The 142,821-nt window shown below is 35.6% G+C and overlaps 1 protein-coding gene and 1 pseudogene across 1 annotated transcript; one reads left to right on the forward strand and one right to left on the reverse strand.

Annotated features, from left to right (window-relative positions):
* Positions 1-35,894: 35,894 nt before the first annotated feature.
* REDIC1 (regulator of DNA class I crossover intermediates 1) lies at positions 35,895-104,063 on the reverse strand. The gene is given in 12 exon segments (XM_027093519.1): positions 35,895-36,392; positions 36,395-36,440; positions 39,378-39,460; positions 45,380-45,443; positions 75,111-75,171; positions 76,550-76,619; positions 76,903-77,411; positions 92,562-92,672; positions 94,879-95,084; positions 99,278-99,326; positions 99,735-99,867; positions 103,943-104,063. Coding segments are annotated over 12 exon segments (1,845 nt in total). The 5' UTR covers positions 104,049-104,063; the 3' UTR covers positions 35,895-35,985.
* Positions 67,443-67,994, forward strand: LOC113613088 (60S ribosomal protein L18a pseudogene; annotated as a pseudogene).
* Positions 104,064-142,821: the final 38,758 nt, after the last annotated feature.

Genomic DNA, 142,821 nt, shown 5'->3' on the forward strand with positions numbered 1-142,821 from the left:
AAACTAAAGGTAGTGGATCAACAAGTTATAAAACTAGTATGAAGGTCAAAAACCAAAATTAGTTAAATCAACTTTAACTACAATAATTAGTTAAGAAATGCACAAAATTAAAGTTGTAAAATAAGACAATGGAAACAAAATGTGGAAGAGAAGAGTAAAAATATAGCGCTTTTGAAATGTGTTCTAACAACTGTCAAAATAGACTGCTCTCTCTCTCTCTCTCATATATATATACACATCTCATATACACATATATATATACACATCTCATGGTAACTACAAACATATATATATATATATATATATATATATATATATATACACACATCTCATGGTAACTATAAACCAAAAACCTGTAACAGATACACACAAAAAAATAATAGGTAAGAAATCTAAACAAAGCACTAAAGTAAGTCATCAAACCACAAGGGAAGAGAACAAGAGAAGAAAGAAACACAGAAGAGCTACAAAAATAATCAGAAAACAAGGAACAAAATGGCAATAAGTACATACCTAACAACAGTTATTTTCAATGTAAATTGACTAAATGCTCCAATCAAAAGACAAAGCGTAGCTAAATGGATAAAAAAATAAGACCCATATATATGCTGCCTATAAGAGACTCACTACAGATAAAGACACACAAAGACTGAAACGGAAAGGATGGAAAAAGATATTCCATGAAAATGGAAACCAAAAAAAAGCTGGGGTAACAGTACTAGGCAAAATACTAGGCTTATTGGGCAAAATAGGCCTTAAAATAAAGACTCTAACAATGACAGAGAACAGCATAACATAATGATAAAGAATCAGTCCAACAAGAAGAAATAACATTTGTACATATTTATGCACCCAACATAAGAGCGCCTAAATATATATAAAGCAGATATTAACACACATAAAGGGAGAAATTCACAGCAATAATAGGGGACTTTAATACTCCATTTACATCAATGGATAGGTCTTCCAGACAAAAAGTCAATAAGAAAACACTAGTCTTAAACAACACATTAAGAGCAGATGAATTTAATAGATATATAGAGAACATTCCATCTGAAAGCATAAAAATACACATTTTTTTTCCATGTGCACATGGAACATTATCCAGGATAGATCACATGTTAGGTCATAAAACAAATCTCAATAAATTTAAGAACATTGAAATCATAGCAAGCATCTTTTCCAACCTTAGTGATATGAAAGTACAAATCAATTACAAGAAGAAAACTTGTAAAACACAAGGAAAAACACAAACACAAAGAGACTAAACAACATGCTACTGAACAACAAATTGGTAACTGAAGAAATCAAATTGAGAATCAAAAATTACCTGGAGACAAATGAAAATGGAAACACAACATTCCAAAGTCTATGGAATGCACCAAAATCAGTTCTAAGAAGGGAGATTATAGCATTACAAGCCCACCTCAAAAGACAATAAAAAATTCAAACAATCTAATCTTATACTTAAAGGAACTAGAAAAAGAAGAAGAAACAAAACCCAAAATTAGTAGAAGGAAGGAAATAATAAAGATGAGTGGAAATAAATGAAATAGAGACTAAAAACTTAGAAAATATCAATGAAACTAAGAGCTGTTTTTTAAAACAATAAACAAAACTGACAAACATTTAGCCAGACTCAGTAAGAAAAAAGGGAGATGGGCCAAATAAATAAAATTGGAAATAAAAGAGGAGACATTATAACATACCACAGAAATATAAATGATTATAAGAGACTCCTATGAACAATTATACACCAACAAATTGGACAACCAGGAAGAAATATTTAAGTTCCTAGAAATATACAATCTTCCAATTCCATGAATCATGATGAAATAGAAAATCTGAATAGACAAATTACTAGTAATGAGATTGAATCAGTAATCAAAAAATTCTCAACAAACAAATATCTAGGATTAGACAGCTTCACTGGTGAATTCTACCAAATATTCAAAGGAGATTTAATTCCTATCCTTCTCAAACTATTCAAAAAAACAGTAAGAGAGAATGCTTTCAAATTCATTTTACAAAGCCAGCATCACCCTGATACCAAAACCGAAGACACCACACACATTAAAAAAAATTACAGGCCAATATGCCTGATAAGTACAGATGCAAAACTCCTCAACAAAATATTAGCAAACTGAATTCAACAATGCATTAAAAGGATCATACACCATGAACAAGTAGGATTTATTCCAGAGCTGCAAGGATGGTTCAACATCTGCAAATCAACCAATGTATACACCACATTAACAAAATAAAGGACAAAAATCATATAATCCTTTCAATAGGTGCATAAAAATCGTTTGGAAAAGTTTCATATCCATTTATGATAAAAATTCTCAACATAGTGGTATATGCATCAACATAATAAATGCCATTTATGACAAACACACAGCTATCACACTCAATGGTGAAAAGCTGAAAGCTTTTCCTCTAAAATCAGGAAAAAGACAAGATGCCCACTCTCACCACTTTCATTCAACACAGGATTTGAAATTCTAACCACATAATCAGAACCATGGTCTTAAAACAAAGGCCTCCACTCCATCTCCTCCCTCAGTCAGAGGACTGCTCACTTCCCCCTCCTACCCCAACCCCAACCCTAGGCACCAAGAGGATAAAGAAGGATCAGATCTGCAAGAACAAGAAAACTCCAAACCAAACAACTATAACAAGCCTGCGTGCTATCTCCCTGTCTGCACACCCTGGGATCAATGATCTCCATGTAACATTGGATTCCCCACTCCTCCTATGGAATAATGACAACAGATTTTAAGAAAACGTGGATTGTAGTTTTTAAAAATTAACACTTCCATCTTAATCCTATGCAAAGAAACTTGATTAGTGAGTCTGTGCTTTGATGGAGTTCCCAGGACAACACCATGTAATGATGGGTAGAAAGAATATTTTTTACCCTAAAAGAAAAGTGATAGTAAATTTGCTCAAAATGTCACCCAGATTTTTTGAGCCCAGAGAAAATTGCTCTGGTCAGTGACTGTGCCAGACAATTAAAATCTGTATTGCTGGATTCCCTGGCAAGGTTAAAAATAAGGACAAACAGCACCCCAAACAAACAAATAAACAAACAAAAAAGACATATGCTTGCAGCAAAAACAAAAAAGAAGAAAGAAAGAAAAAAAAGATTCTAGCCACAGCAATTAGGCAAGAAAAAAATAATAAATGGCACCAATTGGAAAGGAAGAAGTAAAATTGTCACTATTTGCAGATGACATGATACTATACATAAGAAACTCTAAAGACTCCATCAAAAAGCTATTAGAAAAAATAAATAAATTCAGTAAAGATAAAAGACACAAAATTAACATGTTATTACTTTTCTATACACTAATAATACACTTTCAGAAAGAAAATCTAAGAAAACAATTCCATTTGCAATCACATCAAAAAGAATAAAATACCTAGGAATAAATTTAACTAAGGAGGTGAAAAATTTGTACTATGAAAACTATAAGACATTGATGAAGAAAATTGAAGAAGACACAAATAAATAAAAACATAAACCATATTCTTGGATTGGAAAAATTAATATTTTCAAATGCCTCTACTACCCAAAGAAATCTATGGATTCAATATAACCCTTATCAAAATACCAATGATATTTTTCACAGAACTAAAGAAAATCCTAAAATATATATAGAAACACCAAAGACCCCAAGTAGCCAAAGCAAATTGAGAAATAAGAACAAATCCAGAGGAATAATGTTCCCTGATTTCAAAATATACCACAAATATAGTGATCAAAACAGTATGGTACTGGCACAAAAATAGAGATCAATAGAGCAGAATAGAGAGCTCAGAAATAAACCTATTCTTACATGGTCAACTAATCTATGACAAAGGAAGCAAGAATATGCAACAGGGAAAAGAGATTTGTTGTCTCTTCAACAATGATGTTGAGAAAAGTGGACAGCTACATGCAAAAGAATAAAGCTGGACAATTATTTTACACCATATAAAAAATTAACTCAAAATGGATTAAAGACTTGAATGTAAGACCTGGGACCATAAATTTCCTTGAAAACATAGGCAGTAACCTCCTTGACATTGATTTGAGTGATATTTTTTTGAATCTGATTCCACAGGCAAAGGCAAAAGTGAAAACTAAAAATGGGATTGTATCAAACTAACAAGCTTTTACACAGTGAAGAATAAGCATCAACAAAATGAAAAGGCTGCCTACTGAATGGGAGAAGATATTTGCAAATCATATATCTGATAAGGGGTAAACATTCAAAGTATATAAGGAACTTATGCAAATCAACATAAAAAAAAATCCAATTAAAAATGGGCAGAGCACCTGAATAGAACTTTGTCAAAAGAAGACATATAAATGGCCAACAGGCACATGAAAAGATGCTCAGCTTCACTAGTCATCAGGGAAATGAAACCAAAACTGTGATGAAATATCTCCTCACACCTGTCAAAATGGCTATTATCAAAAAGATAGTAAGTGTTGGCAAGGATGTGGAGAAAAGGAAACACTTGCAAACTGTTGGTGGGAATGTAAGTTCATGCAGCCACTAAGGAAAAGAGTATAAAGATTCCTCCAAAAAATTAAAAATAGAGCTTCTCTGGTGGCACAGTGGTTGAGAGCCCGCCTGCCAATGCAGGGAACATGGGTTCATGCCCTGGTCCAGGAAGATCCCACATACCATGGAGTGGCTAGGCCCATGAGCCATGGCCACTGAACCTGTGCTTCCGAAGCCTGTGCTCTGCAACGGGAGAGGCCACAACAGTGAGAGGCCCGCATACTGCAAAAAAAAAAAAAAAAAAAAAATTCCCAGCAAACAAAAGTCAAGGACCTGATGGCTTCACAGGTGAATTCTATCAAACATTTAGAGAAGAGGTAACACTTAACCTGCTGAAAGTGTTCCAAAAAATTTCAAAGGAAGGAAAACTTCCAAACTCATTCTATGGGGTCACTGCCATCCTGATAAAGAACCAGAAAAAGATACCACTAAAAGAGAAAATTACAGGTCAATATCACTGATGAACATAGATACAAAAATCCTCAACAAAATAGTAGCAATTCGAATCCAACAATACATTAAAAGGATCATACAACATGATCAAGTGGGATTTATCCCAGGGATGCAAGGATTTTTCAATATCAGTAAATCAATCAGAGTGATACACCACATCAACAAATTGAAGAATAAAAACCATATGAACATCTCAATAGATGCAGAAAAAAACTTTTGACAAATTCGACACCCATTTATGATAAAAACTTTCCAGAAAGTGGGCATAGAGTGAACCTACCACAACATAATAAAGGCCATGTTCAACAAACCAACAGCTAGCATTATACTCAACAGTGAAAAGATGAAAGCATTTCCTCTAAGATCAGGAACAAGACAAGGATGCCCATGCTCACCACTTTTATTCAACAAAGTTTTGGAAGTCCTAGCCATGGCAATCAGAGAAGAAAAAGAAATAAAAGGAACCCAAATTGGAAAACAAGAAGTAAAACTGTCACTTTTGCAGATGACATGATACTATACATAGAAGATCCTAAAGATGCTACCAGAAAACTACTAGAGCTCATCAATGAATTTGGTAAAATTGAAGGATACAAAATTAATACACAGAAATCTGTTGCATTGCTATACACTGACAATGAAAGATCAGAAAGAGAAGTTCAAGAAACAACCCCATTTACCATGGCATCAAAAAGAACAAAATACCTACGAATAAACCTGCCTAAGGAGACAAAAGACCTGTACTCCAAAAAATATAAGGCACTGATTAAAGAAATTGAAGACACAAACAGATGGAAATATATACATGCTCTTGGATTGGAAGAATAAATATTGTCAAAATGACTATACTACCCAAGGCAATCTATAGATTCAATCCAATCCATATCAAATTACCAATGGCATTTTTCATAGAACTAGATGAAAAAATCTTAAAATTTGTATGGGAACACCAAAGACCCTGAGTAGCCAAAGCAATCTTGAGAAAGAGAAATGGAGCTGGAGGAATCAGGCTCCCTGACTGTAGACTATACTACAAAGCTATATTCATCAAAACAGTATGGTACTGGCACAAAAATAGAACTATAGATCAATGGAACAGGATAGAAAGCCCAGAAATAAACCCACACACCTATGGTCAGTTAATCTACGACAAGACTATACAACGGTGAAAACACAGTCTCTTCAAAAAATGATGCTGGGGAAACTGGACAGCTACATGCAAAAAATGAAATTAGATCATTCTCTAACACCATACAAAAAAGCAAGCTAAAAATGGGTTAAAGACCTAAATGTGAGACCAGACACTATAAAACTCCTAGAGGAAAACATAGGCAGAACACTCTCTGACATAAATTGCAGCAATATCTTTTCTGATCTGTCTCCCAGAATAATGGAAATAAAAACAAAAATAAACAAATGGGACCTAATTAAACTCAAAAGCTTTCTCACAGCAAAGAAAACCATAAATAGGATGACAAGACCACCTACAGACTGGGAGAAAATATCTGCAAATGATGTGACCGACAAGGGATTAGACTCCAAAATTTACAAACAGCTCATGTGGCTTAATATCATCAAAATAAACAACCCAATCAAAATATGGGCAGAAGACCTAAACAGACATTTTTCCAAGGAAGACATATGGATGGCCAATGAAAATGTGTTCAATATCACTAATGATTAGAGAAATGCAGATCAAAACTGCAATGAGATATCACCTCACACCAGTCAAAATGGCTAACAGCAAAAAATCCACAAAGAATAAATGCTGGAGAGGGTGTGGAGAGAAGGGAACCCTCCTACACTGTTGGTGGGAATGGAAATTGGTACAGCCACTATGGAGAACAGAGGTTCCTTAAAAAACTAAAAATAGAGCTAACATATGACCCTGCAATCCCACTCCTGGGCATATATCTGGAGAAAAACATGGTCCAAAGGGTAAATGCACCATATTTTTCATTGTATTCATTGTTTACAATAGCCAAGACATGGAAACAACCTAAATGTCCATCAACAGAGAAATGGATAAAGATGTGGTACATATATACAATGGAATATTACTCAGCCATAAAAAGAATGAAATCCTGCTACTTGCAGCAACATGGACAGACTTAGAGATTGTCACTGAATGAAGTAAGTCAGACAGATAAAGAGAAATGTATGATATCACATATATGCAGAATCTAAAAAGAAATGATACAAATGAACATATGTTTACAAAACAGAATAAATAAATAAATAAATAGGAAAAAAATAAAAACTAAGAACATTTATTGAAATTCCAGGTCTGGCTATCATCTTCTGTCTTTGAAAGGTTTTCTTATTTACAGTGATACATCATCTTCAGTGTATGGTCTATAGAAATATAATTGCCATAACTCATTATTAATAATTAATGTTTAGTTACTTTTGAGGCTCAGTGGAATCTGGTCAACACTAATATAAATAACATGGGCACCTAACTGGCAATAAATAATTAAAACATCAAAAAAAGACATATATTAAAATATATCACCTTCATGGGTATTGAACAAATAAATCATTACTCAGAGATCTTATGAAATAATTTAGGATATGTCACTTATTTTTTTTGTGGGGGTCACTTTCTGTAAAGTCAGATGAACTTATTTTCAAGTAAAAGCAGCTCAGGAAAATAATAACACTTGGATCTGATCTTATGTAAAATGAAGTATTTCCCTATTATCAATTATTAAAGATAGATTAGAATTGACTAATATGAAATGTAATAAAGTTTCAGTATAATTATGTTATGATAGGAAAAGAATATTTTTGGATTCATTGTACTTTGTTTTTTCAAACGTCACTTCTTTTTTTTTTTTTTTTTTTTGCGGTACACGGGCCTTTCACTGTTGTGGCCTCTACCGTTGCGGAGCACAGGCTCCAGATGCGCAGGCTCAGCGGTCATGGCTCACGGGCCCAGCCACTCCGCGGCATGTGGGATCTTCCCGGACCGGGGCACGAACACATGTCCCCTGCATTGGCAGGCGGACTCTCAACCACTGCGCCACCGGGGAAGCCCGTCACTTCTTTTTTGATCTACCTTCTTAAATACTCTCAAATTTTATACATTTACCTTCTCTCTAACTCATAACCAACATATCAATAAAAGTCCTTAAAACAACTGATGAGTGGAAAATACTGTTCACATACATGTTCAGTGACACCAGAAGTATTATTGAGAACCAAATAATTTGTCTGAGAACCAAATGGCCAATAGCAGGTCAAAGAATTAACTATTATGGCAACATGCAAGAGAAAAGAATAGAGTTTTAATGTGAGCAAGTGATTTCACCTTAATAAAAGAAATTTTAAATAAAAATCATTTACTGGCATATCAACAAGACTTAAAGTATCTTAACTCTAAAACTGTAAAATTTAACATCAGAAAGAATTGCTATAACTCTTCTCTATTCATTCTTTTTTTAAAAATTAATTTTATTGGAGTATAGTTGAATAAAATGTTGTATTAGTTTCTGCTGTACATCAAAGTGAATCAGTTACACATATACATATATCCACTCTTTTTTAGATTCTTTTCCCATATAAGTCATTGTAGAGTTCCCTGTGTTATACAGTAGGTTCTTATTAGTTATCAATTTAATACATAGTAGTGTGTATATGTCAATTACAATCTCCCAATTTATCCCTTCCCCATTTCCCCCTTGGTAACCATAAGTTTGTTTTCTACATCTCTGACTGTATTTCTGTTTTGTAAATAAATTCATTTGTACCATTTTTTTACATTCCACATTTAAGCAATATCATGTGATATTTGTCTTTCTCTGTCTGACTTACTTCACTCAGTATGACAATCTCTAGATCTATCCATGTCACTGCAAATGGCATTATTTCATTCTTTTTTAATGATTGAGTAATAGTCCATTGAACATGACTAATATTCCGTTGAATATATGTACCATATCTTCTTTATCTATTCCTCTGTCGATGGACATTAGGTTGCTATTGGCTATTGTAAATAGTGTGGCAATAAATATTGGGGTGCATGTATCTTTTTGAATTATGATTTTCACCAGATATATGCCCAGGGGTGGGATTGCTGGATCATATTGTAGCTCTATTTTTAGTTTTTTTGAGGAACCTCCATACTGTTCTCCATAGTGGCTGTACAAATTTCCATTCCCATCAACAGTATAGGAGGGTTCCCTTTTCTCCACACCGTCTCCAGCATTTATTGTTTGCAGATTTTTTGATGATGGCCATTCTGACCAGTGTGAGGTGATACCTCACTGGAGTTTTGATTTGCATTTCTCTAATAATTAGTGATGTTGAGCATCTTTTCATGTACCTCTTGCCCATCTGTACGTCTTCTTTGGAGAAATGTCTATTTAGTTCTTCTGCCCACTTTTTGATAGGGTTGTTTTTTTTTTTAGTATTGAGCTGCATGGGTTTTTTGTATACTTTGGAGATAAATCCTTTGTCAGTTGCTTCATTTGCAAATAATTTCTCTCATTCTGTGGGTTGTCTTTTCATTTTGTTTATGGTTTCCTTTGCTGTGCAAAAGATTTTAAGTTTAATTAGTTTAATTAATTTAAACTAATTAATTAATTTAATTTAAACTTTAAGTTTAATCCCATTATTTTATTTTTGTTTTTATTTTCATTACTCTCAGAGGTGGATCAAAAAAGATCTTGCTGAGATTTATGTCAGAGAATGTTCTTCTTATGTTTTCCTCTAAGGGTTTTATAGTATCCAGTCTTACAATTAGGTCTTGAAGTCTTTTGCATTCCTATACAGTAACAATGAAAGATCAGAAAGAGAAATTAAGGAAACAATCCCATTTACCATCACATCAGAAAGAATAAAATACCTAGGAATAAACCTACCTAAGGAGGTCAAAGACCTGTACTCAGAAAACTATAAGATACTGATGAAAGAAATCAAAGATGTCACAAACAGATGGAGAGATATACCATGTGTTTGGATTGGATGAATAAATATTGTCAAAATGACTATACTACCCAAAGTAATCTACAGATTCAATGCAGTTCTTATCAAATTACCAATGGCATTTTTCACAGAATTAGAGCAAACAGTTTTACAATTTGCGTGGAAGCACAAAAGATCCCAAATAGCAAAAGCAATCTTGAGAAAGAAAAAATGGAGCTGGAGGAATCAGACTCCCTGACTTCAGACTATACTACAAAGCTACAGTCATCAGAACATTATGGTACTGGCACAAAAACAGATATATAGATCAAAGGAAAAGGATAGAATGTCCAGAGAAAAACCCACCCACCAATGTTCACCTAATCTATGACAAATGAGGAAAGAATACACAATGGAGAAAAGACAGTCTCTGCAAAAAGTGCTGCTGAGAAAATTGGATAGCTACATGTAAAAAAATCAAATTAGAGGGAACCCTCTTGCACTGTTGGTGGGAATGTAAATTGATACAGCCACTATGGAGAACAGTATGGAATTTCCTTAAAAAACTAAAAATAGAATTTCCATATGACCCAGCAATCCCACTACTGGTCATATACCCTGAGAAAACCATAATTCAAAAAGAGTCATATACCACAATGTTCATTGCAGCACTATTTGCAATAGCCAGGACGTGGAAGCAACCTAAGTGCCCATCAACAGATGAATGGATAAAGCAGATGTGGCAAATATATACAATGGAATATTACTCTGCTATAAAAAGAAATGACATTGAGTTATTTGTAGTGAGGTGGGTGGACCTAGAGTCTGTCATAGAGCGAAGTAAGTCAGAAGGAGAAAAACAAATCCTGAATGCTAACAAATATATATGGAATCTAAAAAAATATATAGTTCTGATGAACCTAGGGGCAGGACAGGAATAAAGATGCAGATGTAGAGAATGGACTTGAGGATACAGGTAAGGGGAAGGGGAAGCTGGAGTGAAGTGAGAGAGTAGCATTGACATACATACACTACCAAATGTAAAATAGATAGCTAGTGGGAAGAAGCTGCACGGCACAGGGAGATCAGCTCGGTGCTTTGTGACCACCTAGAGGGTTGGGATAGGGAGGGTGGGAGGAAGATGCAAGAGGTAGGGGATATGGGGATATATGTATACATATAACTGACTCACTTTGTTATAAAGGAGAAACTAATACAATATTGTAAATCAACTATACTCAAAGATGTTTATTTTTGTTTTTTGTTTTTTTGCGGTACTCGGGCCTCTCACTGTTGTGGCCACTCCCGTTGCGGAGCACAGGCTCCGGACGCGCAGGCTCCGCGGCCATGACCCATGGGCCCAGCAGCTCCGCGGCATGTGGGATCTTCCCGGACTGGGGCACGAACCCGTGTCCCCTGCATCGACAGACAGACTCTCAACCACTGCGCCACCAGGGAAGCCCTCAAAGATGTTTTTAAAAAAAGAATAAAATTAGAATATTGTGTAACACCATACAAAAAAATAAACTCAAAATTGCTTAAAGTCCATCCATCCTTGTAGGTCTTAATTTTTTCAAGCATGGAAAATGTTCAATAGCTCCAGTGTATGTTAGATACATTTTACTTGAAGACAACACACCGTTATTCTCTGTATTACTGAAGTAAATCTTTTAAATTCTGAATTGTATGTGTATAGTTACATTTTAATAGTAGAGTCTTTCCATGGACCCCAAAACAAGTCACAGGATATAATGTAGCAACATAAAAATCAAGGGCAAATAAGACATCAGTTCTGGAAAGTGGTGGCTAAATAGCAAATCAAACAAATGTCATGGGTGAAGTTAATAAATAATGCCAAGGTCAACTACAAGAAACCTATGTAAACAACAAAACAAGGTAAAGCACAGTCATAAAGAACAAAGGCTTTCAAGTCAGATAGATCTTTGATTTGAATTCTGTCTCCACTCGACTATAGTACCTTGGAAAAATCACCAATTTTAACTTAAACTTCCTTATTTATAGAATGAAGACAATAATCCTCATAATGCTGTTGCAAGGATTAAAAAAGGTAGTGTATATATTATTCTTCAGTATCTTTCACACAGTTAAGGTCAATCAACACATGATTACTGCTTGCTACTATGTGCTAGGCACTTTTCTAAGGGATACAGTGGCTCTTCACCTGTAAAACTTACATATAGCTCAATATATTTTAAGAGTTATTGTCAACATCAGGCCATGAGGCAAAAGTTAGGTTAAGGAGTCAAAGTAAGGATGAAGTAAAATAGATATTAGAGTTATGAACTAGAGCCAAAATCAGAAAGTAACTAAGGTAAACAAATAAACAAGAACGAAGACTCAAAAGGGAAACATGAAGTGATACAACTATACTGTTAGAATGAAGCTGCTTTAAAGGAGCCAAGTGCATGATGTCTGTGTTGTGCTCCAATCCATTTAAGAACACCAACTGGATTTACTGAGTGGCCACTGTATGAAGAGAACTATTTTGGGTTATATACACTAACCCTGCCGATGCAGGGGACACAGGTTCGTGCCCCGGCCCGGGAAGAGCCCACATGCCGCAGAGCGGCTGGGCCTGTGAGCCATGGCCGCTGAGCCTGTGCGTCCGGAGCCTGTGCTCCGCAACAGGAGAGGCCATGACAGTGAGAGGCCCGCGTACTGCAAAAAAAAAAAAAAAAAAAAGAAGTGCAAAACAGTGTTCTCCCTCTCAACAGTAAATGTAATGAGTGAGAATAATATGATGTAAACACGAACTGCTCCAGTAATCTAATGTTGTGTAACAAATCACCTCAAAACATTTACTGGCTTAAAACAACACATTTGGATCATAAATACCATAAATATTCAATCTGAGCAGGGCTAGCAAGGACAGCTTATTTCTACACATCTTTGTCTGTGGCTTTTTGAAAGCAGGGGTCTAGCTCATTTACTCACACAATCTGGTGCCTGGGCTGAGAAGACTGGAAAGGCTGGGGCTGGGAAAACTGGGCTCCTCGTGCATTTTACTGTATCTCCATATGGTCGTTCCATGTGGTCTCTCCAGTATGGAGGTTTCATGGTAGCCAGACTTCTTAAATGGCAGCTCAGGGCAACTAAGGCATGTGTCCTGAAAGATGGAAAGAGAGAGCACTAGCTGGAAATATCACTTTTTATGACATAGTCTTGGGAGTCCTGCAACATCACTTATGCCTCATTCTATTTGCTGGATGCAAGTCACTAAGGCTCACACATATCAAGGGAAGGACAATTAGACTCCACTTTTTGTGAAAGGAGAGTCAAAGAAATTGCAAGCATACCTTTGCCTCAAATTATATTCCTTCTGCATGCAAAATACACTCTCTACTTCCCAAGACAGCACCACCTGTGCAAAAGTCTCATCTATTATGGCATCATGCATAGGTTCAAAGTCCAGAATCTCATCCAAGTGTGTATCAAACTGTTCAGATGTTATTTATCAAGTGCAGCTCCTCAGCTATAGCTATTCTCAATCTGTAGACCTGGTGAACTAAAAGGACGAGTTATAGGTGTTCTGCACACCAACATACCACAGTGAAAGAGGCATGAGATAATCATTGTAGACTATTCCATTGAAAGGGAGGTAAAAAATGGCAAGAAGCAGTCACTAGTTCATACACAATTCTGAATACCAGCCAGGGACATACTGATTCCATGCAACAGGCCTGGGAATGCAGCATAACATCTCTATACGTCTAAGTTCTACTCTCTGAGTTTATGGTTCCACCCTCTTAGTCATCCTTTTCCATAAATAAAAAAAAATTCTGATGTTTGCAGATTACATAGTTTTATCAGCTTGCTTCCTGCCAGTGGAAACTTCAAAAGTCCAAAGGCTTCTTTTCACGTTGTACTATCTCTGTCCCTTTTAGTCAAACCTGGTAGTGTTTTTGCAAGTACACTTCTCTTAAAACTTCGTGGATTTCTTTTAAATAGCAGTGCAGTTCATCCCATCAGACAAGAGTCAAACGCACAAAATTCACCATGATAAGAATTTCTATATCCTTGGCTGCTTTAAGGAAAAGATCTTGGTATTCTTAAAAGCCCTATTGTTGAACAGAAACAATTTGCAATACATGCCTTTTAAACTCCTTAGAGATATTCATCTGTTTTAGATACCATCTCGAATTTTTCTGAGGTCTTTGCAAAGAGTTGTAGTGTAACAACACCCTTGATATCATATTTGTTCCTTATTTTCCTGACTGTGTCTTGGAATGATTTTTGTCCAAAAGTCTTTTCATAATTTCAGCATCATTTGCCATCTGAAGAAACTGAAACGAAAAACAGCTTTATTTTTAATTCCAGGAAGTCCTGGATCCATTATATATAAGGATCTTTCTTTCACTTAACACTCTCATCTTGCTTTTTATTTATAGGCAGCTAGAAGAAGCTGGGTGGCATCTTCAACACTCTCCTTTGAAATCTCAATTTTCCACTTCTACTTCATTCTATTTCCCACATTACTTCAGGTCATAGGGCCACATAATGTACCCATTCTTCCAATTTTCAGTAACATTATCCTCAATTTCCTTTCAGCTCTCACTGACAAGCCACCAGAAGTTTCTTCAAGGGCCATTAGACTTTAAGAATATTCTCAAGGTCCTTCCATCTTCAGACTGCCACTCACTACCAAAGCCACATTTTCAGTTTCTATTATGGCAGTACCTCACTTCCAGGTACTAAAATGTGTTTCATTGATCAATTATTCAAAAACAAACACCCCAAAAAATAGTGGCTAAAAACATTTATTTTGTTCATGAACCTGTGGTCTATGCAAAAGCTTGGTATAAGAAATTAAAGAAAACCTAACTAAATGGAGAGCTATAATATATTCACTGATTGTAAAACTCAATATTATGAAGATGTCAATTCCCCCAAATTACCATATTGATTCAACACTATCTGTATCAAAATCCACCTACAATTTTTTTCATGAAAATTGACAAGCTCAGGCCAAAATTTATACGGAAATACATATAAAGCCAAATTCATTGTTTAAAAAACAAGTAGTAACACTATCTGAATTTTTCAAAACTTGCTAGAACACTACATTAATCAAGACAATGTATTATTTATATAAGAAAAGATACATAGATCAATGGAATTAAATAAAGAGTTCAAACCCACACTTCATGGTCAATTTTTTTTAACATCGTTATAGGAGTATAATTGTTTAACAATTGTGTGTTAGTTTCTGCTGTATAACAAAGTGAATCAGCTATACATATACTTACATCCCCATATCTCCTCCCTCTTGCGTCTCCCTCCAACCCTCTGTATCTCACCCCTCTAGGTGGAAACAAAGCACCAAGCTGATCTCCCTGTGCTATGCAGCTGCTTCCCACGAGCTATCTATTTTACATTTGGTAGTGTATATATGTCCATGCCACTCTCTCACTTCGTCCAAGCTGACCCTTCCCCTCCCCGTGTCCTCAAGTCCATTCTCAATGTCTGCATCTTTATTCCTGTCCTGCCCCTAGGTTTTTCAGAACCTTTTTTTCTTTTTTAGATTCTATATATATGTGTTAGAATACGGTATTTGTCTTTCTCATTCTGACTTACTTCACTCTGTATGACAGTCTCTAGGTCCATCCACCTTGCTACAAAAAACTCAATTTCGTTTCTTTTTATGGCTGAGTAATATTCCATTGTATATATGTGCCACATCTTCTTATCCATTCATCCATCGATGGACTTAGGTTGCTTCCATGTCCTGGCTATTGTAAATAGAGCTGCAATGAACATTGTGGTACATGACTCTTTTTGAATGATGGTTTTCTAAGGGTATATGCCCAGTAGTGGGATTGCTGGGTCATATGGTAGTTCTATTTTTAGTTTTTTAAGGAAATTCCGTACTGTTCTCCAGAGTGACTGTATCAAATTACATTCCCACCAACAGTGCAAGAGGGTTCCCTTTTCTCCACACCCTCTCCAGCATTTATTGTTTGTAGATTTTTTTGATGATGGCCATTCTGACTGGTGTGAGGTGATATCTCATTGTAGTTTTGATTTGCAATTCTCTAATGATTAGTGATGTTGAGCATTCTTTCATGTGTTTGTTGGCAATCTGTATATCTTCTTTGGAGAAATGTCTATTTAGGGCTCTGCCCAATTTTGGAATGGATTGTTTGTTTTTTTGATATTGAGCTGCATAAGCTGCTTGTATATTTTGGAGATTAATCCTTTGTCAGTTGTTTCATTTGCAAATATTTTCTCCCATTCTGAGGGTTGTCTTTTCACCTTGTATATGGTTTCCTTTGCTATGCAAAAGCTTATAAGTTTCATTAGGTCCCATTTGCTTATTTTTGTTTTTATTTCCATTTCTTTAGGAGGTGGATCAAAAAGGGTCTTGCTGTAATTTCTGTCATGGAGTGTTCCGCCTATGTTTTTCTCTATGAGTTTTATAGTGTCTGGTCTTACATTTAGATCTTTAGTCTATTTTGAGTTTATTTTTGTGTATGGTGTTAGGGAGTGTTCTAATTTCATTCTTTTACATGTAGCTGTCCAGTTTTCCCAGCACCACTTATTGAAGAGGCTGTCTTTTCTCTGTTCTTGCCTCCTTTATCAAAGATAATGTGACCATATGTGCGTGGGTTTATCTCTGGGCTTTCTATCCTGTTCCATTGATCTATATTTCTGTTTTTCTGCCAGCAGCATACTGTCTTGATTACTGTAGTTTTATAGTATAATCTGAAGTCAGGGAGCCTGATTCCTCTGGCTCCATTTTTCTTTGTCAAGATTGCTTTGGCTATTCGGGGTTTTTTGGGTTTCCATACAAGTTGTGATTTTTTTTGTTCTAGTTCTGTGAAAAATGCCATTAGTAGTTTCATAGGGATTGTATTGAATCTGTAGTTTGCTTTGGGTAGTATAGTCATTTTCACAATGTTGCTTATTCCAATCCAAGAACATGGTATATCTCTCCATCTGTTTGTATCATCTTTAATTTCTTTCTTCAGTGTCTTATAGTTTTCTGTATACAGGTCTTTGTCTCCTTAGGTAAGTTTATTCCTTGGTATGTTATTCTTTTTGTTGCAGTGGTAAATTGGAGTGTTTCCTTGATTTCTCTTTCAGATTTTTCATCATTAGTGTATAGGAATGCAAGAGATTTCTGTGCATTAATTTTGTATCTTGCTACTTTACCAAATTCATTGATTAGCTCTAGTATTTTTCTGGTATCATCTATAGGATTCTCTATGTATAGTATCATGTCATCTGCAAACAGTGACAACTTTACTCTTCTTCATTTCCTATTTGGATTCCTTTCTTTTTTTTTTTTTTTTTTGCAGTATGCAGGCCTCTCACTGTTGTGGCCTCTCCAGTTTTGGAGCACAGGCTCCGGATGCGCAGGCTCAGCGGGCATGGATCACAGGCCCAGCCGCTCCGCAGCATGTGGGATCTTCCCGGACCAGGGCACAAACCTGTGTCCCCTGCATCGGCAGGCAGACTCTCAACCACTGCCCCACCAGGGAAGCCCTGGATAACTTTTATTTCTTTTTCATCTTTCATTTCTGTGGCTAAAACTTCCAAAACAATGCTGAATAATAGTGGTGAGAGTGGGCAAACTTGTCTTGTTCCTGATGTTAGTGGAAATGGTTTCAGTTTTTCACCATTGAAGATGATGTGGGCTGTGGCTTTGTCATATATGTTCTTTATTATGTTGAGGTAAGTCCCTCTATGCACTTTCTGGAGGTTGTTATCATAAATGGGTGTTGAATTTTGTCAAAAGCTTTTTCTGCATCTATTGAGATGATCATATGGTTTTTATTCTTCAGTTTGTTAATGTGGCGTATCACATTGATTGATTTGCGTATACTGAAGAATCCTTGTATTCCTGGGATAAACCCCACTTGATTATGTTGTATGATCCTTTTAATATGCTGTTGGATTCTGTTTGCTAGTATTTTGTTGTGGATTTTTGCATGTATGTTCATCAGTGATATTGTCCTGTAGTTTTCTTTCTTTCATCTTTGCCTGGTTTTGGTATCAGGGTGATGGTGGTCTCGTAGAATGAGTTTGGGAGTGTTCCTCCCTCTGCTATATTTTGGAAGAGTTTGAGAAGGATAAGTGTTAGCTCTTCTCTAAATGTTTGATAGAATTCACCTCTGAAGCCATCTGGTCCCGGGCTTTTGTTTGTTGGAAGATTTTTAATCACAGTTTCAATTTCAGTGCTTGTGATTGGTCTGTTCATATTTTCTGTTTCTTCATGGTTCAGTCTTGGAAGGTTATGCTTTTCTAAGAATTTGTCCATTTCTTCCAGGTTGTCCATTTTATTGGCATGTAGTTACTTGCAGTAATCTCTCATTATCCTTTTTATATCTTCATGGTCAGTTGTTACTTCTCTGTTTCATTTCCAATTCTGTTGATTTGAGTCTTATCCCTCTTTTTCTTGATGAGTCTGGTTAATGGTTTATCAATTTTGTTTATCTTCTCAAAGAACCAGCTTTTAGTTTTATTGATCCTTGCTATCATTTCCTTCATTTCCTCTTCATTTACTTCTGATCTGATTTTTATGATTTCTTTCTTTCTGCTAACTTCAGGTTTTTGTTTGTTCTTTCTGTAATTGCTTTAGGTGTAATGTTAGGTTGTTTAGTTGAGATGTTTCTTGTGTCTTGAGATAGGATTGTATTGCCATAAAGTTCTGTCTTAGAACTGCTTTTGTTGCATCCCACAGGTTTTGGGTCACTGTGTTTTCATTGTCATTTGTTTCTAGGTATTTTTTTTATTTCCTCTTTGATTTCTTCAGTGATCTCTTGGTTATTAAGTATTGTATTGTGTAGCCTCCATGTGTTTATATTTTTTACAAATATTTTCCTGTAATTGTTATCTAGCTTCATAGAGTTGTGGTCGGAAAAGGTACTTGATATGATTTCAGTATTCTTAAATTTACCAAAGCTTGGTTTGTGACCAAGATATGTTCTATCCTGGAGAGTGTTCCACGAGCACTTGAGAAGAAAGGGTAATCTGATGGTTTTGGATGGAATGTCCTATAAATATCAATTAAGTCCATCTTGTTTAATGTATCATGTAAAGGTTGTGTTTCCTTATTTATTTTTATTTTGGGTGATCTGTCCATTGGTGAAAGTGGGGTGTTAAAGTCCCCTACTATGATTGTGTTACTGTTGATCTCCCCTTTTATGGCTGTTAGCATTTGCCTTATGTATTGAGGTGCTCCTATGTTGGGTGCATAAATATTTACAATTGTTATAACTTCTTCTGGGCTTGATCCCTTGATCATTATGTAATGTCCTTCTTTGTCTCTTCTAATAGTCTTTATTTTAAAGTCTATTTTGTCTGTTATGAGAATTGCTACTCCAGCTTTCTTTTGATTTCCACTTGCATGGAATATCTTTTTCCATCCCCTCACTTTCAATCTGTACACGTCCCTAGGTCTGAAGTGGGTCTCTTGTAGACAGCATATATACAGGTCTTGTTTTTGTATCCATTCAGGCAGTTTATGTCTTTTCTTGGAGCATTTAATCCATTTACATTTAAGGTAGTTACTGATATGTATGTTCCTATTACCATTTTCTGAATTGTTTTGAGTTTGTTATTGTAAGTCTTTTCCTTCTCTTGTGTTTCCTGCCTAGAGAAGTTCCTTTAGGAGTTGTTGTAGAGCTGGTGGTGGTGCGGAATTCTCTTAGCTTTTGCTTATCTGTAAATGTTTTAATTTCTCCATCGAATCTGAATGAGATCCTTGCTGGTTACAGTAATCTTGGTTGTAGGTTTTTCCCTTTCATTACTTTACATATGTCCTGCCACTCCTTTCTTGCTTGCAGAATTTCTGCTGAAAGATCACCTGTTAACCTTATGGGGACTATTTTGTATGTTATTTGTTGCTTTTTCCTTGCTGCTTCTTAATTTTTTTTCTTTGTATTTAATTTTTGATAGTTTGATTAATATGTTTCTTGGAGTGTTTCTCCTTGGATTTATCCTGTATGGGACTCATTGCTTTCCTGGACTTGATTATTTCCTTACCCATATTAGGGAAGTTTTCAAGTATAATCTCTTCAAATATTTTCTCAGTTCTGTTTTTTTTCCTCTTCTTCTCTGGGACCCCTATAATTTGAATGTTGGTGTGTTTAATGTGGTCCCAGAGGTCTCTGAAATTGTCCTCAATTCTTTTCATTCTTTTTTCTTTATTCTGCTCTGCGGTAGTTATTTCCACTATTTTATCTTCCAGGTCACTTATCCGTTCTTCTGTCTCAGTTATTCTGCTATTGATTCCTTCTAGAGATTTTTTATTTCATTTATTGTGTTGTTCGTCATTGTTTGCTTGCTCTTTAGTTCTTCTAGGTGCTTGTTAAATGTTTCTTGTATTTTTTTCATTGTATTCCCAAAATTTGTAGCATCTTTTCTATCATTACTCTAAATTCTTTTTCAGGTAGACTGCCTATTTCCTCTTCATTTGTTTGGTCTGGTGGGTTTTTACTTGCTCCTTCATCTGCTGCATATTTCTCTGTCTTCTTGTGTTGCTTAACTTACTGTGTTTGGGGTCTCCATTTTCCTGGCTGCAGGTTTGTAATTCCCATTGTTTTTTGTGTCTGCTCCAGTGGGTAAGGTTGGTTGCGTGGCTTGTGTAGGCTTCCTGGTGGAAGGGACTAGTGCCTGTGTTCTGGTAGATGAGGCTGGATCTTGTCTTTCTGGTGGGCCTGACCACATCCAGTGGTGAGTTTTGGGGTGTCTGTGAACTTACTATGATTTTAGGCAGCCTCTCTGCTAATGGGTGGGTTTGTGTTCCTGTCTTGCTAGTTGTTTGCCATAGGGTATCCAGCACTGTAGCTTGTGGTCATTGATTGGAGCTGGGTCTTAATGTTGAGATGGAGATCGCTGGGATAGCTTTTGCTGTTTGATATTACATGGGGCCGGGAGGTCTCCAGTGGACCAATGTGCTGAACTCTGCTCTCCTACCTCAGCTGCTCAGGCCTGACACCTGGCCAGAGCACCAAGACCCTGTCAGCCAAGCAGCTCAGAAGAAAAGAGAGAAAAAGAAAGGAAAAAAATATATAAAATAAAGTTATTAAAATTGAAAAAAAATTACTAAAAATAAAAAAGTAATAAAAAAACAGAAGAACGAAAGAAGAGAGCAACCAAACAAAGAAACAAATCCTCCAATGATAACAAGCACTAAAAACTATAATAAAAAACAAAAACAAAAACCAGACAGTCAGAACCATAGGACAAATGGGAAAGGAAAAGCTATATAGACAAAATCACACAAAGAAGCATGCACATACACACTCACAAAAAGAGAAAAAGGAGAAAATAGAAAATATATATATATATAAAATAAAAAAAGGAAGAGAGCAACCAGATCAATAAACAAATCTACCGATGATAATAAGCTCTAAATACTAAAGTATGATGAACATAAAACCAGAAACAAATTAGATGCAGAAAGCAAACCCCAAGTCTACAGTTGCTCGCAAAGTCCACCGCCTCAATTTTGGGAGGATTCATTGTCTATTCAGGTATTTCAGAGATGCAGCATACATCAAGTTGATTGTGGAGATTCAATCCACTGCTACTGAGGCTGCTGGGAGAAATTTCCCTTTCTCTTCTTTGTTCACACAGCTCCTGGGGTTCAGCTTTGTATTTGGCCCTGCCTCTGTGTGTAGGTCTCCTGAGGTCGTCTGTTCCCATCCAGACAGGTTGGGGTTAATGTAACAGCTTATTAAGGGTCTCTGGGTCACTCAAGCTGGGGGGAGGGAGGGGTACGGAATGCAGGGTGAGGCTACAGGCAGCAGAGGCTGGTGTGATGTTGAAACAGCCTTAGGTGCGCTGTGTGTTCTCCTGGGGAAGTTGTCCCTGGATCACGGGATCCTGGCAGTGGCGGGCTGCACAGACTCCTGGTAGGGGCGGTGTGGATAATGACCTGTGCTTGTACACAGGCTTCTTCGTGGCTGCAACAGCAGCCTTAGTGTTTCATGCCCGTCTCTGGTGTCTGCGCTGATAGCCGTGGCTCGCGCCTGTCTCTGGAGCTCGTTTAGGCAGTGCTCTGAATCCCCTCTCATCGCACACCCCGAATTATGGTCTGTTGCCTCTTAGGCAGGTCCAGACTTTTTCCTGGACTCCCTCCCAGCTAGCTGTGGTGCACTAGCCCCCTTCAGGCTGTGTTCATGCAGCCAACCCCAGTCCTCTCCCTGAGATCTGACCTCCGAAGCCTGAGCCTCAGTTCCCAGCCCCAACCCACACCGGCAGGTGAGCAGATAAGCGTCTCAGGCTGGTGAGTGCTGGTTGGCACTGATCCTCTGTGCAGGAATCTCTCCACTTTGCCCTCTGCACCCCTGTTGATATGCTCTCCAAGGTGGCTCCAAAGCTTTCCCCCCGTCCACCCCCCATTTCCACCAGTGAAGGGGCTTCCTAGTGTGAGGAAAGTTTTCCTCCTTCACAGCTCCCTCCCCGAGGTGCAGTCCCATCCCTATTCTTTTGTCCCTGTTTTTCCTTTTTTCTTTTGCCCTACCCAGGTATGTGGGGAGTTTCTTGCCTTTTGAGAAGTCTGAGGTCTTCTGCCAGCATTCAGTAGGTGTTTTGTAGAGTTGTTCCACATGTAGATGTATTTCTGATGTATTTGTGGGGAGGAACGTGATCTCCACGTCTTACTCCTCCACCATATTGAAGGTGCCCCCTCAAGGTGATTTCGGTCAATTAATTTTTGTTTAATTTATTTTAATTTTATTTTAATTTTTGGCTGCATTGTGTCTTTGTTGCTGTATGTGGGCTTTCTCTGGTTGCGGCAAGCTGTGCTTACTCTTTGTTGCAGTGCACGGGCTTCTCATTGCAGTGGCTTCTCTTGTTGTGGAGCACAGGCTCTAGGCACACAGGCTCACTAGTTGTGGCACACGTGCTCTAGAGCGCAGGCTCAATAGTTGTGGCGCACATGCTCTGTTGCTCCGTGTCATGTGGGATCTTTCCAGGCCAGGGCTCGACCCATGTCCGCTGCATTTGTAGGCAGATTCTTAACACACTGCGCCACCAGGGAAGCCTCTTGGTCAAGTAATTTTTGACAAGGTTGTAAAGTCAATTCAACAGGGGAAAATTGTCTTTTGAAAAAATGCTACTGGACCAATTGAATGTCTATCTATATACAAACAACAACAACAACAAAACTCTTACAACATTACCTTATACCAAAAAATTTAGCTGGCAATGAATTATAAACGTAAATGTAAGAAATTAAAATATAAAACTTCTAGAAATAAACACAGAAGAGAATTTGTGACCATGATTTTTCGAAAAAGATAAATTAGATTTTATTAAAACTTAAAACGTTTGTTTTTCAAAAGACACCATTATGAAAATAAAAAGACCCTTCTGTCTGGAGGAAAATAGAGTCGGTTTTACTACAACAATTGTTTTGAGAAGGCAAATTTGTTCCCATATGATATATTAGGGGACAATTTGAGAATGACATGAATTTCTTTTTCTTTTCTTCCAGTTTTATGGAGATATAACTGACATACAGCACTACATAAGTTTAAGGAGTACAGCATATGATATGATTTATAGACCTCATGAAATGATTAACACAATAAGTTTAGTGAACATCCATCATCTCATGCAGATACAAAATTAAAGAAATAGAAAAAAATTTCTGTGTGATGAAAGCTCTTTGGATTTACTCTCTTAACTTCCATATGTAACATAAAACAGTGTTAATTATATTTATCATGCTGTATGTTACATCCCTGGTACTTTTTTTATCTTACAATTGGAGGTTTGTACCTTTTAACTGCCTTCATCCAAGTCCGTCTCCCCACAACCTCAGTCTCTGGTAGCCATAAAGCTGATCTCTTTTCTATGAGTTTGTTTCCTGTTACATAACATAATGATTTAATATTTCTATATATTTCAAGATGATCATCATGATAAGTCAAATTACAATAGGTCACCATACAAAGATATTACATACTTATTGAATCTTCCCCATCTGTATATTTCATACATGTGACTCATATTTTGCACCTGGAATTTTCTACCTGTTAATCTCCATCACTTGTTTCTCTCCTCCCTGCACCCACTTCCCTTCTGGCAATCATGTGTTTCTTCTCTGTTGTTTTGTTACATTTGTTTTTTAGATTCCACATACAAATGAAATCATACATTATTTGTCTTTCTCTGTCTGACTTATTTCACTTAGCATAATATGCTCCAGGTCCATCTATGCTGTCACAAATGGTGAGATTTCATTCTTTTTTATGGCTGGTAATATTCCATTGTATGTATATATCACGTCTTCTATATAGATCCATCTATTGATGGGCGCTAAGTTTGTTTTCATATCTTGGCTATTGTAAGTAATGCTGCAAAGAACATAGGTGTACATACATCTTTTCTAATTAGTGTTCTCATTTTCTTCAGCTAAATACCCAGGAGTGAAATGGCTAGATTGTATGGTAGCTCTATTTTTAATTTTTTGAGGAATCTCAATACTATTTTCCAGAGTGGCTGCACAATTTACAGTCCCATTAATAGTGCACAAGTGTTCCATTTTTTTCCCACATTTTTCCAATGCTTGCTGTTTGTTATCTACTTTATAATAGCCATTATGGCATGTTTGAGGAGATAACATGTGGTTTTGATTTGCATTTCCAGGATGATTAGTGATGTCAATCATCTTTTTAAAAAATTTATTTTATTGAAGTATAGTTGATTTACAATGTGTTAATTTCTACTGTGCATCAAAGTGATTCAGTTATACATACATATATGTATATATATATGTATATATATATTCTTTTTCATATTCTTTTCCATTATAATTTATCACAGGATACTGAATTCCCTGTGCTATACAGTAGCACCTTGTTGTTCATCCATTCTTTATATAGTAGCTTGCATCTGTGAATCCCAAACTCCCAATCCACCCCTTCTTCACCCTCCCACCCCTCTGGCAACCAGAAATCTGTTCTCTATGTCTGTGAGTCTGTTTCCTTTTCATAGATAAGTTTATTTGTGTCATATTTTAGGTGCTACATATAAGTGATATCATATGGCATTTGTCTTTCTCTTGACTTACTTCATTTAGTATGATAATCTCTAGGTCCATTTATGTTGCTGCAAATGGCATTATTTCATTCTTTTTTATGACTGAGTAGTATTCCATTGTATATATGTATCACATCTTTATCCATTCATCTGTCTATGGATATTTAGGTTGTTTCCATGTCTTGGCTATTGTAAATAGTGTTGCAATGAACATTGGGAGGCATGTATATTTTTGAATTATAGTTTTATAGTTTTCTTGGGATATATGCTGAGGAGTGGGATTGCTGGATCATATGGCAACTATATTTTTAGTTTTTTGAGGAACCTCCATACTGTTTTCCATAGTGGCTACACCAATTTACACTCCCAGCATCTGTGTAGGAGGGTTCCCTTTTCTCCACACCCTCTCCAGCATTTATTGTTTGCAGATTTTTTGATGACAGCCATTCTGGATGTCAAGGATCTTTTAATGTGTTTGTTGGCCATCTGTATGTTTCCCTTGAAAAAAATGTCTTCAGGTGCTTTGCCCATTTTTAAATTATTTTTTTCAAATAACTGTTAGGAAAATGACAGTTTAAATTTTATTTTTTTTATTGAGGTAGAGGTGATTTATAATATTTTGTTAGTTTCAAGAGTATAACATAGTGATTCAAAATTTTTATAGATTACACTCCATTCATAGTTTATATATTATAAAATATTGGCTACAGGGCTTCCCTGGTGGCACAGTGGTTGAGAGTCTACCTGCCGATGCAGGGGACATAGGTTCGTGCTCCGGTCCGGGAAGATCCCACATGCCGCGGAGCGGCTAGGTCCATAAGCCATGGCCGCTGATCCTGCGTGTCTGTTGCCTGTGCTCCGCAACGGGAGAGGCCCGTGTACTGCAAAAAAAAAAAAAAAAATTGGCTACATTCCCTGTACTATACAATGTATCCTTGTAGTTTATTTATTAAACTACGTGGTAGTTTATACCTCTTAATCCCCTGTCCCGTCTTGCCCTTCCCTCTCCCTACTAGCAACCACTAGTTTGTTCTCTATATCTGAGAGTCTGTTTCTTTTTTGTTATATTCATTAGTTTTATTTTTTAGATTCCACATATAAAATATATACAGTATTTGTCTTTTTCTATCTGACTTATTTCACTAAGCATAATACCCTCCAGTTCCATCCATGTTGTTGCAAATGGCAAATTTTCATTCTTTCTTATGGCTGAGTAGTATTCCATTGTATTGGGGTGTATATCTATATCTATCTATCTATCTCTATCTATCTATCTATCTCTATCTATCTATCTCTATCTATCTATCTATCTATATCTATCTATCTATCATCTATCTATATATCTATCATCTATCTATCTATCTATCTATCTCACATCTTCTTTACCCATTCACCTGTTGATGGATACTTAGGTTGCATCCATTTCTTGGCTGTTGTAAATAATGCTTCTATGAACATTGGGGTGCATATATCTTTTCAAATTAGTGTTTTCATTTTCTTCAGATATATACCCAGGAGTGAAATTGCTGGATCATACGGTAGTTCTAAGTTTTTTGAGGAACCCCCCCTACTATTTTTCCACAGTGGCTGCAACAAATTTACATTCCCACCAACAGTGTATAAGGGTTCCCTTTTCTCCACATCCTCTCCAACATTTGTTATTTGTAGACTTTCTGATGATAGCCATTCTGACAGATGTGAGGTGACATCTCATTGTGATTTTGATTTGCAATGTTGAGCATCTCTTCACATGCCTGTTGAATATCTGTATGTCTTCTTTGCAGAAATGTCTATTCAGGTCTCCTTCCCATTTTTTTGATAGTGTTGTTTGTTTTTTCGATATTGAGTTGTATAAGTTATTTTTATATTTTGGATATAATGCCTTGTCAGTCACAAAATCTGCAAATATTTACTCCCACTCCATAGGTTGTCTTTTTGTTTTGTTGATAGTTTCCTTTGCTGTTCAAAAGCTTTTAAGTTTGATTAGGTCCCATTTGTTTATTTTTGCTTTTATTTCTTTTGCCATGGAGACCAATCTAAGAAAATACTGCTACGATTTATGTCAGAGAATATTTTGCCTACGTTCCCTTCTAGAAATTTTATGGTGTCATGTCTCATATTTATGTCTTGAAGCCACATTTAGTTTTTTTATGCATATTGTGTGAAGTTTTCTAATTTCATTGACTGACATGTAGCTTTCCAGCTTTCTGAGAACAACTTGTTAAAGAGACTGTCTTATGCATTGTATATTCTCGCCTACTTTGTTGTAGATTAATTGATCATAGGTGCGTGGATTTAACTCTGGGCTCTGTATTCTGCTTCATTGATTGTCTTTGTGCCAATACCATGCTGCTTTGATTACTGAAGCTTTGTAGTATTGTCTGAAGTCTGGGAGGGTTATGCTTCCAGCTTTTTTTTTTTTTCAGGATTGCTTTGGCAATTCTGGGTCTTTTGTGGTTCCATATAAATTTTAGGATTATTTGTCCTAGTTCTGTGAAAAATGTCATAGGGATGACATTAAATCTGTAGATTGCTTTGGGTAGTATGGCCATTTTAACAATATTCATTCTTCCAATCCAAGAGAACATGATATCTTTCTATTTCTTTTAATTATCTTCAGTTTCCTTTAACAATGTTATATAGTGCTTAGTGTATAGGACTTTCACCTCTGTGGTTAAGTTACTCCTAGGTATTTTATTTTTATTTTTTTGATGGGATTTTAAATGGAATTATTCTTTACTTTCTCTTTTTGACATTTTATTGTTAGTGAAAATAAATGGAACAGATTTATTTATATTAATCTTGTATCCTGCTACCTTGATGAATTGATTTATTCGTTTTTGTGTGGAGACTTTAGGGCTCTCTATATAGAGCACCATGTCAACTGCAAAGAGTGACAGTTTTACCCCTTCCCTTCTAATTTAGGATACCTTTTATTTCTTTTTCTTGTTAGGCTGCTGTGGATAGGACTTCCAATACTATGTTGAATAGAAATGGTGGATATCTTAGTCTTGCTACTGAATTTAGTAGGAAGGCTATCAGCTTTTCACCATTATTATGTTCGCTGTGGTTTGCTATAGATGGCTTTTATTATGTTGAGATATGTCCCCTCTATACCCACTTTGGTGAGAATTTTTATCATAAATGGATGTTGAATTTTATCAATTTTTTTTCTGAGTCTATTGAGATGATCATGTTTTTGTTAATGTGGTGTAACACATTGATTTTTTTTTTATGTCAAACCATTCTTGTGACCCTGGAATGAATCCAACTTAGTCATGGTGTATGATCTTTTTTTAAGTATTCTTGGATTTGGTTTGCTAATATTTTGTTAAGAAGTTTTCCTCTATATTCATCAAAGATATTGGCCTATAATTTTTTTTGGCAGTGTCTTTTTCTGGTTTTAGTATCAGGGTGATGGTGGCTTCATAAAATGAATTTGGGATTGTTCTCTCTTCAATTTTTTGGAATTGTTTGAGCAAAATAGGCATAAGTTATTTGTATGCTTGGTATTCCCCAGCTCTTAGCTTCATTGATCTTTTCTATTTTTTAGTCTCTATTTTATTTATTTCTGCTCTGATATTTATGATTTTTTTCCTTCTACTAACTTTAGGTTTCACTTGTTCTTCTTTTTCTAGTTCTTTTGGGTATAAAGTTAGGTTTTCTATTTGAGATTTTTTGTTTCTTGAGGTAGGCTTTTATCACTATTTATAAATTTCCCCCTTAGAATCACCTTTGCTGTGTCCCATAGATTTTGGACCATTGTGTTTTCATTTTCATATGTCTCCCATATTCTTTTATTTCTTCTTTCATTTCTTCAGTGATCCATTGGTTTAGTAGCTTATTGTTTAGCCTCCACATGTTTGTGTTTTTTGCAGATTTTTTTTCTTGTAGTTGATTTCTAGTCTCATAGTGTTGTGGTTAGAAAAGTTGCTTGATATTGTCTCAGTTTTCTTAAATTTACTGAGACTGATTTTGTGGTCTAGCATGTGATATATCCTGGAGAATTTTCAACGTGGACATGAAAAGAATGTGTAATCTGCTGCTTTTGGATGGAATGTTCTATCTATATCTATAATCTACCTATCTATCGTCTATTAAATTCATCTGGTCTTAATGGGTCATTTAAGGCCAGTGCTTCTTTGTTGATTTTCTGTCTAGATGATCTGTCCGTTGATGTAAGTGAGCTGTTAAAAGTCCCTATTATTGTGTTACTGTCAATTTCTCTCTTTATGTCTGTTAATATTTGCTTTATGTATTTAGGTGGTCCTGTGTTGGGTGCATATATATTTGCAATTGTTGTATCTTCTTCTTGGATCGATCCCTTTATCATTACGCAATGTCCTTCTTTCTCTTGTTACAGTCTTTGTTTTAAAGTCTATTTTGTCGATATAAATACTGATGTACCAGCTTTCTTTTGACTTCCATTTTCCTGGAATATCTTTTTCCATCCTTTCAACTTTTAGTCTGTGTGTAACTTTAGATCTAAAGTCAGTCTCTTATAAGCAGCATATATATGGGTCTTGTTTTTGTAACCATTTGGCCAGTCTATATCTTGGGGTTTGAGCATATTGTTCATATAAATTTATAGTAATTATTGATATGTATGTACTGATTGCCATTTTGTTAATTGTTTTGGGGTTGCTTTTGTAGTTGTTTTTTGTTCTTTTGTTCTTTTGCTCTCTTCTTTCATGATTAGATGACAATCTTTAGTGTTATGTTTGGATTCCTTTCTATTTTGTGTGTATTTATCATTATAGATTTTTGGTTTGTAATTGTCATGAGGTATACATTATTATTTTAAGTTGCTGACCTCTCAAGTTCAAATGAATTTTAACAACACTGTATTTTTATCCTCCCACAACATTTGTTTTGACCTCATATTTTACATCTTTTTCTTTTGTGTATACCTTAACCAGTTATTGTGGATATATATTTGATTTGACTATATTTGTCTTTTAACCTTCTTACTAGCTTGTATGTGGTTGATTTACTGCCTTTACTATACATTGCCTTTACCAATGAGATTTTTTCTTTTGTAATTCTCCTGTTTCTAGTTGTGGCCTTTTCTTTTTCACTTAGAGAAGTCCCTTTAACATTTGTTGTAAAACTGGTTTGGTGGTGCCGAACTCTTTTAGCTTTTGCTTGTCCATGAAACTCTTTATCTATCAAATCTGAATGAAAGCCTTGCTGTGTGTGTATTCTTGGTTGTAGCCTTTTGCCTTTCATCTCATTAAATATATTGTACCAGTCACTTCTCACCTGAAGAATTTCTGCTTAAAAGTCAGCAGATAGATTTATGAGAGTTTCCTTTTATGTAACTTGCTGCTTTTCCCTTGCTGCTTTTTAATACTACCTCTTTAATTTCTAACACTTTAACTGCAATGTTTCTTGGTCTGGTACTCTTTTGCTTGATCCTGTATGGGACACTCTGTGCTTTCTTAACCTGGATGTTTGTTTTCTCTTCCAGCTTAGGGACATTTTCATCTTTTATGTCTTCAAATATGTCCTCTGCCCCTACTCTCTCTCTCCTCCTTCTGAGACTGCCCTATAATGTGAATGGTAGTAAACTGCCCTCATTTCTTTTTATTCTCTTTTCAGTTCAACTTCAGTCATTTCCACTATTCTGTCTTCCAGCTCACTGATCTGTTCCTCTGTATCATCTAATCTACTAGTCCTTCCAGTGTATTTTGAAATTTCAGTTATTATTTTCTTCACGTCTGTTTGGTTCTTCTTTGTATTTTCTCTTTGTTGAAGATTTCTAACTTCTTATTCTGTTCATCCAATGTTCTCCTGAGTTTTTGCACATCTTTAGAGTCATTTCCTTGAAGACTTTATTGGGTAGATTGCTTATCTCCACTTCACTTAGTTTCTCTTCTGGGTTTTACCTTGTTCCTTTTTTTTCTTGGAACTTATTCCTGTCACCTCATTTTGCCTAATTTGCTGTTTTTATATCAATGTATTTGGTAGGTTGGTTACACTTTCCAACCTTGGAGAAGGGACCTTTTGTAGGAGATGTTCTATGCTTCCCAGCAGTGCACTCCCATCTGGTTACCAGAGCTATATGCTCTGGGGCGCCCCCTATGTAGGCTGCATGTGTCCTTCTGTGGTGGTAGACTGACTACTATGGACTATCTAGCAGTTGTGGTTGGCTCCTGGTCCATTTGGTGGCCAGAACCTGTCTTGTGAAGAGGCTTCTGGCCACTGGTGAGTGGGGCCAGGTCATGAGATGGCTGGCTGTGGAGCCTCAGGGGGTTCCAGGGCTAGTGTTGACCTATTGGTAGGTGGAGTCAAGTTATGGGGTGGGTGGTTGTGAAGCTGGGGTTCCTGGATTTAGTATCAAACTGCTGATAGGGGGGACTGGTTCCTGACATGGCTGGCTTCACAGTCCAGGGTATCCTAAAGCTGGTGTCGGCTTACTTGTGATTGGGGCTGGATCCTGGTGTGCAATGCTGAGGGTTCCAAGGTGTCTTGGAGCTGGTGTCAACCTGCTGGTAGGCAGGCCAGGGCCCAGGATGTCCTGGGAGTAGTGCTGGCCCATGGGTGGGTGGACCCAAGACACTAGGTGAATGCACAAAACTGCACCCATTTGAACTGAACCATATAGGTATATACAAAATGAACACACATCCATTAAAAACTTAGCAGTTACCTTAATTCACTGTTATCTTTTAAGTTTTCATATTTGTGGATATCTATATAAACAGATAGATATAGATATCAACATTCAAAACAGATCTAAATATCTTGATTCAAAAAGGCCAAGCAGTGCATGTAAAAGTAAAGCTTTAAGTATTAAAGAGAAGTTTGAAATAATAAAGTAATTTTAAAGGAATGAGAGAACATGTGGTAGCTCCTCAGCAACAGGCATAAAGGAATATATATTGCGGACCATCAGAGAAAACACTGAGAAGATAAATAAAGTCCATCGCTGGAACAACTTCAAGTGTTGCAAAGTCAATAAGAAGAGGGCCTAAAAAAATAGAAGCAGTGGAAAAATTGTGCATATGGGTTAAAAACCAAACAGTAAAAAAATTAGAAACTTTTTCCACAAAGAGAAATCAGTACCTGTATTCAAAAAGCTTAAATATAAATTTCTGTAGCCTACAAAATTCGGTCCTTCATGCTAGTATTGGCTAGTATGGTGGTGTCAAATAGTGCTAGATGTGTAGGGCTGGAAACACAATTCTAGAGTGACTTGTTATTTTTCTATCAGGATTTGGATGGTATTTTTACAGTCTTTCGGCATTCATTATTGCTTTTAAAAATAACCTAACAGTGTTGTTGTCCTTCTAGGAAGGTCATTTTCTCTCCAGTTCCTTTCAACATCTTGTCTTTGAGGTTTGCCATTTCACTATGCTGGGTCTAGACATGGATGTCACATTATACTACTTGGAATCTGTTGGCCTCCTTGAATTGTGGATTAATGTGACTGATGAATTCTGAAAAATTCTCAGCCATTATCTCTTCAAAATCCTATTTCTCTCCTCTGCTATTGATACTTCAATTAAACATATGTTGGAGTTTCTCATTATATCCTTGTTACTGTTTAATTCACTCTCTTTCATATTTTCTATTTCTTTTTCTCTCCTGCATCTGGATAATTTATTATGATGAATATTTCATTTCACTAATTCTCTCTTCACTTGTGTCTATATGCTTCTAGTCCCATTTACTGAGTTTTCAGCAGGTGGCAGAAATAGAAAACTGGTACAAGAGAATTGTAAAACCAGAAAATTATTTATGTTAACATTTGAGTGACACCAATAAAGACAATTCATTCAGCTATTTGTCATGGTCCCTAACTTGTCAGTATGGATTACCTCAGAAGCAAATCATAAGCCAAGAATTTAAGTGCATGTAGTATGTTTGGGGTGTGATCTCAAGAAACACTGGTATGGAATTGAAGAAGTGAGATAGGAAAAGAAGGAAGCTAACAAAGGGCTTACTATCAAGCAAGTTACCATTGAAAGCAACTGAAGCATAATACTTCTGAGGAACTCTGGAAGAATAGTGTTTCTCCAACTGTAGAAGGTATAAACATCACCTATTTAAGCACAGATTCTTTGACCCCACTCCAAGAGATTTTGATACAGTAATTTTGGAGTGGATTCTAAGAATTTGCATTTCTAACCAACTCTCAAGCAATGGTGATGTTGATGTTACAAGTCAGTGGATCACACTTTAAGCAGTGGTGTAGAACACACTTCTGAGGACGTTATCCTGCTCAAGAGGCAAGGGAACTGGGGTGTTTATTCACCATCTACCATCAGTCATTGCTCTAAAAAGACCGCTTTCAGACAGTATTAATACCCTGGTACTACCCGCCTGCCTGCACATAGGCCAAACAGGTATCTGCAGCAAGGAGAAACCCCTCAGGGAATGAGTCAAATGTGCTGGCAGTTGGAAATCAGGTTGGCACGTATTGAAATGGAAAGTGCCAAGATAATGTGAACAGAGTACTGACATTTGCCATACTGCCATATATGGTGTCATGGGGAAAATAAACATGAAAGAAGAAATTACACAAATAACTTACAATTACGATGTGCTGTAAAAGTAAATTACATGAGACTACCCCTAAATATAGCTTCATATTATTTCAGGTGGCAACTTTTCACAAACTGTTAAACACAAACTCCAGATCGATATTATATACAATAGCCATTATTGGATGTACAGTATTTTATTTGAAGTCACTGTGATTGACAGTTTATATTACAAATGTGTGCAGAATCATTAAGTTTTCCATTTTGTTTCATTTGGATAAAACTTAGCTAGGATTACTTTGTTCTATAAACCTTAAATTGCAAATATGGAAGAAGGCTATGTTTACTTCAGTTAATTTTTTTCATTAAATTGTTTCACCAAGAGAAACTCTAAACTAGTATTTTGAAAAGTATGTTATAATCTATTCTGTTATATATGTCCTCTTTATTTTGTAAATCTGTACTCACTTTCCTATCCAAATATATTTATTTCCCTAAAGAGTTAGCAACTACAATGTTAGGGAACAGTCCATAAAAATTCAGGGGTTCCAAGAGCACCTTCAGATTTGATAATTTGTTGGAAGGACTCAGAACTCACTGAAAGCTGTTATATTCACAGTTACAGTTTACTACAAGGAAAGGAGACATTAAAATCAGCCCAGGTAAGAGGCACTTAGTACAGAGTCTAAGAAAGTAATACAGAGCTTCCAGTGTTCTACAAGTAATGGACAGTGTTATTTTCCTGGTATCAATGTGTGACAACACACAGTACTGCTAACCAGGGAAGCCCACCTGAGCCTTGGTGTCCAGAGCCTTTACTCTGGCTCTATCACAGTGGCATGACTGACAGCCCATATGGCTGATTTCAGTTTCTAGCCCCTTAGGAAGTTGAGCTGATATTGCTTGACTCAGAGTCCCATCCTAAATCACACTGTTAACTATCTGGCTTGGCCCAAGGTCCCAAGGCATCTATCAGCCATGACACTCCAAGAGCTTAGAGATTACCTCACAAAAGCCAAGGGTAAAAAACCAGATCTCTTTTGGGGCAAACTTAAATTCTTTACTACACTGAACCTTACCCTGCTATCATTGTGTGCAGTCATTACACTAAATAGCCCCTATATTTTTCTTTACCTTACTTATCTTAACTGCCACATTATGATATTGATAAAAATGTAACTAGGTGTGAACTTTTGTAATGAATGTGCTTTTAATAGCTGCTAGACTTTGATTTGTATTTGGGGAAAAAAATCAGTTTACATGATACTTGAAACAACCCAAGATTCAAATCTCAATCTTATTCTAGTATCACCAGTATCGTCGTCTTCTCCATATATAGGTCTTCATTACTACAATATGTCATATTTTACAAAATAATTGCTCAGGATAATCAATCCACTATGGAATACTTTTTATTGAATACCAGGATGAAAATCTGGCCTTTTGAAAAAAAACCAGTGTACATCAGATAATTATATTACCCTTTCATGAGATTACCCTACTTTAAGAAAATTATTTTAGAGTTCATTGTGCTCTCTCTGAGGCAGCAAAGAGAGCTTCCTAAAACTAGCTAAAAACCTAAAGATTGCTACTGTTTAAATATTAGCTATTAGTGTTTCTAAATTGTTATGTTTCAGATCACCTCTGTAAAACAAACTATTGAGTGATATGTGTACATGTAAAAATGCAGCATCTAATCATCCTTTAACAGAAAGTCCTAACAATTTTATTTTTGTTACAGTTAGATATCAGAATGCCCCCTGCTGGTCACTTTGTAATATACCCATATAAATGTACCCATACATTTATACCCATGTAATATACCCATACAAATGTCCATTTTCTAAAATGACTAGTGTGAACATTTAAAATCTTGACCAAAAACAATAATTGTTATGTTGGAAACAAAGCCCATATTTTACAAATGAGAAATTCTGATGCATTATTTATGAAAATCTTATGTAATATTAAAATTAGTAAACATAAATTATTTTCCAATGTTGATCAATTCTTTTACAAAAGCATTAAAACATTTTTTTTAATCTTGAAGAGAAAAACCATTCCTCTGAATTAATATAAGCAAAACCAAAAAATGTTCTCCAAATTAGAAAAAAATATTTTATCTAAAAATTAAGGCCAGAATTTTTAATGATGGTATAGTAGTTAAGAGAAGTAGCTAAGAAAATTCTTATAATTAAGTTATAAAACATATTTAGTATTATTTAGTATTATTTTCTATCTTAAGCTCTTGGGAGAGAACATTTTTGCCAAAAGATGCAACAGCACTAAATTTTAACATAAATGCAACAAAGAAGTAATTAAACATATTTTTAATCCATAAACAACAGCATATCATAATGTAATTAATAATTACCATAAGAAAGTAAATTTACATATATCTTATTTTCTAAAAAACTTTGACATACTAAAGCTATTAAAAATATCTATGGGAATACTTCCACCTAGTTGCTTAGCTACAAAAATATTCTCATTCTTTATTATGTTAATAAAACTCTAAACGTTAAACCAAATGCAAAATCTCAGGCTGAGGTTTTAGAATATTAGTTGTTTTTAAGGATTTCCTGCCCTCCAGTGGTATCTGCCTTAATATTTTCATTGCACCTTTCAACGTTACAAAAAGAAGACACATCTTTTCTACATTTACATTTTGAAATTATATCACATTGTATGGCAGCATCTAATTTTTCTTCAATTACAGGTTCACTCTCCGTCTGTATCCATGCATCACACCTTGCAACCTGTAGAATGCAGTTATTATTGGTTACGTTTTGAAATATATGTGCTGAATTACACTGAGACTGTGGAAACTGATCTATATTACTATTCATTGAGAACTGGTTAAAATCCTCATTTTGTTTATGAAATTTGGCATTGTTTTTAATAATCCTATCACATGGAAGTTTCTCCATGCTTTCTAAATAAAAATTATTAGTTGTTTCTTTGGTTTGATGGATCTCCTATTTGAACCTTCAATTTGATCTTCATCTTCAGATGGCTAAAAGAAATTTAGTAATTTTGCTCTTAATGATGCTTAAATTAAAAAAACAATCACTTCAAAGTAGACATTCTTTTTTTTTTTTTTTTTTCCGGTACGCGGGCCTCTCACTGTTGTGGCCTCTCCCATTGCGGAGCACAGGCTCCGGATGCGCAGGCTCAGCGGCCATGGCTCACGGGCCCAGCCGCTCGGTGGCATGTGGGATCTTCCCGGACCGGGGCACAAACCCGTGTCCCCTGCATCGGCCACTGCGCCACCAGGGAAGCCCGAAAGTAGACATTCTTAAAATTCACATTATAGAAAATTTCAAAAAAAAAAAAGAGACTTTGGCAGGTGGCAAATCAACCTAGATTTAGAATTTTTTTTTAATCAAGGTTATGGATTTTAAAATAGCATGAAACAATAATAATCCTTATATTAAAGATGCAAAAGCACAAAAAAGAGAAGATTTTTGTCCATTATTAGTCTTCATACTCATAGGTGACATCACCCTACTACCTTTTCACAGAGAGGAAATGAAATACAACATATACTCTTCAACTACTTAAGAAGAGTGAAGTAGAAGTATAACTTTGAAAGAAAAAGCTAACACATACAATTTGTTTTAATATTCACTCATTGAGTCATTAAGTCAAAAAATATCTATATTGTATCTTTCACGAGCTCAGTCTCAAGAAAGACTCATTAAGAATGGTATCAGCTAACAGGAAATCAAATAGACAAAAGAAAGGTTAAACAGCAATAAATATCAAAACTGTTATATAAAAAATCAAATTTTAAGAACTTTTAATAGGTCTAGATTTCAATTTAGTAGCTTGAATTTTTCAACTTCAAGAAAAATTTATCTTTTAATTACTGAACTAACCAAAATACTGTTTTAATAAAAATCTTATATAAAAGTATTGATTATTCTAGCTAAAAATAAAAAGCAAAGTTAACATAAAAAAACCTAAAATGAGGTATTGGCTGATTGGCTAAGCTGATTGGCACTAAAATAGGAAAAGTAAGCCCAAGAAACAGCATTAAACTGGCTGGGCATAAATTAGAGAAAATAGGATCAGTACATTTATTTATTCAAGAAATAAATACTCAGCACCTGCAATGTGAGTGAAGCAGACATATTTGCTGCTCTCTACAGCACACACTCTTATGTGTGGAAATGACGTTAATCAAATAATTACACACAAGCATATGTAATTACAAGTTGAACAAAGCATTATGAAGAGCAAGCACGAAGCACTTCAAGAGCATAACTAAGGAGTCTAATTTAGATTGAAAAGCCAAGGAGGGGCCTTCAAAAGAAGTGACATATTTAAGCTGCGACCTAAAGGATGAATAACAGTAATGTAAGAAACAGAATATATAAATGTGCTGAAGCAGAAAAGTGACTTAAGCAGCTAAGGAAGTGGAATGTCAGTATGCGTAAAGTGTGGTGAGAGAGGAATACTAGCAGTTGGAGATGTAGCCAGGGGCTAGACCACACATGGCCTGTCACTAATGAAAGCAGTTTAGATTCTAAAGTAAAACAGGAATCCATTGAATAAACATAGAAGTAACATCATTCAGTTTAAGTTTTCAAAAGACCATGATGACTGTTAACTAGAGAAAAAGTGGGGCAAGAGTGGAAGTAGAGAGATCTCTTGGGCAACAACCATTAACAATTCAAGAACAAGATGACGGTACCTTAGATTAGGGTACTGACACCTAGTACCCTAGGTGAGAAGTAGATAAATATGCAATTTATTTTGGAGGTAGAATTGATTGGATCAAGTGATGAAATGAATATGGTTAAGGAAGGCAGATGAGACAGAAAGAAATGCCAAACTAAAGTTTCTGGCATGAACAACTGAGTGGATAGAAAAGGGATCCACTAATATGGGAACTATCAGAAAAACTGATATAGGGAGATCAGAAGTGTTCAGTTTTTTGTGAAATATCCAAGAAGATATCCAATAAGAAATTGGACACCTAATTAAGGATCTAAGCTAAAGTCATAAAGTTGAGAATTGTCATCAACCAGGTAATAGTATAAAAAATCAATGGAGTATGTAACATCATCTAGAGTTTGGAGTGTAGGTTAAGAGAAGAATAGGCTCCTGAAGCAAACCCTAAACATTACAACATTTATATACAGGGAAAGGTGGAAGAGAAGTGGGCAAAGGCATAAAGTAGCATTCAGAGAGGTATGCAGGGAACTAAGATAGTGTGTATCACAAAAGCAAAGAGAAAAAAATGTTTCAAGAAAAGAAAATAATAATTTCTATTAATATTGTTAGAAATTCTTATAAAATAAAAACTGAAAATTGTCCAATGAATTTGGCATCGTTAGAGGTCATTGATGTCCTTCCTCAGCAAGGCAGTTGGACAGCAAGCTAGAGACAAAAGGCAGGTGAAACGAAGATGGAAGAATTAATGGAGAATTCCATTTAAACATGTGATTTGCGAGAAACTCACTCAGAATATAATGCCATTCCAATTATTCAGATTACAGTTCCCACTCAGCATTAAACATGTCACTCCAATTATTCAGATTATAGTATTTTATAGTTTTCTTCACATAAGTCTGGAGACTTTCTTTTTGTGTGTATTATTGGTTGTTTTAGGTTTTCAATTATTGTGAATAGGTTCTTTTAAAAACGCTTTTAAAAGAAGAATGCATTTATCATATACACACACATACATCTCAGTAAGAGTGGGTTTTGTAAATAACAATGAACACATTCATCATCTCATAAGCATGAATGAATGATGCTCAATTACATTTTAATTTACATTCTTCTTACATTTTTAATATTTTCACATTTTTGTTTACATTTATTTTCACTATTATCTCAACTATTTTTTTCAGAATGAAAAAGTAAACGATGAGAAATACAAATCACTCTAAATTAGTATAGCATATATTAACAAGCAAAAAAAAAAAAGAGCATAACTTACCATCTCTGAACTAGAACTGAAACAACTATCTGCTGGCCTTGGGGAGCAACTGGTAGACTGACTACTCCGTGAAGAATCAAGATCTGAAAATAAAAATTTAATTTGTGAAGAATGGTACCTATTAATATGTACATAGGCAGAAGATAGCTGCTGGTAAATAAGTTTAGCTAACATACTATAGAGCATTTTAAAAGTTAAAATTTTGGATATGTGGCAGGTTGCATTTTTGACAGGGTATTATGGATTTATTCTACATGTAAAAGATGTGTATCTACAAGTAAAATGAGGGTACCTAACGTAAGGGAAGAAAGGAGAACAGAGGAAATTGAATTGATTTTTTCCAATACAATGAACCATTTTTTATGAGCAAATAATTTAAAGTGTCAATCTGTACGAAGGAGAAATAAGCCAAGTTAAGGTACCAGATATTTGCTAATTGAGTAAATGAAGTTTTATCACACAATCAAAACTGTATTTAACCTTTAATATGATTTCAAAACTATAGAATTTTAAAGCCATTTATGAATTCAAAATAATGTAAAAAGATATATAATCTATTGAAATTTGATGGTGACTGTGACACTGTTAAATTTATTTTTTAAAAAGCTGTATGTAAAACAACTCAAAGCATCCAGTATGTTATTCTTTCATTATCTGCCTAATGTGTTCTCTTATGATTACAAGTAAAGTTTAAAAATGGGCTTGAAAAGTAGGTCATGACTCCCTAGCATGCATAAATACTATAGATCAACAGTAGCTTCAACCATTCCTCTTCTTGTTTGTGAAAATGAATTTGCTATCCAAAAAGAAAAAGAAAAAGGTAATGGAATGTGGTGCAACAACACATGTTAAATCACATGTCCTCCCATACACAACAGACCATGACTACTATTCATACCTCAGATCAGATCTGATACCTTCTGTAACAGAATCTAGCCGTCAGTCAGCTGAGAGGTAGAGAGAACTTAGGTAAATTCAGTTACCCTTAGTTCATCATACTAGAAGGAATTTATACCCTCCCAAAGCAGGTTCTCCTCAACAGTGGAAAGCAGAGAAAAGAAAAGTAGGATTTTACTAACAACATGATCTAAGGGCATTCCCCCACAACAAGGTTCATTCAGTTCATAAGTATAGTAAACCCATAGTTATTAGTAGAGAAGACAAATGTCCGTTAAATGAATGTCTTACCTCTAACAGTGTAAGAAAGGATATGTAGATTAAAATGTAAATTATACACTTATTGAGTAATTACCTTAAGTAAGTCACTTAGTAGTTTTTAGGAATATGTGGCCATAATGCTCAAAGTATTCAGACTCTTGAGATGGAGAAAAAGACATACATTTATTTTTTTTAAACAGTCACAAAATTAGACCCAACAATAGAAGTCATAGAAGGTACAAAGTGGTAGAGACCTAAGTGTGATGAGCTCTAGGGAAAAAAGGTTTAGTGAAGAGTAATAGAGAAAGCACAAGATAAAGAATGGGTTTTGGAAGATGAATAAACAATTTCCCAAAAGACAAGATGAAAAATAGCATATGGGATGGGGGAAAAGAAAGTGTAGAGGTGCACTTTAATACAAAATTAATTTTAGACTGTCTACCAAGGCATCTAATTGGGGATTAATTAAAGAAGGGTTAAACTACATGAAAGCAGATTGTTAGGAGATTAACTCAATAATCAAGTTATGAAGTGATGAGGATCTGCAATAAAACAGTGGGAGTGCATTGAAGAGGCAAGTGATTCGAATTTCAAGAAAGCTTTCAAATAGCCTCAGTTTAAAAAAAATTTTTGTCAATCTGACATAACACTAATTCCAAAATCTGAGAAAGATTACACATGCACATACACACACACATACATATTATACATAGGCCAATCTCACTTATAGGATCAATGCAAAAATTGTATATAAATATTAAAACTTTTAAATTTAAAATTAAAGAACAAAAAAATTTAAAAATTAAATAGAATAGCAAACTTAATCATAATTCATCATGACTTGGTGGGATTTGTTTTAGGAATGCTAGAATGGTCCATATCACAAAATCCATTAGCAAAATTCAGCACTTTAAAAGATCTACACCACAGTGAGATATCACCTCACACCCATTAAGATGGTTACTTATTGAGGAAAAAAAAACAGAAAATAATGTGTTGGCACTGATTTGGAAGAGTTGGAACCCTGGTGCACTCTTCGTGGGAATGTAGAATGGTGTAGCTGATATGGAAAACAGTATGAATTGTTCTTCAAAAATTTAAAAACAGAACTTCCATATGATCCAGTAATCCCATTTCTAGGGATATATCCAAAAGAATTGAAAACAGAATCTTGAAGAGATACTTGCACACCCATGTTCATTGCAGAATTATAATAGCCAAGAGGTGGAAGCAACCTAAATGTCTATTGACAAAAGAATGGATACAGAAAATGTGGTTTACACATACTATGGAATATTATTCAGCATTATAAAAGAAGGAAATCCTGTTGTATGCTACAACATGGATGAACCTTGAAGACATTATGCTAAGTGAAATGTCACAAAAAGGTAAATATTGTATGATTACATACAATATTTGTATATTGTATGATTACACTTATATTCAAACTCATAGAAACGGAATAGTGGTTGTCAGAGGCTGGGGGGAAGGAGAGGTATACTGTACCCTTTGAAATTGTTGGAAGGGTGAATTTTATGTGTTTTGGGGTACAAAAAAAGATATATGAGGGAAAGATAATAATCATTTCTATAGATGCCAATAATCACTCTTCCCCAAACTACTAATAGCCTCAAAATCACCTCTAAAAAAACTCTCAATAAAACAGTCAACATACACATGCCTAAGTCCAAAATCCAGACTCTTACTTAATGTAGAAACATGGAGTGTACATTCACACTAAAGTAGCAACAAAAACAATGAAAAGTACCTACAGCTAAATCTAATAAAGGACATGCAGAATCTGCTTGAGGAAAACGTTAAAGTGCATAAAGGCGTTTTAAACAACTATTAAAGATATAAAATTAGACTGAATTAATAAAAAGCCATCCTTATTCTTATATAGGGCTACTCAACATCATTAGGATGACAATTCACACTTAATTAATGTATACATTTAGTACTTTCCCAATAAAAATTGAAATATTTCCTTGGCGGGACTTCCCCAGTGGTCCAGTGGTTAAGACTCTGTGCTTCCACTGTAGGGGGCACAGGTTTGATTCCTGGTCGGGGAACTAAGATCCCACATGCCAAGCAGTGTGCCCCCCCCACCAAAGGAAACATTTCCTTGAAGTTACACAAGTTGATTTTAAAGTTTACATGTAAAATTAATCAAAAATAGCCAGAAAAATTCTTTAAAAAGTGCAAAGGGAGGTGTAACTCTTAGAAATGAAACATAGTATAAAGTAATCATAATAAAAATAATGTGATATTAGCACATGAAGATTAGGAAAGATCAATGGAATGGTAAAGAAAGCCCCAGAACAGATTGAAGTATATATGGAAAGTTGATACATAAAAAGGTAGTATTACAAATACCTAGGGAAAAGATGCATTTTTAAAAACTTGAATCAGGATAAACTCCTAAAACAGGATAAACTCTAAGTGCAAAAATATAAAATCATACTAATACTAGAAGAAAATATAAGTGAATTCATTTGCAACCAGGGAGTGTAAACAGTCTTCCTAATTAAATCCAAAGGTATAAAAGAAAAGATTGATAATATTAGCTACATAAAAAATGTTAAGCCTTTTGCAAAGCAGGAGACACCATAAACAAAGTAAAAACAGATAAAACAAATCAAAAATTAATAAACTAACAGAAAATATTTGTGACACATTACAAAGACCTAAACCTCTTTAATATTAATATATAAAGAGCTCTTAAATATCAAGAAAAAGATGTAAAACCTCAATGGGCCTAAGGACATGAATGGAGAGTTCACAGAAAAAAAATCACAAATAGCCATTACACATTTTTAAACGATGCTCGACTGCACTCATATAAAAAGAAGTGCAAACTGAAACTTCTATCTATATATCTTTATAAGATTCACAAAAATTCCTAAGTTTGACCACAATCCCTGTTGGTGAGGCTGTGGAATCAAAAGCACATTTCTGGTGATTACAAAATGATGCAATGGGGAATTTGGAAATTTCTATCAAAATCAAATTTTGGCAATAACTATCAAAAAAAAAACCAAAACCCACAGTGTATCTCCTCTTTGATTCAGCAATCCCACTTCTAGAAATTACCCTGAAAATGTACCTCCACAATTAAGAAATATGTGCTCAAAATTGTTCACTGCACATTGTTTGTAAGAAAGATACTTGAAACAACCTAAATATCCACCAACAGGGCACTGACTGAGTAAACTATAGATCATCCACATAATGGATTACTAAATGGGCATAAATAAAGGATGAATAAATGTCCAGTACTAATATGAGGAAATCTACAGAAAATTTATTAAATAAATCCATTTAATTCATCTATAAAATATACTGTATTAAATAAAATATCCTATTTAGAGTGCAAAGAACAGGGAACTAAGACACACATATATGTGCATTTATACACATCAGGCTTTATTTAGAAAAAAAGTCCACTGGAATGATAAACAGTAAACCAACAAAAAATAGCTACTCATATGAGGCAGAAGGAAATAGGGCAGACAGGAGAGGGATAGAAACCAAATTAATGCTTTACATATTAAAAAAATTAAATTAAGTAAAAAAGGAAAAAGTCCATAAAGATTTCTAGGTATCCCAACAGACTAGATATGCTGAAGAATCATTCAACCGCAAAATATCTAAAAAGTGCCAGAAAGTGTTGTCAACAAAAAGACAATATAGAATAAAAAGACCACTCAAATATGAAATATTTGCTACTCAAATATGAAATATCTGCTACACAGGAGTCTACAAGCAATCTGAATCTAGGATATATAAAAGGTATAAAGGACATAGATATACAAAAGACACATCCCATAAAGAAAGCCAAACTTCCTAAAAGAAACATGGACAATAGACATGAAAGACATTTCACAGATGAAATATGGGTGGCCAATGAGCCTAATCAACAATGGAAAATATAAATTGAAATTGCAATAAGATATCACATTGCCAACAATGATAAAAAGCTGATCCAGTGTTAGTGAGAATATGTAACAGCTAAGATTCTTTACCTATTGCTAGTGTTTAAACCAGGAGTTTAAACCAGGAGTTTAAACAGGCACATCTACTTTGGAAAACAATTTTGCATTACCTAGAAGAGTGCATATCATATGAACTAGCCAATTCAACTTCTAGAATTATATCCTAGAAGAAACATTTATACATGTGTGCCAGGAGAAATGTCAAAATTTGTCAAAGTAGCATTGTTTATCATAGCAAAATATTAAAAACAACTCAAATAATCTTTGTCAGAAGATGCATACATAGATTGTGCTACATTCACACAATAGAAGGCTATATAGGAGAAAACAAATGATCAACTGTATTAGAGTCACAAGTGTCAGGGTGATTGAACCTCAAAACATATTGCTGGGTGAACAAAAAGTAAGTTTCAGAAAAATGTATAGAGTTTGCCTCAATTTGCTGCAGAAAGCTCAAAAGCAAGCAATTGGAAAAGTCTATATGTGCTATCACAAAAAACAAATTCAGGAAAAGAGTTACCACTAGGGGGCAGGATAGGAAATGCAATTGAGAAGATATTCAAAAGTACTGATTATGTATTATTTCTTAAACTACTATACAAACTAAGTACAAAGGTATCTGTTTATTATTCAGTAAGTTGTACATATATATTATATATCCTCATCATGTATAACATTTTATAGAAGACAAAATTAATTTTAAAAAGCCAATTGCATCATTATTAATATATTCTAAGATACTTATAAAATATATTTGCTGGCAAAACTCTAAAAAAACTTAAAATTTAACTAATTTCTGTTAAAATGTTGTTTTTTTAAAGAATAAAATTCACTTATAGTTATACTGACAGGTTTTCTTAGTAGATGTTATCCCACCTTTTAAAGAACACATTCCTCCTCCTTCCATCAGAATCTAGAAGAAAAACAAAATTTTAACAACTCCAAAGAATATAAAATAATACCTACTTATAGTTCCTTTTAACCACACCAATTCATCTTATAGCATTCTTCTTTCATATTACTTTAATTCAACTCAGATGATTTTAAAATCACAAAGAAAAATTTGCCTGTGATGAACAATAAAATGAAATAAAATATAAATTGGTTTAGAAACAGCAAGCAAAAGAATAGACATTTACCAAGAAATAAATTATTGACAAAAAGGAAAGGCTTCAGGTAACCTTAGCAAATGTAGTTGAAAAAAGACAAAGATATTAAAGCAATTTGAAGATCTATTCTGTTATTCTCTTTCTAATTTCTTAAGTTGGATATCAGTTCATTTACTTTCAGGTTTTCTAAATAATAAAAGCTCTTAGAGGTAAAAATTTTCTGTATAACACACCACTGGCTTTGATTTTCATCAATCTCTATGTAATTTGCATTTTCTTTTGATTTTTTTCTTTTTTTTCTTTTTCATTGTTAAACACACAGTGTTTCTTAATTTCCAAGAAGGTAAGGGAGGTTAAACACCTTTTGTTGTTGCTGTTGATTACTACTTTAATGATTTTTTACTAGGGAATGTGGCTATGAATCTCTCCATAGATAAATATCTTAGAGTTTCTTTATGGCTTATTATTATATATGAATTATGTTTATAAACGTACCATGGATTAATAGAAACTAAATATTCTCTGTTGGTGGATACAGTTTTTTAGATAGATAGGTAGTATAAAAGAGAAACTGTCTGGCTGCTCAATCAAACCTGTTTCCCCTTCCTCTTAGGCATACAGCTAAACTACATTTCCTAGCCTCCCTTGCAGCTGGTTTGAACAAGTGATTTAAGTTCTGCTCATTGGCAAATATGGTACAGAACACTACCAGTCTTGGTCTATAAAAATTTTCTCCATAATCCTCCACTTCCTTTTCCCTCTGATATCAACATACAGTGCAAACATGGAAAGCTACCAGTTAAAAGACAGCAGAGTCCCTAGCAGCCAGGGGTCCTGAATAACTTTATAGAACAGAACCTCTTCTCTAACCCCATTATTCAACCATTTAAAAAGTATTGTATGTTCAGAGGGCAGACAGCAGAAGCAAGAAGAACTACAATCCTGCAGCCTGTAGAACAAAAACCACATTCACAGAAAGATAGACAAGATTAAAAGGCAGAGGGCTATGTACCAGATGAAGGCACAAGATAAACCCCCAGAAAAACAACTAAATGAAGTGGAGATAGGCAACCTTACAGGAAAAGAATTCAGAATAATGATAGTGAAGATGACCCACGAGCTCGGAAAAAGAATGAAGGCAAAGATCGAGAAGATGCAAGAAATGTTTAACAAAGATCTAGAAGAATTAAAGAACAAACAGAGATGAACAATACAATAACTGAAATGAAAAATACACTAGAAGGAATCAATAGCAGAATAACTGAGGCAGAAGAAGGGATAAGTGACCTGGAAGATAGAATGGTGGAATTCACTGCTGAGGAACAGAATAAAGAAAAAAGAATGAAAAGAAATGAAGACAGCCTAAGAGAACTCTGGGACAACATTAAACTCAACAACATTCATATTATAGGGGTCCCAGAAGGAGAAGAGAGAGAGAAAGGACCCGAGAAAATATTTGAAGAGATTATAGTCAAAAACTTCCCTAACATGGGAAAGGAAATAGCCAGCCAAGTCCAGGAAGTGCAGAGAGTCCCATACAGGAAAAACCCAAGGAGAAACACACCAAGACACATAGTAATCAAATTGGCAAAAATTAAAGACAATGAAAAAGTACTGAAAGCAGCAAAGGAAAAAGGACAAATAATATACAAGGGAGCTCCCATAAGGTTAACAGCTGATTTCTCAGCAGAAACTCTACAAGCCAGAAGGGAGTGGTATCATATACTTAAAGTGATGAAAGGAAAGAACCTACAACCAAGATTACTCTAACCGGCAAGGACCTCATTCAGATTCGATGGAGAAATCAAAAGCTTTACAGACAAGCAAAAGCTAAGAGAATTCAGCAACACCAAACCAGCTCAACAACAAATGCTAAAGGAACTTCTCTAAGTGGAAAACACAAGAGAAGAAAAGGACCTACAAAAAGAAACCCAAAACAATTAAGAAAATGGTCATAGGAACATACATATTGATAATTACCTTAAACGTGAATGGATTAAATGCTCCAACCAAAAAACACAGGCTCACTGAATGGATACAAATACAAGAACCTCAAAACAGGTTTTGAGGTTTAGATATGCTGTCCAAAAGAGACCCACTTCAGACGTAGGGACACATTCAGACTGAAACCGAGAGGATGGAAAAAGATATTCCCTGCAAATGGAAATCAAAAGAAAGCGGGAGTAGCAATACTCATATGAGACAAAATAGACTTTAAAGAATGTTACAAGAGACAAGGAAGTCACTACATAAAGATCAAGGGATCCATCCAAGAAGAAGATATAACAATTATAAATATATAGGCACCCATCATGGGACCACCTCAATACATAAGGCAACTGTTAACAGCTATGAAAGAAGAAATTGACAGTAACACAATAATAGTGGGGGACTTTAACACCACACTTACACCAATGGACAGATCATCCAAAGAGAAAATTAAAAAGGAAACACAAGCTTTACATGACACAATAGACCAGATGGAGTTAATTGATATTTCTAGGACATTCCACCCCCAAACAGCAGATTACACTTTCTTCTCAAGTGTGCACAGAACATTCTACAGGATAGATCACATCTTGGGTCACAAATCAAGGCTCAGTAATTTAAGAAAATTGAAAGCATATCAAGTATCTTTTGCTATGAGATTAGAAATCAATTACAGGGAAAAAACCATAAAAAACACAAACACATGGAGGCTAAACAACACATTACTAAATAACCAAGAGATCACTGAAGAAGTCAAAGAGGAAATCAAAAAATACCCAGAGACAAATGACAATGAAAACATGACAACACAAAACCTATGGGATGCAGCAAATGGAGTTCTAACAGGGAAGTTTATAGCAATACAATCCTACCTCAATAAACAACTCAAACAATCTAACCTTACACCTAAAGGAACTAGAGAAAGAAGAACAATCAAAACCCAAAGTTAGCAGAAGGAAAGAAATCATAAAGATCAGAGCAGAAATAAATAAAATAGAAACAAAGAAAACAATAGCAAAGATCAATAAAACTAAAAGCTGGTTCTTTGGGAAGATAAATTTGATATACCATTAGCCAGACTCATCAAGAAAAAGGGGGAGAGGACTCAAATCAATAAAATTAGAAATGAAAAAGGAGAAGTTAGAACAGACACTGCAGAAATACAAAACATCCTAAGAGACTACTACAAGCAACCCTATGCCAATAAAATGGACAACCTGGAAGAAATGGACAAATTCTTAGAAAGGTATAACCTTCCAAGACTGAACCAAGAAATAGAAAATATGAACAGACCAATCACAAGTAATGAAATTGAAATGGTGATTAAAAATCTTCCAATAAACAAAAGCCCAGGAGTAGACAGCTTCACAGGTGAATTCTATCAAACATTTAGAGAAGAGCTAAGACACATCCATCTCAAACTCTTCCAAAAAATTGCAGAGGAAGGAACAGTCCCGAACTCATTCTATGAGGCCACCATCACCCTGATACCAAAACCAGACAAAGATACTACAAAAAAAAGAAAAATACAGACAAATATCATTGGTGAATATAGACTCAAAAATCTTCAAAAAATACTAGCAAACAGAATCCAACAACACATTAAAAGGATCATGCACCATGATCAAGTGGAATTTATCCCAGGGCTGCAAGAATTCTTCAATATATGCAAATCAACCAATGTGATATACCATATTAACAAATTGAAGAATAAAAACCATATGATCATCTCAGTAGATGCAGAAAAAGCTTTTGACAAAATTCAATACCCATTTATGATAAAAAACTCTCCAGAAAGTGGGCCTAGAGGGAACCTACCTCAACATAATAAAGGCCATATATGACAAACTCACAGCCAACATTGTTCTCAATGGTGAAAAACTGAAACCATTTCTTCTAAGACCAGGAAAAAGACAAGGTTGCCCAGTCTCACCACTATTATTCAACATAGTTTTGGAAGTTTTAGCCACAGCAATCAGAGAAGAAAAGGAATCCAAATCAGAAAACAAACCCACAGCAAACATCATTCTCAACTGTGAAAAACTGAAAGCATTTCCTCTAAGATCAGGAACAAGACAAGGATGTCCACTCTCACCACTATTCAATATAGTTTTGGAAGTCCTAGCCACAGCAATCAAAGAAGAAAAAGAAATTAAAAGGAATACTAATTGGAAAAGAAGAAGTAAAGCTGCCACTGTTTGCAGATGACATGATACTATACATAGAGACTCCAAAAGATGCCACCAGAAAACTACTAGAGCTAATCAATGAATTTGGTAAAGTTGCAGGATACAAAATTAATGCATAGAAATCTCTTGCATTCCTATACACTAATGATGAAAAATCTGAAAGAGAAATTAAGGAAGCACTCCCATTTACCACTGCAACAAAAAGAATAAAATACCTAGGAATAAACCTACCTAGGGAGACAAAAGACCTGTATGCAGAATACTATAAGACACTGTTGAAAGAAATTAAAGATAATACCAATAGATGGAGAGATATACCATGTTCTTGGATTGGAAGAATCAATATTGTGAAAATGACTATACTACCCAAAGCAATCTACAGATTCAATGCAATCCTTAGCAAATTACCAATGGCATTTTTTACAGAACTAGAACAAAAAATCTTAAAATTTGTATGGAGACATAAAAGACCCCGAATAGCCAAAGAGATCTTGAGGGAAAAAAAAGGAGCTGGAAGAATCAGACTCCCTGACTTCAGACTATACTACAAAGCTACAGTAATCAAGACAACACGGTACTGACACAAAAATAGAAATACAGATCAATGGAACAGGATAGAAAGCCCAGAGATAAACCCACCCACCTATGGTCAATTAATCTATGACAAAGGAGACAAGGATATATAATGAAAAAAAGACAGTCTCTTCAATAAGTGGTGCTGGGAAACTGGACAGCTACATGTAAAAGAATGAAATTAGAACACTCCCTAACACCATACACAAAAATAAACTCAAAATGGATGAGACCTAAATGTAAGACCCAACAGTATAAAACTCTTAGAGGAAAACATAGGAAGAACACTCTTTGACATAAATCACAGCAAGATCTTGATCCACCTCCTAGAGTAATGGAAATAAAAACAAAAATAAACAAATGGGACCTAATGAAACTTCAAAGCTTTTGCAATGCAAAGGAAACTAAAAACAAGACGAAAAGACAACCATCAGAATGGGAGAAAATATTTGCAAATGAATCAACAGACAAAGGATTAATCTCCAAAATATACAAACAGCTCATGCAGCTCAATATTAAAAAAACACACAACCCAATCCAAAAATGGGCAGAAGACATAAATAGACATTTCTCCAAAGATGACATACAGATGGCCAAGAAGCACATGAAAAGCTGCTCAACATCACTAATTATTAGAGAAATGCAAATCAAAGCTACAGTGAGGTATCACCTCACATCAGTTAGAATGGGCATCATCAGAAAATCTACGAACAACAAATTCTGGAGAGGGTGTGGAGAAAAGGGAACCATCTTGCACTGTTGTTGGGAATGTAAATTGATATAGCCACTATGGAGAACAGTATGGAGGTTCCTTATGAAACTAAAAAGAGAACTACCATATGACCCAGCAATCTTACTACTGGGCATATACCCTGAGAAAACCATCACTCAAAAAGACACATGCACCCCAGTGTTCACTGCAGCACTATTTACAATAGCCAGGTCATGTAAGCAACCTAAATGCCCATCAACAGACGAATGGATAAAGAAGTAGTGGTACATATATACAATGGAATATTACTCAGCCATAAAAAGTAACAAAATTGGGTCATTTGTAGAGATGTGGATGAATCTAGAGACTGTCATACAGAGTGAAGTAAGTCAGAAAGAGAAAAACAAATATTGTATATTAACGCATATATGTGGAACCTAGAAAAATGGTACAGATGAACCGGTTTGCAGGACAGAAATTTAGACACAGATGTAGAGAACAAACGTATGGACACCAAGAAGGGAAAGTGGCGGGGGGTGGGGGTGGTGGTGTGATGAATTGGGAGATTGGAATTGACATGTATACACTGATGTGTATAAAATAGACGACTAATAAGAACCTGCTGTAAAAAAAAAAAAAGTATTGTAGGCTCAATCCTTAAAACATTCAAGTCTCAAACTTGTACCAGGAACCCACAAACTGAGAAAGCTACATAGACCCCAAGGTAGACATATACTGCAATGCCAACTTCATATCTTTTGATAGAGAAAAACAGAAGCCCAAATAGAAAAAAATAAAACTGAATTATTCAAGGAATTTCCCCCATTCTCTAGGTTCAGCAAGCCTTCACAATGCCTGCTCAGCAGGATTTCATAATTGGTATGGATCAATAACTTTTATATCCTCTTCTTCTCTTCTCTAATGGGCATTTATTGCATTTATACTGTCCCTAATACTATATATTTTCTTTATATACATATCTTTTGCTATCTTTTTATTTTCAACCTTTATTATTATGTTCTACATGTTTCTTGAAAAATATGTAGAGATATTAGTCTCCTCAATTTGATACTCCTCTAATCTTCATAAGAAACACCAGCCCTCTAATAAAATTTAATATATTGCTAAGCAGGATTCATTCCTTACATTTTACATTTATTGTTTATGTAGAAGTGTTCTCATTTTTTCCCACCTTGATCAGGTTTCTTAGTGTGACATCCCCACCGTTTTGCATTCTGAAGTTCTTCCATGTGCCTCCATTTCTCTAGTGATTTTCCTCCTATTTTAAACAATCATATTTAAACTGTATTCCTCTACTATTTTAAAATTAAATAAGTTGCAGTTAAAGATGGCAATGTAGAGGGATCCTAAACTCACCTTCTCCCATGGACACACTGAATCTACAGCTACACACAGAACAATTTCTTCTAAAAGAACCTCCCCTCCCGCCAAAAAACCCCAACTAGCCAAGAGTCTCCCACACATTGGCCAAATAAGAAAAAACCTACATTGAAGCAGGTAGGACAGGCTGAGACTCAATCTCAGATTACGCTGAGACACCATAAACCCCACTCCAGGTGCAGCAACCCACAATCAGGAAGGAACTTACTACAAGTTTCTCCATGAAGAACTAATGGTTGGAACCTTATATTTGGTTCCTGAACTTCTAAGACCTGCAACTGAGAGATGAGCCTCCCAAACATCAAGACTTGAAAGCCAGTGAAGCCTTTGTCTATGAGATCTGCAAGACTATAGCAAACTGAGAAACAGTTCTCAAAGTGTTTGCACAAGCTCCACAAGACTACTACCTGGGGCCTAGAGCAGAGGTAGCCCACTGACATACCCAATCTTTCTGTGAAAGAAGCCTATTAGTTTATCTTCATAGATGTAACCTGAACAGAAGGCTTCTAATTAAACTCATATCTAAGAGCAGACTGTAATCCTCTCCAGAGACCTCAGAGTCTAGGCACTATCTTCATGCGCTCCCTCTGCCTTGCTCCCAGAGATGAGCCTGTACACACATCTGTGCCCCAGTTTTTGCGGTTTCCACCACTTGTCTGCCTTGCTCTGGCAGCCAATGGGTCTTACATTTGTAGGTCCTATAGCACTATAGCAAATGGAGAAAGAATTCTTAACCAGTTATTCCCCCAGGGCACAGCACAGAGGTAGCAGACTGAAACATACCCTGAATGTTTCCCTGAGAGAGGCTTATTTGCTTATCTTAAATCTTCAGGAACAGGCTTCTTATTTGACACACATTTAGAAACAGACTGAAATACTTTTTAAAGACCACAGAGACCAGCAGGTGCCATCTTTGCGCTTTCCCTCTGCCTTATTCTAGGTTGTCACAAAGAATGTCACTTGTTAAATCAGTAAACAAAGGATGTTGCAGCCGTCAGCTACTGCAGCCTCCCCAACCCCCGGCATCCACAGGTGCACCCTGAGGGATTCAGGATGGAGAAGACAGGATACTGACCTAGACAGTAAAGGTGCATATCAAAGGAATGATTTCAATGAGCCCAGACACTTGCAGCTTCCCGCACATAGAAAAATGCTATATTATTAACTTGAGGTGTCTGGTTTTTCTTTAATTAACAGTAATCCTTTGATGTTCTGACTATCTGTTTGTTTGTTGTTTGTTTTTGCAAAAACTCCTATATAACCTGGCTCTTACCTTACCTCTAAGGGACAGTTCCTCAGAGCTATCTGAGAGGCTGTCCCCTGGGCTTAAGTCCTCAGTATGCCTGCTGAATAAAACATAATTCTCAATTTTTAGGTTATGCATTTTTTTCAGTTGACATTGGTATCTCCCAGAAAAGAGTTTGTGCACACATCTGAGGCCCTGACTTTTGAGGCTGCTGCCCAAAGGACACATCCCTTGATAGCCTGGCTCTGGTGGTCAGCAGCCCTTGTTTTCACAGGTTCAATGGGATGGTAGCAAACAAAGAAACAGTTCTCAACTGGCTATCACACCATGTCTCAGAGCAGAGGGAACAGAAAGAAATTCCCATCTTAAAGTTTTCTCATGGAAGAGGCATATTTGTGTACTTGTGTACTGTTGGCAGAGGGTCCAGCTTCCAATCAGACTAAATCTATGTTTTGACTGAGATATTCCCATTTAGGAACCTGTTGGTTTTGGCACACCCTCAACTGGGAGCCACTAAAAATGAACTAAGTTGCTTGGACAATCACAAAGGTTTGAGAGGCAACAAAGATCTAGGGTGAGGTTGAAACACAGTGATCATCCCCTGCATGTGGCCACTCCTTCAAGACTAGGAGAGGTAGCTGTTTTCTCTAATGCATAAAAACCGACAAAGAGTGTCAAGGAAAATGAAGAAACAGAAGAATATTTTCCAGATGAAAGAAAAAGATAAAGCCTCAGAAAAAGACCTTAATGAAATGGAGATAAGCAATTTAGCTTATACCTTACAAAATAACAGTCATAAAACTGCTCGCTGAGGTCAGGAGATCAGCACATGAGCTAAGTGAGAATTTCAACAAAGAAACAGAAAATATAAGAAAATACCTAACAGAAATCAGAGCTGAAGAATACAATAACTGAACCAAAAAATACAATAGAACGGTTCAACAGAAGACCAGATTAAGCTGAAGAAGTGATCAGAAGTTTCAAAATAAGGCAAAGGAATTCATCAAATCAGAGTAACAAAAAAGATAAAGGAAAGAAAAAGAGTGAAAATAGTGTAAGGGACTTATGGGACAATATCACGTGGACCAATATTCACATTATAGGGGTCCAAAAATGAAAAGAAGAAGAAAAAAGGGCAGAAAACTGGTTAGAAAAAATTATGGCCAATAAATCCCCTAACTTGGGGAAGGAAACATACCTCCAGATCCAAGAAGACAATAAAGTTCCAAATAAGATGAATCCAAATAGACTCTCACCAGGACACATTATAATTAACTTATCAAAAGTTAAAAACAAGGAGACAGTCTTAAAAGCAACAAGAGAAAAACAACTTGTTAAGTATAAGGGAACCCTCATAAGACTATCAGCAGGTTTTTCAGCATAAACTTTGCAGTCCAGAAAGGAGTGGCACAATATATTCAAATTGCAGGAAGAAAAAAAAACTACCAACCAACAATACTCTACCTGGCAAATTTGTTCTTCAGATTAGAAGAAGAGATAAAGAGTTTTCCAGAAAGGCAAAAACTAAAGGAGTTTTTCACCACTAGACTGGCCTTAAAAGAAATGTTAAAAGAACTTCTTTAAGACAAAACAAAATAACAGTAATTAGCAACAGGAAAATATGTGAAGGTATAAATCTCACTGGTAAAGGTAAATATGTAAAATTTAGAATAATCTAATGTTGTAAGGGTGTTTAATCACTTATAAAACTAGTGTGAAAGTTAAAGGACAAAAGTAGTAAAAATAACAACTACAGTAACTTGTTAATAGATACACAAGGTAAGAAGAAGTAAGATGTGACATCAAAAACAAAATGGGGGAGGGAAATAAAAATGTAGAGCTTTTATCTTGGGCTCAAGATGGTGAAGTAGAAGAATGTGGACTCATCCTTTCTTATGGAAACACCAAAATCACAACTAATTGCTGAACAACCATGGACAGAAAAATGCTAGAACCTACCAAAAAAATACCCTACAGCCTAAGACAAAGAAGAAGCCACAATGAGATGTTAGGAGGGGCACAATCACGATAAGATCAAACACCATGCCAGCCAGGTGGGTGACCCATGGACTGTAAAGCAATTGTGCCACAGAGGCCCTCTTGCAGGAGTGAAAGTCCTGAGCTCCATGTCCATCTTCCCAGCCTGGGGGTCCAGCAATGGGAGGAGGAGCCCCCAGGGAATCTGGCTTTGAAAGCCTGTGGGGTTTGATCACAGAAAATCCATGGGACTGGAGGAAACAGAGACTCCACTCTTGAAGGGGGAACAGAAGGTTCTGTGTGGAACAGAACCCAGGGGAAAAAAAGCAGTGACCTCATAAAAGACAGGGCCAGACCTACCTGCTAATATTGGAGGGTGTCCTGCAGAGGTGGGGAGTGGCTGTGGCTCACTGTGGGGACAAAGACACTGGCAGTGGCAGTTCTGGGGAGTAATCATTTAGTGTAAGCCCTCCCAGAGGCTGCCATTAGCCCCACCCAAAAGTTTTGGGTGCCCCAGGGCAGGAACACAGCCCCACCCATCAGCAGACAGGCTGCTTAAAGTTTTCTTGAGCATGGCCCTGCCCACCAGAGGGGCAATACCAAGCTCCACTCACCAGTGGAGTCCCTTTATCAGGAAACCTGCACAACCTCTTACACACCCTTAACCACCAGAGGACAGACAGAAGCAAGAACTACAATCCTGCAGCCTGTGGAACAGAAATCACGATCACAGAAAGTTAGACAAAATGAGAAGGCAGAGGAATACCTCCCAGATGAAGGAACAAGATAAAACCCCAGAAGAACAACTAAGAGAAGTGGAGATAGGCAATCTGCTGGAAAAAGAATTCAGAATACTGAGAGTGAAGATGATCCAAGATGCTGGAAAAAGAATGGAGGCAAGGATTGAGAAGGTTCAAGAAATGTTTAACAAAGACTTGGAAGAATTAAAAACAAACAAACAGAGATGAACAATAACTGAAGTGAAAAATAGACTAGAAGGAATCAATAGCAGAATAACTGAGGCAGAAGAATGAATAAGTGACTTGGAAGACAGAATGGTGGAAATCACTGCTGCAGAACAGAATAAAGAAAAAAGAATGAGAAGAAATGAAGACTGCCAAAGAGATCTCTGGGACAACATTAAATGCACCAACATTTGCATTACAGGGGTCCCAGAAGGAGAAGAGAGAGAGAGGACCCGAGAAAATATTTGAAGAGATTATAGTCGAAAACTTCATTAACGTGGGAAAGGAAATAGCCACCCAAGTCCAGGAAGCACAGAGAGTTCTGGGCAGGATAAACCCAAGGAGAAACATGCCGAGACACGCAGTAATCAAATTGACAAAAATTAAAGATAAAGAAAAAATACTAAAAGCAACAAGGGAAAAGCAACACATAGAAGGGAACTCCCATAAGGTTAACAGCTGATTTCTCAGCAGAAATTCTGCAGGCGAGAAGGGAGTGGCACAATATATTAAAGTGATGAAAGGGAAAAACCTACAACCAAGAATACTCTACTGAGCAAGGCTTTAATTCAGATTCAATGGAGAAATCAAAAGCTTTACGGAGAAGCAAAAGCTAAGAGAATTCAGCACCACCAGACGAGCTTTGCAACAAATGCTAAAGGAACTTCTCTAAGCAGAAAAGAAAAAGCCACAACTAAAAATGGGAAAATTACTAATGGAAAAGCTCACTGGTAAAGGCAAACAAACAGTAAATGTAGGAAATCATCCGTACAAAATATGGTATCAAAACCAGCAATTGTGAGAAGAGGAGAGCACAAATGCAGGATATTGGAAAGGCATTTGAAATGAAAAGACAAGCAACTTAAAACAATCTTGCTTATATATAGACTGATATATCAAAACCCCATGGTAACTGCAAACTGAAAATCTACAATAGATACACACATAAAGCAGAATAAGCAATGCAAACACAACACTAAAGTTAGCCATCAAATCACAAGAGAAGAGAATGAAAGAGGAAGGGAAGAAAAAAGACCAATAAAAACAAACACAAAACAATTAACAAAATGGCAATAAATACATATATATCAATAATTACTTTAAATGTAAACAGATTAATTGCTCCATCCAAAAGACAGAGACTGGCTGAACAGATATGAAAACAAGACCCATATATCTTCTGTCTACAAGAGACCCAATTCAGATCTAGGGACACATACAGACTGAAAATTAGGGGATGGAAAAAGTGTTCCATGCAAATGAAAATCGAAAGAAAGCTGGAGTCACAATACTCATATCAGACAAAATACACTTTAAAATAAAGACTTTACAAGAGACAAAGAAAGACATTACATAATGATCAAGGGAACGATCCAAGAAGAAGATATAACAATCGTAAATATATATGCACCCAAATAAGAGCACCTCAATATATAAGACAAATATTAACAGCCATAAAGGGAGAAATCGACAGGAACACAATATTAGTGGGGGACTTTAACACCCCAATTTCATCAGTGGACAGATCATTCAGACAGAAAATCAATAAGGAAACACAGGCCTTAAATGACACATTAGACCAAGTGGACTTAAATGATATTTACAGAGCATCCCATCCAAAAGCAGAAGAATACACATTCCTCTCAAGTGCACATGAAACATTCTCCAGAACTGATCACTGGGCCACAAAGTGAGCCTCAGGAAATTTAAGAAAATTGAAATCATATCAAGCATCTTTTCTGACCACAGCACTATGAGATTAGAAATCAACTAAAAGAAAAAAACTGTAAAAAAACACAAACACATAGAGGCTAAACAATATCCTACTAAACAACCAATGGAAAGAGGAAATCAGAAAAATACCTAGAGGCAGTTTAAAGGGTCTGGAGGAAAAAGAAGTTTGGCGGTCACAGAGAGGGGGTCTGGGAAGCGCCTGGCAAGTGGTTCTCCAGATTAAAGAACTTGACTGAAGTTAAGGAACTTCTGGACAGAGAGGCTTAAAATTTGGATGCATATCATTCCTCTAAAAGGATCTTGGTTCACTAGTCAGGGGTTGGGCTGAAGCTCCTGTGATGGGAGCTCTGAGTCCAAACCACTGGACTAACAGAGAACCTCAGACCCCAGGGAATATTCATTGGAGTGAGGTCTCCCAGAGGTCCTCATCTCTGCACCAAGACTTAGCTCTACTCAACAGCCTACACACTCCACTGTTGGAAGCCTCAGGCCAAACAACCACTAAGATAGGAACACAATCCCACCCATAAAGAAAAAGAAAATGAGATGGCAAAAAAATATGTCACAGATGAAGGAGCAAAGTAAAAACTTACAGGACCAATAAATGAAGAGAAAATAGGGAATCTACCTGAAAAATAATTCAAAGTAATGATAGTAAAGATGATCCAGAATCTCAGAAATAGAATGGAGGCATGGATTGAGAAAACACAAAAAATGTTTAACAAAGATCTAGAAGAACTAAAGAACAAACAAACAGAGATGAGCAACACAATAATTGAAATGAAAAATACACTGGAAGAAATGAATAACCAAGGCAGAAGAACAAATAAGTGAGCTGGAAGACAAAATGGTGGAAATAACTGCCGAGGAGCAGAATAACGAAAAAAGAATGAAAAGAATTGAAGACAATCTCAGAGACCTCTGGGGCAACACTAAACACACCAACATTTGAATTATAGGGGTCCCAGAAGAAGAAGAGAAAAACAAAGGGTCTGAGAAAATATTTGAAGAGCTTATGGTGGAAAACTTCCCTAATATGGGAAAGGAAATAGTCACCCAAGTCCAGGAAGCACAGAGAGTCCCATAAAGGATACATCCTAGGGCAAACACACTAAGACACATATTAATCAATCTAACAAAAATTAAATTCAAGGAAAAAAATATTAAAAGCAGCAAGGGAAAAACAAAAAATAACATACAAAGGAGCCCCATAAGGTTATCAGCTGATTTTTTAGCAGAAACTCTGCAGGCCAGAGGGAGTGGCAGGATATACTTAAAGTGATGAAAAAGAATAACCTACAACCAATATTAATCTACCCAGCAAGGATCTCATTCAGATTCAATGGAGAAGTCAAAAGCTTTTAGGACAAGAAAAAGCTAATAGAATTCAGCACCACCAAACCATTTAACCACAAATGTTAAAGAAACTTCTCTAGGTGGGAAACACAAGAGAAGAAAAAGACCCACAAAAACAAACCCAAAACAATTAAGAAAATGGTAATAGGAAAATACATATCAGTAATTACCTTGAATGTAAATGGATTAAATGTCCCAACCGAAAGATACAGACTGGCTGAATGGATACAAAAACAAGACCCATATATATACTGTCTTCACTTCAGAACGAGGGACACATACTGACTGAAAATGAAGGGATGGAAATAGATATTCCATGCAAATGGAAATCAAAAGAAAACTGGAGTAGCAATACTCATATCAGATAAAATAGACTTTAAAATAAAGAATGTTACAAGAGATAAGGAAGGACATTACCTAATGATCAAGAGATAAATCCAAGAAAAAGATATAACAATTATAAATGTTTATGTACCCAACAAAGGAGCACCACGATACAGAAGGCAAACGCTAACGACCATGAAAGGGGAAATCGACAGTAATACAATAATAGTAGGGGACTTTAACACCCCACTTACACCAATGGACAGATCATCCAAAGAGAAAATAAATACAGAAACACAAGGTTTAAATGACAAAATAAACCAGATAGGTTTAATTATTATTTATAGAACATTCCACCCAAAAGTGGTAGAATACACTTTCTTCCCAAGTGAAAACGGAACATTTCTTGGGTCACAAATCAAGCCTCAGAAAATTTAAGAAAATTGAAATTGTATCAAGCATCTTTTCTGACCACAATGCTATGAGACTGGAAATCAATTACAGGAAAAAGACTATAAAAAACACAAATATATGGAGGCTAAACAGTGCAGTATGAAATAACCAAGATATCACTGAAAAATCAAAGAAGAAATTAAAAAATACACAGAAACAAATGAAAATGAAAACATACCCCCTAAAACCTCTGAAATGCAGCAAAAGAAGTTCTGAGAGGGAAGTTTATAGCAATTCAATTTCACCTCAAGAAACAAGAAAAATCTCAAATAAACAATCTACCCTACACCTAAAGCAACTAGAGAAAGAAGAACAAAGAACACCCAAGACAGTATAAGGAAAGAAATCATAAAGATCAGAGCAGAAATAAATGAAACAGAAACGAAGAAAACATCAGCAAAGATCAATAAAACTAAAGCTGATTCTTTGAGAAGATAAACAAAATTGAACCCTTGGCCAGACTCATCAAGAGAAAAAGGGAGAGGTCGCAAATCAATAAAATTAGAAATGAAAAAGGAGAAATCACAACCAACACCACAAAACTACAAAGGATTATAAGAGACTACTACAAACAACTATATGCCAATAAAATGGACAGTCACAAAGAAATGGACAAATTCTTGGAAAGCTACAATTTTCCAAGACTGAACATGGAAGAATTAGAAAGTATAAACAGAAAGTATCACAAGTAATGAAATTTAAACTGTAATTAAAAATCTTCCAACAAACAGAAGTCCAGGACCAGATGGCTTCACAGGCGAATTCTATCAAACATTTAGAGAAAACGTAACACCTATCCTTCTCAAACTCTTCCAAAATATTGCAGAGGGAGGAACACCCCCAAATTCATTCTACAAAGCCACCATCACCCTGATACCAAAATCAGAAAAAGATATCACAGGGCTTCCCTGGTGGCGCAGTGGTTGAGAGTCTGCCTGCTAATGCAGGGGACACAGGTTTGTGCCCCAGTCCGAGAAGATCCCACATGCCACGGAGCAGCTAGGCCTGTGAGCCATTGCTGCTGAACCTGCATGTCCGGAGCCTGTGTTCCATAACGGGAGAGGCCACAACAGTGAGAGGCCCGTGTACCGCAAAAAAAAAAAAGATATCACACACAAAATATTGTAGACCAGTATGACTGATGAACATAGATGCAAAAATCCTGAACAAAATACTAGCAAACAGAATCCAACAACATATTAATAGGATCATACACCACATCAAGTGGGATTTATCCCAGGGATTCTTCAATATATGCAAAACAACAAGTTTGATACACCATATTAACAAATTTAAAAAAACCATATGATCATCTCAATAGATGCATAAAAATCTTTTGACAAAATTCAACACCAAGTTATGATAAAAACTCTCCAGAAAGTGGGCATAGACAGAACCTATCTCAACATAATACAGGCCATACATGACAAACCCACAGCAAACATCATACTCAATGGTAAACAACTGAAAGTGTTTCCACTAAGATCAGGAACAAGACAAGGATGTCCAATATCACCATTCTTATTCAACATAGTTTTGGAAGTCCTAGCCACGGCAATCAGAGAAGAAAAAGAAATTAAAGGAATACGAATTGGAAAAGAAGAAGTAAAACTTTCACTGTTTGCAGATGATAAAATACTATACATAGAAAATCCTAAAGATGCCACCAGAAAACTACTAGAACTAATCAATGAATTTGGTAAGGTTGCAGGATACAAAATAAATGCACAGAAATCTCTTGCTTTCCTATACACTAGCAATGAAAAATCAGAAAGAGAAATTAAGGGAACAATCCCACTTAACATTGCAACAAAAAGAATCAAATACCTAGGAATAAACCTACCTAAGGGAGACTTCCCTGGTGGTACAGTGGTTAAGAATCCACCTGCCAATGCAGGGGACATAGGTTCGAGCCCTGCTCCAGGAAGATCCTACATGCCACAGAGCAACAAAGCCTGTGAGCCACAACTACTGAGCCCATGTGCCACAACTACTGAAGCCTGTGCACCTATAGCCCATGCTCCACAACAAGAGAATCCACCATAATGAGAAGCCTGCACACCTCAACGAAGAGTAGCCCCCGCTCTCTGCAACTAGAGAAAGCCCACACACAGCAACGAAGACCCAATGCATCCAAAAATCAATCAATCAATCAATCAATGTATTAAAAAAAGAAAAACATAAAACCCTGCATCAGAAGGTGAAGGACTTAGAAAACTATAAAAATTACACTCAGAAAACTATAAAACACTGATGAAAGAAATCAAAGATGATATAAACAGATGGAGAAATATACCATGTTCTTGGATTGGAAGACTCAATACTGTGAAAATGACTATACTACCCAAAGCAACCTACAGATTCAATGCAATCCCTATCAAATTATCAATGGCATTCTTCACAGAATTAGACCAAAAAATTTTACAATTCATGTGGAAACACAAAAGACCCTGAATATCCAAAGCAATCTTGAGAAAGAAAAACGAAGCTGGAGGAATTTGGCTCCCTGACTTCAAACTATATTACAAAGCTACAGTAATCAAGACAATATGGTACTGGCACAAAAACAGAAATATAGATCAATGGCAAAGGATAGAAAGACCAGAGATAAACCCATGCACATATAGTGACCTAATTTATGACAAAGGAGGCAAGAACACACAATGGAGAAAAGACAGCCTCTTCAGTTAGTTGTGTTGGGAAAACTGGACAGCTACACGTAAAAGAATGAAATTAGAACACTCTCTAACACCATACACAAAGATAAACTCAAAACAGATAGAAGACCTAAATGTAAGACCAGACACTATAAAACTCTTAGAGGAAAGCATAGGAAAAACGCTCTTTGACATAAATCACAGCAAGATCTTTTTTGACCCACCTCCTAGGGCAATGAAAATAAAAATAAACAAATGGGACCTAATTAAACGTAAAAGCTTTTGCACAGCAAAGGAAACCATAAACAAGACAAAATGACAACCCTCAGAATGGGAGTAAATATTTGCAAATGAAACAACAAATGATTAATCTCCAAAATATACAAACAGCTCATGGAGCTCAATATCAAAAAACAAACAAGTCTCAAATTCTTTTTAAAGACTGAAATAATATCAAGCATGTTTTCCAACTACAATGGTATTAAACTACAAATCAATTACAAGAGGAAAATTGGAAAATTCAAACATGTGGAGATTAAACAAAATGCTCCTGAACAACCATGGGTTAAAGAAGAAATCAAAAGAGAAAAAAATATCTTGAGACAAATGAAAATGGAAATAACAACATAACAAGGCCTAAGGGATGTAGCAAAAACAGTTCTAAAAGGGAAATTCATGGTGATAAATGCCTACATCAATAAACAAAAGATCTCAAATAAACAAAGTAACTTTACACCTCAAGGAACTAGAATTAGAATGAACTGAGCCTACACATAGTAGATGAAATAAAATAACAAATTTCAGAGCAGAAATAAATAAAATAGAAAATAAAAAGATAATAGAAAAGATAAATAAAACTAAGAACTGCTTTCTTGAAAAGATAAAACAAAATTAACAAACTTATTTAGACACAACAACAACAAAAAAAGAGAGGACTCAAATAATAAAATCATAAATGAAAGAGGAGACACTACAACTGATACCACAGAAATACAAGTGATCATAAGACAGTACTCTGAACACCAACAAAGTGGACAACCTAGAATTTATGGAAAATTCCTAGAAACTACAACCTACAAGACTAATCCATGAAGAAATAGAAAATATGAACAGACTGATAATTAGTAAGAAGAACAAATCAGTAATCAAATACTTCCCAACAAACAAGTCTAGGACCAATGACTTCACTGATGAATTCTACCAAATATTTAAAGAAAGTTAATATAAATCTTTCTCAAACTCTTCCAAAAAACAGAAGATGAGGAAACACTTCAAAACTCCTTTTATAAAACCAGCATTACCTTGATACAAAAAACAGACAAGAAAAGAAAATTACAGGCCAATAACCCTGATGAACATAGATTCAAAAATCCTCAACAAAATATTAACAAACTGAATTCAACAATACATTAAAAGAATCATACAGCATGATCAAGTAGGATTTATTCCAAGGATAAGGATGGTTCAACATAACACAAATCAGTCAATGAGATATACCATATTAACAAAATGAAGGGTAAAAATCATATAATCATTGATATGAATGCAGAAAAAGCACTTGCAAAAATTCACATCCATCTATGTCTAAAAATTTGTAACAAAAGAGTATAAAGAGAATGTACCTCAACATAATAAAGGCCATGTATGACAAGCTTACAGCTAATATCACATTCAATGATGAAAAGCTGAAAGCTTTTTCTCCAAGATCAGGAAGAAGAGAAAGATGCCCACTCTCACCACTTTTATTCAACATAATATTGGTAATATTTGCTAGAGTCAATGGACAAGAAAAAGAAAAGAAAAAGAAAGAAAAAGCATTCTAAACTGAAAGGAACAATTAAAATTGTCTGTATCTGCTTATAACACAATATTATATATAGAAAATGCTAAAGATTCCACTGTTGCCAAAAAAACTGTACAATAAACTCGGGTAAAGGATACATAACCATATACAAAAATAAGTTGCATTTCTATACACTAATAATGAACTATCAGAATAAGAAATTAAGGAGACAATCTTATTTACAATTGTATCAAAAAGAATAAAATACCTAGAAATAAGTTTAACCAAAGAGGTGAAATACCTGTATGCTGAAAACTATAGGACATTAATAAAAGAAATTGAAGACACAAATAAATGGAAAGATAGTCCATGATAATGAACTGGAATAATTAATATTGTTAAAATGCCCATTCTACTCAGAGTCATCTGCATATTCAATGCAATCCCTGTGAAAATTCCAATGATATTTTTCACAGAAATAGAAAAAAAAAATCATAAAATTGGTATGGAACCACAACAAAACCCAAATGGCGAAGACAATATTGAGAAAAAAGAACAGAGCTGGAGGCATCATATTTCATAATCTCAAACAATATTAAAGATATAGTAATCAAAACAGTATGATGTTGACATAAAAACAGTATGATATTGACATAAAAACAGACACATAGACCAATGGAACAGAAAAGAAAGCCCAGAAATAAACCCATACATATTTGGTCAATCAGTTTATGACAAAGGAGCCAGGAATATACAATGGAGAAAGGACAGTCCTTTCAATAAACGGTGCTGGGAAAACTGAACAGCTACACACAAAAGAATGAAAAATGGACCCCTATCTTATATCATACATAAAAGTTAACTCAAAATGGATTAAAGACTTGAATATAAGACCTGAAACCAAAAAACTACTAGAAAAATACACAAGTGGCAAAATCTTTGACAACCATCTTGGCAATGATTTTCTGAATTTGACACCAAAAGCAAAGGCAACTAAAGCAAATATAAACAAGTGGGACTACATCAAACTGAAAAGCTTTTCACAGAAGAGGAAGCCATCAAAAAATTGAAAAGCTAACCTACTGAATGGAAGAAAATACTTGTAAATCATATATCTGATATATATATATCATATATCTGAAAATATTTGTAAATCATATATCTGATAAGCCAAAATATATAAATAACTCATATAATTCAGAGTGAAAAAACAACAATCCCACTAAAAAATGGGCAGACAACCTGAACAGACATTTTTCCAAAGAAGATCTACAGGCAGCCAACAGGTACAGAAAAAGATGCTTAACAAAATGAATCATCAAGGAAATTCAAATCAAAACCACATCTGTGAGAATAGCTAGCATCAAAAATATAAGCAAAAACAAGCCTTGGCAAGGATGTGGAGAAAAGGGAACCCAGGTGCACTATTGGTGGCAATGTAAATTGTTCAGCTGCTACCGAAAAACAGAATGGGGTTTCCTCAAAAAAATTAAAAATAGGGTAAATCCTGAGTTCTCATCACAAGGAATTTTTTTCTATTTCTTTAATTTTGTATCTGTATGAGATGACGGATGTTCACTGTACTTATTGTGCTAATAATTTCATGACGCATGTAAGTCAAATCATTATGATGTATACCTTAAACTCATACATGCTGTATGTCAATTATATCTCAATAAAACTGGAAGAAAAAGTTAAAAGTAGAACTACCATATGATTGAGCAATTCCACTTCTGGTATTTTTCCGAGGAAAAGAAGACACTAACTCAAAAATATTATCCTCACCACCATGTCCACTGAATCATTATTTACAATAGCCAAGACATGGAAACAACCTACGTGTCCATCAATGGATGAATAAAGAAGATGTGGTATATATATCTATATATACAAACACAATGGAATACTATTCAGCCATAAAAAGTAAGGAAATCCTGCCAACTGCAACAACATGGATGGACCTTGAGGGCACCATGCTAAGTGAAATAAGTCAGGCAGAGAAAGAAAAATACCATATGATCTCACTTATACATGTAATCTGAAAAAAAATCATAAATAGAATAGATTAGTGGTTCCTAGAGTCGGGGGGTGGGGTATGGGCAAAATTAGCGAATGTGGTAAAAATGTAGAAACTTACGATTATAAAATAAATAAGTCCTGGTGATGTAACGTACAGGATGGCGACTATAGTTAATAATACTGTATTTTATATTTGAAAGTTTCTAGAGAGTATATCTTAAAATTTCTCATCCAAAGAAAAAGAATTTGTAACTGTGTGGTGATCCATGTTAACTAGACTTATTGTGGCGATCTTTTCACAGTGGGTACACATATCAAATTACTATGTAGTACACTTTAAATAACTGTTATATTCAGTTATACCTCCATAAAAATAATAAAGTAGTTTCCTTTTTGAGGGTGGCAGCAAGCACGTATAGAACACCATGAAGGCCTCGGGCACACTTCCAGAATACAAGGTGGTGGGGCACTGCCTGCTGACCCCCAAATGCGGCATGTCTCCCCCCTACTGCATGTGCATCTTTGCACCTAATCATGTTGCCAAGTCCTGTTTCTGGTACTTTGTGTCTCAGCTGAAGAAGATGAGAGTATTCAGGGGAAATTGTCTACTGCAGACAGGTGTTGGAGAAATCTCCCCTGCGGGTGAAGAACTTTGGCTTCTGGTTGCGCTATGACTTCCGCAGCACTGAGAGTACCGGGACCTGACCACAGCCAGTGTGGTCACCCAGTGCTACCAAGACATGGGCACCTGGCACCGCGCCTGGGCCCACTCGATCCAGATCACAAAAACAGAAGAGATTGCAGCCAGCAAGTGCTGTCGACCAGCAGTCAAGCAGTTCCACGACTCCAAGATCAAGTTCCCACTGCCCTACAGGGTTCTCTGTTGCCAGCACAAGCCACACCTCACCACTAAGAGGCCCAACACCTTCTTTTAGACGCAGGCCCTCCCTGTCCCCAGGTCTGCCCAAATAAAACTCATTGGGAAAACCGGAAAAAAAAATTATTATATCCTCCAAGATGTTCTTCTTTCCTATTCCATTCCACATCCAACAAAAGGATCTTGGAACACCCCTAATTACCCATACCCTACTATCTGCCATCCAAGAGGAGTTTTTGTTTGGTTTGATTTTTGGGTTTGGTTTGCTTGTTTGCTATCTCTTCATTAATTCTGCCTCAGTAGGAATTACCTGTCCCAAAGTTTCCCAACCAGTAGGCAGGTATAGCTCAGCTCCTCTACTGCTCCAATCCTTTTCTTCCTCTCTTATTGTGACTCCTGCCTTGGTCTCTCTTGTAAAATTTAAGATTTTAGCCAGGGTTCCACTATGCCTTTAGCCCTGTCTAGGCATCACAAATTAAAAGCTGATGGCTGCTCTACCTAAAGAACTCATAGCACCTGATACCCTTCAGGTTCTACCAGTGAGCTTATTTTCTTTTCTGACTTGCTCTAGACACATTCAAGCTGCCATAGATGTAGAGATTGTTTTTTAAGGATTCTAACCTGCTCATGATTCGTTCTTTAAGAGGATATATCTATATTATTCTTATTTAGAAAATATGAGTTATTTAAAGGAGTAACAGGATAGCATCTAATATTACTGACCACATTCTCTTCCTTAAAAATCTCTCCCATTTTTCTTTCCTATGACACCTTTCTTTGAGTACTCCCAAATCTCTCTAGCAGCTCATTCTCTCTCTCTTTTTTGATGGTAAACAATATTTATTTTCACTGATTATCAAACAGAAGAAAAATTAATACATAATTCAGTTTTATTCCGATTTTATTTACTGTATTAATTACTGAAATCTAACAGAATCTTGGAAAGCAGTTTTTAATGGAAATATAGTTGATTTACAATATTATTTAGATTAGGTGTATAGCATAGTAATTCAGTATTTTTGCAGATTATACTCCATTATAAGTTATTACAAGATAATTGTGCTAATTACCAGTGCTATACAATACATCCTTGTTGCTTATCTATTTTATACTTAGTCGTTTGTATCTATTAACCCCACACCCCTAATTTGTTCCTCCCTGCTTTCCTATCCCCACTGGTAACCACAAGTTTGTTTGCTATATCTGTGAGTCTATTTCTGTTTTGCATATGCATTCATATGTATTATGTTTTAGATTCTACACATAAATGATATCATACACTATTTTTCTTTCTCTGCCTGACTTATTTCAGAAAGCATAATATCTTCTAGGACCATAGGGTCATCAACATGGCTTCAAATGGCTAAGTAATGTTCCATTTTGTGTGTGTGTGTGTGTGTGTGTGTGTTTATCTCCCACATCTTCTTTATACATTACTTTGTTGATGGGCACTAGGGTTGCTTCCATGTCTTGGCTAGTATAAATAGTGCTGCTATAAATTTTGGGGCACATGTAACTGCAAATTAGTGTTTTCTTTTTCTCCTGATATATATACTAAAGTGGGATTGCTGGATCATATGTTAACTCTATTCTTAGTTTTTTAAAGAACTTCCATACTGTTTTCCATAGTGGCTGCACCAATTTACATTCTTACCAACAGTGTACAAGTGTCCCCTTTTCTCCACATCCTCTCTAACACTTGTTATTTGTAGACTTTTTGATGATAGCCATTCTGACAGTTGTGAGGTGATATCTCATTGCTGTTTTGATTTGCATTTCTCTAATAATTAGTGATGTTGAGCATCTTTTCATGGGCCTGTTGGCCATCTGTATGTCTTCTTTGAAGAAAAAGTCTGTTCAGGTCTTTGATCATTTTTTGATTGGTTATTTGGTTTTTTTGATATTGAGTTGTATGAGCTGTTTATGTATTTTTTGATATTAATCCCTTGTTGATTGCATCATTTCTAAATATTTTCTCCCATTCTGCTGGTTGGCTTTTCATTTTGCCGATGGTTTTATTCGCTGTGGAAAAGCTTTTAAATTTAATTAGGTCCCATTTATTTATTGTTGATTTTATTTCTTTTGCCTTAGGAGACAAACCCCCCAAAATATTGCTACAATTTATGTCAAAGGGTATTCTGCCTATGTTCTCTTCTAGGAGTTTTATTGTTTCATGTCTTATATTTAGGTCTTAAACCATTTTGAGTTTATTTTTGAATATGGTGTGAGGAAATGTTCTAATCTCATTATTTTATGTGTAGCTGTCTAGTTTGGCCAGCACCACTTGTTGAAGAGATTTTCTTTTCTCCATTGTATATTCTTGCCTCTTCTGTCATAGATTAATTTACCACAGTTCTGTGGGTTTCTTTCTGGGCTCTCTATTCTGTTCCATTTATCTATGTGTCTGTTTTTGTGCCAGTACCATGCTGTTTTGAATACTTCAGTTTTGTTGTATTCTCTGAAGTCTGAGAGGGTAATTCCTCTGGCTTTGTTCTTTTTCTCGAGTGCTTTGGCAACTCAGGGTCTTCTGTGGTTCCATATAAATTTTAGGATTATTTGGTCTAGTCCTGTGAAAAATGTCATGAGTGTTTGATAGGGATTACATGAAATCTATAGATTGCTTTGGGTGGTATGGCCATTTTAACAATATTAATTCTTCAAAGCCACAAATGTGATACCTTTCCATTTCTTTGTATCATGTTCAATTTCCTTCATCAATGTTTTATAGTTTTCAGAGTATAGGTTTCTCATCTTCTTAAGTTTATTCCTAGGTATTTTATTCTTTTTGGTGTGATTTTTAAATGGGACTTTTAAAAACTTTCTCTTGTATCCTGCTACCTTGCTGCATTCATTTATTAGTTCTAGTAGTTTTTGTGTGAGACTTTAGGGTTCTCTATATAAAGTGTCATGTCATCTGCAACTAATGACCATTTTACCTCTTTCCTTCCAATTTGGATAACTTTCATTTCTTTTTCTTGTCTCATTTCTGTGGCTAGGGCTTCCAGTACTATGGTAAATCAAAGCAGCAAGAGTGAACATCCCTATCTTGTTCCTGAATTTAGTGAGATGGCTTTCAATTTTTCACCATTGAGTATGACATTGGCCATAGGTTTGTCACAAATAGACTTTATTATGTTGAAATATTTTCCCTCTATACCCACTTTGACGAGAGTTTTTACCATGAATGGATGTTGAATTTTATCCAATGCTTTTTCTGCATATATTGAGATCATGTGATTTTTATCTTTCCTTTTGCTAATGTGATATACCACACTGGTTGATTTGCAAATGTTGAACCATCCTTTTGACCCTGGAATGAATCCAACTTGATTATGGTGTATGATCCTGTTTATATATTGTTGGATTTGGCTTGCTAATATTGTGTTGAGGATTCTGCCATCTATATTCATCAAAAATATTTGGCCTGGGCTTCCCTGGTGGCGCAGTGGTTGAGAGTCCACCTGCCGATGCAGGGGACACGGGTTTGTGCCCCGGTCCGGGAAGATCCCACATGCTGCGGAGCGGCTAGGCCCATGATCCATGGCCGCTGAGCCTGTGCATCCAGAGCCTGTGCTCCGCAATGGGAGAGGCCACAACAGTGAGAGGCCCGTGTACCGCAAAAAAAAAAAAAAAAATATATATATATATATATATATGTATATATATATTTGGCCTGTAATTTTCTTTTTCGTACTGTCTTTGTCTGGTTTTGGCATCAGTGTAATGGTGGCCTTGTAGAATGAATTGGGGAGTGTTACCTACTCTTCCATTTTTTGGAATAGTTTGAGAAGGATAAGTATTAGTTCTTCTTCATATGTTTGGTAAAATTCCCCTGTGAAGCCATCTTGCCCTGGACTTTTATTTGTAGGGAATTTTTCAAGTTAAAGATTTTATTTCACTACTAGTGATTGGTCTGTTAAAGTTGTTTCTTCTGGACTCAGTCTTGGCAGGCTGTATGTTTCTAGAAATTTGTCCTTTCTTCGAGGTTGTCCAATTTGCTGGCATATAACTGTTCAGAGAATTCTCTTATAATTTCTTCATATCTCTGTGGTATCAGTTTTTATTTCTCCTGTTTCATTTCTTATTTTGTTTATTTCAGTCTTCTCTCTTTTCTTCTTGGTGAACCCAGCTAAATGTTTATCAATTTTGTTTATCTTTTCAGAAAAATAGCTCTTAGTTTAATTGATCTTTTCCATTGTTTTTTTTGTTTGTTTGTTTTTTTGCGGTATGTGGGCCTCTCACTGTTGTGGCCTCTCCCATTGCGGAGCACAGGCTCTGGACGCACAGGCTCAGCGGCCATGGGTCACGGGCCCAGCTGCTCCGCGGCATGTGGGATCTTCCCAGACCAGGGCACGAACCCGTATCCCCTGCATCGGCAGGCGGACTCAACCACTGCACCACCAGGGAAGCCCTCCATTGTTTTTTATCTCTATTTCCTCTCTGATCTTTATTATTTCCTTCCTTCTGCTGACTTTGATCTCTGTTTTTTTTTTTCTAATTCTTTTAGGTGGTAGGCTGTTTGAGATTTTTCTTGTTTCCTGAGGAAGTCCTATATCGCTATAAACTTCCTTCTTAGAACTGACTTTGCAATATCCCATGTATTTTGAAAAGCTTTGTTTCCATTTTTATTTGTCTCAAGGTACTTTCTGATTTCCTTTCTGATTTCATTGTTGATCCATTTGCTTTTCAGTAGCATGTCATTTAGTCTTCACGTGTTTGTTCTTTTCCCATTTTTCTTTCTGTAGTTGATTTCTAGTTTCATACAGTTGTGTTCTGAAAAAAATGCTTGATGCAATTTCTATCCTCTTAAATTTGCTGAGGCTTGTTTTGTGGTCTAGTATGTGATCTATCCTGGAGAATGTTCTGTGTTCAATTGAAAGGAATGTGTATTCTGTTGTTTTTGGATGTACTGTCCCATAGATACCTATTAAGTTTAACTGGTCTAGTGTGTCCTTAATACCACTCTTCCTTTATTGATTTTCTGTATGGATAATCTGTCCATTGGTGTCAGTTAGGTGTTAAAGTCCCCTACTATTATTATATTATTGTCCCTTTCTTCCTTTAAGAGTATTTGATTTATATATTTAGGTGCTCCTGTTTTGGGTACAAATATGTTAACAAGTATAATATCCTCTTCTTGTTTGATCCCTTTATCATTATATAATACCCTTCTTTGTCTTTTGTTATATCATTTGTTGTGAAGTCTCTTTTGTCTGATAGGAGTATTGCTACTCCCACTTTCTTGTTGTTTCCATTTGCATGAAATATCATTTTCCATCCCCTCACTTTTATTCTGTATGTGTCTTTTGCCCTAAAGTCTCCTGTAAGCAGCATATTGAGGGTCTTGGTTTTTACCCAATCAGCCACCCTATGTATTTTGATTGAACACTGACATTTAAAGTAATTATTGATAGGTATGTACTTATGGCCACTTTATCACTTGTTTTCCAGTTGTTTCTGTAGTTCTTCTCTGTTCATTTTTTCTTTTTGTTTCTAGCATTGTGGTTTCATGAGGTTCTTTAGTAATTCCTTGGTTTCCTTGCTATTTGCTTTTTGTGTAGCTATTATAGGCTTTTGACTTGTGGTTTCCACGAGGATCACATATGTTGACCCATAATTATATCTACAGTAAGTCCCCTACAGATGAATGAGTTCTGTTCTGAGAGCACGTTCATAAGTCCAATTTGTTTGTAAGTTCAACAACGTTAGCCTGGGTACCCAACTAACACAATCAGCTATATAGTACTGTACTGTAATAGGTTTATAATATTTTTCACACAAATAATACATAAAAAGCAAACAAACACGAAAGTAAAGAAAATATTTTTAAGCTTACAGTACAGTACCTTGAAAAGTACAGTAGTACAGTACAACAGCTGGCATACAGGGGCTGGCATTGAGTGAACAGGCAAGAATAATTACTGACTGGAGGAGGGAGAGGAGGTGGGAGATGGTAGAGCTGAAGGATCATCAGCAATGAGAGATGGAGGGCAAGCTGCAATTTTACACATGCCTGACATTGATGACAAAAATTCTGGTTCCTTGCTGGATTCAATTCTATCTACCCTCTTGAACAAAAGACCCAGTGATTTCTGGCGGGTGGTAGCTCTTTTTTTCTCATCATAGATGACACAGTAGCACTGGATTGCATTCTGAACGGCTGCTGCAACTTTCATGTACTAAGTTCGGGTCCTCTGCCTCAAAAACTAACAGTGCCTCCTCAAATAAAGAAAATCCCCTTACCAAATTTCCTGCATTGTGAGTCTCTTTGGTTCTTCAGTTACTTCTTCTTCCTCTTTTCTCTCTTCAGCCTTTCTCTCGGCTTTCAATTCTATTGTTATCAATTGGTGCTTCTTAGCAGTACCTGCTACATCACCACTGCTTTTATACTTGCTTCCAGACAGCCTGGGCTTGAAATAAAGACACTGTACTACTATACTCTATACCGTACTGTAAAGTACACAAAAGCACAACCACTTTTAGAAGACACATACATGTAACAATGTATGCCAGACACATGAATTAATTTATATGATTGGACATGTGAATGCATATTTGCATCTTTGAATGTTCTCAACTTGAAGGTTCATATGTAGGGGACTTACTGTACTTGTTTTAAACTGATAGTCATTTAATTTCAAACAGATTTTAAAATATCTACATTTTTTTACTCCCTTCTCTTTTGTGGGTTTTTTATGCTATATTTTACATCTTTGTGCTTGTTCCTTAACTGTTTATTGTTCCGTGTCCTAGTATGTGACCTATCCTAGAGAATGTCCCACGCGCTCTTGAAAAGAATGTGTATTGTTTTTTGAATGACTGAATCATACACCCTTATTATGAGCAGGAATTACAACTTAGGTAACCAGTGTTTATATATGTTTTAAATATATAACTATTTTCACCTGTAACACAATTAAACCTAAAGAAATTTCATCTTGGAATAAATTTTATAGGACTTAGAGAAAGAACGTTAAATGCATCTATATTGGTTTGACTAAAATAAGGCACATTACAGTTTCTGAAATGTTGTTAATTTTATTTCTCAATCTAAGCTATAATTTCCCCAGAGTAAAAAAATATATTAAAAAAAGTTACCCTAAAAAGAAAATTTTCAGAAAGAGCTAACCTTAAATCAAAGTAAATTTTAAATACTAAAATAAGACATGATAATACAACTTACTTAATTGGAAAGATAATGTAAGATGTACTTTACCTCACCAATTCCAAAGTCCCATGATTGCTTAGAACACAATTCTTCCAAAGGGATATTACCCCTAAGGGTTTTAAATAAGACAGTATTAGAGTGTGTTTTATTCCCTCTGAAAATTATTGTTCTAAATTATGATTCCCAAAGTTGGTTAAAGATCAGAATTATAAGAGAAGTTTTTTAAAAGATAAGGATTCATAAGCTCTATCTTAAGGAGCCTATTTATTTTGTGTAGGTCAAACTTGATATTTTGTATTTTAAAATCACCCCTTGGGCTTCCCTGGTGGCGCAGTGGTTAAGAATCCACCTGCCAATGCAGGGGACATGAGTTCAATCCCTGGTCTGGGAAGATCCCACATGCCACAGAGCAGCTAAACCCATGCGCCACAACTACTAAGCTTGCGCTTTAGAGCCCACATGCTCTGCAACAAGAGAAGCCACCACAATGAGAAGCCTGCGCACTGCAACGAAGAGAAGCCCCTACTCACCGCAACTAGAGAAAGCCCACGTGCAGCAATGAAGACCCAATGCAGCCAAAAATAAATAATAAATAAATTTATTAGGAAAAAAAAACCCCTCAAGTGATGAGGATCTTCACACAGGTTTGGAAGCCATGTTCTAAATCACTTTCATAAAATATGTTTTAAAATTCAAGTTTTAACATCCTGTTTTTCATTCATAAGTTTCTGAATATTTGGAGGTTTGACAACAAAGAACCTAAGTTGTTGATTTTATTAAATGTGGTGAATCTATTTTTTAATTAATTTGTTGTGCCAATGCCATAAAAATGGCATCTAATAATTCTTTGTATTACAGATATTTTACATATTTCCATAAGAAAGTACTTCCAAAATAAAAATCTATTCTAATTCATGATTTTCAATTACGAAGATTTGATTAAATCATAATTATTACTGAGAAAGTTAGGTATATTCTGAAACGACAAGTCTTCTTTAATTTCCTATAATGTCAGTCCCATACATTGTTGATATGCTTGTTTATGCCATTAACATTTGAATTCTATTACTCCCTTGTTCTGATTCTATATTAACCAAGCAACCTTCCCATGGCAAGCTGCCAAAAGGTAGAAAATATTCAGTATGAAAATTATGCCAGTAAGCATTCCTATATATGTCACCTATTTCTTATTGTAAATTAATAAATTGACATTCTGGTGGGTAAATAAATTTCCTGAACACATAAGTCAGTTTTCTCAAATCTAATTAACACTATGATTCAGATAAGAAGATATTTTTGCACTGGTGAATATGAGGACCAAACTCTCAACTAGGGTGATATTACCAAGGTCTGACAATTGATTTTTGAGGCCAGTCTGCCCACCCTCAGACAGCATTATGCCTACCTCACTTTGTATCAGTTTAATCCTTAAACATGCATTATATTAGATCCCAATTTGCATTCCCCAAATTTACCTAAAAACTTACATATGGTTCACTGAATATTTCTGATTTTTTTTCTGGGATGTCTTCTCTTGGTAATCACTTTCAAATTTTCCTTTAAAAATAAAAGTATGTATTGAAATAAAACTTTAGCATAGACGATTTCTATTTTTTAATTTGAAGCTTATTAGCATGACCCATATAGAGGGATGCCACTGGTCCACAATGTCATATAATAGAATATCATTCTATTTTTAATTTCATGTTCCCCCAAACACACACACACACACACACACACACACACACACACACACACACACACGGATATTCATTAAAACTGAAAACAAACAAACAAAAAGCCCCAATAGATTATTACACTTTCCATCTATAACACCAACCTTTTTTTTCAGAGCTGGCTGGGTAACAATCCTTCTCAAAAGATGTACTAAAATTATTTCTTTCATTATTGTTGTACTCTTTCTGACAATTCTTGTTTGGTCGACACTTTTCTGGAAAACTTGATTTATTAAAAGTAGAATTACTAGAAGTCAACTCTGGATCTGTAAAAATACTTCTAATGCATCTATCAGTGAAATGGTTTTTATCAGAACTAATGACTGCACTGTCATAATGACACTTGTCAAAGGTTTTCTTTATCTTCTGTTGATCTATGTTTAATAAGTTGATCATATTTTCACTAATAAAAGAGTCACAGTTATCTGATAGAAGGTTTGGGGTTGGCTGGTTCATATCTTCATTAGAAAACTTTTTTCTATTTTCTCCCCAAATATGTTGTAATGAATTTTTTTCAGTAATGAAATCTGACTGTCTTCTTTCATCCATGCTTCCACAATATTCACCTACAACTATAGCAGGTCTCCTAGTAAGGAAATTTCTATTTTCTGGACTTCAGGATAAATAAAAACATATTTATCAAGAAAAGCATAGAGCATTCTCATTTAGAAACATGTGAAGTTAAATCTTACAGAACATATTGAGTAGCTGCTAACATTTAAATGGACCATGTTTACATTTTTAAAATTTAAATAAATAATACTGCTTTGGGTGGAAATGTGTTAATAACCTCTTCTAATATCTTAGTGAGTATAAAAATAATCTACACTTAGTTTAGTACTGCAACATGAAAAACTAGTATGTGGTTCAATTTACTGTTTTATTAACAAAACAAAATATTTATTAACAAAAACAAAACATCTAGAGAATTACCTAGGCAAACACTGTACATAAATGCCACTCCATTTAACCAGAGAAAGACACTTTGAAGACTGTTCAGAGAAAATAATTACCCTTAGTATTAAAATGTCAAATAAAATTGTTATGAGAACATTAAATCAGATATTTCTCAACCTAACAAGGAACTCAAACTATCTCTGAAGTTCCCAAGGAAGAGCAATATAACTACAAATGCATACGTAAGTAATAAAGCCAAGAGATAAGATGGATTAGATGAAAATGTTAGACCAGATAGCTTGCAAATTCCCTTCTAATGTATAATTATTATAAATTATTATAAATCATAATTCTAAGTTATGTCCAACTTGTATTAAAGAATCAAAGTTATCATGGAAAGTAATTAGAAATCAAGGTATTATGAATTTTGTTGCCTTTGACTATCTACAAATTTACTTGGGGTTGGTTTTGTTCCAGAGATTGGAGGTACCAAAGAAATTTAGAAAAAACACAGACTGCTGAAACTCTGATTGAGTTCCAATTTTATTTATAATTAATTTATTAAATATTTAATGAGCAAGTACACCTACTCTGTTCTAGGCAGTGCGCCATGTGTTGGGGACAGAGAGATAAAATATTTCATTTTGGTATTAAGGAGACAGAGATGTTTTGTCCATGAATGCACACAGATCATGATCCTACATTATTTCTTAATATGGGTCTTATTGGTATTTTGGGCAGAAAAATGCTACTCTGTTATTACCAAAAGGCATAACCTATAGTATACAATAATATACACCATTAACAGCAGAGAAATTTCTATTACTCTAAATAAGAAAATAAATTTAAAAGCACTTAGTAAGTTAGAAAGCATACTACAAAATGTAAATCATCATTTTAAAAGGGTATCTTAAGCATTCAGACTCAGGATAATCACTAACTCAAAAGATGTGGGCAATACAGAAGTGTAGAGTGCACAGTCATTGCTCACAAGAAATAGCCTAGAAGAGGCAAGAAAAAATTAGAAAGTGAAAAGTGCTATCCTACAGTAAATTGTCACTATAGTACATAGAAATTCTTTTGACTGAGAAAAATCAGGCAGGTGGCATTTGAGTTGGGGACCAAATGTTGGGAAGAATTGTTACTTGTACAAATGAGAGACATGATGCTAAAAATTTTAAAGTCTTATTAAGATAAATCCATCCAGTTTAACAATTTAATTTTTCCTATAGATAAATATAAAATTCATGAAAATTATGTACAAAAATAGGGATAAATTTATTATCTAAATAAAGAGTATTCAACAGAAATTTAATGTATGCCTACTATGTGGTAAGGAGACAATACAGCTTATATTCTAGTGAACAAATATATTAAACAAATAAGATAATTAGCCATTAATAAGTACAATAAAAGAAATAAAGAATTAAACAAATAAAGATAATTATAGTGCCTTTACAAGTGCTACAAAATCACGTGATGGAATAACATGTTGGAGGTCATGTTTCAGATAGTTTGGTCAGGAAAGTCCCTAATAAGGAAGTGATAAATAAGCTAAAAGTACAGAATGATTAGACATGTGAAGAAAGGAGTAAGCACACCCTGGGGAATGGAATAATAACAAATGCAAGGTCTGCAGCATGTTTGGGAAATGAAAAGAGGAGGAATAAAGCTAGATTAGAATCAGTAAAAGAAAACTTATGACTTAAGGCTTAAAAGGTACAAAAGGGCCAAAAATCATGCAGAGCTTTATTTCTGAAAAGACCAATAAAAAAACACTGAAAGGGAAGAGATATGGGAACATATGTATATGTATAACTGATTCACTTTGTTATAAAGCAGAAACTAACACACCATTGTAAAGCAATTATACCCCAATAAAGATGTTAAAAAAAAAAAAAACAACACTGAAAAGTTCCAGTACAAAAGTAAAATCGACTGCCTTCTGCCTTGGAAAATATCAGTCTGATTGCTGGGTGCATATGAATTTCAGGTCTTCTGACTACCCAAATGAAGTAAAAAGAACCAGATTTATCCTCCCAACTGACCAAATTAAAAAACTAGACAAAATACATGAGACAATAATTTTCAGACATGGGCCATCAGGTAGAACAGGATAATGATCCCTGAAAGAGAGAAAACAAATCAAATGAACCCTATAACTGCTCCTAGCTTACTACCTTGAGAGTGTATCCAAGCCACAGAATACTTGAATACTTGGAGGGGAAACCTAGTCAGAGCCCACAGATTACCCTTCTTGAGGAAATAGGGCTGGGGGTTCAGGGAGACTACAGAAAATAGAGTTCACGGGGCAGAGTACCATGAAGGAGTGTGTTTCAAAAAAAGGAAGCTCCAGAGATCTACAGAGAGTTCTCAAATCTGTAACCAAGTACTGACCAGCACACACATATGAAGCAATTAGTCAAGGCTGGGAAAAGAACCACCCAACATGAGAAGATGGAACAATTCCAGGAACTCACACAAAGATGGGAAAATTTTGTGTTCTCATCAACCAGAGTGGAAAACCTTGTAATTCAAAGGAAATTGGAGAGGACTCAGAAGAGTATAGCCTCAGCAGAGGGCAAATTAACCACAGACTGAAGGTGTATCTGGTCCTGCTTAACAAAGTTTAAAGCAACCCTCAATAAAATCATACTACTTCCAAGTAACTGAACTGTATCCCAGAACTAAGCTTAAGATGATCTATAGGATTACAAGATTTCCAGAAACCAAAAAGATAATTCACAATGTATAGAATCTAAACAAAATTCGCAAGAATGCAAAGAAGCAGAAAGTTACAATCTGTAATGAGGAGGAAAATCAGTTATTAGAAATAGACTAAGAAATGACACAAAATGATATAATTTATAGACAAAGACATTAAGAGAGTTATCCTATGTTCCCTATATTCAAGAAGCTACAGGAAAGATTGAGCATATTGAATAGATACAATGAAAATAAAGAGTTAAATCAAATTTCTAGAGATGAAAAATACACTGAATAAATTTACCAGTATTAGATACCAAAGAAGATACAATTAGTGAATTTGAAGATCTAACAATATATATAAAATGAAAGGAGAGGAAAAAAATGGAAAATGAATAGAGCATCAGCAAACTGTTACAAAACTTCAGTTGGACTACTTTACATATTATTTGGGATCCCAAAGAAGAGAGGAGAGGAATCAGAAAAAATATTTGAAAAATTAATGACTGAATTTTTTCCAAATTTTGTAAAAACAATAAGTCCACAGATCCAAGAAGCTCAACACATCCCAAACACAAGAAATAGGAAACAAACATCCTAATCTTAATGGAGACAAATCCACAGTAGAAAATCTGTGGTAGAGAATCCATCATGAAAAATCTTAAAAACAGAGGAAATTGTATATTATATATACACAGATATTAAGATAAGAATGACAGCAAACTTCTAGTTGGAAACAATGGTACTCAAAGACATTTTTCAAAAAGAAGAGAACAATAAAGACTTAAAAATATACGAGATGAATTAATCACCAGCAGACCCACACTATAAAAAATGTTAAAGAAAGTCTTTTAAACAGAAGGAAAATGTCACCAGATGTAAATCTAGAGCTGCACAAAATAATGAAGACCACCAAAAATGATAAATTTGAATTGAATATAAAAAATTGTTTTCTTATTTTCTAACTCTCTCTAAAACAAAAAGAACAATAATGGATTTATAACATATATATAAGTAAAATGTATGAATACAACAACACAAAGGCTAAAGGAAAGAAACAGAAGCATACCATTATAAGTCTCATATTATATTTGAATTGGCATAATATAACTTGAAGACAGTCCATGATAAATTAAATATATACTATAAAATCTAAAGCAATCACTGAAAAACAAAAAACAGAGTTATATCTAATAAGCCAACAAAAGGGACAAATTAAGTCATACAAAATACTCAAAAGGCAGAAAAAGAGGGAAGGGGAACAAAATTATATGGGACAAATAAAAAACAAATAGCAAGAGAACAGACTTAAACCCAACCATATCAATTGTCACATTAAATGTAAATGATATTCTTAACAGTAATACATTTCAATAAATTTGAAAGGATTCAAATCACATAAAGCATCTTCCTTGTCCACAATATAATTAATTTAGAAAGATAACAGAAAAGCCTTGAGGTTTCTAGGAACCAAACAACAAACTTCTAAATAATTAATGGATTGTAAATGAAATCAAAAGGAAAATTATAATTTTTTTAACTGAATGAAAATTAAAACAAAACATATCAAACTTGTAGGATATAGCAAAGCAGTGGTTAATGGGAAACTGATAGCACTAAACACACACACACACACACACACACACACACACACAGAGAAAAGAAAAAATGGTCTCAAATCAATGACCTCAGCTTTCACCTTAAGAAACCAGAAAAAAAAGAGCAAATTAAATCCAAATTAAATAGACAAATGGAAATAAAAGCAGAATTCAATGAAATGAATACTAGAAAAATAAGAAATATGTGAAATTGAAAGTTAATTCGTTTAGAAGATAAGTAAACTTGGTAAGTCCCTAATCAGAATAATCAGGAGAAAAAAAGGAGAAGATGTTATCAATGAGAGAAAAGACATCACTACAGATGTTAAAGATGTTAAATGCATTGTAAGGGGATATTATGAATAACTTGAAGTCAATAAATTCTACAACAGATTAAATGAATACTTTTTTCATTCAATACAAATTATCAAATCTCACTAAAAATAATCTGACTAGCCTGTATCTAGTAAGAAATGAAATTTATAGTAAAAAATAAACATTCCCACAAAAAGAACTCCTCAGTGATGAACTCTGCCAGACATTTAAGGAGTAAATTATACCAAAGCTACACAAACTTTCAGAAAATTACATAGGAGGGGTTACTTCCCAACTCATTCTATGACATTGGCATTAGGCTGATATCAAAATCAGACCAAGATATTAAAATAAAAAGAAACCTAGAAAACAATATCTTTCAAAAATTCCTAACAAAATTTTAGCAAATCAAATCCAAGAATGCATAACCAGGATAGCATGCTGTGACCAAGTGGGGTTTATCTCAGGAACACAAGACTGATTTAACATTAAAAAAATTAATCTATGAGGAGCAGGACCTCTGGAATTGATAGAGAAACTTGGCAAATTCTTCCCCACTCTAAGCAACAACAGAACCAAATAACATTTGCAAAAAAAACTATTTCAGAATCTGGGGAGTGACCAAAGGTATACAATAAACTGAGAAGGAGGTAAAACTACTAAACCTTAGTAGGAAAAGTGGGAGTCTGTGGAGTTTTAGCCTTGGGCTGCTTCCCTCCATCCCCAGCTCCATGGCTGGTAGCACTACCAAGGCTAGGCAGTTTGGAGGTGGGTATGGGGGAGCCCCATGACCAGGGAATTTGTCAAAATCGATCATTATCTTGGTGGCAGACCATCAGGATAGGCTAACATTGCAGCTGCCTAAGGCTATAATACTTGGAGAAAGCAAAAAACGATCAAGAAATTTCATGGAGAGATCTAGAAAACAAATACGTTTTCATAAACTCTCAGCCATCACTGGTGGTCTGGAAAGCTGCAAACATGTATAAGGCTGTGAGCACACACAGGAGAGAGCAATCAGAAAAAATATGTAAAAAATATTTGAAAAATTAATGACTGAATTTTTTCCAAATTTTGTAAAAACAATAAGAAGTCCACAGATCCAAGACGCTCAGTGCAGTCCAAATACAAGAAATAGAAAACAAACATCCTAACCCTAATGGAGAGAAAGCCACCATAAAAAATCTGTGGTAGAGAATCCACGATAAAAGAATCTTAAAAACAGAAAATTATATTATATACACAGATATTAAGATAAGAATGACAGCAAACTTCTAGTTGGAAACAATGCCACTCAAAGACATTTTTCAAAATGTCTTTGAAAAATAACACTCATCCTGGCTGAATGTGAGGTATCCACTCATACCTGGCTGAATGTAAGGTCTTATGCCCAGGAGGAAGTCTTATTAGCTCAAGGTGTTTAAACACAACCTTCAACTAATCATTGGTTGACCTCTAAGCACTGCTTTACAGATTTAAATGTCAAATATTTAAATGAAAAATATTTAAATGTCAAAAATTTAAATGAAAAATATCAAATCAATAAGTTAAGCTTACACCTTAAGAAACTAGAAACAAAAGGAGGCCAAACTAAATCCAAAGTAAGTAGAAAAAGAAAATGATAAACATTAGGGCAGAAATGGAATAGAAAAAAAAATAGAGAAAATTGATGAAACTCAAAACTTAGCAAATAAAATTAGCAAATCTTTAGTTATACTGACCAAGAAAAAAAGTAGAAAAGACACAGATCTGGAATTAAACAGGTTAAACAAGGATATCAACACTTACCTTATAGAAATTAAAAGGATTTCAAGGGAATACTATGAACAACTTTATGCAAACAAATTATACAACTTAGATGAAATGAATGAATTCCTATAAAAACACACATTAACACAAAGTACTCAAGAAGAAATTTTAAAATCTGATTAGACCTATAACAACTAAAAATAAAAAGAATTATTAGTTAAATGTCTTTCCACTAAGAAAAGGCCAGGTGCAAAAATACTTAAAGAAGAAATAACCAGTCCTCCACAAATTCTTCCATTAAATAGAGGAGGAAATGCTTTCCAACTTGTTCTATGAAGCCAGAAGTATTACTCTGTTACCAAAGCCAGACAAAGACATCAAAGGAAAAGAAAAATTCAGACCAATATTTCCCATGAATATAGATGTAAAAATCATTAAAAAATTAGCAAAATAAATCCAGCATTTTATGAAATGGGTTCTGTAACATAATTAAGCAGCCTTTATCGCAGGAAGGCAAGGTGGTTTAACATTTGAAAATAAGGTAATATATATATATTAATAGAATAAAGAAAAAAAACTACATGATAATCTCAAGGGACACAGAATGAGCACTTGGCAAAAATCCATGATAAAAACTTTCAATAAACTAGGAATAGAGGGCAACCTGACAAAGGGCACCTACAAAAAACCTAAAGCTAATATCATTCTTAACAGTGAAAGGTTAAATGCTTTTCCCTAAGACTCAGAACAATGTAAACATGCTCACTCTTGCCACTGCTATTCAGCACTGTATTAGAGGTTCAAGTCACTGCAGTCAGGCAACAAAAAGAAGCAAAAGGCATTCAGATTGAAAGGGGAAAGGTAAAAATATCTATATTTATAGACAGCATAATCCAATATGGTGAAAATCCTAAAGAACTCATAAAACTACTAGTAGAACTAATAATACAGCAAGGTCAAAGGATACAATTTCAATATACAAAATTGTATAACTATATACTAGCAATGAATAATCCAAAAATAATATTAACAAAATAATTGCAAAGATATTGGCCTGTAATTTTCTTTTCTGGTAGTGTCTTTGTCTGGTTTTGGTATCAGAGTGATGGTGATGGCTTCATAGAATGTCTTTGAGAGTGTTCCTTCCTCTTCAATCTTTTGGAAGAGTTTGAGAAGGATCAGTACAAGTTCTTTGTATGTTTGGTAGAATTCACCTGTGAAGCCATCTGGCCCTGGACTTATGTTTGTAGGGAGTTGTTTCTTGTTTTTGTATTTTTAATTACAGATTCTATTTCATTTCTAGTGATTGGTCTGTTCAAGTTATCATTTTCTTCTTGACTCAGTCTTGACAAGCTGTATGTTTCTAGAAAGTTGTCCATTTCTTCTAGGTTGTCAAATTTGTTGGCATATAATTGTTCATAGTAATCTCTTATGGATTTTTGTATTTCTGTGGTATCAGTTATGATTTCTCCTTTCATTTCTTATGTTCATTATTTGGGTTTTCTCTCTTTTCTTCGTGAGCCTGGCCAGAGGTTTGTCAATTTTGTTTACCCTTTCAAAGAAGCAACTCTTGGTTATACTGATTTTTTCCTATTGTTTTTAATCTCTATTTTATTTATTTCCTCTCTGATTTTTATTATCTGCTTTCTTCTGCTAACTTTAGGTTTTGTTTGTTCTTCTTTTTCTAATTCTTTTAGGTGGTGGGTTAGGTTGTTTATTTGACATTTGCCTTGTTTCTTAAAGAAGACCTGTACTGCTATGAACTTTCCTTTAAGAACTGCTTTTACTGCATCCCATAGATTTTGTTTGGTTGTGTTTGCATTGTCATTTGCCTCAAGGCATTTTAAAATTTCTTCCTTGATTTCATCATTGATCCATTGGTTTTTTAGTAAAAAGAAAATTACAGGCCAATATCTTTGATGACTATAGATGCAAAAATTTTCAACAGAATATTAGCAAACCAAATCCAACACATAAACAAGATCATACACCATGACCTAGTTGGATTCATCTCAGGGTCACAAGGATGGTTCAACATATGCAAATTAATCAATGTGATACACCACATCAACCAAAGAAAAGATAAAAACCACATGATCATCTCAATAGATTCAGAAAAAGCATCTGATAAAATTCAACATCCATTAATGATAAAAACCCTTACAAAAGTGGGTATAGAGGGAACATATCTCAACATAATAAAAGCTTTTTATGACAAACCCACAGCCAATATAATACTCAATGGTGAAAAGCTGAAAGCCTTCCCGCTAAAATGTGGAACAAGACAAGGATGCCCACGCTCATCACTTCTCTTCAACATAGTATTGGAAGTCCTAGCCACAGCAATCAGAAAAGAAAAAGAAATAAAAGGTATTCACATTGGTAGGGAAGAGGTAAAATTGTCATTATATGCAGATGACATGATATTATATATAGAAAACCCTAAAGACTCCATACAAAAACTACTAGAATTGATAAATTCAGCAAGGTAGCAGGATACAAGATTAACACACAGAAATCAGTTGAATTTCTTTATACTAACAATGAAATATCAGAAAGGGAATGTAAAAAAATCAATACCTTTTAAAATCACACAAAAAACACACAAAACTTAGGAATCAACCTCACCAAGGAGGTGAAAGACATATGTTGAGAACTACAAAACATTAATAAAGGAAATCTTAAAAATAATGCAAAGAAATGGAAAGATATCCCATGTTCTTGGAATGGAAGAATTAATACTGTTAAAATGGCCACACTACTCAAAGCAATCTACAGATTTAAGGTGATCTCTATCAAATTACCCATGACATTTCTCACAGAACTAGAACAAATAATCCTAAAATTTATATGGAACCATGGGAGACCCAGAATTGCCAAAACAATCCTGAGGAAAAAGAACAGAGCAGGAGACATGACCCTCCCAGACTTCAGACAATACTACAAAGCTACAGTAATCAAAACAGTGTGGTATTGGCACAAAAACAGACATATGGATCAATGGAACAGAATAGAGAGCCCAGAAATAAACCCACACGCTTATGGACAATTAATCTTTGACAAAGGAGGCAAGAATACACAATAAAAGACAGTCTCTTCAGCAAGTAGTATTGGGAAATTTGGACAGCCACATGTAAATAAATGAAGTTAGAACACACCCTCACACCATACACAAAAATAAACTCAAAAATGGCTTAAAGACTTAAATATAAGACAAGACACCATAAAACTCCTAGCAGAGAACATAGTTATAACATTCTCTGACATAAATTGTACCAGTGTTTTCTTAGGTCAGTCTCCCAAGGCAATAGAAATAAAAGCAAAAATAAACAAATGGGATCTTATCAAACTTGTAAGCTTTTGCACAGCAAAGGAAACCATAAGCAAAATGAAAAGACAAACTATGGATTAGGAGAAAATATTTGCAAATAATACAACTGACAAGGGCTTAATTTCCAAAATATACAAGCAGCTCCTACAATTCAGTAACAACAAAAAAATAACCCAATCAAAAAATGGGCAGAAGACCTAAATAGACAATTCTCCAAAGAAGACATACATATGGCCAATAGGCACACGAAAATATGCTCAACATTGCTAATTCTTAGTGAAATGCAAATCAAAACTACAATGAAGTATAACCTCACACCATTCAGAATGGCCATCATTAAAAAGGCTACAAATAAATGTTGGTGAGGTTGTGGATAAAAGGGAACCCTCCTACGCTATTGGTAGGAATGTAATTTGGTACAGCCACTCTGGAAAACAGTACGGAGGTTCCTCAAAAAACCTAAAAATAGAGTTGCCATATGATCTAGCAATCCCACTTCCTGGCATATACCCAGAAAAAAATATAATTCAAAAAGATACCTGCACTCCTATATTCATAGCAGCACTACTTACAATAGCCAAGACATGGAAACAACCTAAATGTCCACTGATGGATGAATGGATTAAGATATATATGTAATGGTATATCAGTCAGCCATAAAAAAGAATAAAATAATGCCACTTGCAACAACATGGATGGACCTAGAGATTATCACACTAAGTGAAGTAAGTCAGAAAGAGAGAGACATACCATATGATATCACTTATATGTGGAATCTAAAATATGACACAAATGAACATATCTATGAAACAGAAACAGACTCACAGACATAGAGAACAGACTTGTGGTTGCCAAGGGGCTGCTGGGGGGGAGGGAAGGATTGGGAGTTTGGGATTAGTAGATACAAACTATTATATATAGGATGGATAAACAACAAGGTCCTACTGTACAGAACAGGGAACTATATTCAATATCCTGTGATAAACCATAATGGAAAAGAATATGGAAAAGAATATATATATATGTGTGTATATATATACACATATATATGTATGTGTGTGTATAACTGAGTCACTTTGCTGTACAGCAGAAATTAACACAGTATAAATCAACTATACTTCAATAAAACTTAAAAAAAAGAAAATAATTCCCATCACAACAACATAAAATGAATTAAATATGTAGGAATAAATTTAACAATATAACCATGAGGCTTATACATTGAAAACTACTGTACATTACTGAGAAAAATTAAAGAAGATTAAATAAAATAGAGTATTATTCAGCCATAAAAAGAAAATCCTGGGCCTCCCTGGTGGCACAGTGGTGGAGAGTCCACCTGCTGATGCAGGGGACACAGGTTTGTGCCCTGGTCTGGGAACATCCCATATGCCATGGAGCAGCTGGGCCCGTGAGCCATGGCCGCGGAGCCTGTGCGTCCGGAGCCTGTGCTCCGCAACAGGAGAGGCCACAACAGTGAGAGGCCCGCATACCGCAAAATAAAAAAAAAAAAAGAAAATCCTTCTATTTGTGACAACATGAAAGAACATGGAGGATATTTTGCTAAGTGAAAAGTCAGACACAGAAAGATAAATACTGTATATCTTACTTATATGTAGAATCTAAAAAGCCAAACTCAAAAATGCAGAGAGTAGAATGGTGGTTGCCAGGGGCTGGGAAGTGGGAGAAATGGGAAATATTGGTCAAAGGGTACAAATTTCTAGTTATAAGATGAATAAGTTCTGGGGATCTAGTGTACAGCATGGTGACTATAGTTCTTAATACTATATTTACACTGGAAATTTGTTAAGAGTAGATCTTAAGTGGTCTTACCACACATACAATAATGGTAACTATGTGAGGTGATGGATGTGTTAATTAGCTTGATTGTGGTAATCATTTCAAAATGTGTATGTATATTAAATCATCACAGTGAACACTTTAAATATATATAATTTTTATTTGTCAGTTATGTCATTAAAGCTGGAGAGAAAGAAAATCACACTTCAAACACACTGGAAGGCTCTCTCATGTCCCTCCAAGTCCATACCTCTCAAAAGTAACCACCATTCTGATTACTGTTGCTATACATTATTTTAGCCTGTCTTTGAGCTTCATTTAAATTGAATTATACAATGGTTCTCTTTTTGTGTTGAGATTTATTCATGTTCTTGCTTGCTATTACATACATTAGCAGTCCATTCTTTTTCTTTTCCATGTACTATTCCATTACATGAATATTATATAATATTCTATTCTTAATGGACTTCTGGGTTAGTTGAAGTTTGGGGCTATTAAGAATAAAGCTCCTATGACATACAGAAAAATCGATTAGGAGAAACATTTCATGCTCATGGATTGGAAGAATCACTTTGTTAAAATTGTTAAATTTGATTGTTAAAATGTTAAAATTTCTCCCAAATTGATCTATAGATTCAACACAATCCCTATAAAAATCCAATTAAAGTTTTTTTCCCCCCAGAAACTGACCGGGTGATCCTAAAACTTATATGAAAATGCAAAGGGCTAAGACAACCTAAAACACTTTTGAAAAAGAAGAACAAATTGGAGGACTAATACAAGTCCCAATTTCAAAACTTATACTAAAGCTTTAGTATACAGTGTGACAAACAAAGATAGACATAATTGATAAATAAAACAGAATTGAGATTACAGGGAAAACAAAACATATTTTTGGTCAATTAATTTTCAACAAAAGTCTCAAAGCACTCAGTGGGGAGAAGTTATTCTTCTCTTTCCACAAATGCAAATGGTGAAATTAAATCCTTACCTCACACCATACATAAAAATTAACTCAAAAATATTAGATTGAGGGGCTTCCCTGGTGGCACACTGGTTGAGAGTCTGCCTGCCGATGCAGGGGACGCGGGTTCATGTCCCGGTCTGGGAGGATTCCACATGCCATGGAGTGGCTGGGCCCGTGAGCCATGGCCGCTGAGCCTGTGCGTCCGGAGCCTGTGCTCCGCAACGGGAGAGGCCTGCGTACCGCAAAAAAAAAAAAAAAAAAATGAAGTATAAAGAGGGAGCGCTTTCCTGGTGGCGCAGTTGTTAAGAATCCGCCTGCCAATGCAGGGGACATGGATTCAAGCCCTGGTCCAGGAAGATCCCCATATGCCACGGAGCAACTAAGCCCATGCGCCGCAACTACTGAGCCTGTGCTCTAGAGCTCACAAGCCACAACTACTGAACCCATGTGCCACAGCTACTGAGGCCTGTGTGCCTAGAGCCTGTGCTCCACAACAAGAATAGCCACCGCAATGAGAAGCCTGTGCACCTCAACAAAGAGTAGCCCCCGCTCGCCGCAACTAGAGAAAGCTTGCACACAGCAATGAAGACCCAAAACAGCTAAAAATAAATAAATAAAATAAATTTAAAGATAAAATAAAATAAAAAATATTAGATTGAAAACTACAAGACAGAAGAAAACATAAGAGACAATCTTCCTGGCCTTGTCTTAGGCAAAGATTTGTTAACTTTGACACCATATGCATGATTCATAAATTAAAAAATTAATAAGTGTGATTTCATCAAAATTAAAACCTTTGTAAAAAAGTTTGGTGTCAAAAAGACACCATTAAGAAAATGAAAAGGGTAAGCATTTCACCAAAGATACATAAATGGCTAGGAAGCACATGAAAAGATGCTAACATCATTAGTCATTAGGGAAATGCAAAATTAAAACCCCAATGAGACACCATTACATGTTGACTAGAATGGTGTAAATTTAAAAAAACTGATTGTACCAAGTGTTGTCAAGTATGTGTTGCAAATGGAACTCTCACTCATTGCTCATGGGAATGTAAAAATGACACAAATCACTTGGGAGAACAGTTTGTCAGTTTCTTGAAAAGTTAAACATACACCTACCATATGACCCAGCTATTCCACTTGTAAATATTTACCCAAAATAAATGAAAGCATATGTCCAAACGAAGATTTCAGTATCAATGTTCATAGTAGCTTTATTTGGAATAGCCAAAACTGGGAGAAAAACATCCAAATGTCCATCAACAGATGAATAAATTGTGCTATGTCCATACAATGGAATACTACTCAGCAATAAAAAGAAACAGACATTGATATATACAATAAACAATATAGATGAATCTCAAAATAATTATGCTGAGTGAAAAAAGCTAAACAAAAAAAAGGGAGAACATATTGTATGATGCCACTTAAAGACTAATCAATAGTGACAGAAAGCAGATCAGCAGTTGTCTTGGGATGGGAGTAAGGGATGTGAAGTGACCAGAAGAAGCGATTACAAAGGTGCCCAAGAAACTACTGGAGATGATAAATAAGTTCATTATTTTTAACACAGGTCAAAACTTATTGAAGTGCACATTTCAGATAAGTTCACTTTGTTGTACGTTGCTTATACATTAATAAAGTTGTAAAAAAAATTTATCTCAGGACAAAGAGAAAACAAAAAGAACTGTTTTGTGGCTATTACAATTCTCCAGGCAAGAAGCAGTGGTTGCTTAGACTGGGATGGAACCCTTTGAGATGAAAATGTAAGTAAATAATTTTAAAGTTTATCAGAATACAGAAATGACAATACTTTGTTGGTGAAATGTATATTGGAAGATGAAGAAAAGGAAGGAATCGAGGACAACTTTTATTTTGGCTTAAGCAGCTGAGTGAATAGTGTTGCCTTTTACTACCATGAAGAAGATGGGTAGGATTACAGAGTCAAGGTTTCTCACCACAATTACCAAGAGTAATTCAAACTGGTTTGACAAGTTCAATGGATTTAAAACAAATAACTAGGGTTTATATACAGACATCTAGAAAATAAAAATAAGACACTGATCAACTATCATAAATATGAAAAAGAAATTAATATGATACGACACAGCAAAAGAAGCAAGTAAGTCATGGAGATTATAAAACAGGTACAAAACACCTTGGTTCCAAATATGTTTTAAAATAAATAAATGAAAGGTAAATGTGCACATTAGAAAATAATTACTTATAAGTGTTTTAGTGAAATGCTACATTTTACTGATAGTGTTTTTTTTCTAGAAGTAATATTTAGGTCTGCTTACATTTCTAACAAAAGATATTTGTATCTATTAAAAGTCAAATTAATAATTCAAGGAAAGAATGCTACAGGTTCTTTATTACGTTCAACATCTTTGCTTACCTGTTTAATCTTTCAACTAATGGTCCAAATTGTGCTGTTTCATATGATGGACTGAAAGTATCTTGACTTTCATTTAATTTAGAAACCAAGGAATTAGAATAATTAACACTACTGAGCTGCAAAAAGAAAGGAAGAGCCTGCCAAAGTGGTAAATGTACATATATACAAGTTAAATTATTTATCACAAATGCCATTTAAGTGAACATATATATACAAAAATGTATTATTTTAGTCTAAAATAAAGTAATTGTGTCCTAATTGAAAACAAAATAAATACTGTTATAACAATGAAAGCAATATCAGTATTTGAGTAATTATTGAAATAACAGGGTTGATACTATGGTCAGCTAAACATTTTCTCAGAGATTAAAAAAAAAATTAAAAAAATACCCAGTACACCAGGATCTTGAGTAAATAAAAGTTAAATTTCTCTGACAAAAAATACATTATCTCTCCCAAGAAAACAGCTATACTTATCTCAGTTTTTCCATTTACTGAGTAATTTTATACTGCTACTCTAATATTTCCAAATATCAAATATTTGAATACAAAATGGAGAAAGTGTTGGAAGACTATTGTGAAAAGCAGTTGAGATAATCCATTTATTAATGTGGAAAGTACCATATAAATATATTATATTGGCCCAGCACTAATCTATCCAGCAACAATAGTTTATATCTGTAGTATATATTTATCTACAAGTCATCAAACATAGAAATGACAAGTCCAAAGACAATCAGTGACAGAAATAGGAAAAAAAGAGGGGGAGACAAGAAGAGATACTGAAAGTCTTAAAAAAAAAAAGGTCTGAAGTCAGGGAGAGCTGAAAATAAAGTCTGATAATACATCTCACATCTCAGCCTCAGAGAGACAGTGACAGAGGTGCAGAGACAAAGGTGCATCCCTTGAAGTGAGAAACAAACAAACAAATCAAAAGAGAAGGGAATATTATATATGGGCTCAAATACTACTTTTCTAGGGAAGTGAGAAGTGAGCCCCAGAACACTTTTTCTTCTAAAATGTTTTTTCAACTCAATTTCTTTTTTATCATATAATTTCATTTTAATTCTTCTCACTTTTCTTGAAATCCCTCCAAATGAACTATTAAATACTTCATTAAAAGGTCACAATGTGACAATATGCCTTGGACAGAGACATTAAACTCTCTTTTTCTCTTCTGTCATATTAAGAATAACATTATTTACCCCTCTGGAGATAATCACTAACCTGCAGTCTATAAGTAGGAGATTACAGAGCATTTCATTCTCTAGCCTATAAACTGATCTAGGATGCAAGTTTTAGTCTTATAAAATACAAACTGAATGGGTACTTGGATGTTTTTCACTGCATCTTTCAAAAATTATTGGGTGCTCAAATTAATAAGGCTAACACATATCACTGAAACATAATACTTCATTTTATCTCTTCTGAAAAACAGAAAACATACTTTAATAAAATTGAATCATGTTATATATTATATATAACTATAATATAGCATGATATATAACTATAATTTATAAATTTATAATTATAAATTAATTTAAAAATAATAACTACATAAATATGGCATAAAACTACTGCATGCTAAAAATGGGAGAAATTCAAACTAAATATTCCTATTAATAAGACAGTGTTTATACAACCATTTTCCTATCATTATACATTAGTAATCTTTAATAATTTTATTTTTAAACTCTATATAAATTTAATAAAAAATCATTTCTTGGTATGTTCTATGGCAGATATATTTCAGAATTTTAAATTTTGGACATTTTCATATTTTTACTTTAGAGTACACAATGATTGAACAATATTTTAGCACTACACATCTCTATATAAATATATTTGTATAATTATAATTGAAGTGCATATAACGTTGTTATCTGACAAATCATAAAAAGAATCAAGCCATCACAACTCATACTTTAACAGGCTACTATGATATCACTGAGATTATGTACTGCTATTCACAAGAGCCTTTCCATAACATGTCTACCGGGCCACCATTCCATCACCAACTAGATATTTACTGTGATTACAATCATACTACTATATAACACACTGAACGATTTTCAATTTCACTATCAATTTTATAAAAAATGATTTTTTTCAAAGATTTTTAAAGAACACTCCAGTTTTTGGATTCATAATCTTCTACAGTGCAGAGAATTAAGTTTTTGACCTTTGAGGAACAATTACACTTAGTTTATATCTTATTTTAGCTATAACTATAGCAATTCGCAACTAATATTTTTAAATCTATAAAAAGAGAAAGGAATATATCATAAAAATATAATAATATCAAAATGCTAAGAACTCGTGATCCAAAGATATCTGTTCATTCTGCTTCTCTTCATATGCAACTTTCTGAAGACTAGGTGCTATTCTGGGAATGAAATTTAGTTTTGTAATATTTCTATTGGAAGATAATTCAGCTGAAAAAGATGGTGGAGTGAAACTGCAGTTTTCTGTTCTGTTGAATTGAGGTTCAAACATTCTATATGAGTCCATGACTTGTGATAACTATATGAAAGAAGATACAATAATTTGGTTTGCCAAAATGTGAAAACCAGAGAAGATGAAAGTGAAAATAGAAGTGCAAAAAGATCATGGGTTGCAGAAAAAGTCCCAAGGAAAGGCAAGCCCATCAGTAATGGACAAGAGAGGTTATCAACTAAGATTATACTTAAGAGCTCCTTTTCATTTGCCTTTATCACACTTGGTCCCCTCCATCCTCAAGCCCCATTCTCCTACATGCCATCTCCTAAAGATGGGAAACCTGAGTTTCATTAACCCACATTACAGGTGAAAAAATTTCCAAGAGATTTTAGTGTCACTGTTGTTATCTTTCTCTAGTATAACTTTAGCAATTCAAAGGAAAGAAAGGGTAATGAATAATATAGCCTTAGACCTTAATATTTCAAGCTTTAATCACAATCTGTGCATTTTCTAATTGATTAAAATTTTATTTGCTAAAAGTAGTTCTAAGAGGGAAGTTTATAGTGATACAAGTTTACCTCAGGAAACAAGAAAAACCTCAAACAACCTAACCTTACACCTGAAGCAACTACAGAGAGAAGAACAAACAAAACCCAAAGTTAGTAGAAGGGAAAAAAATCATAAAGATCAGAGCAGAAATAAATGGGATAGAGACCAAGAAAACAATAGAAAAGATCAATGAAATTAAAAGCTGGTCCTTTGAAAAGATAAACAAAATTGATAAACCTTTAGCCAGACTCATAAAGAAAAAGGGGAGGGCACCCAAAGCAATAAAATTAGCAATGAAAAAGAAGTTACAACCAACACCACAGAAATACAAAGGACCATAAGAGACTGCTACAAACAACTATATGCCAAGAAAATGGACAACCTAGAAGGAATGTACAAATTCTTAGACAGGTACAATCTTCCAAGACTGAACCAAGAAGAAATAGAAAATATGACAGACCAATCGTAAGTAATGAAATTGAATCTGTGATTTAAAAACTCCCAACAAACAAAAGTCCAGGACCAGATGACTTAACAGGAGAATTCAGCCAAATATTTAGAGAAGAGTTAACATCTACCCTTCCGAAACTATTCCAAAAAATTGCAGAGAAAGGAACACTTCGAACTCATTCTATGAGGCCACCATCACCCTGATACAGAAACCAGACAAAGATACCTTCACAAAAGAAAATTACAGGCCAATATCACTGATGAACTTAGATACAAAAATCCTCAACAAAATATTGGCAAATCGAAACCAACAATACATTAAAAGGATCATACACCATGATCAAGCAGGATTTATACCAGGGATGCAAGGATTTTTCAATATCCACAAATTAATCAGTATGATACACCACATTAACAAACTGAAGAATAAAAACCATATGATCATCTCAATAAATACAGAAAAAGCTTTTGATAAAATTCAACATCCTTTGATGATAAAAACTCTCCAGAAAGTGGTCATAGAAGAAACATAGCTCAACATAATAATGGCCATATATGACAAACCCACAGATAACATCATACTCAACAGTGAAAAGCTGAAAGCATTTCCTCTAAGATCAGGAACAAGACAAGAATGTCCACTCTTGTGGACACAGTTTCTGTCTTTTTTTAAAAGTTCCAAACATAAGCTATATCATATGATATTTATTCAACACAGTTTTAGAAGTCCTAGCCATGGCAATCAGAGAAGAAAAAGAAATAAAAGGAATCCAGACTGGAAAACAGAAAGTAAAACTGTCACTGCACATGACATGATACTATACATAGAAAATCCTAAAGATGCTACCCAAAAACTACTAGAGCTCATCAGTGAATTCGGTAAAGTTGCAGGATACAAAATTAATATATAGAAATCTGTTCCATTTCTATATGCTAACAATGAAAGATCAGAAAGAGAAATTAAGGAAACAATCCCATGTACCATTGCATCACAAAGATTAAAATATCTAGGAATAAACCTACCTAAGAAGGCAAAAGACCTGTACTCTGAAAACTATAAGACACTGATGAAAGAAACTGAAGGTGACACAAACAGTTGGAAAGATACACTGTGTTCCTGGATTGGAAGAATTAATGTTGTTAAAATGACTGCACTGTCCAAGGCAATCTACAGATTCAATGCCAGCCCTACCAAATTACCAATGGAATTTTTCACAGAATTAGAACAAAATTTTAAAAAATTTGTATGGAAACACAAAAGACCCCAAATAGCCAAAGCAATCTTGAGAAAGAAAAACAGAGCTGGAGTAATCAGTCTCCCTGACTTCAGACTACAAAGCTACAGTATTCAAAACATATGGTACTGGTACAAAAACAGACATATAGATCAATGGAACAGGACAGAAAGCCCAGGCACCTATGGCTAATTAATCTATGATAAAGGAGGCAAGAATATACAATGGAGAAAAGACAGTTTCTTCAGTAAGTGGTGCTGGGGAACCTGGACAGCTACATGTAAAAGAATGAAATTACAACATTCTCTAATACAATGTAAAAAATAAACTCAAAATGGATTAAAGACCTAAATGTAAGATTGGATACTATAAAACTCCTAGAGGAAAACATAGGCAGAACACTCTTTGACATAAATCACAGCGATATCTTTTTGGATCCATCTCTTGGAATAATGGAAATAAAAACAAAAATAAACAAATGGGATCTAATTAAACTTAAACGCTTTTGCAGCAAAGCAAACCATAAAAAAATCAAAAGACAACGTACAGAATGGGAGAAAATATTTGCAAGTGATGAGACTGATAAGGGATTAATTTCCAAAATATACAAACAGCTCATACAGCTCAACAGCAAAAAAACAAATAACCTATCAAAAACTGGGTAGTAGATCTAAATAGACATTTCTCCAAAGACATACAGGTAGACAAAAGACACATGAAATGATGCTCAACATTGCTAATTATTTGAGAAATGAAAATCAAAACTACAATGAGGCATCACCCCAACACCGGTCAGAATGGCCCTTAAAAAGTCTACAAACAATAAATGCTGGAGAGGGTGTGGAGAAAAGGGAACCCTCCTACACACTGTTGGTTGGAATGTAAACTGATACAGCCACTTTGGAGAACAGTATGAAGGTTCCTTAAAAACTAAAAATAGAGCTACCATATGATCCTGCAATCCTACTCCTGGGCATATATCTGGGGAAAACCATAATCCGAAAAGATACATACACCCAAATGTTCTTTGCAGCACTATTTACAATAGCTGAGATGTGGAAGCAAACCTAAATGTCTACAAATAGATAAATGGATAAAGAAGATGTGGTTTATAGTTACAATGGAATATTACTCATCCATAAAAAAGAATGAAATAATGTCTTTTGCAGCAACATGGACAGACCTAGAGACTACCAGACTAAGTGAAGTCAGACAGAGAAAGACAAATATCATATGATATAGCTTATATGTGGAATAAAAAAAAAAGATACAAATGAACTTATCTACAAAACAGAAATAGACCCACAGACATAGAAAACAAACTTACAGTTACCAAAGTGGAAAGGGAGGGGGGAATAAACTAAGAAGTTGGAATTAATGTATATACACTAGTATATACAGAATGGATAATCAACAAGTCCTACTGTATAGCACAGAAAAATACACTCAATATTTTGTAATAACCTATAAGGGAAAAGAATCTGAAAGAGAATATATATATATATATATATACACATACATACATATATATATATAACTGAGTCACTGTGTTGTACACCTGAAACCAACATGACATGCAAATCAACTATATTTCAATTTAAAAAAATAAAAATGTTTAAATTAAAAATTATTTGCTAAAAAATAATCATTTGCAATACTTTAAAAAATAATCTTAGAAACAATGTGAATATTGAAAATCACAATTTGATGTAAAATAAAATAATCTGATCACTATGTTTGAAGAGATGAATTACTCAATGATCACATGAACCCAAAGTAGGAATCTCCTAATGAATTATCCTTTGCAGTTTGTCAGTAACAAGCAGAATCAAATGTTATGCACATGTAGGCCTAGTCTACTTTACCAGAACTCCAAATTGTTTCTCATAAGCAATCAGTTAAAATATTTTAATGTATAGGTTCCTTACATTAAAAACTTTTAAAAGAATAATTTTAAGGACTATAATTTTCTCCAGTATTTGAAAAATTTATATCATTTGGTGGCATGTCACAATTGTCAAAAAAAAAAAAAAAAAAACTCACCTGAACTGGATCAAATTCTTCCTTGCTGCTTAGTCTTTGACAGTATATACTAACGAAAATAAAATTTTAAGGTTAAAAATATAGCTGGCAATAAAATTGACCATCTTTTTATATCTATTTAAAATTCATACTGTTCTACACAAATACTTGAAAACATATGGAACTCTAAGTAACTCTCTTCATTCCAGGGTTATAATATTACTGAGTTTTCTAAAAATTATATTATTACAAGAGAGACATTTTTATGATAAAGAAAGTGAAACTGTGTACAAAAACTTAGTGTGGACATTTGGTCATTTGATAAAGGTCTTAATAGTTTAATAATATTATAACAGCCGAACGAATAAAAACTGAAGCTTAGAAGGATAAATCCTTTGTACATTTTCCAATGAATAAATGAGTGTTAATAATGACCCATTTTAAATACCTAATAATATACAACTTAGCTAAAACCTACTTGTTTTCTACATCATCAATGCAGAGGTTAGATGGTACACAGGGAGGCGACATTGGAAGCTCTATATCATGCTTTCTTAGGGGCATTTTTATGTCTCTATTCATATTCACGTGGATTGGTTTTCTCACAGTTTCTATAATGAAAAAAATTACAATTACAATTTATAAAAATCTATAAGAATAATAAAATCTTTTAAAAGCGTTGTTTGATATACTATGTTTATTAAATAAATGTACATTTTAGAAATTTACTGAAAACCACCTATATTCTATAGATATATATGCTAGAAGTCATTACAATACTATCACAGTAAGTCAAATCTATCTCTTTTTCTTCATTATCTTATATATTCCTCGTGAAAGGGGCTCTACTCACTTCTACTTTTTACTTCCTCCAAGACTTCCCTGACGCCCAGACTATATCAGATGTTGTCTGATACATTCCCATAAAGCTATATAAGTTCTCTATTATAGCACTTACCATAGTTTGCAGTACTTGATTAACTCTATTTCCCTCACTAGATTTTTAAACTTTATAGAGCAGAATCCTTGTCTCTCTTTATAGAAGAAGTCTCTATTTTGTCTGTTCAGTACTTTTGACAACTCTTCTGTGAAATGCTTTTACACATGCACCAACTATGTAGTTCTAGTGGAGACTTTCTATGTTATAAAACCCTGCCTTTCTGGAAAAAATAATGGGTACCCATCTGACCCAAGAAGAATTAATAATTGTTCCCTCTGGTTATAAGTAATTGTTCCATGGCAGCGTGGATGGGACGGGAGCCTGGGGGAGAATGAATACATATATATGTAGGTTTGAATCGCTTTGCTGTGCACCTGAAACTGTCACAACATTGTTAATCAGCTATACTCCAGTATAAAATAAAAAGTTAAAAAAATAAGTAATTGTTCCAGTGCTGGGCCCTGGCACCAGTAGGGCAAGGCAACATCCCTCCAGTGGAATTTTTTAAAGTTCAGAACCAGAGAAACAGATCTCAGTATTTCCCTGGTAGCAAAACTAGGAGAGATGAGCAATATTAATTTTTTAAGGTAATGTGTTTTTTTGTTTGTTTGTTTTTGCAGTACGCGGGCCTCTCACTGCTGTGGCCTCTCCCGTTGCGGAGCACAGGCTCCGGACGCACAGGCTCAGCAGCCATGGCTCACGGGCCCAGCCGCTCTGCGGCATGTGGGATCCTCCCAGACCGGGGCACGAACCCAGGTCCCCTGCATCAGCAGGCGGACTCTCAACCACTGCACCACCAGGAAAGCCCCTAAGGTAATGTTTTAAGCCTCAATGACGAAGACAGTCTGAGAGAATGAAGCTAATATCTGAAGTGAGAAAGAATCTTGGCTGTATTCAAGTCCCTGATCCAAGCAGTCTCTGAGGCCCGGCTGCACCACAGCCCTTCCTTTTAGTTAAGTGCCTTGGTCCCTTCAAGGCTGCTGTAACAGAATACCATAGTCTGGGTGGATTATAAACAACAGAAATTTAGTTCTCTGTCTGGAGGCTGCGAAGTCCAAGATCAAGGCGCTGGCAGATGTGGTGTCTGGTGAGGGCCTGCTTCCTGTTCACAGTCATCTTCTCACTGTGCCTTCAGATGGTAGAAAGGGAAAGAGAGCTCTCTGGGGTCTCTTTAATAAGGATACAATGCTATCCATGAGGGCTCCACCCTCATGACATTATCACTTCCTAAATGTCCCTCTTGAACATTAGGGATTAAGATTTCAACATATGAGTTTGGAGGGGGGGGGACACAAACATTCATATCACAACATTAAGTAAGTATATATTTTTAAATGTCTGTTGTTTGCAGCCATGAGTCCTCACTAATAAAGTCTTGCTTTTGTAGGAGAGTAGAAATATCTCTATCCTCTACCTTTCTAAACTCCCAGCTGGGGCCCCTGTAACAAAACAGGGATTAACAAGAGGAAAACATTCAAATTTACTTAATATAGGTTTTACATAGAAAACTTCAAAAAGAAAATGAAGACCCAAAGAAGTGTTTAAACCTGAGCATTTTAATGCTAGGTTTGACGAACAATGGAAAGTCATAAAGAATGTGATAGGACAAAAAAAGGGTATGAGCAAAGTGTAGTAAACTGGGGGAAACAGCAGTCCTGTTCATTTAGATTCCTCTCAGTGCCCCTCTGTCTTGGAGATAAAGATGTTCCTTTCCTCCAGGTATAGGGTACCTCTCACATGAGAATCCTTCCTGCACATGCTGCTTCTCAAATTCCTTCAGCTTAAAATATTCAAAATGCCAAGGTGCCATATTTTGGGGTATCATGTCCCGACCTTGTCACTTCCTATTCTATTCCCAGCATTCAACACAATACTTATGGTAGGTATTCAGTAAACATATGTTGAATGCATAAGTGAAAAGAAAGTAAGGGAGAAAGAAAATACATAAAGATAAATTCATCATCAGACAGCACATGCAAGAGAACAAAACTGGAACCTTATCTTACACCATACACAAAAATCAACTCAAAATGGATTAAAGCCTTAATTATAAGACCCTAGGGATTTCCCTGGCGTTCCAGTGGTTAAGACTCCACACTCCCAGTGCAGGGGGCAAGGGTTTGATCCCTGGTCTGGGAACTAAGATCCCGCATGCCACATAGCGTGGCCAAAAAAAAAAAAAAGTAAAAATTATAAGACTCGAAACCATAAAACTCCTAGAAGAAAACATAAAGTTTAAGCTCCTTGACATCCATCTTGGCAATGATTTTTTGGATTTGACAGCAAAACAAAGGCAACTAAAGCAAATATAAACAAGTGAGACTACATTAAACTAAAAAGCTACTGCACAGCAAAAGAAACCATCAACAAAATGAAAAGGCAACCTATGGAATGGGAGAAAATATTTGCAAATCATGTATCTAATAAGGGATTAATATCCACCATATATAAAGAATTCACATAAGTCATTAGCAAAAAAATAAACAATCTAATTTAAAAATGGGCAGAGGACCTGAATAGACATTTTTCCAAAGACATACAAATGGCCAACAGGTGCTCAACATCACTAATCATCAGGGAAATGCAAATCAAAACCACAATAAGACATCTTCTCATACCTGTCAGAAGGACTATTATCAAAAAGAGAAGAGATAACAAGTGTTGACAAGAATGTGGAGAAAAGGGAACCCTTGTGCACTGTAGAATCTTAAAAAAAAAATGTAGAATCACTTACATGTAGAGTCTTAAAAAAAAAATGTCAAACTCATAGAAACACAGAGTAGAAAAGTGGTTTCCAGGGGCTGGGGATTGGAGAGTAGGGGAAATAGGGAGAGGCTGGTAAAAGGGCACAAACTTTGAGCTGTATGATGATTAAGGTCTGAAGATCTAGTGTAAAATGTGGTGACTATAGTTGATAACACTGTATTATACAAGTGAAGAAAATAAAAGGTAAATTCAACAGACAGATTTACAACAAAAGCTTTTATTCCCAAAGTCCATGAATAACATATTTACTTTTACTACAGTAAAAGTTTTTTACTTGTGTAAACTGCCATCTGTGGAGGGAGAAACAAAAATGGCAGAGAAAGGAAAAGAGGGGATACTAAGAACAGTATGATCAATTTCTATCCATCATTTATGAACTCTCTTACTTCTTTAAGCTCTCATTTTAGCATTTTAAAAATTAAATATCAGACACAAGTTCCCTTTAGAGAAAAAAAAATACTCTGATTAAACTTTTTATTTACTTAAAGAATCAAAGTGCATGCCAAAAGGAATTTTATTTTGAAGTATTAGACTACCATAGTTAATACCCCAGGAATGCCTACGAAATTATTCAGATTGTGAGATAGGAAACTGACAAAAATCCTTTCAGCTCTTCCTTTCAAACAAATTCTCTAAATAGTATAAGATAGTAAATACATTTATTTCCTTCTCTTTAGCTAAACTTTGATAACTATCTGCCTAGACAGAATAATGTAATAACTGAAACAGCTGCACTGTAATAAGTCTAACCATACCTTATAAAATTAATTTTATATAACACTTAACCTAAAAATAAAAGTAAATGGATTAAACAACAGATTTTAAGCAAAAATTAACAAATCTTATTTAACCAGGCAACCAAGTTTTAAAATTAGTTTACTTTCCACATCCTTTGAGTTCTAAAATTACACTTATTAGAGAACTAAGTCTTATAATCACATCAGAATCAAAACAAAATGGTATTAGAAAAACTTACTTACCAGGTGTTTCCTTCTGGCAAGATATCTGATTTACCATATACAGGTTAAGGAGGTCTAAACTGACAGCAGAATCTTTGACAGGGGATGAAACTCCCAGTAATTCCATTTTTGATTTTAACCTTTTCTTTTCAAAATATTCCTAAAGTAATTATAAATAAAAAGTTATTGCAGCAACTATATGGTTTCAGGCAGAATCATAAATAATAAAAAGCAATAATACAATCAAATAATTGACTTGATTTTTTTTTTTTTTTTTTTGCAGTATGCGGGCCTCTCACTGTTGTGGCCTGTCCCGTTGCGGAGCACAGGCTCCAGACTTGCAGGCTCAGTGGCCATGGCTCATGGGCCCAGCCGCTCCGTGGCATGTAGGATCTTCCCAGACCAGGGCACGAACCCGTGTTCCCTGCATTGGCAGGCGGACTCTCAACCACTGCACCACCAGGGAAGCCCTTGACTTGATATTTTTATATTTTTGTGACACGCTTTATATGTTTACAAATTAAAATCAATCATGATAACTTGCAGTTTGCCTAAAGAGTCTAAATTTCACAGCCTCTTATAATCTTTCTTTTGTTAAATGTAATACTTTTAAGACAGAACTTTATAAAGACATTCACAGGTATCAAAAATTATCTGAATGTAGAAAGTTTTTAAAAATCTGATAAAACAAATCTGACAGGCTACAAATTTGTTTTTCTACAAAGTGTGCTATTCTATAGATATAAAAATCCTTAAAGATATTCTCAGCTGGGTGCCATTAAAAGTCAACTGAGATGAGAAGAGGGGGGAAAAAAAAGCAGCTATGTGAGAAATAATCTGCAGCCAAAGCCAATTTAATTCCCTTTGTTATACCTCCATGACTACAATTTTTTTTAAACCAGACTTGTACATAATTATCTTTTATCATCCAGCATTTATTCTCTTCTTGGTTGTTTGAACTTAATTATTCTTCCTTATCTTCATTCTTTTCTTTCAGATTATACCCTTAATTTACCAAGTTCAAAGGCATTTATTTGTTTAAAACTTATTTATTGAGCAACTACTATGTACTAACACTATAACAAATTGTGAAAACATCTTCTCTTCCATTAATAATTCATAATACACTGCCATAAATGTGATTATAAATGTGAGATATCAAAAATGAGGAAGGTCCAAGATGGCAAAAAAACTAAAGAGGAAGTATTGCTTTTCCAAGAAATTAAAGCTCTTTCACATTAACCTTTCAGAATATCATTAATTATAATAGACATTTATACTGTAGACTTAGACTTAAGATTGTAAAAAACTTGTAAGAATTGTAAGAAACGTACCAGTTCTCAAGCAACAAAGTTGTTATGCAAAATTAACCGTAGATAAACATATCTGTTTATATAAAATACATATATATATATATAATATATCTGTTTATAATTTGTTTCAGTGATTTGCAATCCCAAATTGGACTTAAATGTCTTAGAAAAGATCACACTATGGTTCAGCAATGAAACGACAGTACCTTCAGGATGTAAATATTTTTTTCCCTTGAAAAAACTGACTATGGATCTTACAATTGATGATATCTTAGAATTAAGATGCTATTTCTTAAGGCAGTATACTTTGTGATGAATAAGACTATGGTGAGAGAGACACTGACACAAATAATTACAATACCATGTGATAGGAGGTTATAGGATCTACCCCAAAAGGGTAGTCAACCTATGGGTAGGTGGTGGGAGGTCAGGCAGAGGAGGAGAGGGAAGGTTTCTTATGAAATTACTTCTAAGGTAGATGGATGAGTCAAGAGTAAGCCAGAGGATAGAAATATAAGGTTCTAGGAATAAGGAAGAACAGTACAACGACTATCTACAAAGCTAGTAAGTCTTTACTTCAGGGGACACTGTGCTGAAGAGAATGGATCCTCATACTCTAGATATCATGATAGCCTCTAATCTTTGTGTTCCCAGAAAGAACAAAGGTATGTGACTAATTGATTTACCTGACAAGGTTAGGCTCAATTTTTCTATCAAGTTTCATTTGGTAGAGCCAAACAGAAAATAATTAGAAAAACCTCAGGAAATAATCAATTTTTAACTTGATAATAGCTATTTAAAAGAAGCAGCTAGAGAGACAGGAATAGAATCTGGAGAATGTGTTGAAGAAAGCAAGGTAAAAGCTTGTTTTGAGATAAAGGGAGTGTACAGTTCTCCAAATGGAGACTGTCCACTTTATGAAGTGTTGAATGGTTTGTTTATATCTCACACACCTACAAAAAGAAAAGATGGAGGTAATGGTAAACTGCAGGAGATAATGACATATTAAAGTAAGTTGGACTGAAAAATATCTTGGAATTGAACAACATGAAGTTCAATTTCAGCATTAGCAAGAGCTGTATAGTGGAGTGTACTGAGAAGTGAACGGGAGGTAAGTGGGAAGGGGCATAGCAGAAAAGGGAAAGGATCCAGAGAGAGCTTTTACTTGTTTCAACAGGAGAGAATTGAGTATGTATGATATCGATGCAAAACCTCCAGTTGACCCAGAATAGCTGAAGATACAAGAAAGGGGTGAAGTAATTGATGCAGTGAGGTCCCTGAGAAAGCAGAAGTAAATGGAATCCAGATCACAGATAGAGAGACCTTGACAAAAGGAAACTACTTCCTTAGTTACAGGAAGGAAAGAGAAGATGGGTGAAGATATAAGATGGTTTATAGAACTGGTGATAGAAATTTCAGATAATTCTCATCTGATAGCTTCTATCTCCTTTGAAATATGAGACACGGTCATCTAATGAGCATGAAGGGATAAAGAACAGGGTTGGGGAAGAGAGGCTTGAGGAGACAAAGGAAGGTATGAAATTTTCAAGGAATAAGAAAATGACATGACTAGAGATCAACACTTTGGGAAAGGGCCATGAGTCTTTTTCTTTCTTATAAATATTCAAAAGAATGATCCAAATAGAGTTAGATTATTTTTTGAAAAATAGTCTGGGGACAGATGACATTCATAGGTTATTTAGTTATTGAGTGCCTATGTTACACACAATTCTAGGCACAGGAGATACAGAATGAATAAAAGTGATAAGACCCCTTTTTTATGAATATATGTTAATAGGGGGTGGGGGAAGAGAACAGAATCAACAAATTTATAAGAAAATACCAGACTTTGAAAAGCGTGATGAATAAGAGCGAGTACTGAAGAGAGAGTAACTGGAGGGTGGGGAGCTATTTGATGTAGTGATCAGAGAAAGCCAGTCTAAGATACTTTAGCTGAGACCCAAGATTGATAAGCCAGACATAAAACTATCTCAAGGGAGAATTTTCCAGAGAAAGGGAAGAAGAGTGGCAGAAGGAGGCTCAGTGTGGTTGAAATACAATGAACAATAGGGCGAGTAGTAAAAAATAAGGTCAGAGAAGCAGGCAGCATGCAGAACCTTTAGGTCCTTTTAGATATGTTTAAATCAGATTTATTCTAAAAGCAATGAAAAGTAATTGAGGCTTTTAAGCAGGGAAATGATAAATTCTGGCTTGTGTTTTTAAAAGAATCATACTAACTGCTGTGTGAAGAATAGAATACAAAAGAGTAAAAGAAAAAGCAAAAAATTTTTGATAAATTCAATGACATTAAAAGTAAGAACTTTCCTTCAAAGATATCATTAAGGAAGTAAAAATAAAGCTATGGAGTACACATATAACTGACAAAGAATTCCTAAATGTATAAAGACACAATAAGAAAAAGACAAAGAACCCAAAGAAAAAAAATTTTAAATACTTGGAAAAGCACCTCATGAAACAGAAAACCTGGAGACACAAGAGGGAAGAGATATGGGGATATATGTGTATGTATAGCTGATTCACTTTGTTATAAAACAGAAACTAATACACCATTGTAAAGCAATTATACTCCAATAAAGATGTTTAAAAAAAAACCCAAACAGAAAACCTGAATGAAAAGATAGTCAGCTTCATTAGTAGTCAAGAAAATACAAGTTAAACTTACAATAAGGTATAATTTCACTGAGTTAACAAAAATCCTGCTTACATCATAATCACTCCCTTGCTTTTCTTTAAATTTTACTACCTTTGAACATATTTTTACTGTTTTGGAACTTTTTGTAAATGGAATCTCACTGCTTGTATTCTTCTGTGAGTTGCTTCCCTTGCTCAACATTGTTTTTGAGATTCATCTACATTAATTACATTCAGATGATACATTTCATGGCTATACCATTACTTGGGTAGGCCACAATTTGCTTAACCATTCTACTGCTCCTGAATGTTTGGGTGCTCCCTTTTCTCTCCCCTGTACCCTGTCCTTCTTCTTCCTCTCTTTCTCCTTTCTTTTTTTTTTTTTGTTTGCTACTTAACAACAACGATTCAAACAAGCATGCACATAAAGTGCACTTGTGGAAGTTTCTCTGGGATATATACTGCTCAGTTGCAAGGCATATACATGCTCAACATTACTATGTAATACAATCAATGTAAAAATTTTAAAAAACACTAAAAAAAGTAGGAAATAGGTTATAAGGTCATTATAGTACTCTGGGCAATAAATGATAATGATGTGGATCAGGGGGCTAACAGTACAGTTAGTGAGAATTGATCAGACTTGGGATATATTGGAACTAGATGACAACAAGAATCAACATGATCCTTAACTCTCTGCCTGAGCAAAATGGGTAGCTAATTAAGCTATCTACAAGAAGGAAGAAGACTAAAGAAAGATGGTCTTCCAGTTTCACTCAGGTGAATTTATCAACCTTGGAAAAGTGCTCCAAAAGATCACTGTTCTCATAAGGCTATAACACACAATAAAAATATTTTTTCTTTACCTTTTGCTTTCTCCTTTCCTGCTTGATCAGAACTCTGGTCCTGAAAAGGGAAGCATGATAAAACATATAATAATTAAAGAAATAGTCTCTAAAACAACTGCCATTTTAGCTGAATTGAAGACTTGGAATTAAAATCTAAAAGTGTAGTGACAACTGTGAAAATGTTCTTAAATTATCTGTAAAGTATATATACTGCTTCACAAAATTTTCCCAGATAGAAAATCCAAGAACTAATAAAAAAGACTCTGGACCTATGATGAATAATTAAGCATAAAATAAACCTGTTATGAAAAACAAGATAAGTAGAGAAATAAATGCACTGGAAAGAATGTATCACTGAAACATTCTCATCTGATAGCAATATTCTTGGTCAACACTGCTATTTTCTTTGCCTTTCCTTGTATTTCAATATTCTACTGAAATCAACATGGAATAGAGAGAAGATCAAAATCTATATAGGATCTAAGGAAATGTTAAGTTTATTATTAGAGCAACTTCAGTTACATTAATATATCAGCTATGTGTACCTGAAACCTCACGACTTCTTTAAAAAACAGCTATTCATTATGGATGTGCTTCAAACCACATAATCTTTGTGCCAAAAACTGCACTGAATCCCAATGGTAATGCAGTATTTAACAGTTATAAAATATTTGCTCTATTAATAATAGCAGAACACTATAAAACATTGATAATAGAGTCAGATCTACACAATATATCTTTTGGATATACATGAAACTATACTCTCAAATTCAAGATTTGTGCAAGAATTATAAGTAAAATAACAAAATGTATTTTAGCTATGTGAGATTATGTAATAATAAAATGAAAATAAAATTGCTAAAAATGAGTACCATAAATCTTGTACCATTCTAGATACTCCAGAATCTTTACATGTATAAACTCATTTAATCTTCATAGCAAATCTATAAGGTAAGTTCTATTTTTATCCCCATTTTACTGATGAAGAAACTAAGACACAGAGAAGTTAAGTAATTTGCCCAAGGTCATACTGCTAATAAGTGGTAGAACCTGGATTCAAATCCAAGAAATCTAGCTTTAAAATTTTTAACCAGTTTCTTTTACTGCCTGCCAAGTATGCCAACTGTGAATATACAAAGCTGTTCATTTTTCCAAATGATTTTCATAAACTACATGAATGACAGTTACTGAATATCCCCAGACTCTGCCACTTTATTTTTTTTAATAAATTTATTTATTTTTGGCTGTGTTGGGTCTTCGTTGCTGTGCGCAGGCTTTTCTCTATTTGCAGTGAGCGGGGGCTACTCCACGTTGTGGTACGCAGGCTTCTCATTGAGGTGGCTTTCCTTGCATGGGCTAGAGCATGGGCTAGAGCATGGGCTAGAGCATGGGCTCTAGGGCGGGTGGGCTTCAGTAGTTGTGGCACACGGGCTCAGTAGTTGTTGCTCACGGGCTCTAGAGCACAGGCTCCGTAGTTGTGGTGTATGGGCTTAAGTTGCTCTGTTGCATGTCATATCTTCCTGCACCAGGGATCATACCCATGTCCCCTGCATTGGCAAGTGGATTCTTAACCACTGCACCACCAGGGAAGTCCTCTGCCACTTACTGAACTTGTTCTTTAACATATTTCCCAATAGTATGTCTTAAATTGACCATTTTGAGGTCACTGAACAATAAATCCAAACTATTCTGCTCCATGCAGCATAAGTGTACTGTTGGCATTCAAACTTTAGAAAAGAAAAAGGAAACAAATTACACTTCATTAACTCATTAAATGCTAAGGCTAGAGAGGACCTTTGGGATTAGTTTATTCTCCATCATTTCAAAACTTAAAAAACTTTGGCACAGAGAGAAAAGTGACTTTTCAAAGTCAGAAATATAAGAAGTATGATAGAGGCTGCAATAACACTAAACAATCCAGATTATAAAGAGAAAAAAGAAATATCAATTGTATAAGCAGTTCCCACATTATAAAGATCAATAGAATTAGGGATAAGTCAAAGTCTAAATACAGCCTTAATATATGCATAAACCAACTGAATTTATTCCAGGCTGATTTTCCATTATCCAGGACATCATCTTATGACTTTCACCAAATTCTATGTACTACATAATCCCTGTTCCTATTTGCCTAAGAAAAAATTAATTAGGAATTCAAGACCAATTGCTAGATCAGCTTACTAATCACTAAACTACAGTGAAAGTAAAAAAGGATCCTGATGTATAAGTCAAAGGTAATCTTTTTAAACTATTATTAAGGTACCCAATGCTAGTAAACAGTAAGTACTCTATGTCTAAATGTTTTACTGGATATAGTCACTTTCAATTACCTATATTAAAGAAGAATATTGCATCAGTTAGGATTCTTAGTTAAAAGAAATGAAAGCATCTTTGGTTAATTTAAACAGAAAATAAATTAAAAGGAAATTGGATAAAACTACAATGAGATATTATCTCACACTGGTCAGAATGGCCATCATCAAAAAATCTACAAACAATAAATGCTGGAGAGGGTGTGGAAAAAAGGGAACCCTGTTGCACTGTTGGTGGGAATGTAAACTGATACAGCCACTATGGAGAACAGTATGGAGGTTCCTTAAAAAACTAAAAGTAGAACTACCATATGACTCAGCAATCCTGCTACTGGGCATATACCCTGAGAAAACAATTATTCAAAAAGAGTCATATACCACAATGTTCACTGCAGCTCTATTTACAATAACCAGGACAGGGAAGCAACCTAAGTGTCCATCAATAGATGAATGGATAAAGAAGATGTGGCACATATATAAAATGGAATATTACTCAACCATAAAAAGAAACTAAATTGAGTTATTTGTAGTGAGGTGGACAGACCTAGAAACTGTCATACATAGTGAAGTAAGTCAGAAAGAGAAAAACAAATACCTTATGCCAACACTATATATGGAAACTAAAAAAATGTCATGAAGAACCTAGGGGCAAGACGGGAATAAAGACACAGACCTACTAGAGAATGGACTTGAGGACACGGGGAGGGGGAAGGGTAAGCTGGGACAAAGTGAGAGAGTGGCATGGACATATATACACTACCAAATGTAAAATAGCTAGCTAGTGGGAAGCAGCTGCATAGCACAGGGAGAGCAGCTCAGTGCTTTATGACCACCTAGAGGGCTGGGATAGGGAGGGTGGGAGGGAGGGAGACACAAGAGGGAAGAGATATGGGGATATATGCATATGTATAACTGATTCACTTTGTTATAAAGCAGAAACTAACACACCATTGTAAAGCAATTATACTCCAATAAAGATGTTTAAAAAATAAAAAATAAATGAATTCTCTTTGAGTATTGACATATATATATATAAAAAGGGAAATTGGATAGCTAATAGACCTGCAAAGAGGGCTGAGGAAGCAGATTTGGCAACTGGCAAGAACAAGGAAGTCGAGACAGCTGTGGGGTCACAGTCAAAATTATGCCATGATTAGTCTCATAAAGACACCACTGCTGGCACTGGCAAACACTGGACACCACTGACTGCACCATTTCTACACCTGGACAATGAACAACAACCTCTTCTGGCATCACTGGCGTTACTAACCCTGAAAACTCAATGCTGTTGCAGATCCTACAACTGCCTGCAACTACAATAGGTGCCCTGTAGGTCTTATTTCTTTGGGTCACTAACCTCTGATTCAAGGTACAGGACAAGTACATCAAAGTCTGAGCTTAGATCATATGCCCATTCACTAGCAGCAAAACAGGGTGAAACAGGTATCTGGGTTTTTTTTTTTTTTCCAGATTCTATGGAGGTAGGTGGGCTGTGCCTATCATCAAAATTCATAAAGTGAGAAATACCTAAGGCGTAGACAAGGTGCTCAGATTCAGATGTTGGGCTGCCGAAGGGTACAAAGTCCACTGAAGAGATGTTGTACAATAAAGTTAAAATAGTTGACATTCAAAAAGTGATTTTTTATTTGGCTATGTCAGGTATGGATTTGTATGTATATATTTATGTGTGTGCATGTTGGAGGTATATATATATATATTCCTAATAGTTGCTTCTAATGGTTTTGCTTAGATTAACATTAAAATAAGAGAGCAAAGTTGGTTTTTGCCCCCAAGGGTTAACCAAGATTGTGTCAGAGAAGAAGAAATTTTCCTCTGCCCTTCCAGGGTCTTATAACTGGTCTAAGAATTAAATTGACATGAGACACGTTAACAGGAGAAAACCAAACAAGTTTAATAACATGTATACATGAGAGAGATCCAGGAAAACTGAGTAACTCACCAAAATGGCTGAAGTCCTCACCTATTTTTTTTTTTTTTCCCAGTACGTGGGCCTCTCACTGTTGTGGCCTCTCCCATTGCGGAGCACAGGCTCCAGACTTGCAGGCTCAGTGGCCATGGCTCACAGGCCCAGCCACTCCGTGGCATGTAGGATCTTCCCGGACCAGGGCACGAACCCATGTCCCCTGCATCAGCAGGCGACTCTCAACCACTGCGCCACCAGGTTGCAGTCCTCACCTTTAATACCATCTTCAGCTAAAGACAAAAGAGGATGTTGGGAGTAGTGGTTTGGGACTTCAAAGGGAAGAAAGGCAATTCATATGGAGATGGAAAAGCAAATGTTTGGTACGTAAATGTTTGCTGGGCCATGTAGACAATGGGACACAGAGTGGACTCTGATCTGTAGGCCCTGCCAATTTTCCCACACCACACCTAGACGATATTTGCTGATATCTCTGATGATAGCTCTGTTCTGGGAACAGGCTGTCTATCTGAATTCTTTTAGGCAATTAGGAGAAAGGTCAATGTTTCTTCCTGAGTCTTTTGGGCCTAGAATGTTTTCAGCTTGAAATAATCCACATGCCAAAGAGATATTTTGGGGTGGAAGATTTTGCTCCCTTACAGTGGCAATATAAGAGGTTCCTAAGCTTCCCTCTTCGCACAGACACACCCAGTGTACAGCTACACTTGGAGCATTCCCTATGAAAGAGATACAGAAACTAGGTGAGTGACTCCTGCACATTGGACAAATGATAAAATTTCCGCATTAAAATGAATAGGAAAGGCTGAGACACACTGTTACCATAAACCCTACCCTAGCACAATGCCATACAGTTGGGAGAGAACCCCCAACTCCTAGCTTCTCCCTGAGGAGCAAAGGGTTTGGACTCCATATCTACCACTCCAATCCACAGCTAATATTCAATGGTGAAACACTAAAACCTTTTCCTCTAAGATCAGGAACAAGGATGCCCAATCACACCACTTTCATTCAACACAGTAAGGAAATCCTAGCCAGAGCAGTTGGGCAAGAAAAAGAAATAAAAGGCATCCAAACTAGAAAGGAACAAGTAAAATTGTCTTTATTTGCAGATAACATGATATTATAGATAGAAAACCCTAAAGATTCCACCAGAAACTGTTACAACTAAAAAATTCAGTAATGTTTCAGGATACGATATCAATGTACAAAAATCACTTGTACTTGTAAGCATTAACAACGATCTATCAGAAAGAGAAATTAAGAAAACAATCCCATTAACAATGGCAGCAAAGAGAATAAAATACTTAATAAATTTAACCAAGGAGATGAAACATCTGTATACTAAAAACTATTAGACACTGATGACAGAAATTGCAGAAGACACAGCTAAATAGGAAGATATTCAGTGCTCATGGATTAAAATAATTAATATCATTTAAATGTCCATACTACTCAAAGTGATCTTCAGATTCAATGCAATCCCCATCAAAATTCCAGTGAAAGATTTTACAGAAATGGAACTAATAATCCTAAAATTTGTATGGAACCACAAAAGACCCCAAATAGCCAAGGCAATCTTGAGAAAGAACAAAGCTGGAGGCATTACACTGCTTGATTTCAAACAACATTACAAAGCTATGGTAATCAAACAGTATGGTACTGGCATAAAAACAGGCACATAGACCAATGGAACAGAAAAGACAGCCCAGAGATAAACGTACATACATATGGTCAATTAATTTATGACAATCAAGAATATACAATAAGGAAAGGATAGTCTCTTCAATAAATGGTGTTGGGAAAACTGCACAGCCATGTGCAAAAGAATAAAATTAAACTACTATCTTACACCATACACAAAAATTAACTCAATATGAATTAAACACTGGAATGTGAGACCTGAAATCATAAGATTCCTAGAAGAAAACAGAGAAAAAAACTCCTTGATATTGGTGTTGGTAGTGATTTTTTGGATATGGCACCAAAAGGATAAGGAAAAAAAGCAAAAATCAGTAAGTAAGACTACATCAAACTAGAAAGCTTCTGCGCAGTAAAGGAAAGCATCAACAAAATGAAAAGGCAACCTATGGAATGCGAAGATATATTTGCAAAGCTTATATCTGATAAGGGGTCAATATCTAAAATATGTAAGGAGCTCATACTATGCAATAGCAAAAGACCAAATGACCCAACTTAAAAATTGGCAAAGGACCTAAATAGACATTTTTCCAAAGAAGACATACAAATGGCCAACAGGTACATGAAAGAGTGCTCAATATCACCAATTATCAAGAAAATGCAAATCAAAACCACAATGATTTATCACCACACAACACTTAGGATTACTTTTATCAAAAATAAAAAAGATAAATGCTGGGGAGGATGTGGAGAAAAAGGAACTCCTGCAAACTGTTGGTAGGAATGTAAATTGATGCAGCCACTATGGAAAACAGTACGGAGTTTCCTCAAGAAATTAAAAATAGAACTACCACATGATCCAGCAATACCACTTCTGGGTATGTATCCAAAGATATGTATCCATATCTCAAAGCGATAGCTCTAGTCACATGTTCATAGCAGCATTATTAACTATAGCCAAGATACAAAAACAACCTAATTGTTCATCAATGAAAGAATGGATCAAGAAAATGTGGTATATATATACACAATGGAAAGTCATTCAGCCTTTAAAAAGAATGAAATCATGTCATTTGCAATAATATGGATGAACTTGGGAGCATTAGCATAAGTAAAATAATCCAGAGAAAGACAAATACCACATGGTAACACTTATATGTGGAATCTAAACAAAAAAGTCAAACTCAGAAACAGAGAATAGAAAAGTGGTTGCTGAAGGGTGGCGGAAATAGGGAAAGCTCTGTAAAAATGGTACAGATTTTCAGTTACAAGATGACTACAGTCTGAGGATCTAATGTATACCATGGTATCTATAGTTGATAACATTGTACTGTATAACTGAAATTTGCTAAGAGAGGAGAACTTAAATGCTTTCACCAAAAAAAAAAAAAAAAAAGATTGGTTCAAGATGGTGGATTAGAAGGACATGTGCTCACTCCTTCTTGCGAGAACACCAGAAGAACAACTAACTGCTGAACAATCATCGACAGGAAGACACTGGAACTCACCAAAAAAGATACCCCACATCCAAAGACAAAGAAGAAGCTGCAATGAGATGGTAGGAGGGGCGCAATCACAATAAAATTGAATCCCATAACTGCTGCGTGGGCGACTCACAAACTGGAGAACACTTATACCACAGAAGTTCACCAACTGGAGTGAAGGTTCTGAGCCACATGTCAGGCTTCCCAACCTGGGGGTCCAGCAACAGGAGGAGGAATTCCTAGAGAATCAGACTTTGAAGGCTAGCAGGATTTGACTGTATGACTTCGACAGGACTGGGGGAAATAGAGATTCCACTCTTGGAGGGCACACACAAAGTAGTGTGCACGTTGGGACCCAGGAAAAGGAACAGTGGCCCCATAGAAGACTGAACCAGACCTACCTGCTAGTGTAGGAGGGTCTTCTGCAGAGGCGGGGGGTGACTGTGGCTCACCGTGGGGACAAGGACACTGGCAGCAGAAGTTCTGGGAAGTACTCCTTAGCATGAGCCCTCCAAGAGTCTGCAATTAACCCCACCAAAGAGCGGGTAGGCTCCATTGCTGGGTTGCCTCAGGCCAAACAACCAACAGGGAAGGAACCCAACCCCACCCATCAGCAGACAAGCAGACTGAAGTTTTACTGAGCTCTGCTCACCAGAGAAACACGCAGCTCTACCCACCACCAGTCCCTCCCATCAGGAAGCTTGCACAAGCCTCTTACATAGCCTCATCCACCAGAGGGCAGATAGCAGAAGCAAGAAGAATTACAATTCTGCAGGCTGTGGAAGGAAAACCACATTCACAGAGAGAAAAAATGAAAATGTGGAGGACTATGTACGAAATAAAGGAACAAGATAAAACCCCAGAAAAACAACTAAAAGAAGTGGAGATAGGCACCCTTCCAGAAAAAGAATTCAGAATAATGATCATGAAGATGATCCAGGACCTCGGAAAAAGAATGGAGGCAGGGCTTCCCTGGTGGTGCAGTGGTTGAGAGTCTGCCTGATGATGCAGGGGACATGGGTTCGTGCCCCGGTCCAGGAAGATCCCACAAGCCACAGAGCGGCTGGGCCCGTGAGCCATGGCTGCTGAGCTTGCGCATCCGGAGGCTGTGCTCCACAACGGGAGAGCCCACAACAGTGAGAGCCCCACGTACCACACACACACACAAAAAAAGTATGGAGGCAAAGATTGAGAAGATGCAAGAAATGTTTAACAAAGACCTAGAAGAATTAAAGAACAAACACATAGAAGAATTAAAGAATTAACAAACAGAAATGAATACAATAATTGAAATGAAAAATACACTAGAAGGAATCAATAGCAGAATAACTGAGGCAGAAGAACAGATAAGTGATCTGGAAGACAGAATGGTGGAATTCACTGCTGAGGAACAGAATAAAAAAAAAAGAATGAAAAGAAATGAAGACAGCCTAGGAGACCTCTGGGACAACATTAAACATAACAACATTCACATTATAGAGGTCCCAGAAAGAAGAGAGAGAGAAAGGACCCGAGAAAATATTTGAAAAGATTATAGTCAAAAACTTTCCGAACATGGGAAAGGAAATAGCCAACCAAGTCCAGGAAGTGCAGAGAGTCCCAGGCAGAATAAACCCAGGAAAAACATGCTGAGACACATAGTAATCAAATTGACAAAAATTAAAGACAAAGAAAAATTATTGAAAGGAGCAAGGGAAAAAGGACAAATAACATACAAGGGAACTCCCACAAGGTTAACAGCTGATTTCTCAGCAGAAACTCTACAAGTCAGAAGGGAGTAGCATGATACATTTAAAGTGATGAAAGGGAAAAAACGACAACCAAGAATACCCTACCCTGCAAGGATCTCATTAAGATTCGATGGAGAAATCAAAAGCTTTACAGACAAGCAAAAGTTAAGAGAATTCAGCAACATCAAACCAGCTCTAAAACAAATGCAAAAGGAACTTCTATAAGCGGGAAACACAAGAGAAGAAAAGGACCTACAAAAACGAACCCCCCAAAATTAAGAAAATGGTCATAGGAACATACATATCAATAATTACCTTAAACATGAATGGATTAAATGCTCCAACCAAAAGACACAGGCTCACTGAATGGATACAAAAACAAGACCCATATATATGCTGTATACAAGAGATCCACTTCAGACCTAGGGACACATACAGACTGAAAGTGAGGGGATGGAAAAAGATATTCCATGCAAACGGAAATCAAAAGAAATCTGGAGTAGCAATACTCATATCAGATAAAATAGACTTTAAAATAAAGAATGTTACAAGAGACAAGGAAGGACACTACATAATGATCAAGGGATCAATCCAAGAAGAAGATAAAACAATTATAAACATATATATACCCAACATAGGAGCACCTCAATACATAAGGCAAATGCTAAGAGCTATAAAAGAGGAAATCGACAGTAACACAATAATAGTAGGGGACTTTAACACCTTCCTTACACCAATGGACAGATCATCCAAAATGAAAATAAATAAGGAAACAGACGCTTTAAATGACACAATACACTAGATAGATTTAATTGATATTTATAGGACATTCCATCCAAAAACAGCTGATTACACTTTCTTCTCAAGTGCGCACGGAACATTCTCCAGAATAGATCACATCTTGGGTCACAAATCAAGCTTCAGTAAATTTAAGAAAATTGAAATCATATCAAGCATCTTTTCTGACCACAACGCTATGAGATTAGAAATCAATTACAGGGAAAAAACCGTAAAAAACACAAACACATGGAGGCTAAGCAATACATTACTAAATAACCAAGAGATCACTGAAGAAATCAAAGAGGACATCAGAAAATACCTAGAGACAAATTACAACAGAAATATGATGATCCAAAACCTATGGGATGCAGCAAAAGCAGTCCTAAGAGGGAAGTTTATAGTAATAGAAGATTACCTCAAGAAACAAGAAAAATCTCAAGTAAACAATCGAACCTTACACCTAAAGGAACTAGAGAAAGAACAAACAAAACCCAAAGTTAGTAGAAGGAAAGAAATAATAAATATCACATCAGCAATAAATGAAATAGAAAGAAAGTAAACAAAAGCAAACATCAATAAAACTAAAAGTTGGTTCTTTGAGAAGATAAATAAACTTGATAAACCTTTAGCCAGACTCATCAAGAAAAAGACTGAGAGGACTCAAATCAATAAAATTAGAAATGAAAAAGGAGAAGTTACAATGGACAACACAGAAATACAAAGCATCATAAGAGACTGCTACAAGCAACTCTATGCCAATAAAATGGACAACCTGGAAGAAATGGACAAGTTCTTAGAAAGGTATAACCTTCCAAGACTGAACGAGGAAGAAATAGAAAATGTGAACAGACCAATCACAAGTAATGAAATTGAAACTGTGATTACAAATCTTCCAACAAACAAAAGTCCAGGACCAGGTGGCTTCAAATGTGAATTCTATCAAACTTTTAGAGAATAGCTAGCACCTATGCTTCTCAAACTCTTCCAAAAATTGCAGAGGAAGGAACACTCCCAAACTCATTCTATGAGGCCACCATTACCCTGACACCAAAACCAGACAGAGATACTACAAAAAAAGAAAATTACAGACCAATATCACTGATGTATATAGATGCAAAAATCTGCAACAAAATACTACCAAACAATACAACAGCTCATTAAAAGGATCATACACCATGATCAAGTGGGATTTATCACAGGGATGCAAGGACTCTTAAATATATGCAAATCAATTAATGTGATACACCATATTAACAAATTGAAGAATAAAACCAGTATGATCATCTCAATAGATGCAGAAAAAGCTTTTGACATAATTCAACACCCATTTATGATAAAAACTCTACAGAAAGTGGGCAGAGAGGGAACCTACCTCAACATAATAAAGGTCATATACCACAAACGAACAGCAAACATCGTTCTCAAAGGTGAAAAACTGGGGCTTCCCTTGTGGCGCGGTGGTTGAGAGTCTGCCTGCCGATGCAGGGGACACAGGTTCGTGCCCCGGTCTGGGAAAATCCCACATGCCACGGAGCAGCTAGGCCCATGAGCCACGGCTGCTGAGCCTGCGCATCAGGAGCCTGTGCTCCACAACAGGAGAGGCCACAACAGTGAGAGGCATGCGTACTGCAAAAACAAAAATAAAAAAGGTGAAGAACTGAAAGCATTTCCACTAAGATCTGGAACAAGACAAGGATGTCCAGTATTTTTTTGTTTGTGTGTGTGTGTGTGTGTGTGTGTGTGTGTGTGTGTGGTACGCGGGCCTCTCACTGTTGTGGCCTCTCCCGTTGGGGAGCACAGGCTCCAGATGCGCAGGCTCAGCGGCCATGGCTCATGGGCCCAGCTGCTCTGCGGCATGTGGGATCTTCCCGGACCGGGGCACGAACCCGTACCCCCTGCATCGGCAGGCGGACTCTCAACCACTGCACCACCAGGGAAGCCCAAGGATGTCCACTATTATTCAACATAGTTTTGGAAGTCTTAGCCATGGCAATCAGAGAAGAAAAGAAATAAAAGGAATACAAATTGGAAAAGAAGTAAAACTGTCACTGTTTGTACATGACATGATTCTATACATAGAGAATCCCAAAGATGTCACCAGAAAACTTCTAGAGCTAATCAATGAATTTGGTAAATCTGCAGGGTACAAAATTAATGCAGAGAAAACATTTGAATTCCTATACACTAACAATGAAAGATCAGAAAGAGAAATTAAGGAAACAATCCCATTTACCATTGCAACAAAAAGAATAAAATACCTAGGAATAAACCTACCTAAGGAGGTAAAAGACCTGTATTCAGAAAACTATAAGACACTAATGAAAGAAACCAAAGATGACACAAACAGATGGAGAGATATACCATGTTCTTAGATTGGAAGAATCAATATTGTGAAAATGACTATACTATCCAAAGCAATCTACAAATTCAATGCAGTCCCTATCAAATTACCAGTGGCATTTTTTACAGAACTGGAACAAAAAATCTTAAAATTTGTATGGAGACACAAAAGACCCGAATAGCCAATGAAGTCTTCAGGTTAAAAAAAAAAGGAGCTGGAGGAATCAGACTCCCTGATCAGACTATACTACAAAGCTACAGTAATCAGGCCAATATTGTACTGGCACAAAAGAAGAAATATAGATCAATGGAACAGGATAGAAAGCCCAGAGATAAACCCACACACCTATGGTCAACTAATCTATGACAAAGGAGGCAAGGATATACAATGGAGAAAAGACAGCCTCTTAACTAAGTGGTGCTGGGATAACTGGACAGCTACATGTAAAAGAATGAAATTAGAACACTCCCTAACACCATACACAAAAATAAATTCAAAATGGGTTAAAGACCTAAATGAAAGACCCGCCAGTATAAAACTCTTAGAGGAAAACATAGGAAGAACACTCTTTGACAAAAATCACAGCAAGATCTTTTTTGATCCACCTCCTAGAGTAATGGAAATAAAAACAAAAATAAACAAATGGGACCTAATAAAACTTAAAAGCTTTTGCACAGCAAAGGAAACCATAAACATGATGATAAGACAATCCTCAGAATGGGAGAAAATATTTGCAAATGAAGCAACAGACAAAGAATTAATCTCCAAAATATATAAATAGCTCATGCAGCTCAATATTAAAAAAAGAAACAACCCAATCAAAAAATGGGAAGAAGACCTAAACAGATATTTTTCCAAAGACATACAGATGGCCAACTGGCACATGAAAAGCTTCTCAACATCACTAACTATTAAAGAAATGCAAATCGAAACTACAATGAGGAATCACATCACACCAGTTAGAATGGGCATCATCAGAAAATCTATGAACAACAAATGCTGGAGAGGGTGTGGAGAAAAGGGAACCCTCTTGCACTGTTGGTGGGAATATAAGTTGATACAGCCACTATGGAGAACAGTATGGAGTTTCCTTAGAAAACTAAAAATAGAACTACCATATGACCCAGCAATCCCACTACTGGGCATATACCCAATAAAAACCATAATTTAGAAAGACACATGCACCGAATGTTCACTGCAGCACTATTTACAATAGCCAGGTCATGGAAATAACCTAAATGCCCACTGACAGATGAATGGATAAAGATGTGGTACATATATACAATGGAATATTATTCAACCATAATAAGGAATCAAATTGGGTCATTTGTAGAGGCGTGGATGGATCTAGAGACTGTCATAAAGAGTGAATTAAGGCAAAAATATAAAAAACAAATATCATATATTAATGCATATATGTGGAACATAGAAAAATGGTACAGATGAACCAGTGTGCAGGGCAGAAATAGATACACAGATGTAGAGAACAAACGTATGGACACCAAGGGGGGAAGGTGGTGGTGGGGGTTGGTGGTAGTGGGACGAATTGGGAGATTGGGATTGATGATTGACATATACACACTAACATGTACAAAATAGATAACTAATAAGAACCTGCTGTATAAAAAATAAATATAATAAAATTCAAAAAAAAATTCTGTGAGGTGATGGATATGGTTATTAACTTGATGAGGGGATTACTTTCACAATGTACACATATATGAAATCATCATGTTGTACACTTTAAATATCTTATATTTTTTATTTGTCAATTATTAACTCAATAAAGCTAGAGAAAAATAAAGATAGTAACAATGGGAGAACAATACCCCTATATAATGTGGGAAACTATGTGGAATTTTATGTCTAACAAAAAAGAAAAAGTCCACATAATTAAAACACCTTGCCATATATAAAATATGAATCCCCAGAAGTCATTAGCTACTTTGTCTACTGCAATATTAAATATATGCCTAACTACCAGATTTATATTTTGAAGTCTCCTGGATTTTATGCAAATATTCTCCAATATATTTTACTATAATGGTAAGCACAATAAAATGCAGCACTGATTATTACTTAGGGACAGGACTTCCATAGCCTGACCATCCCTTAGATTTCAACCTTGTTTTCCATTCTTCCACTTCATGTATTCCAACACCCAACCAAATTAAGATATATGCTTCTCTAAGTCAGAAAGGGAAAAACAAATGCCGTATGCTAACACATATATATGGAATCTAAAAAAAAAATGGTTCTGAAGAAACTAGGGACAAGACAGAATAAAGACACAGATGCATAGAATGGACTTGAGGACTCGGTGGGGAAGGGTAAGCTGGGACGAAGTGAGAGAGTAGCACTGACGTATATACACTACCAAATGTAAAATACATAGCTAGTGGGAAGCAGCTGCATAGCACAGGGAGATCAGCTTGGTGCTTTGTGACCACCTAGAGGGATGGGATAGAGAGGGTAGGAGGGAGAAGCAAGAGGGAGGGGATATGGGGATATATGTATACATATAGCTGATTCACTTTGTTATACAGCAGAAATTAACACACTGTAATTATACTCCAGTAAAGATATTTAAAAAAATAAAATATATGCTACTCTTCTTCATATATAGATACTTCTTCCACCACATTTTTTTATTCAGAACTTTCAGTACCTTCAAGACCCCGTTCAAAAGCCAGTTTCTTCACGAAATTTATATGTACTTTATAAAAAATAACTTTAAAGAGTTTTTCTAATATTGCCTTGAAATTTTAACTACCAGAGAATTGGGAGTGGGGAAATGGGAATGAGGCTCAGCCTTTTAACAATTATTATTTCATTCTAGAAAATGGATTTTTAAAGTCACATACCGCAACCATCTCTTTCAATAAAAGTCTGAATGAACACTATTAGTTGCCATTATAGCTACATACTAAAAAGAAAATCAGTAGGTCATAACCTCTTCATAAAACACTACAAGTTATCAGTTATATGAAGAAAGAATATAGATATTTGTTACATTATTTTTTGTTAAGCAAAAAGAATAAAGTAAAACAGAGAGGTGTAAAAAAGGTTAATTGAGGGAAGGTAGGGAAAAAAGGGGAAAATAGTAAGGGAGAGAGTGAGGGAGGTGCAGAGAGAGACAGATACAGAAAGAAATAAAACCATGCTGGGAGGGATCTTCAAGATGGCAGAGGAGTGAGACATGGAGATCAGCTTCCTCCTCACAAATACATCAGAAATACATCTACATGTGGAATAACTCCTACAGAACACCTACTGAATGCTGGCAGAAGACCTCAGACTTCCCAAAAGGCAAGAGACTCCCCACATACCTGGGCAGGGCAAAAGAAAAAAGAAAAAACAGAAACAAAAGAATAGGTACGGGACCTACCCCTCTGGGAGGGAGCTTTGAAGGAGGAAAAGTTTCCACACACTAGAAAGCCCCTTCACTGGTGGAGACGGGGGGGAGTGGGCGGGGGGAAGCTTCGGAGCCAGAGAGGAGAGCGCAGCAACAGGAGTGCAGAGGGCAAAGTGCAGAGATTCCCGCACAGAGGATCGGTGCCAACCAGCACTCACCAACCTGAGAGGCTTGTCTGCTCACCTGCCAAGGCGGGTGGGGCTGGGAGATGAGGCTCGGGCTTCAGAGGTCAGATCCCAGGGAAAGGACTGGGGTTGGCTGCGTGAACACAGCCTGAAGGGGGCTAGTGTGCCACAGCTAGCCAGGAGGGAGCCCGGGAAAAAATCTGGACCTGCCTAAGAGGCAAGAGACCATTGTTTCAGGGTGCGCAAGGAGGGGGAATTCAGAGCACTGCTTAAACAAGCTCCCGAGACAGGCGTGAGGCACGGTTATCAGCGCAGACACCAGGGATAGGCATGAAACACTAACGGTACTGCTGTAGCCACCAAGAAGCCTGTGTGGAAGCACAGGTCACTATCAAGACCTCCCCTCCCGGGAACCTGTGCGGCCCGCCACTGCCAGGCTCCTGTTATCCAGGGACAACATCCTCGGGAGAACACACGGTGTGCCTCAGGCTATTGCAACATTACGCCGGCCTCTGCCTGCTGCAGGCTCACCACGCATTCTGTACCCCAGCCTGAGTGAGCCAGAGCCCCCTAATCAGCTGCTACTTTAACCCCGTCCTGTCTGGGCAGGGAACAGATGCCCTCAGGCAACCTACACACAGAAGCAGAGCCAATACCAAACCTGAACCCCAAGAGCTGTGAGAACAAAGAAGAGAAAGGGAAATTTCTCCCAGCAGCCTCAGTAGCAGTGGATTAAATCTCCACAATCAACTTGATGTACCCTGCATCTGCGGAATACCTGAATACATAACGAATCATCCCAAAATTGAGGCGGTGAACTTTGGGAGCAACTGTAGACTTGGGGTTTGCTTTCTGCATCTAATTTGTTTCTGGTTTTATATTTATCTTAATTTAGTATTTAGAGCTTATCATTGGTAGATTCGTTTATTGATTTGGTTGTTCTCTTCCCTTTTTTCTTATATATATAAATGTATATATATTTTTTCCTTTTCCTCTTTTTGTGAGTATGTATGCATATTCTTCTTTGTGTGATTTTGTCTGTATAGCTTTGCTTTTACCATTTGTCCTAGGGCTCTGTCTATCTGTTTTGGTTTTTTTTTTAGTATAGTTTTTAGCGCTTGGTATCATTGGTGGATTGTTTTTTGGTTCGGTTGCTCTCTTCTTTTTTCTTTCTTTTTTTAATTACTTTTCTAATTCTTTTAATCTTCAATAACATATATTTTTAAATTATGTTATTTTATTTACTTTTTTCTTTCTTTTTTTTTTCTCCTTTTTCTTCTGAGCTGTGTGGCTGACAGGGTCTTGGTGCTCCGGCCGGGTGTCAGGCCTGAGCCTCTGAGGTGGGAGACCCAAGTTCAGGACATTGGTCCACCAGAGACCTCCCAGCCCCACATAATATCAAATGGCGAAAGCTATCCCAGAGATCTCCATCTCAATGCTAAGACCCAGCTCCACTCAATGACCAGCAAGCTACAGTGCTGGACACCCTATGTCAAACAACTAGGAAGACAGGAACACAACCCCACCCAGTAGCAGAGAGGCTGCCTAAAATCATAGTAAGTTCACAAACACCCCATAACACACCACCAGATGTGGTCCTGCCCACCAGAGAGATAAGATCCAGCCTCATCTCCCAGAACACAGGCACCAGTCCCCTCCACCAGGAAGCCTACACAACACAATGAGAAAACCTTACCCACTGGAGGCAGACACCAAAAATAACGGGAACTATGAACCTTCAGCCTGCGAAAAGGAGACCCCAAGCACAGTAAGTTAAGCAAAATGAGAAAACAGAGAAATACACAGCAGATGAAAAAGCAAGGTAATAACCCACCAGAACAAACAAATGAAGAGGAAATAGGCAGTCTACCTGAAAAAGAATTCAGAGTAATGTAGTAAAAATGATCCGAAATCCTGGAAATAGAATGGAGAAAATACAAGACACGTTTAACAAGGACCGAGAAGAACTAAAGAGCACACAAACAATGATGAACAACACAATAAATGAAATCAAAAATTCTCTAGAAGGAATCAATAGCGGAATAACTGAGGCAGAGGAATGTGTAAGTTATCTAGAATATAAAATAGTAGAAATAACTACTGCAGAGCAGAAAAAAGAATGAAAAGAATTGAGGACAGTCTCAGAGACCTCTGGGACAACATTAAACACACCAACATTCAAATTATAGGGGTCCCAGAAGAAGAAGAGAAAAAAAAAAGAGACTGAGAAAATATTTGAAGAGATTATAGTTGAAAACTTCCCTAACATGGGAAAGGAAATTGTCAATCAAGTCAGGAAGTACAGTGAGTCCCAAAAGGATAAATCCAAGGAGAAACATGCCAAGACATATTTTAAACAAACTATCAAAAATTAAAACAAAGAAAAAATATTAAAAGCAGTAGGGGAAAAGCAACAAATAATATACAAGGGAATCCCCATAAGGCTAACAGCTGATCTTTCAGCAGAAACTCTGCAAGCCAGAAGGGAGTGGAAGGACATATTTAAGTGATGAAAGAGGAAAACCTACAACCAACATTATTCTACCCAGCAAGGATCTCATTCAGATTGAAAGGAGAAATTAAAAGCTTTACAGACAAGCAAAAACTAAGAGAATTCAGCACCACCAAACCAGCTTTACAACAAATGCTAAAGGAGCTTCTCTAGGCAGGAAACACAAGAGAAGGAAAAGACCTACAAGAACAAACCCAAAACAATTAAAAAATGGTAATAGGAACATACATATCAGTAACTACCTTAAATGTAAATGTATTAAATGATCCAACCAAAAGACATAGACTGGTAGAATGAATACAAAAACAAACCCCGTATGTATGCTGTGTACAACAGACCCACTTCAGACCTAGGGACACATACAGACTGCAAGTGAGAGGATGGAAAGATATATTCCATGCAAATGGAAATCAAAAGAAAGCTGGAGTAGCAATTCTCATATCAGACAAAATAGACTTTAAAATAAAGACTATTACAAGAGGTGGGATGGGGAGGGTGGGAGGGAGACATAAGAGGGAGGAGATATGGGGATATATGTATATAGAGAGCTGATTCACTATGTTATAAAGCAGAAACTAACACACCATTGTAAAGCAATTATATTCCAATATAGATTTAAAAAAAAATAAAATTAAAAAAAGAAAAAAAAAAGACTATTACAAGAGACAAAGAAGGACACTATATAATGATCAAGGGATCAATCCAAGGAGAAGATATAACAATTTTAAATATTTATGCACCCAATATAGGAGCACCTCAATACATAAGGCAAATGCTAACAGCCATAAAACGGGAAATCAACAGTAACACAATAATAGTAGGGGACTTTGACACCCCACTTTCACCTATGGACAGATCATCCAAAATGAAAATAAATAAGTAAACAAAAGCTTTAAATGAGAGATTAAACAAGATGGACTTAATTGATATTTACAGGACATTCCATCCAAAAACAACAGAATACACTTTCTTCTCAAGGGCTCATGGAACTTTCTCCATGATAGATCATATCCTGGGTGACAAATCTAACCTTGGTAAATTTAATAAAATTGAAATCGTATCAAGTATCTTTTCCGACCACAACACTATGAGAGCAGATATCAATTACAGGAAAAAAACAGTAAAATATACATACACACGGAGGCTAAACAATACACTACTAAATAAACAAGAGTTCACCAAAGAAATCAAAGAGGAAATCAAAAAATACCAAGAAACAAATGACAATGAAAACACGATGGCCCAAAACCTATGGGATGCAGCAAAAGCAGTTCTAAGAGAAAGGTTTATAGCAATACAATCCTACCTCAAGAAACAAGGAACATCTCAAATAAACAACCTAACCTTACACCTAAAGCAATTAGAGAAAGAAGAACAAAAAAACCCCAAAGTTAGCAGAAGGAAACAAGTCATAAAAATCAGATTAGAAATAAATGAAAAAGAAATGATGGAAACAATAGCAAAGATCAATAAATAAAACTAAAAGCTGGTTCTTGGAGAAGGTAAACAAAATTGATAAACCATTAGCCAGACTCATCAAGAAAAAAAGGGATAAGACTCAAATCAACAGAATTGGAAATCAAAAAGGAGAAGTAACAACTGACACTGCAGAAATACAAAGGATCATGAGAGATTACTATAAGCAACTATATGACAATAAAATGGACAACCTGGAAAAAATGAAGAAATTCTTAGAAAAGCACAACCTGAACCAGGAAAAATACAAAATATAAACAGACCAACCACAAGTAACGTAATTGAAACCGTGATTAAAGATCTTCCAACGAACAAAAGCCCAGGACCAGATGGATTCACAGGCAAATTCTATCAAACATTTACAAAAGAGCTAACACTGATCCATCTCAAAACTTTTCCAAAATACAGCAGAGGGAGGAACACTCCCAAACTCATTCTATGAGGCCACCTCACCCTGATACCAAAACCAGAAAAAGATGTCACATAAAAAGAAAACTACAGTATCACTGATCAACATAGATGCAAAAATCCTCAACAAAATACTAGCAAACAGAATCCAACAGCACATTAAAAGGATCATAGACCATGATCAAGTGGGGTTTATCCCAGGAATGAAAGGATTCTTCAATATATGCAATCAATCAATGCGATACACAATATTAACAAATTGAAGCAGAAAAACCGTATGATCATCTCAATAGATGCAGATAAAGCTTTCAACAAAATTCAACACCCATTTATGAAAAAAACCCTCCAGAACGTAGGCATAAGGGAACTTACCTCAACGTAATAAAGGCCATATATGACAAACCCACAGCCAACATCATTCTCAACGGTGAAAAACTGAAACCATTTCCACTAAGATCAGGAACAAGACAAGGTTGCACACTCTCACCACTATTATTCAACATAGTTTTGGAAGTGTTAGCCACAGCAGTCAGAGAAGAAAAAGAAATAAAAAGAATCCAAATCAGAAAAGAAGTAAAACTGTCACTGTTTTCAGATGACATGATACTCTACATAGAGAATCCTAATGATGCTACCAGAAAACTACTAGGACTAATCAGTGAATTTGGTAAAGTAGCAGGATACAAAATTAATCCACAGAAATCTCTCACATTCCTATACACTCATGATGAAAAATCTGAAAGAGAAATTAAGGAAACACTCCCATTTACCATTGCAACAAAAAGAATAAAATACCTAGGAATAAACCCACCTAAGGAGACAAAAAACCTGTATGCAGAAAACTATGACACTAATGAAAATAATTAAAGATGATACAAAAGATGGAGAGATATACCATGTTCTTGGATTGGAAGAATCAACATTGTGAAAATGACTATACTACCCAAAGCAATCTACAGATTCAATGCAATCCATCTCTAACTATCAATGGCATTTTTCACAGAACTAGAACAAAAAATTTCACAATTTGTATGGAAACACAAAAGATCCCCAATAGCGAAAGCAATCTTGAGAAAGAAAAACAGAGCTGGAAAAATCATACTCCCTGACTTCAGACAATACTACAAAGCTACAGTAATCAAGACAGTATGGTACTGGCACAAAAACAGAAATACAGATCAATGGAATAGGATAGAAAGTCCAGAAATGAACACACGCACATATGGTCACCTTATCTTTGATAAAGAAGGCAAGAATATACAATGGAGAAAAGACAGCCTCTTCAATAAGTGGTGCTGGGAAAACTGGACAGCTACATGTAAAAGAATGAAATTAGAACACTCCCTAACACAATACACAGAAATAAACTCAAAATGGATTAAAGACCTAAATGTAAGGCCAGACACTATAAAACTCTTAGAGGAAAACATAGGCAGAACACTCTATGACATAAATCAATCACAGCAAGATCCTTTTCGACCCACCTCCTAGAGAAATGGAAATAAAAACAAAAATAAACAAATGGAACCTAATGAAACTTCAAAGCTTTTGCACAGTAAAGGAAACCATAAGATGAAAAGACAACCCTCAGAATGGGAGAAAATATTTGCAAATGAAGCAACTGACAAAGGATTAATCTCCTAAATTTACAATCAGCTCATGCAGCTCAATATTTAAAAAAGAAACAACCCAATCCAAAAATGGGCAGAAGACCTAAACAGACATTTCTCCAAAGAAGATATACAGATTGCCAACAAACACATGAAAGGATGTTCAACATCACTAATCATTAGAGAAATACAAATCAAAACTGCAATGGGGTATCACCTCACACCAGTCAGAATGGCCATCAACAAAAAATCCACAAACAACAAATGCTGGAGAGGGTGTGGAGAAAATGGAACCCTCTTGCACTGTTGGTGGGAATGTAAATTGATACAACCACTATGGAGAACAGTAAGGAGGTTCCTTAAAAAACTAAAAATAGAACTACCATACGACCCAGCAATCCCACTACTGGGCATACACTCTAAGAGAACCATAATTCAAAAAGTGTCACATACCTCAATATTCATTGTAGCTCTATTTTCAATAGCTAGGACATGGAAGCAACCTAAGTGTCCATCAACAGATGAATGGATAAAGAAGATGTGGCACATATATACAATGGAATATTACTCAGCCATAAAAGGAAACGAAATTGAGTTATTTGTAATGAGGTGGATGGACCTAGAGACTGTCATACAGAGTGAAGTCAGAAAGAGAAAAACAAATACCACATGCTGACACATATGTATAGAATGTAAGAAAAAAAATGTTCTGGAGAACCTAGGCGCAGGACAGGAATAAAGATGCAGACACAGAGAATGGACTTGAGTACGTGGGGGGGGAAAGGGTAAGATGGGACGAAGTGAGAGAGTGGCATGGACATATATACACTACCATGTAAAACAGATAGCTAGTGGGAAGCAGCTGCATAGCACAGGGAGGGATGGGATAGGGAGGGTGGGAGGGAGAGGCAAGAGGGAGGAGATATGGGGATATATGTATAGCTGATTCACTTTGTTATACAGCGGAAACTAACATACCATTGTAAAGCAATTATACCCCAATAAAGATGTTAAAAAAAAAAAGTGAACCATGCTGACTACAGAAATGTATCAAGGCATTCTGCCCCTTGCTATTCTTTCTAATAGGAAAAGCTTTAAAGGAAATGTTAAAGAAATACTTTAAAAAAAAAACAGACAAAAGTAATAAGGTTGTCAACGTAATATCAAAAAGAATACTGAAGTACATTTTACATGGAATATGCAGGATATATTGAAACTACATTAGGGATTAAAAACTATGGGTGTCTTATGCCTTAATTGTCAGTTAGTCTTAAATTGTTCTTTTTTGTTTCTTTCATTTTGTTTTGCTTTTTAGTTTGCTGCTTATTTTTTTCAGTGGCATGATATCATGCAAGAGAAACTGTTTTAGATTGTTAAAATTTTATAATACCTTACGTATAATTAAAAGTGGAAAATGTAAATAAAATTAATAGAGCAATAACTAAAAATGAAAAATAATATTTTATGGTTCGTGTTACACTGAAATTAATATTAACCTAAAACATCATAATCTAGCACTGTTAGCTAGCAGACTTATTAAGATTCAGGGCAGTAACTAGCCTAGAAAAAGTACTTACATTGGCTTTCCACAAAACTAAAGCAGGTCTACCTGATGCGTTAAGAATAGTAATGATATATTTTAGAATATTATAGCTTTAAATAAATTCTTCTCTTGTAATACAAGAAAAAAGTTTTTAGATGTATGAATTACAAAAGGTAAAGTATTGTGAAAAAAATTTGGCAAATCAATAGGCAGAAATCCATCTAATACTCAGAATACAGAGGTTAATTAAAAGTAAGTTCTTAAGAGACTGAATTCTTATAGTATTTTCACACAGAAAACAATGTTTCACAGTTACAGGCTGTAATGATAAACATGAGCCGCCATCTCTTGAGTCACACAGTGGAAGAGATTTTAGAATGTGAATGATACCCCAACATAGGTGTATATTTCACAATTAAGTTTTAAAAACATTATTTCCAATAATTATAATTCACTAAAACCTTCAAAAGTTGAAGTTTTTTCCCTCCATTTAGGCACTACTTTGAATAAAACTTTCCAACTGTTTGAACAAAATGTCATCAAAATTTAGAGGACTTGCTTATAAAGATGTTCAATAACAATGTAGGACAAACAGACTGATTTATAAAGTAATTCTTAAAGGACTCAAACGTTCATGAAATTCAATTAAGGAAAGGCAGCAAAGAGAAAAAGCTTTTAATGACATGCCAAAGTATTCTTTTTGTATTCAACATTAGTATTGTCTCAAAAACACTGTAATTCAGTTACATTAACTGTGCATATATAAAATTGTTTGAAACTGTGACAAGTACGGCTTCTGTTTGGTAAAATATAAAGCCTCTTTGGATGCAACTATGAAATATATGTAAACCACAACCAATTCCAGGTATATCTTGGCTACATAGGTACATAATTTAGTAAGAACCCTGTTTTACCCATGATGCTATGATCCATCAAATTTGTATTCATATTATTATTGCAGAAGTAATTTTACCTTTAATGTTCTTCAGTTCCATGTGTCAAATTACTGTCTGCAGCTATAATCGCCTTAAAATAACTACTATATCTGAAAGTAAATCCTGATGCTTTTCAGTAGGTTTGTGGCTTCAGATTGTCATGTGGTCAACGACATAACCATGAGAGATGATAAATGTTGGCACACATCTTGTACACAAGTTACAGATTCACATCAACTTGACTGAAAAACAAAATATCAGAACTTAATTTATCATTAAGTATTTATTCTTCTTTATTTGAGCTCCAGGCTGCAAAAAAGATTACAAAAGCATTATCAAAAAATATAAAAAAAGAAAATAATTGTTGGCAAAACCACTACAGCAGCAACAGTCCTACTACTCTTTGTATGTTCTATCACAGGACTGAAAGGCCCCAATTCCTTATAGATACTTCACTGACACCTAATATAAAATTTCCCAACCCCAGCCATGGTGGCTGGACAAATCTCTCCGACCTTAGCATGCAATGGTACAACTAGCTGGTACAACAAGCGGCCAGCAAGGATAGCAGCATTAAATACTTCCCACCCAATGCAAGTTAGTTGCCCCAAGCTGCTCATGTCCCAGCACACTTAATTTTATCAGCAAGTGCTGATAAAATAAACAGCAAGGTCCTACTGTATAGCACAGGGAACTATATTCAATATCCTATAATAAACCACAATGAAAAAGAGTATGTGCGTGTGTGTATATATGTGTGTAACTGAATCATCACTTTGCTGTATACCAGAAACTAACACAACATTGTAAATTAACTATACTTCAATTAAAAATAAAAACAAAACAAAAAACCTCCAAGAACAAAGCTGAACTGGGCATGCCACTAGGACCACAGGCATAAACCATGACTGTCCCAAGCAACTGAAATGATGTTCACTGTACATTTAAGTATTATCCCCATTTAACAGATGAAGAAAGAGATGTATAGAGACAGAGGTTAATTTATTGTGAAGACAATTTATTGTAAAGCTTAAGCTTCAGGGCACTTCACCTGAATATGCATGCCCTTTCCAAGCCCTGTACATAATTTTGTAGTCACAATTTTGTATTCTTTTTCCATAAAGAGGGCTCCTTACAACCTGGATCTGCCCCTGTACAGAGGTTTAATAATTAACCCAAATTCACATAGCCCACAGTACCTAAAAAGGAGTTAGCACTGGTATTGATTTGATTTGGAGAATATACAGTCATATCAGAAAATGAAAAAATAGTATTAGTTGTTTTTTTCCCCCCCAAGCAGAATCCTAACTAGTATTGCTATCCTGGAGTCTTTCCCTGCTATATTCCAACCTACACACCACTAACATCACAAAGAGTCATAAAATGCCACTTTCATTGCGTTACTTCTGAATTTGAATGAGTCTTCAATAACAGATCAAATTTCAACTTTTCAGTCTGTCTTTCAACCTGTCAAGCAAATACCACACACACTGTAAAATATTTAAATATATAATCTTATCTCCAATTAGTTATGTAATGTTTATTTTCTTCTTTGTCTTTCTCCATCTGAACTTTCTTTCATCCTTGTTTCTGATTTGCCAAGCCCTATCTAAAACTACCCCATGTTCTACTATTATTCACAGTATCTATTTTTTAAACCACATATTTTGGCCTCTGACCTTAAACATTTTCAAGCTTAATAGCATGTCATATTCCCCCTCCCCCCGATAAACTATAAATCTATCAGAAAGAGACTAAATTTCGGTTATTTTGTACCCCAACCTGGCACAGCACCTGGTGCATAGCATTCAACAAATGTTTTGAACAGGTGAACATTTTAGGCCTACATTTACAAAGGCAAACCTCTACCTCACCTAAATTTAAACAAGATTTTAATCTGTGTTTTTCTTATGACACTGGTCACATTCTTCAATCTAAGTTATAAAAAGGCGATCTCATTCTGAATAGCATATTCTGGCCCAAAGACTGGTTACATCTTTATATTCTACTTCCTCTCCTCTATCCTACCACCCTCATTTCTGAAGTGGCTATGAATTTGGTGAAACAAGTCACCAATCAATAAATAAGGAAAATAAAAGAGAAACTTTTCCAAATTTAAAAAAATCAGTTGCTTATACCTGACCTCTCTCAAATTTATACCTTAACCTGACTAGGAAAATACAGGGTCTCAGCGGTGACTTGTAAAAAGTATAAAACAAAAATTAGAGTTCTAGGTCAATGATTCCCAAATAAAAATAATTTTTTTAATTGGTAAGACTGACAAATTACTGATATTTTAATTTTGTCAAGAGAGGACTTAAAGGGGGAGAGGTACTTAAAATCAAAAAAAGTAAGAGAAAAAAAAAGTAAGAGGAATATAATTTTAGAACAGTCCTTAAATTGAAAAACCTGACATTATCACTGATTAGCAAGTTTCAGGGACAGTAGATTGGGAACTGCTATCAGAGATGTATAAATTAGTTTCAGCTTAGATCAAATATCTTTACCCTAAATGAGACTTTGTTTGAAATGAAATGTTATGACATCTCGCAAAGATGTCCACAAACCATAACACTAAAGGCAAACCAAGTTAAGTAATTTAAAAAGGAAAATAAGGGAAGCTTAGCCCTTTCCCTCACAAAAGAAGACATTTTATGTATAACTGGTAGAGTCCCTGAACTGAAGAGCAGCAAAAAGTCAAATACCAAGAAAAACTGTAAAGACCTTTGCAACTATAAAGATGCTCCTATTAGATGATTCTGTAATTACACTTAACATATATCAGATTCCTATAATATACAAGAATACTCTCCCTCAGTTTAATGTATACAATCAAGTTGTTATGACCAAAACATAAACTTGCTATAGCCTGCTTCATTCATTCCCTTGACAAAAATGTATAGTCCCTTAAGTGTTTTCCTGTCCTTATGCAGACCCCCCCCCCACACACACACACACACTGCAAAATAATCCTTTCAAGTTCTTTAATACCTCCCCTCCCAATCCATCTCTTCTAAGAACTCTTGCTAAAGATTAGGTCTCCAACTTGATCAATTATTTATCTCACATCCTTTTCAACTTTTAAGAACCTGTATTTCATTGCTTCTCTGTGGTGTTTGTTCTGCTATCCTTCAAGGCTTAACATAATTTCCTGTTTCTCAATTCTCTAAATATCCACAGCCCTTTATTTATCCACAGGCCACTTTTACAATACACATGTTTCTATATAGCACTGTGTAGTGGTCAAGCACATTGTTCTCTAATCCTAACTCTTGTCACTGATTAGCTAGGTGACCTTGGGTGAGTCACTTAACGTTAATGGTTTCCCCATCAGTAAAATGGGGATAACATCTGTACATACCTCATAGGGTTCTTGTTAAGAGTAAATGAGCTAATATACAAAAAGCACTTAGAACAGTGCTTGTTATATATTAAGTGCTATGTATCTAGTATTATAGTCATTTACCTAATTCTAATCTCACCATTCTACCATATATTCTTTTTGTGGGCCAAAATTATATCTTTTCACTTCTGAGCCCTTACAGCTTAACACCCCCATACAGCCTAACAATGTCCTAAACATGTAGGCATGTAAAAATATACTTGTTGAATACTTAATGTTGAATGTTATAAGGGAGCAGTTGTTCTGAGGGGACTCTGTAAATGTTCTCCAGTTATTTCACTTGTCTATATTTTAAGTTCCTAACAGTTCCCAAAATTTTCAACCACAAAACCATCCTAACATCAGAGGGGAAGAAACAAGTACTCCAGGATGGTCTGGGATAAGAATTAAAATTTCTATTCTATAGTAGCTCCAATCAGCTGCTAGTGATTACTGAGCATTGTCTGGGATTCTGAGGCCCTTTAGGGTCTCATGATCAGATGCCATGATCAACTAATCTTGTCAACTGTTACAGTAGAAAGTGGAGGTACTCATCTTTTCATTACAAATCTGCGGTTTGACCCTAAGGAGCCCCTTCACCTCCCTGCACCCCCACCATGCACAAGAAAATTTATTTTAAATTACATATTGTACCTTAAAATTTCACAGGAGTTTTGTATTTTGCTCTATAATGTATCCATGTTAGTTTAAATTTTAAAATATATTTTTCTCTGATCTCCGAGGAGATCTGATGCTCCAAGGAGATGTGTCATGTTTCTTCTGTGGTTTCTTAAGCCCCCTGGTACCTAATACCTCCAGGTACAGCACTACCTCACTTTGAGAAACACAGTCTTTGACTACACGTTTCCTGTAGTTTACTGCTTTTACATCCTCCCAATAGCAACTAAAATATTACTCCCTGAATAACCAGAAGTTTGAGATATATAACAGAATAAGAATAGCACTTTTACATTTTCATGCTTAAAATGTAACACACTTTGGCTTCCCTGGTGGCGCAGTGGTTGAGAGTCCGCCTGCTGATGCAGGGGACACGGGTTCGCGCCCCGGTCCGGGAGGATCCCACATGCCACGGAGCAGCTGGGCCCGTGAGCCATGGCCACTGAGTCTGCGCGTCCGGAGCCTGTGCTCCACAACGGGAGAGACCACAACAGTGAGAGGCCCGCGTACCGCAAAAAAAAAAAAAAAAAAAAAAAAAAGTAACATATTAAATGCTTAAGCATTTGTAAAATGACTTCATATCTCATTTAATATTCACATTTTAGAAAATATTATAATCAAATTGTATGAAATTATAATCATATATCAACTAAATCTTGTGAAGCCTGTAAATGAATTTTCACTTTTCTCCAAAGTGGAAGTTTGATGGTAGAACACTAGCCAGGAATAATCAAGATAAATTTCTAAAATAAAATGCTAACATATTCTTCAACAGGATAAATGTGCCTGCTAAAATTATTGGGCACAGTTACAATATTTGGTGAATACAAAAACTGTCTTTCCTCTTACAAATTCGTTAGAATTTAAATGTGTTATATTCTAACCATATACCACTCTCCTGGGTCTACTTGTGAAAAAAATTGTATTTAATGGCTTAGAGTTTCAATCAAAACAATTTTTTTCATCAAGGAATTTGATCAAATGAAATTATAGACCCACATGATTTCCATCCTAGTGGACTTCAAGGTCAATAGCAATGAATAGGTTATATAAAACTAAATTGTCAACCCATTATGTTTTATGTGATTACTCCTAAATACAAAGTACATTGTAAATTCTCTGTAAGTTATTAAAGTAAAAACTATTTATTTTATCTCACTTTAAAACAAACAATATTGGATTTTTATGGTTGATAGTGCCCCCCCATCAATATATTTAAGGGCCGCAAGGAATGTCCTCTTCCATAATACTTTGCAAATTCAGGCAAAGATTATATATTGACCTAAAAGAAACCGCTCCCAAGAAAGAGGGGCAGGGCGGGAAGAAGGCAGAAAAGGGCTTAGGTGCTCAGAGGCCTCATTAGAGGAGGACGCGGGACACTAGGTGAGCAGAGAACCGCATGGAAAGTAGCACCACCCGTGAAGCCTTTGGAAACACAGCGGGGAAAAGCTGGATTGCTTCTGGTTTAGGAATAGAGACTTGGTGCTAGGATCTCCCATCTCAGATAACGATTGAAAGCCGCACTCCTGACAAGTTCTTTCCAGCTAAGTCTCTGCACTCCCCACCAGGGCTAACGGAAGAGGCGCCATTATGGGAACGGGACTCAAATGCTACAGTCTCAGGCTCCAGTAGCACAACTCACCGGGACCCCCCGACCCAATTCATCTCCTCAGAACTTCGGAGCAAGAAGACACCGGGGTCGCGACAGGCTGTTGCTCTGACTTCTTCGTTTTGGGATGAGCGACACGTTCTTAGGCCTCAGACAGCCCCTCCTCGGCTCCAGGGAGTATGGCGCAGCCTCCCAACAGCCTCTGTGGCCTCGGGTAGGCTGCTTCCGGGCCTCCCGACAGCCTCTGCGGTTTCTGCGGAGAACATATCCTGACAGAGCCGCAAGCGAAGCTCTGGGAAAGCAGTCAGCCCGCCTCAAGGAGGAAGAACACAGATTTAACAGCTCAGGCAAGGGAAACCTAAGTAAATGAAATATTGGATTGTGGCCACAGGGTTAGTGTTTCAAACCACCTGCACCATAATTTTATTTAGTTCTGTATTGGTTTCAGACTTTTCTTCCAGGTCAAAGACCAGACTTGGTGGAGAAAAAGAGAGGACAAAAGTTATAGATCCATAATCCTAAAGATAATATTTCCTTTCCCACTTACCACTCTTTCTCCAAATCCTTTAAAATCTTTCACTTGTAGTTTTAATATTCAGTAAACAGTTGTCTGTTAGAAACATTGCACCATAGTAATTGATTATTCTGTATATTTTGTTATTTTTTGAGAGAACTTCATCAAAACTTAATTTAGCTGTAAAGGCCCAAAGACTTTAAACTCCTTACTGAAAAAAAAAACCTCAAAACAAAAATTGGGTTTAGCTGTTCATATCTGTGTTATGTTTGTATGTCCTTACAAAAATTTATATTACAAAGTGTTCTATGATATTTTGGTTAGAAACTAGGAATCTCTTATCCCAAACAAATGCACAAAATACTTTTTTTTTTCCCAATTGTCATGATTGTTTTCCACATTTTAACCTGGGGAATATCTCATAATTTCAAATATAATACGTTTTCTGTTGTCCTTAGGAAATAGTACCTAAAATAGGATTATCTCCCAGGATATGCATCTTGTGTAATCATATAAATACTGATTTTTATAACAAAAATTCAATGAACTAAAAAATTAGACTAGTTGGGCTTCCCTGGTGGCGCAGTGGTTGAGAGTCCGCCTGCTGATGCAGGGGACACGGGTTCGTGCCCCGGTCCGGGAAGATCCCACATGCCGCAGAGCGCCTGGGCCCGTGAGCCATGGCCGCAGAGCCTGCACGTCCAGAGCCTGTGCTCCACAACTGGAGAGGCCACAACAGTGAGAGGCCCGCGTACGGGAAAAAAAAAAAAAAATTAGACTAGTTATTAGGTAGTTATTTGTAACAGCTGAAATGTTGACTTAAGATATCATCAATGTTATGCCTCACATGAATAAGGCTAGCATGACTGATAGATAATAAGAGTCAAAGACTGAGCTGTTTTAGGGCCAGAGGGCAATTAGGTAACCTCTTGGGTCAGGAAACTGTTCAAGAAAGAAATACAGCACTGATAAAATATTTAGCATTTGTTGAAAAGGAAATCCATCCAAAATTCTTAAACCTTAATTTATCTTTATTACTAAAAATTATTTACTTTCTGATGATTTACTATCCAAACACATAAGCATATATTATCTACATGATATATATTTTTATTTACATACCTGTATATGTAGATCTCTTTATTATAAAAAATTACATTTTACAGTTTATAAATCATATAGTTTTCCTAATATGTGTAAATATGTGTATATGTTCTCTAACATATATAAAATGTATTTAATCCTGCTCTTCCATGGACATTGGTAGTATCCACTTTGACACGGACATTGAGAGTATCTCACTTGAGAACAGAGTAATTTAATAATTATTGCTTAATTTTATTATTATTATTATTATTATTTTTTTTTTTTTTTTGCGGTACGCGGGCCTCTCACTGTTGCGGCCTCTCCCGTTGCGGAGCACAGGCTCCGGATGCGCAGGCTCAGCGGCCATGGCTCACGGGCCCAGGCGCTCTGCGGCATGTGGGATCTTCCCGGACCGGGGCACGAACCTGTGTCCCCTGCATCGGCAGGCGGAGTCTCAACCACTGCGCCACCAGGGAAGCCCTATTTTTAATTTTTATTTACTTTCAATATCTTTGTCTAAGATTATTTCTTCCCTCTTAAGAAAATTTTAATACTTCCCCATATAAAAACATGTAAACTTGACAAGCTTGAGTGGAAATTAGACTGAACTATGTTTACTATAGTAAGCAGTGATTTTTTTTTCCACCTCCCTTTTCTCTAGTTTGGAACTCAAATTAAATTAACATTATCGCTGCTTTAATTGCATCATGCCAGTATAAAAAAATGAAAGAAGTACTTTGACATTCGTAGTTTCTTATTTAAATGGCATATATTTCCAACTGGAATTACCTATCTGGTTTTCTATCATCTCTGCCTTTCCTGAAGGCTTGAGCCTAGTCTCAGATGCTCAAATCAATCCTGGCCTTTGGGGGCAGGGTGGGATAAAGGGTGGGAGTGGAATTTAAGTGGTGATAGTTAGGCCTGTACTTTAGTGGCTTAACAAGTTAAATCTTATATTGACCTTTTCCCTAGTTCTAGTAACTGGACTTCAACCTTCCTTGTACCACATTTCTGGCAAACAAATTTCTCTTCTTGATCATTTTCTTTATACCCAGTTCCTCAGTCTAACAAGGCTTTCACTCCAGGCTTTAAAAGCTTTTTCCTGTACCCCAGCTTCATTACCAGTTGGTAAACTGACCTGCCTACATATTTAGGCCTGCATATTTAGGTCTCTAATTTTCTTTGCTTCTAGATTTCCCACTGCCCTGCTCCTCCCCTGATCTTGTTGTCCTATGCCAGTGATGCAGGCCACTTCCCTTGACTGCCAGCTGCTTTCTGACCCATGCATCCCTCTGTGTATCATGTTCTGCCAGCTGAACATCCTCCTATCACTCCCAGTTAAGTTTATCCTGACCCTCCACATGTCCTATCATAGTCAGGAGATGTGACATAAAGAATTAAAATTTATAAATGTAAGGCAGCCTTATTTTGACACATGAAAAGCATGAGATTAGGAACAAAAAATTTTTTGAAAATAATCACTATGACACTATGATCTCTATGTACAGACTTAGAAAGTCTTAATGGAATGATAGATTACTGTGCTAATATGGCCAGCTATCAAAGAACCTTGCATGAATTTGCTACTCATGTATTAGTAAATCTGCTGAATTGAATGCAAACAAATGAAAAGAGATCTGTGATGATTCTTGGAACTCATATAGGTACCTGGAAAAGGAGGAGTTTGGAAAGTTTAAAAATACGGTTACTAATAAAAGTGAGGATAGTTCTTTATTCACCATAAACTGAATAATGAAGATCACAACACTGAGGCAAGTTTTATATTCTAGCACAGGGTTTGGCAAACTTCTCTAGAGGGCCAGATAATGAATACTCTGGGCTCTATTTCATCTACCCAGTTCTGCCACTGTGGCTTGAAAGCCAAGAAGTAAATAAATGGGCGTGGCTTGAAAAACAATAAGTAAATAAGTGGGTATGGCTATGTTCCAATAAAACTTCATTTATGGACCCTGGTATAAAAATTTCATATAATTTTCACATGTCACAAAATATTATTCTTCTTTTGATATATTTTCAGCCATTTTTTAAATATAAAAACTATTCTTAGCTCATGGGCTATATAAAAATAGGTGGTGGGACAAATGTGGCCCACTGGTTGGGTTGTAATTTGCCAACCTCTGTTCTAGTTTAATGCATATCTTCCCAGGCTTCCAACTGACTAGATATGTGTGTGTATGTTGTGTATGGGGGAACAGGGGCAGTGGAGAAACAAAAATGTTTTTGCATTTTTGAGAATAACTCATCTTTGCCTAAAAACATGCCTTTTACATTTTTAAAAATATCAAAATTTTGCTTGACTGTTTAGCAGCTAAGTTCTCCATTAGGGATGTAGAGAATTTTTTAAAACACTTTTGATTTTTATCAAATAATCAAAATGGAAATGGGAAGTAGCCAGTAGATTATCTGTAAACCTAAACAAAGCAAAAGCTTACAAAAGTCAAAAACTCTTGCAAAATGAGGTAAGATCCTGGAGAAGCTATTTCTACCATCTAACTCCTGTTTGATTCCCAAATGGTTAACTTTTGATTATAAAGTAACATACCTCT

This window comes from Aethalodelphis obliquidens, unplaced genomic scaffold, assembly GCF_003676395.1.
Source record: "Aethalodelphis obliquidens isolate GAN/ISIS:26980383/991018 unplaced genomic scaffold, ASM367639v1 scaffold84, whole genome shotgun sequence".
Classification (NCBI taxonomy): Eukaryota; Metazoa; Chordata; class Mammalia; order Artiodactyla; family Delphinidae; genus Aethalodelphis; species Aethalodelphis obliquidens.